The sequence below is a fragment of the Dendropsophus ebraccatus genome, chromosome 1, assembly GCF_027789765.1.
Source record: "Dendropsophus ebraccatus isolate aDenEbr1 chromosome 1, aDenEbr1.pat, whole genome shotgun sequence".
Lineage (NCBI taxonomy): Eukaryota > Metazoa > Chordata > Amphibia > Anura > Hylidae > Dendropsophus > Dendropsophus ebraccatus.
In genome coordinates, this window is record NC_091454.1 from 119,383,679 (window position 1) to 119,486,194 (window position 102,516).

At 43.4% G+C, this 102,516-nt stretch overlaps 1 protein-coding gene and 1 long non-coding RNA gene across 7 annotated transcripts; one reads left to right on the forward strand and one right to left on the reverse strand.

Annotated features, from left to right (window-relative positions):
• Nucleotides 1-954: 954 nt before the first annotated feature.
• KMT2E (lysine methyltransferase 2E (inactive)) lies at nucleotides 955-85,562 on the reverse strand. Of its 6 annotated transcripts, none has more exons than XM_069977788.1 (27): nucleotides 85,450-85,562; nucleotides 68,941-69,125; nucleotides 62,680-62,794; nucleotides 60,915-61,138; nucleotides 59,444-59,524; nucleotides 58,273-58,331; nucleotides 54,389-54,442; nucleotides 48,690-48,859; nucleotides 42,571-42,609; nucleotides 39,482-39,712; nucleotides 38,030-38,160; nucleotides 37,271-37,388; nucleotides 36,680-36,789; nucleotides 35,299-35,563; nucleotides 28,823-28,921; nucleotides 25,296-25,460; nucleotides 23,574-23,909; nucleotides 23,080-23,133; nucleotides 19,875-20,126; nucleotides 19,646-19,790; nucleotides 17,559-17,809; nucleotides 14,876-14,932; nucleotides 12,260-12,826; nucleotides 10,806-11,113; nucleotides 5,744-5,832; nucleotides 3,922-4,016; nucleotides 955-3,205 (listed from the first exon to the last, which is right to left on the reverse strand). In XM_069977788.1, exons 2-27 carry the CDS (start codon nucleotides 69,009-69,011, stop codon nucleotides 1,772-1,774), a joined length of 5,520 nt encoding a protein of 1,839 aa, XP_069833889.1. In that variant the 5' UTR covers nucleotides 69,012-69,125; nucleotides 85,450-85,562; the 3' UTR covers nucleotides 955-1,771. The 6 variants fall into 6 exon arrangements, with proteins under 6 accessions (XP_069833889.1, XP_069833877.1, XP_069833896.1 ...); XM_069977776.1 differs by having other exon boundaries at nucleotides 85,130-85,562; XM_069977795.1 differs by lacking the exon at nucleotides 54,389-54,442 and having other exon boundaries at nucleotides 85,130-85,561.
• Nucleotides 85,563-85,816: 254 nt separating this feature from the next.
• On the forward strand, nucleotides 85,817-87,999 carry LOC138776511 (uncharacterized). The gene is made up of 2 exons (XR_011360722.1): nucleotides 85,817-86,859; nucleotides 86,932-87,999. It is a non-coding gene; the product is annotated as an uncharacterized lncRNA (long non-coding RNA).
• The last annotated feature ends 14,517 nt before the right edge of the window (nucleotides 88,000-102,516 follow it).

Genomic DNA, 102,516 nt, shown 5'->3' on the forward strand with positions numbered 1-102,516 from the left:
AATAATTTTATCAGTAAAAATTTGTACTTGGTAAATCCAATAAAAAACACAACACATGATTATTTAAGCTGACTTATCTGAAAAGTCTGGAATGTCTGAAATTTTTGTCCAATAGTAAATTATCTTTTGTTTGGGTAACATCTCGCATCTAGGAATGCGCTTTCAGTGAAGGAAACATCCCAGAAAGATTGTGCACTTGGTATCATCGGTTGATCGTTGTCTCTATTACACTACCATCGGCTGATCGTTTCTTTAGGCTCAAACCTAAAATCATCAGGCGCCAACTGCGCATCGCTACATATAATAGCTAGGCGTGGCCAAAGGCTGACGATCCTACAACCAGTATACTTTAACCATCCACGCTTAAGGGCTCCTCCAGCACTCTGCTTCCTCCCCGGTCCCAAGCGCTGCAGCTTGAGAGTGGCCCGTCTGATCTGACAGGCCACTCAGCCAATCACTTACACCCTAGTGTGACCATTGACAATAAATGACTGGATTTTGGATCCCGAATAGAGCAGTTAAATAGTACCTGTCATGTCATGATTGCCCACCTACAGGATTTTATCTGTGGATCCTCCTGCAGTCTGCTTCTGACACAGCTAAGGAATTCCCATAGACTGCACTGTAATGCACTTACAATACAGTCTATGGCGCTTCTGGGAATTCCATACCTTGGCTGTGTCAGAATCGGATGACCCACCCGCAGGATTTTATCTGTGGATCCTTCGGAGGTAATCCTTTAATGGTTTCTCAATTAACAAATAGTCCCTTAACAGCCACATTCATTTACAGGTTAACAGCAATTTTACTAGCAAAACTGAGCAACCATTATCAATCTATCTGAAGACCATGTTGAGACTGCAACGATGCTGCTGCACCTCCATGTGCTTTACACCAGTATTGTCAAGTCTAAAGAGAAAACACACCACCACAACATGTTTTGGAATAGTCAGGAAAAAGTGCTGACAATGCATTTTAATGTACAGTTTAAGTGCTGCAGTTATGCATCAACGTTAATTTCTGTAAAATGTATGAAAGGACTAACCTGATAAAACGGACATAATTGTGGTTTATTAACATGAATTAAAATGCCCAACCAGTGCTGCAATGTGACAGTATATTACAAAAAAAAAATAAATGTCATATACTGTACTACTTCCACAAGGATCATACAATAAAAAAAAAAAAAATTATGTACAACGTTTTATCAAATGAGGTGGAAGCTTTACGCAATATACAAGCAAATACAGTATTTACAAACTTCTAAAGAAGTCAAGAAGTTAAAACAGAACTATACATTAAATTACAATTTTGTAAATAAACAGGGGATAATGTAACAATAAAACTGGTTCTGTGTTATCTATACACACAAATAGCACAGAAAGAAAAATTAAAAATGTGTTAGTGCTCTTACCTGTGTATTTAGATCACATATAAAACTTACAATAGAAAACATTCACTAAATGAACTGACAAGTGACTTATGTGTAGCGCAGTTTCAATTCTACTGCACCATAAACGGAACTGGAATGTTTACCCAATCTAAAGACTCAAAATTGGCTTCAAAGCACAACTATCAGATGTTTAAAATGAAAAGGGAAAAAAGAAAAAAAAAAAAAAAAAAAAAAAAAAGGAGGATGAAAGCGCACTGGTACTTGGATTTTTACAAATTTTCATATACAGGCTTTAAAAAGTACCTTTACAAGGTACATAGAAAATGTACAGTTATTTTACACAACATTTAAAAAATGTTAAGCACAACAAAACCAAATCTAATGCCAGCCTGAGCCATGATAATTGTTTTGGAAAGGTGGCACCTGCGGTCTGTGAATAGGTAACTGGCCAGGCACTGTGGAGGCCTGCTGAGGCCCTTGTACCCCATGGGGTAGACTTACAGACCCAGGATGGGGACAGAACCCTGCAGGTGATGCAATACTGTTTGGTCCTTGTGGTTGAATATGCGGCCCCTGACTAGGAAGTTGATGGTGCTGTCCTGGTGCAGGAGACTGGTGCTGCGACACAGACCCCACTGTGTTATGAACAGGAGTTTGGGTCGAGTACGATGCTACAGGCGGGTGAGCCCCCGAAGGAAACATTGCAGGTCCTTGGTGAGTCTGTAAATGTAATCCTTGTGCTGATGCGGAGTGATGTCCTGAACCACCTAGAAGATTAGCTGATTGAGGTGGAGGTGGTGGTGGGGGAGGAGGAGGAGGCAGCGCATTATTTAGAACATGCTGGTGTTGCACTTGCAGGCCTTGATGACCAGCTGGAACATGTTGCATGTGGGAATGGAGGGAACTTGGACCCGGTGGAGGTGGGGGAGGAGGTGGTAAATGGTGTCCAGTTGTCTGCGAGTGAATAAGTGCACCACTAGCAACCGGGACTGCATGAACTGGACCTGAAACATGTGGTTGATGACATCCTGGTGGAGGAGGAGGAGGAGGAGGTGGGGGGGGAGGAACACTAGATTGTGTACTCTGCAGGTGTACAGTGGAGTTCTGGGAAGGCAAATAATGTCCAGAATTTACATGATGTCCTTGAACTGCTGGTTGCCCCGTGGTTGCTGCATGGCCCTGATTTGAACAGGATGTGAACACAGGCTGCTGGGGAATATTTCCTTTGACTTGACTGTAGTTTTGAAAAGATGCAGATGCTTGCTGGTTTGGATAAAAGTTTGTTGTTGTGGGTGGTGGGGGAGGAGGAGGTGGGGCGGAGGTGTTCACAGTCTGTTGATTAAAGGGACTATAAACAGTTGAACACTGTCCTGTCTGTGCCTGGGAAAACAACTGCCCACCTGCTTGCTGTGGATTAGAAGGCTGCAAGTTTTGAGAGACAGGGTAAAAATTCACTTGGTTTTCTCTTTGTGGTGTTGTCACCTGATGAGAAGACGGGTGGAGGGGCCTATATGGTGATCCTAACTGCTGTGAATGAGGCTTTGGTGAAAGGTAACCGTGCTGCACAGGTGGATGTGGTGTAGATGACTTCGGAGGTTGTTCCAGATGAGGGGAAGAGGGACAATGCAGTTTTAAAGGCATAGAAGGCAGCTTTTGTGAATGAGGCTGTGTAGCATGGGACTTCAAAAGCAATGGCTGTTTCTGGTGTGGCTCAGATTTAAAGGGGCTTGTATTTTCCATCACTGGTGTATTTGTGGTGGTTTCTTGAGAAGCATCCACCTTCAAGGGTGTTTTGGATCCTGAAGAGCAAGGCTATAAGAAACAAAAACAAAATTGGACGTAAAGTTACTTTGGGCACAAAAACAAGACAGCAGTCTTTTTTTTTTCCACATACTCTTCCAGTTGCAACATCACATACCTGGCTGAGTGATTGCCCGCCCAGCCAGAAGAGCCGGGTATGTGACGTACCCAGACTCCAGCCACATACTTTTGCAGACAATATCAACCTATGTATTGACACTTATGCATTTTCTGCTTCTAATAAACTCTATTGTATTGAGTGGCTCTATTACAGAGGTGGCCATATATGGGATGGGGCACTTTGGTGGTAAACTGCTTTTGCATGCACCTCTTACACATACCATACTATTAAAAAAAAGGGATCAAGAAAAACAGGAGTGGCAAATTTTAAGTTTTACAACAAAGGGTTTGAATATTTATGGTCATGCAAAATGTTAGTTTTTCCTTTTTAATAAACTTGAAAAAAATTATAAAAAAATAGTTTTCACGTTGTCACATACTGAGAGTAGATTGATGGTGGCAAACATATTGTTTTCTGAAAACACTGTTAACATGGCCATATGCATAAAACTGCTAAAAAATCCAGACCAGAAAAGTGGGAGCATACTCAGATAATGGAAAATAAATGAAAAATCCTTCAATCAGACAGAATTGGCCAATATTTTGTTCAAGTCCTGTATAATAGGTGATGCCTACCACCATTTGGATCGCATACAAAAGCATCTTACCAAATTTTGTTTGGAAGGACTGCAATTCTTCTGGCACACATCTGGAGATTGGGTTTCTTTAACATTTGCACATTCACCATTTTCTGTATCACCATCTGACAAAGGAAAAAAAACAGTTACAAAAGAGTAAGCAAACAGTATATTGAGATGATTAGCGTACAGTATGTTGCTTAAAATGGCTGCAGCAACAAGACTCTTATATTGTTATGTCATCAATATGTATGGCCCATACAAAACAATGACCCTTTAGCTTATAGTCTACCACTGTATTTTACCAGGGATAGCTTACATCTGCCCAGACACAAAATTAACTCATGGATCATAGCTGTGCCAAGATAAATTTCCACACTTCAGTACTAATTTCCCTAGGACAATATGTATTTTACTCACACCAATAAAATACTTGTTTAATATTTATTTATACATATAACTCTTAAAATGTAATATGTTGGTGCTACATAAATAAACAGCTTTCCCACCATTTATAAATTCCCCACCATAAATAGATTTTACTAAATATATACTGCCGTATACCCGAAAAAAAAAGAAGGTTAATCACCTGGGTGCGTGACAGGCAGCGGTGGGGAGGTAGTCATCTGGGAGGCTCTCTGCCAGTGTCTAGTCACAGTGCTCTGCCTGTCAGCGCGCTCGGAGGGATGACTGAAAGGTAGAGAGACCAGTAACGGACCTCTCTGCCCTTCAATCATCCCCTCAAAGTGTGCTGACAGGCAGAGCGCTGTGACTAGACACGGACGGGAAGCCATCCAGATGACTACCTCCCTGTCTGTGTCTGTCATGCGCCCGGGTGATTAAACTCCTTTTTTCCGGATATACAGCTTCTGCTGCAGTTGCGGCCAGTATGTGCCACGGGCTGCTTAGAAGCTGTATACAGTGGTTTAGGGAACCATATCAGCCTGATTGAGCTGATTGGCTCCCTTTAAGGGGCTGAATGGAGACTCAATTGGACCAAAGCCAAGCCAAAGCCAGGAATGTATTTAAAGAGAGGAGAAATCGCAAATAATTTATGACCTGTTCTCTGTTTATAGTCTGTTCCTGGCTTTGGATTCAAAAATTTGTCAGATGTATCTTTCTGTGTAAAGGCACCTTAGGTTGGTGAACTTTGAATAAGCAATCTACTATTTTTTTTGTTATATCCAATCAGTATATTCTGACAAACTGGAATACAGATTGCTCCCCCTCTGCTCGCCATGCACAATTATGTATCGTTAATGCAGCAATTTCTGCCAGCACTCTGAACAGCTGACATCATCCTTGGAGCTCAAGAATTCTGCAGTAACTAGAGATAAGTGAATCGCTCATCTAAACAAAGCGAATCACTTCATTTGATCAGCGCTCCGCTCATCAAGTTGGCTGCCTGTCAGTGCTGCTCTTCTCCCTGCCGCTCCACCCCAAATGCCGGGGAAAAGCTGGATGCAATCCTGTTAAAATGGTTTCCCACTCCTCCCAGGATTGCATCCAGCTTTTCCTGGGAGGAGTGGCAAGGAGTGGAGCAGCCCTGACAGCCAGCCGACTTTATGAGTGGAATGTTGATCAAACAAAGTGACTTGCTTCATTTAGATGAGCGATTCGCTCATCTCTAGCAGTAACAACACATTAACAATAGAAGGAGCACTTACCCAATGTTGTGGGCAAGAGGAGATTTCGACCCTAACTATCCTACTAAAAATTAAAAAAAGTCAGAAGGCAATGACTATCCATGATCCCTAAAAAATCCTACTGACTATAATTATTATTTTTCTCATTTTATCATGGCTAATTCATAAGTAGAGCATAAAGGATATTACTAAACTACTGGACGTACCAGCATCTTTATCTTTCCTGTGGTCACTCAGCAACAAAGCTCTGTGATAGCTTCTTTCTCTGACTTGTTCCACAGATGTCGAAGAAGTCCTGAAAGATAAAACCAAACAATACAGTATGAAAAAAGGAAACCCCTACAATTTATGCTTAACAGCATACTATCAATTATTTTCACTCATTTGTATAACATTCTAACTTTATTTCCACAATGATATATACCTAAGTAAACCTTTTTTTGCATTATACATGTGTGTATTGCCATTATTTCACAAAGTCACACTAAAAATCTAAAAAGACAGACAACCAACAAGCATAGCTAGTTTTAAAGCGTACCTGTCATTAGAATTCCTTACCCGATCAGTGTGCAGTTGGTCCTGCTGCCAGTTCAGGTAACTGTGGATGAGGCCACCTGAGAAACTTCACACCGATCGTGTGAGGGATCATAATTACAGGTACGTTTTCAAAGACATCTGAACTCTGTGTGCATGGAGTCTCCTGCTGACAGTTAGATTAGGACTCTACTAATAACATGCTAAAATAATTTTTTTTGGAAATTTAAAAGGGAGGTATTTATAGAAAAAAAATGCAAAAAAAAAAGTTCAGTTGAGATACTGAAAAATAAACTTGGGAAATTAGCTAGCAGGGTAAAAATGATCCATCACATAGAATGTATTGCAATTTGGCTATAAAAATGATGTTTCCACTACTATCTAAATTCAGTTTAAACTTCTGCTTTTTTTCCTTGCAAAAAGAGGAATATTCCAAAATTCTATGCGCAATATCTTCTGCATGGCGGTCCCCAACGTGTCACCATAAACTGCTGTTTGGGAATACAACTAGGTTTAGAAGTGAAAGAGTGCATGTGTAATGCAGATTTTGCTGGAACATTTTTCATGCATCATTTGCATTTGAAGCAGTGGCGGATTATAATATGGGGGGTTTGGGCGGCCGCCCGGGGCCCAAGGCACCTAGGGGCCCATGCCGCCCGCCAGTGCCGTCGCTAGGCATGAATATTCGGGGCACAAGCCCCAAATGAATTCAGCCTAGCCCCGAAAGTCACCCCCCCCCCCCGCGCACCCGTGGCTCGCCAGCGCTGAAAAAACAGCAGCCGCGGCCTCTAATAGTGATCCCCGGCCTGCTCCCATTGCCAGCCCCCAGGTACCGGCGAGCCTGTCTCCTGCCTCTGGAGTCCGGACGATCATCTTCAGTGAGCGGAGTCGGTGAAAGCTGAGGGCGCAGCTTCGTGGCTGGGGTGAGCTTCCGGCAGAGAGAGCCTGTATCACAGGCCGGAAGCTCACAGCTGCAGCCCCGTGATGCCCAAACTCTCCTGCTCGGCGATGACGTCACATGTGCGCGACGCCGCCGCAGAGAAAAGTTCGGGACCACAGGGCTGCAGCTGTGAGCTTCCGGCCTGTAATACAGGCTCTCTCTGCTGGAAGCTCACCCCGGCCCCGAAGCTGCGCCCCCGCGGACCCATCAATGCCTGCCTCTGCTCCCCCTGCCCTCTGGCTGCCCTCGGCCGCTCAGTCTCCCCCCCAGCCTCTCCCATGCACCCCAGCTTCTCCTCTGCTGCTCCCCCTGCCACCCTACTTCCCCTGCCCTCAGCCTCTCCCCCTGCACCCCCCAGTCTCTCCTCCTGCACATTCCACATCTTCTCCCACTGCACCCCCCAGCCTCTCCTCCTGCACATTCCACATCTTCTCCCACTGCACCCCCCAGCCTCTCCTCCTGCACATCCCACATCTTCTCCCACTGCACCCCCCCCCAGCTGCTTCCCCTGCAGCCCCCCAGCCTCTCCACCTGCACCCCCAAGCTTCTCCCCTGCACACCCCCCCAGCTTCTCCCCCTGCCCCCCCCCCAGCTTCTCCCCCTGCACCCCCCCCCCACTTCTCCCCCTGCACCCCCCCCCCACTTCTCCCCCTGCACACCCCCCACTTCTCCCCCTGCACCCCCCCCACTTCTCCCCCTGCACCCCCCCCCACTTCTCCCCCTGCACCCCCCCCCACTTCTCCCCCTGCACACCCCCCACTTCCCCCCTGCACACCCCCCCCACTTCTCCCCCTGCACACCCCCCACTTCCCCCCTGCACACCCCCCACTTCCCCCCTGCACACCCACCCACTTCTCCCCCTGCACACCCCCCAGCTTCTCCCCGTGCACACACCCCCAGCTTCTCCCCTGTCACTACAGCTGCCTCCAACTGCTTCTCCTGTCCCCCATCTTCTCCCCCTGCCACCCTAGCTGCCCCCTGCCACCCCCCCAGTTTTTCCCTATGTCACCCCAGCTGCTCCCCTACCCCCATCTACTCCCCCCGTCACCCCAGCTGCTCCCCAGCTTCTCCCCCTGTCACCCCAGCTGCTCCCCCTCCTTCTGCCACCCCCAGCTGCCCCTCTGCAGATGAGTTGTGGTCAGAGAAGTCTTCATGATGCTGCGCCAGATGGAGAAGAAAGCAAAAAGTGAGCGACGGCAATTAGAGAAGACGTCACCTGTGAGTCATTAGTAACTGCACTATAATCACTTCTATAGTGTGCAGAGCCTGTGTACCATTGGGGTCTAAATGGGTCAGTGTATTGTTTGCAGTAGTGTACTGACACAGCCCCCGCGGTCACTACAGTACACTAACGCAAACTTTTAAACTAGGACCCAACTACAACAGCTGCAGGCACTACAACTCCCAGCATATCCTGAGGGCTGCAAACTGTCAGTACATGCTGGGAGTTGTAGTGCCTGCAGCTGTTTAAGTTGGGTCCTAGGTGTATCATACATACAATAAAAGTTAATAGTTTACTATAAAGAAATTAGTGTATTTTTTTTCTAGTTGAGGTCCTTTGTGTACGAAGCGGAAGGAGGGGCCCAGGTAGGGTGGACAGCCCGGGGCCCAGGGTACATTTAATCCGCCACTGATTTGAAGTGATTTCCATTGTACAGTGGAAATCCCCAAAAACCCTCAACTAGTTGTGTAGGGTACATTTAGACACCACAGGTGTTCGAAGAATGTTTTCAGCATTGGGTCATGAAGATTAAAATATTTTCTAAAATTTCTCATTTTCACAAGGAACATAGGGGAACAAGGAACAACGTCCCGAAGGAGCGATCTCCCCCACTCGACACCAGGGAACGGCTGCCTCCGGTAATCAGAGGCAGCTGTCAACTTTGACAGCTGCCTTCGATTACCGGGCACGGCGATCAGACCGTGCCCGCTAATAGCCGCAGTCCCGGGCTACACGCGGCACCCGGGATCGCGGTGGTTCAGAGCGGGGTCGCCGCGCGGCCCCCCTTTGTTTTGTGCCACTATATTCTGATAGACATAATTGTTTCACTTTCTGAATAGTGGAGTAATGTGGGGGATTGGGTTTTTTTTGTGAGACGAGCCAGAGCTTGGGGCTAAATATAGCTTTGGGGTAAATATAGCAATTTGATTATTTATTACAATTTTCTGAGAGGCAAGATAAAAAAATAAATAATAAATTTAGTCTATTTTTCCTGGTGTTTCCATGCACTATGCATAACAATCTTTACTCTGCAGCTTGGTATTATAATGGCAATACCCAATGTATCACTACCAATAATATCAATAAAACAAAATATCTTTTGTATTGCTATATTAAACTTGCAATAGTTGAAATTTCGGGGTTTCTATACATGTTGTTCACTGTGCAGGATAAATATTATAGTTTTCTAGTATGTTTTTTTTTTATTGTGTGTTTTGTAATTATAAAGGTCTTTATTGAGAAAAGGACTCCCCCTATTTTACTTTTTTGTAAGACTTTTTTTTTACTTCCTCAAAAGACTTGATATTGCAACAATCTGATCACTGGTATAGCAAACTGCTCTACATCTATACTGCAGTGTGTTATACCTGTCAGTGATTCACTGACAGTTAATATGTGGCAAACCAGAGGCCATAATCCGGCCTCCAGATGCCACAGTAGCCATCCTGAGGTAACCAATGGGCTACAGGAGGGTCCCTTGCCCCTGTAGACACAGCAGTCACTACTGACGGCAGCATTTAAAAGGGTTAAACTGCCACCACCAGAGTGCTCTACAATGTTGGCCAATGTGGCATGAGCTCAGCTGTCTCCTGAGCAGAGCTCCTGTTATGATCAGGTGTGTACACTGGGCAGTACATGTGTAATTGTTACAAGAGATTTATCAGTCATGATGCGAGAAAGTGAACCCATTCATGACCAATATATCTATCTGCCATAGGTCCTTAAGGGGTAAAATCAATATCAATTCCAAGCTATCTTAAAGGGAACCAATCACACTAAAATTGGGCATTAAGGTAAGGAAACGTGCTGGTACATCAGACAGCACGCTTCCTAACCATCCCCCTGTCCCACCCGTCTCATGAACATTCAGCCCGCAAAGTTAGTTTAATCGTGTCCCGCGCTCTATGCAAATTACCATACAAGTAGTCACGGTGGGCGGGACGGCTGTTCGAGTAGTCACGGTGGGCGGGGTCTTCGTCAAGTAGTCACTGGGTCCTGGGCCGGCTCCTGCGCTGTAATCACGCCCCTCCGGACGTGTTGTAAAGCAGCGCCTGGTGACGTCACTCAGGGGGGCGGCATTGCACGTCGGCCACGCGGACGTCTTTACTAAGCTGCCCATGCGCAGTACAGTGGGTGAAGCCGCTGCTGCACTAGGCCGCGCAAGCGCAGTACAGCAGCGTCTTCTCAGGCACGCAGCTTAGTAAAGACGTTAGTAAAGACGCAATGCGCCCCCCCCCCCGGAGGGGCGTGATTACAGCGCAGGAGCTGGCCCAGGACCCAGTGACTACTTGACGAAGACCCCGCCCACCGTGACTACTCGAACAGCCGTCCCGCTCACCGTGACTACTTGTATGGTAATTTGCATAGAGCGCGGGAAACCATTAAACTAACTTTGCGGGCTGAATGTTCATGGGACGGGGGGGACAGGGGGATGGTTAGGAAGCGTGCTGGCTGATGTACCAGCACGTTTCCTTACCTTTATGCCCAATTTTAGTGTGATTAGTTCCCTTTAAAGTTAAAGTTAGTCACGGACTGAAATCAAAGTAGGCAGAAAAATAAAAATATTTTATACCATTGAACCTCCGGATCACTTTTCTCATTAGCAGTGGCATCTGTAACTTGAGAACTTTGGTCTGTCTCCTCAGAGTTTGTATTCTGGACTTCAGCTGCCAATGGTATAGTCAAATTTGCAACAATCTCACTGGGTTCCACACTTTCAAAATTGTTACAGTTTTCAATATTAGCAGTGGTGGTAGTACAGTTCCCAGGTATATTCCCACTTTCAGAATGAGGGGAAAGTGTGACCAGAGGCAGAGTTTCCGGCTTTGAGCCACTCTTTCTTGCTTCACGTTGCCTTTTTCGATACTCCAATAAGGATACCTGCACAAAACAGATAAGTTAAACAACTGGAGCAATGTCTCTCCACATCAATAGTAAGGGTGCTCTTGCACAGTGAAGTTTGGTTCTGTGGTGTAGTTTTTAAGCAGAAGCATCTTGGGTCCCTGCACCGAATAGTCCCGCTGCCATTTCTGAGGCAGACTTGTCTCAACAGTGATAGCTCGCTCAGCCAGTCACTGAAGGAGGATGGACAGTGTTGCAGCCAGTGATTTAAGAGGGCTAGTGTGATATCCGCTAAAAGGTGTTGTCTCAGAGAAAATCTGTTACAGTAATCAACAGATCACCCCAGGTCCTGCTACTGTCACAAGACTGATCTTGCCAGGAGAAGCAACAACCTCTCACATGAATGCCCATTCATGTAAAACAAGGGCAGCTCAAGTCCTCCAGAATGGAAGATGCTTTGTGTTCTGGGTCAAAATGGTGGACCCAATCTCATGATGTTTTTACGCTCATGAGCATTTTTGTTGATTTAACCACCACTCTTACAGTGCACTTTTTGAATCAAATTTGTCTTAGGAACATTTAAAATTCTAGTTGCATTTTGGCCAAGACAAATTATTGTTAGATGCGGTTTGTGGTCAGTTGCCAAGCAGCATCTCATGAACATGTAAGGTAAATAAAGGTTTTGTTTTTTTTACTGTTATCCTTAAATTTTATGTAATATGATGTTCTAACACCTAATTTCTTTGTTACAGAATAAAAAATATTGGCATGTCAAAGATCCAAGCTAAAAAATATGTAAAGTAGATTGTCGGCACTCCGGATAACGTGCAAAAACAGTGCAAATTTATTCAAAGTTGTCACAGCATTACAGGAAGGCAACGTTTCTGTGGCCTCTCGCCACCATTTTCAAGCCGGGAAAAAAAAAAAAAAAAAAAAAAAAAAAAGGGCTTGAAAATGGTGGCGAGAGGCCACAGAAACGTTGCCTTCCTGTAATGCTGTGACAACTTTGAATAAATTTGCACTGTTTTTGCACGTTATCCGGAGTGCCGACAATCTACTTTACATATCTACAAGTAGGCTCGAGGTTGGAGTTCCTTGCCTGGCACCCTTATTCTCCTGAGTGCTGCTGAATATACTTAAAGACAAGCTAAAAAAAATATATTTTTTGTTTTTAAATTCACAAACCTTTTTCTTTTGTGGAGGATTTAATTGTGTTCCATTTCCATCCAATACACCATCACTGCTAAGTGCTCGACCAAACCCAGCAATAAGTCCTTCCTCTGAACAAAATATCGATCCGTCCATGTACATATTACGTGCATCATCTTGAATCAGGCACTTTGAGTCACTCATTCGAAAACCACCACCGACTTCTAACTGGTGGGAAGGGGTTAAGTCTCTCAAATTAGAATTTACTGCAGAGAAATTCACTCCTGTCCTTTCTGGGCTTTTGATCCAAGATGAATATACTGTACCCCGTCCACAGTGAGCATTTTCCTGCTGGCTGTTTGATTCAGTCCTATCCCGGGACAAGGGCTCCATATTCTTTTGTAATGCAGTATGTTCATTTATTTCAAGTCCCAAATGATGGTCTACAGTGGACTCACTTTCTGATGTGCACGGTTTGTTTACCTCTGTCCTGGTCCGTGGGCTAGAATAACCAATAGTCTTTATTTCCTGCACACCAATTTCAGTGAGATTAGAGTTTCTAAATGAATTTAAAGCCAATGTTGTTGCTGTTCTATCACTACCCTGTTAACAGAAAAAAGGTTATATTTTAAATAAAGATTTGAAAGAAAGCCTGTGTATAAATATGTGGCTCATTTATACAAAATAGGGCAGTATGTTAAGTATATTAAGTTATTAAAAAGAGTAACTGTCATATTTTTTTTTTTTTATTGCAGAAATCAGTAGTATAAGAGATTTTAAGAAACTCTGTAATAGGTTTCATCAGCTAAAAAAGCCTCTTTCTGTACACAAGAAGCAATCTCCCAGCCTCCCCCCCTGACTTCTTGTCTGTGCATTATCAGACAAACACGTCTTCATTACAGAGAAGCCAGTGAAGACGGGTTCTGCTCTCTCCATTGTAAGCCTATGAAGCGGGGAGGGGCTGGGGGAGATGAGGGAGCAGGAAGGTGTGACATGAAGGTCAGCTGTTTGTAGACTCTCTCGGCACCTAAAACGCTGGATTCTGGGGTCAGAAAGGTCAGTGCTTATCTATGAACTTACTGAGAGAAGATTGCAGGGTGTTGTGCTGTGCAGAAATCCTCCGTGCTCAGTCACTCCTAACAGCCCCTCCACCCTCCATAGCCACATAATGGACACAGAAATCCTGCTTCATTTGATGTGAGGGGGGAGGCTGGGAGATTGCTTTTTCAGTACAGAAGGAAACACTTTTAGTACATAAAACCTATTACAGAGTTTCTTAAAATCGCTTGTACTGTTTATATTTAATGTTTTTAAAAAAAATGGCCCTGAAATGACAGTTACGCTTTAAGTATATTAAGGAAAAGCTACCTTAAAATGGTGGTGTACTTTGCATATAATTTTCTTACCATAAAGGGTGTCATCCAGCTGAAAAATGGGAGCATTATGAGCTACTATTAGCTAGACTACAATTAAATTCAAAAGACATTCTGTGTCCCTTTTGTAAAATACTTTTCAGCTAGGCGACAATATAAAGCCCTACAAAAGGCAGGGATGAAAATACACCTTGAGGCTGGGTTCACACTACGTATATTTGAGGCTGTATTTTTGAGGCTGTATAGCAACCAAAACAAGGAGTGGATTGAAAACACAGAAAGGCTCTGTTCACATAATGTTGTAATTGAGTGGATGGCCGTCATTTAATGGCAAATATGTGCTGTTATTTTAAAACAACGGCTGTTATATTGAAATAATGGAAGTTATTTACTGTTATATGGAGGCCATCCACTCAATTACAACATTGTGTGGACAGAGCCTTTTTTGTGTTTTTAATCCACTCCTGGTTTTGGTTGCTATGAGGACCTGACATGAGGACCAAATACAGCCTCAAATATACATAGTGTGAACCCAGCCTAAGGGTGCGTTTACACCTACAGGATGCGCAGCAGATTTGATGGTGCAGATTTGATGCGGTGTTCAGTTATTTAAAAGAAATCTGCTGCGGATCCGCTAAGTGTGAACGTACCGTTAGTTCAACAAGGTCTTACAACAAGGTTCTAAGAAGCTACTGGTGCTTGTAGTTTACGGTCGAAAATAAATGAGCAGCTTTCTTCACACAATGTTGTTTTAGGGGCTGTGATTTTAATGGTAAAAGATGGGCGTCTTTTGGCGTCAAAATGATGGCCGTCCAAAAAACAGTGTGTGTGACCAAAGCTAAAATATGAAATTCCCAGCAACTCTAAATTGACTGTTAGACAGAACTTTTGCAGTATATGTTCTTAGATCTAAGAACGTACTGCAAAAGTTTTACAGCACTACTGCCACTAGTTCTCTTCCAACATGGATTTTAATGGGGGAAAAAAAATACATGGAGAAGCAGAGATTAAAAAGTGACATTATGCAAAAACTAAGGAAAAAAAAATAGTTTTGGAAGTTTTGCAGTTTCGCCAAAATAACATGATTTGACAGCGACATGAGAAGTTACTTTAAAGAACACGGATGCTACGTCACAGCAGGAAAGTTGTATTAATGGGGGGGGGGGGGGGGGGGGTGGTTGGGCGTGTTAGTATTAGCAATGCTACTTTTAACATGCAATAAAAAAAAACCACAAAGCATTAAACAGCTGAGAAAAACTATTTTGGATCAACTACTTACATCTTGGCCACAGGATTTACAATTCAGGTCTGGAGAACTCTCAGGTGAAGAAACGCTCTAAAAGAAAGTAATGGTAGAAAAGAAAACTGTTAAAGATCAGTCTGCAAAATGACTTGTAGATCTCTACTAGATCTCTCAAATCTACTGATGGAATTAAAAAGATTAGCCCAAATAAAAAATCTAATCTGCTATTCAGAGGTCAGGGGATAAGATGTCAGATAAATAAATCACTGGGAATGAAGACAAGTCAAAGAATATATGGGCCAAAAAAATCTTCTAGGATAATGATACCACTCCTTGACGGGTATATACATTGTAAAAAGATACATAGGTCACAGTATATACGCAGTAGGGAACCCTCTAGGTTACAAACACTGAGTATATCTGTACCTTGATCTTGCAGCTTTCGGATGTGTGTCTTCTAATTAAAGAGACCACCCATACTCACAGTTTCATCAACACAAGGAGATTTATTCCATGGTACAGAGTAGGGCTGGGCGGTATACCATGAAAATACCATTACAGTCTCTGGCGTCAGTAAACCGACCTCAACTTTGCCAGGACGGTATCTTTAGAGGTTTGTGTGCCCTATGTGCAGTGACGCTGGTGTGTCAGAGCCAGAGAGGACATAGCTGCAGCTGATCGGATGTGGGGAGTCTTCCCCCTCCTGTCTCGCGCCTGGGATATCACCGAGCTCTGACACTACAGCCCGTGGATTCAGATTATCTCCTAGGCCCCAAGACACGGACACTGAGCCCGGGGAGCACCGTGGCCGAGTGCAGCCTAGGAGCGTCCTGTACTCCCCGCCCTGAAATCTGTCCCCGGGGCAGCGCATGCAGCACAGAGCAGACGTCTGCAGGTCGGGAACCGGACCGCTGCTACACCGTGACTGCTCTGACCCATCCCTCTCCCTTCACTGCCGGGACCCGCCCTGTCAAGGACTCAGTTCACACAGAGCAAGGAGGGACGGAATTCCGCAGCGGAATGCCGTTAGCCTCCGTGTCATATGACACTCTATGGGAAGTGCGCGCTGCATCACTCAGAGTCCCTCTACGTGCTGAAGAATGAACGTGTTTATTCTTCAGCGCCAAGAGATACAGCGTGCGCACCTCCCATAGGTTGTCATTATGATACAGAGGCTAACAGCATTCCACCCCTCTTGCTTTGTGTGAACGGGGCCAAACAGGGCAATTGCTGCGCAGAGCAGTGACCTGGAGCTAGAGGGGTTCCTACGCTCCATTCACTGTGCACTACCACAACTATCCCCCCTGCAATTAACTAACAGCCAGCAGCCTTCAGGAGGTAAACTTACTACTGTGCTGCCGCTGTCATCCACACAGCCGTCCCCCGTAACTCATAACCGGCACCAGTCTCCAGGAGGTCCCAGGCCAGATAACAATCATGCTGGGAAAGGGCAGGTGTAGTGGCAGGTCACTGCATGGAGGAGTCGCTTTTTTGTTTAGATTCACTGCTTTACATCTTATCACTGACAACCAGAGGCAGAGGCTAACGGAGAAAGCGGTTTCTCCATTCTCCATGTACACACAGGCTCTGGCCGTGTCTGGAATAGCAGAGCTGTCTCAGTTCCTGCACACCACATGTAGCTCTGGCTGTGCCTGGAATAGCAGAGCAGTCTGACACGAGGGGACAGGTCTCTATTTATACAGACCTGTCCCCCTTCCTCTTGGGTGTATAGTGTATATTGGGACCTGTCCCCTCCTGTGTGTACATAGCTGTATAACTCTTCGGAGACCCCCCTAATAATGACAATAGAATAAATGCACAGCCTTGGGTTGCTGCTCAGTGAGATACATTTTTTTTTTTTACTCTATTGAAACAAAAAATCCTCAGTTTGGCACGGTCAAGTGGGTGTCGCTTGCAAAGGGGGGGGGGGGGTGTCTTACAAAAGGGGTGTGTCATAATTATTGTTCAATTACCATTAGTGCAGCTACATGTATGATTAACCGCAATATTTATTTAGGCCAATATCACCTAACCCTAGTACAGAGTACAAAACCTGCTTACAGGCTGTTACATTTTCCCAAACGGCCAACGCCTGAGCGTTTTTGAGAAATATAACAGCCTGTGAGCAAGTTATGTACTCTGTAAAATGGAATAAATCTCACTGCACTGATGAAACCGTAAGTATGGGTGGTCTCTTCAATTAGAAGACGCACGTCCGAAAGCTGCAAAATCAAGGTGCAAGTGTTTGCAATACTATTCCTTATCATTCTTTGCACAGATTGGATTCAGTGGAAATCCTCAAGTGAAAGGAATTATCTTAATTAAATGCGGTACTGCTACGTTGTCAGAAATGTGGTCTCAACGTGTTTCATCCCCCTCAATCCTCAGAAGACCAGATGCGGGAAACAATGAAAAAAATCTTTGGTTGTGATGGGCACTGTATTAAGCCACCAATGTGTCTATTAAAATGTGAATAGCGTAAAAAAACAAATTTACAAAATGCCAAAATTGCCGGGTTTTTCTTTGGTCACATCACAGCTAAAACTTCATCTATACCAAAATGGTAAAGATAGAAACTACAGATCATGGTGCAAACCCACAAAACACGCTTAGCTTTATTTCATTACTACTGTAAAATCGCTCATCTCTAGTTATAATATCCACACAATGCACAGAAAATAATCTTTCACCCCATAAAGCAAAAACTATTCCAACGTACCTCAAAATGCAAGTGGTTCCCACGTAAGCATGGGGTTACAGGAGTAACTGGTGAAAATGTCTGCTTGCAGTTACTACGACTTTCGTCTTCTACTTTTACCCTGGGAGGAGTAGTAAATAGTGAAGTGTCTGTTGAGGGTATATCTGCATGGGTTGGTGTAGCATAAGGAGATGCAGTAGGTGTAGAATTTTCTGAGTAAGCACAGTCCAACAACTGATATAACCTCCGTTTTTTCAATGGTGTTGTCAAATCTGCACAAAAGGAAGGAAAAACAATGTCAATAAGATTCAACCTTCATAAGCAAATCCTATTTACAACAGTAACATACAACAAACAAACAAAAATAAACTTTGGCTATAAAAAAATGACTATGCTAAAGTACTGATCAGTATTTTTCTGTAGGGCACACCGCCTCTTTTCTCTACTATGCAAGCATTAAAAAAAAATGTAGCTTTTTTCAATACTTTATTTTTTTTCACAAAGTGATCAAGTTAGATGGATCATTTTGTAGGTTAGCAGCTTGAATCTCTGAAGGAGGTTTTCACATCTCTAAAATAACAAGAGATTTGAATTAGTCAATATCATTTCACAAGAAAATCCGCCTGTAATTTGACAAAAAATGTACTGGTAGATACTTTGTGTGTGCTGGCAACCCTCACCGATCTCTAGAACAAATTACTGGGAGTGCTTTGTAGCTTTATGTCTCTTTGACTCACTGCAAATACATTTTTGCATCTCCAAGCAATGCTGTTCACTAGTGATCGACAAGGGTCTTAGCCATTTTAACACCATGCAATACTTCCTTCTGATAGGTCACATGACATTTCAGAAGACAGAAAAACATGAAAGTATCCTTTAAGAGAATTGTTCACCATGTTGATTTACTGGGCAAAATGACTTTAGACTAAAACTTAAAAGCTGTTTGTGAGGAACCCCTCAATTTTAGTGGGACCCACTTTAAGGGTGTTATGTAGGTTTATATTAGCAGTATGATTATATCAGGTACACTTAATGTAATAGACATGGACAGTCTGTTAATAAGTTTATTACAGAAAGAATGTATTGTAAGGAAATGACCTATTGTTTAAGCAAAGTTGTAATATTAACACAGATCTTAACCCCTTAAAGTAGAGGGTTCCGAGCATTTGGGGTGTTCCCCACAGGTGGGTGTTCCCGGACCCCACAGGAGTATGAACAACGGCACTGAGGTCCTAACTAGAGATGAGCGAACCGGGTTCGGGTACGAGTCCATCCGAACCCGAACGTTCGGCATTTGATTAGTGGCAGCTGCTGAACTTGGATAAAGCTCTAAGGTTGTCTGGAAAACATGGATACAGCCAATGACTATATCCATGTTTTCCACATAGCCCTAGGGCTTTATCAAAGTTCAGCAGCCACCGCTAATCAAGTGCTGAACGTTCGGGTTCAGATGGACTCGAGCATGCTTGAGGTTCGCTCATCTCTAGTCCTAACGTTATTAGCGGCTGGCGCATATCAGCAGGTTCACTGGCCCGCACCTGCTGATAGTGCCGCTTTAATGCAGAATGCCATATATGTATGGCACAGGAGTGTTTGGGCAGTATAACGGGAGCTCAAGAGCTGAGCTTGTGTCATAGCCATCACGCACTGTTAATGATGGACATCAACTGCACCGATGACAGTTACCAATGACTGACCTGTCAACCCGCATTAAGTACCTAGCCATGCAATGAACGGTATAAGAAATTTTTGTTTTATATGTTCTTTGCTAATGTTCACATAAAATTTTTTGCATTTGGCTCACAAATTCCCCTAAATGTTTACTTTTGAGTACAATAAATACAAAAGTGCATCTCTGATAAGATCACCTTTTTCTTTAAAACAGATTTCCTGTGACAGATTATTTATACAGATCGTCGTCTTTGAGTGAACCACCCCTTATAGAATACAATTTCTCTGTCCAAATTAGGGTAGTCATCTAATAGGACTGTCTCCACTATACTCAATTATTTAACAACAGTGACCGGGTAAGACTGAATATAATCTTATTCGTACAATAAATGAGGAGAAAAGGGGTGGGGGGGGGGATTACCTGCTAATTACCTCACCTGCTAATGGGCAACTGCCATTCATTACTAAATGGCACTTATTTTCAGCAAATGTATTCGGACTCTGAGATCCTTCTTGGGCCGGGGAATCAAATGGATTTATTGGCGCAGAATGTTCCTCTTCCAGTGCTTGTTTGAGCCAACGCTGGGAAAAAAAAAAAAAAAAGCTTTAGGATGGACTGCAAAAAGATATTCAAAGAAACAGAAATGTTCACACATAAGTAAATACCTTTTTGCAACAACTTGTAAGGTTCTCCTCATCTTTTTTCTTTTTTTTCTCAGACAGGAAAGGTGAGGTAAATCGAATATAGTGCTTTGGAGTAGTATACATGTGTGGACTATAGATGAGGCCTGGCAGAGAATTCAATTGTGTGGCAAGGACTTCTGGATCTGTGGTTATCCGCAGAGGTTTTTCCAAAAAGGTCTCGCCATGTTTAGCAGATTTCTCATGCTTCTCACTTAACCATTCATTAACCAAGTGCTAGAAACAACAAAATACAGTTCATTTTAAAGGTCTTTCTAGACTAGAATCGCCCAGTACAGGATTTGTTAATTATTCTACATGATGCAACACACATTATATTTTTTTTTTTCTTGCAGCCAATTTTTCATCTCTACTAATACATTATGATTTTAAACAAATTAAGCTATTTGATATCATTACCAGTATATGTCTTATTAGTAATATTAACAGTAAAAAACGGATTACACCTGGGGAAGGTGTAGGATGGATTGATGGATACCAACTAATAGCACAGTCACACAATTGTAAGTAGGTGTTTAACATCTCAGCTTGTTATTCCCTATCCATAGTATTGGGTTTAAAAAGCTGATCACTGGGGGCCTGACCACTGAGGTCTCCACTATTTCAGAGAATGGGGACAAAATCGGATAGGGAAGCAGCGGAGATGGGAATACCTTTTTAATAAGGGGGGGGGGGGTTAGCTATGCAACACATACCTACTGTTTGAGAACAAAGTGTGTAACAGACACACAGCGTAAAGCAACATACAGTTCATTTTTCATTTTACAAGAGCTGTAACGGGTTGTTATGGGCAATTTACACACAATGATCACTATGGGCCTGTGTCCCTAATGTCCTTATCTGGTGCCTAAATGGAGCTATGCAAAAATACCAAACAACCTATGGACATGCGTAGTACCGTTAAATTTTCTAATCTTAACCACCACTTAAAAGGGAACCTGTTACTATGCTGGTGCTCTGTAAATGCCCTTAGGACCTTATAGGTGCTGTGCACAACTCTGTGGCAAGGTGTCAGTTCTGAAATATTTTGCTTTAATCCTCGCTCCCGGTAAGTATGTATGAGGGTGGAGGGACAGTGGTATTAAGGCACGCTGCTTTTACCCTCCTACCAGCCACTCATACTTGATTGGTATCCTGAGAGCTGGGCTGTATTAAGTTCCCAAGACTCAGGGTGCAAAACAAGCGTGACTAGCTGGAAGGAGGGCAGCATGACTACATGACGCTGTGGATCTTTCCCCATTCTGAAAAGGCCTCCCCGCCACAGACTACAAAAACAGCACTAGAGAGCTGTGCCCAGCAGCTATAAGGTATGTAGGGGCAGGGGGTTACAGAGCACCAGCAATGTGACCTGTTCCATTCACTTCTAAGCACAGGAAACTTTAAAAGGTGTTTCCTGCAGGATAGGTGAAGTGCCTGATTCACTGGAACCCCACACAAAACAAGAAAAAAGGAATCCTGTGTCCCACTGATTTGAATTTGGTGGTGTGGCAAATGTCCAACCAACACTCCATTCACTAAAGACCTAAGTTAACAGAGTAAAGCACATTGATTATTTGTGTCAGGCTTACAGAGTAGAATGAAGCAGCAGTCTGGCTGTCCATCCATCAGAATCTTTATTTATTGAATAGACTGGTAATGTGTCAGTCATGTACGGCCTTAAGTTATATGTTATATACCTCAAAATGCTAGATACTGTTACATTTAGGGTACAAACACACACACCGTATATGCAGCAGATACGCAGCAGATCTGCAGCAGATTTGATGGTGAAGACTTGATGCTGTGTTCAGTTATTTAGATCTAATTTGCTGCGTATCTGCTGCATATGGCAGCAGTAAATACGCTGCATATACGGTGTGTGTGCGTTTATACCCTTAAGAACCAAATTTTAACAATCAAAAACTGATAAAAGAGGGGGGCAATTAAAAAAAAAACAGTTTGCACACACACAAATGTGTAGTAAGTGTAGCATTAATAAATCCTGTCCAAATACAAAATCAAGTTGTCACTTTTATTATTCCTTTACTTTATGCAAACACTGTGAACAGAATGAAATGTCAACAAAGACTTGATAACGAACATACAATTTACTTTTTAGTTGTAAATCATGTAAAAACCAAAATAAAACGTAATAAATTATATACACATACATAGAGTTTCAGTTCTCGGTTGAGTGTCAGTGTCCACATTCTAACATTTTATCTGATGAACAGTTATCTAATTGTTAAAATCAAATATTTTTTACCCATTACGACTTTTGTGTCATGTGAATTTAAGGGGTTATCCAGTGTTAGAAAGAGCAAAGCTACTTTCCTGTAAAAACAGCACCACATCTGTCTCCAGCTTCAGAACTGACCTGAAAAACCCCATCCAAACTGAATCTGGAAGAAAGCAGCCATGTTTTTCTAAGCATGGAAAATCCCTTTACGTAGACAATTATTTAAGATGGTGAGAATCCGGGTCACTTTCTACCTAAGATAGTGCCACAGTTCTAGAGAAGTATTAAAAAAAACTCCAGTAGAAGATTTAGATTCTTCCTTTTTTTAATAAAAGGTTAATGGTTCAAATGTGATATTTTTATTTCTTATTTCTGTGAAAATCATGGTAGATGATTATAGCAATAGCCATTGTGATGGGTGTTGCATAGCTCCAGACTACTGCTTTTTTTCCCCTGGGTCACAGAGGGATGTTGCCGTTTTAAAATGACTGAAGGTGATCAAACTAAATATCTAAGGCTGACAACAGCACAAATGCCTTCATGAAAGAACAGGCAGAAGCAGTCATTTATCAGAAAACGTCCATCGCATTGCAGTGCCAGAGAGATGCTCTAGGTCATAAAGACTTTGTTAAATATGCAAGGATAGACTTATTTTATTCATGTGGAAGTCTGCTGGTCTTCCTGGCTCAAGGAATTTCTAGCATTCCATGTCATGTGGGAGCACAAACTACTATTAAACGATTTTTAAACTGTATTTAAAAAAAGAAAACAAAAAAACAAAACACAAAATGATCCATTCACACTGGCATATACTGCCAATCTAAAACATAAATAATGGAAAATATCTGTATTCTGCATGTCTAGCTCACAGCAGTGTATTACACATTTTAGGACACAGCATAAAATACTTGTGTGGAAAAAATAATTCACAAGACTGCCTTTGATACATACTGTAAAAAGAGTGTCCTTCCATTTTTGAAGTGCCACACAAGTGTTTACGCAAGACTGCAAACAGAATGGCAATGTAAGCATTATTCATAAGACACATGCTTAAATGGGAAACAAGTAGAAAAGCATGCCATGTGTTACAATTTCATAAAAGTATCTTAGTTTGCAAGTGACCAAAGTACATATAAAATCTAAGCATTCTGCCATTAAAACAAATTAAATTGGAATTTTACATAAATGGAATAATTTAAAACATGACAAACTCACTTGCATGAATTGTGTGATGTCAGATCAATACATCACATAAATCACCCTTAGGTAGTAAAATTGTATATATATATATTAAAAGGGAGGGGGGGGGAAAAAGTAAAGAAAAAAAAAAAGCTATTCTCAGATTTTTTTAAACTTCTGTTTGCAGACTAATGCACTAGTTCACAGGTAAAAATGTGAAGGGAAAATAACCATCAGTCTCCCGATTCCTCACCAAGAGAACATACCTTTTTTGTTTTGGGGTATTTTGATGGACATTTGTTTTGTACAAGGCATTCAGTTTCTGGAACTTCCTCTGGTTCTGCAGCAGTAGATACTACAGCTGTAGTAGTGCTCTCATTGACAGGGTCTTCCACAAGTGTGCTAGTTTCCGATTCCACTTGCTGTGGGGTGACCTCTACATCTGGGGAAGATGGCTGAACATCTGAGCAGGTGCTGACAGTCCTGTGCCGGCGACGCTGCTGACCAATGTGAGTTCTGCTTCTAGTAAAGCTTTTTCTTTGCTTGGTGCGATTAATTTTGGCAGGGGTAGGTTTGCTGACAGGTTCTTCTTTTACTGGTTCCTAGAAAATTTAAAGGGGGGGGGGGACAAAAACAGCCAGCCTTCAGAATTTTCGTTTCTCATTTCCTTATTAACATTTCCCTCAGATGGATCTAACCTGCTGCTACATCCTAAGGATATGTGGCGGCGAATTCCACTGTCGGCCCAAAGAATTGACACAATTCACAATTCTTTGGGTGGACGACAGAATTTGCTGGCGAATAGGAGTCTATGGGACGGACCGAACTTCAAGCAGATTTCGCTGCACGGCCTCCGCTTGAAGTCTCAGTGCAAATTCCCTAATAGAGCAGGGAAGCATTGGACCTGAGGGTAGTGGAATCCTCAAAAGAAGGGGGCACAGGTGATGGTAAAATATGGGTGGTGTGCAGTCACTTGCTTGTGACAAATTTTAGCATTAACCACCACAGAGGGGAGTCAGCACTCCTTAATGATAAAAATTTGATGTCCATATAAGATAAAATACAGGGTGCACCCTGTATTTTATCCTATATGGACATTAAATTTTTAAGATTAAGGAGTGCTACACCCAGTGACCTTTTACAGCAAGATAATTCATCCTCCCACATTGCAAACATTTTTCAGAAATAGTTGGAGAAACATGACAAAGGCTATATAAAAGCTACGAACGTGGCCTTCAGATTCTCCAGATCTCTATATAATTAAAAGGAGAAGTCCGGTGACAATTTTTACTAAAGAATTGTATTGCCCCCCAAAAGTTAGCTGTGCAGGCTGTGGCTGCTGGAGAGGATGATGGCAGAGGGATGCTCAGTGTCCCCCTGCCATCATCCTCTTCAGCAGCCACAGCCCGCACAGCTCTGGGAGTCGGGTCGTGAAATCACCATTTTATAAAGGATGTGAAGCCTTGATGCAGTTATAAGTGCAGGAAAAAAAACACTTTATAAGCATTTCCCTTAATAAGTGTATATGGTGATATAAATATCTTTTGGGGGGCAATACAATACTTTAATAAAGATTCTCAAGACTTCACCTTTAAGCATCTCTAGAATGTGCTGGAAAACAAGTCTTATCTACACCTCGCAACATACAGGACTTAAAAGGATCTTCCACTAACATCTTGAAGCCAGATACCACAGGCTGCATTATGGCTGCACTGAAGGCATCTATACAATCTTAGGAGTATACATGAGCGAACCACGAGAAAGCTCTGGTTTGTCTTATTATCGGGAGCTGCAAAAGTTGCATGCAGTCCCAAGGCTGCCTGGAGATTGTGGATAAGCCATAGGCTGTATCTATGTTTTCCTGGTTTTCCTAGAGTTGCATACAACTTTTATTTTACAACTTATTACTGTTATCCTTAATTCTACAGTTATAAGAAACACTTGCCCTGGAAACGTGGTAAAATAGATCGGAGCATAGGCAAATTTACCTGGGGGAGTTCTGGTTCGTTGAGAACTTGTACATCTTTTGATTCAGGTTTAACATCAGTTTTAGCTGTACTAATTCTCTCTAAAGCCTGTTCTCTCCTTTTTTCTCGCTTCTCCAGTCTTGCAAATGCTTGAAGAATAGCCTCCATTTTTCTTTCCTCTCTTGTCTACATAAAAATTAAATAGAAATAGAAATATTAGAAATATCAGCATCTGTAATATTAAAAAAAAAAAACAAAAAAAAAAAAAACACCCACAAAGATCCCTCCAAATGAATGTTATTTTTGAAAAAGAATAAAGCACATTGTTCCTGAACAACATTTAGGCCCCCTTAACACGTCCGGAAAATTAGCCTGGATTTCCGGACCCATAGGGGTACATTAATGACGATTAATCTGCAGGATTTTTCCTAAAGAGCGTCCGTTCTGGAAAATAGGTCAGGATTTTTTAGAGACTGTCCCTATGGGAGCGCCGGAATACCAGACGCTTTCCTGATGCACATGAAAAAAGCTGATGCCAAAACGCATCCTGCCTGGATTGCTAATGGATATGTGATAACTGAGAATAAATGAGTGAACCATACCAGGGGAATGCCAGGTTCTTTTATTCAATATATGCTTGAAAAAAAATGGATTACTGTCAGGAAATCCTGAAGCCTTTTGAAGCCCCCTGACTTGTATGTAATAATATACAGTGGTCCCTTCAACATACAGTATTAATTGGTTCCAGGATGTCCATTGCATGTTGAAACCATTGTATGTTTAGACCAAAATTCTATGGAAAACTGGCTCAGGTAAAGAGCAGCACAGCACAGGACATGTATCATCACACTATACTCAGTCACTACTAGACAGGCAACCAGTGCAGCTTATTCACCAATACTGGGGTTTTACCAGTAAAATGGCCAGGTTTCATTGGTTGATCATCTAGTTATTTACATATGCTGCAGACCCTGACTGCCTGTAGCATTGTATATTGAGTCTGGTCTCAAGTTACGATGGTCCAAGTGCAACCCCCTAAAATGACAAATCCTTTAATTTTTACCTTGAAGTACTGTGCACAACTGGCAATAAGGTTGATTAAGGGTACAAACACACACACCGTATACGCAGCGTATTTATTGCTGCGATACGCAGCAGATACGATCTAAACAGCACACCATCAAATCTGAACCACTAAGTCTGCTGCAGATCTGCTGCGTATACGGTGTGTGTGTTTGTACCCTTAGGGTGCGTTCACACCTACAGGATCTGCAGCAGATTTGATGCTGTGTTCAGTTATTTAAATAAAGTCTGCTGCAGAAAATCAGCTAAAGATCCTGTAGGTGTGAACGCACCATTAGGGTACAAACACACACACACCGTATGCGCAGCAGATCTGCAGCAGATTTGATGGTGCAGATTTGATGCTGTGTTCAGTTATTTAGATCTAATCTGCTGCGTATCTCAGCAGAAAATATGCTGCGTATACGGTGTGTGTTTGTACACCCAGTATTACAGAAAAAAAACAAGAAAAGAACCCTAACACAAAAAAAGAATTTCAATGACATGATCTGTTGTGGATCTACCAATTCTGATGATTCTTTATTCTGTTTGGTCGAACAAAAGATGAGCAGAGTTTACGCCTACGATGCTCGCCGTGATGCAAAAATAATATAAATGAGTACACCACAGGAATTTTTTTTTAAATCAACTGGTGTCTGAAAGTCATACAGATTTGTAAGTTACTTCTAGTATAAAAAAAAAAAAAAAAAAAAAAGGAGGTTTTCTTTAAGGATTTGCTGCTGCGTTGGACACTTCCTGTCATTGACAAAGGTGGCAGCAGGAAGCAAATGGCAGCCTGAAGAGAAAAAGCCACTTTTTTGCAAGACTGATAAGTACTGGAAGACTTGGTTTGTTTTTAAATAAAATTTACAAGTATGTATACCTTTCTGACATAAGTTGATTTAAAAAAAATTAAATTTTTAAAAACAAGCGGAAAGCCCTGATGTTTTCAATGAATTACAGTTCTAAAGAAATATGCATACAAAACCCCTACCATGGCACCTCATGCTCTCTTTGACAATCCCTAAAAACACTTTATGCACCTCCCTAGCAAATTCTTTACTTCTGTTAACACAAGTTTTTTTCCCCCTTTTTTTCCAACTATTTATACGAACACTGAGCTTTGGTTAAAAAAAATAACAGACATTGAAGAGAAAGTTTGTTAGACTTAGAACAGTTTGATAAAGTGCAAAAAGTGATAATATAATTAAAATCTCGTATTCTGTGGTCAAATCAGTTCATAAAACCAAATCACAGGATCCAAATAAAATACATTTATCTTTGAGTGTATGTGAAAAAAAATGTAAGGGATATGAATGCGTTTTTAAGGCACTGTAGAATTTTTAGGGGTCTCAGCATTGCTACTGCCACAATCATGATAAACAGTGGTCATGAAAGCACACTGCTGCTCCATCTACTCTCTGCAGGGCTGATAATGATTGTCTAGTGCTGCCAATCATTTCAAATAAAGAATGCAGGACTTGTCACGATAGGTGGGGGTACCAGTGGTCAAACCACCAAGCAATATTAGAAGAATACCATTTTTCAATGGCTACATTTTATTAATTAGCTTTCCACTTCATTTTAGTACACTAAACAATTGTCATGTTTGGCATCGTTTAGCATCTCTGTCAAGTCCCATGCCTTTTTTTTTATTTACTTTACCAGACAACAATCTCCAGTGGCTTTGGATGCAAGGAGATGAAAGTAGGCCTGTATGTCTTTTACTGTGTTACTGCAAACTATATGGAGAGTAGTGCGAATGTCATAGTCTTTATCTCCCAGGCAGCATGTATCACTGTGCCTATTCATGTCCTATTCTGCCTATATGGCATGGCTAAAATCTAATTCACAATTCTGTTAATCTGAAATCATAAAGCAGTTAAGTCGCAAATGTGATTAATTGCACAGTCCTTTCTACCCGGAGAAACATGGCAGGAAGGGTTCTCTTTCTTTGCAGTGTTACCAAAAGGAAACAGACAATCAAATTCATAGCTTGACTGTATAATGCAGGACAGGAGCTTCTGAGCCCTGAACAAATGACACTCCCAACCCTTATAAATTAAAAATGGCAGAACAGCATATATGACACTAATTATTAATTTAACTTCTGGAATAAACAGATTTCCAACAGAAACATAAAATAAAACAAAGCATGTCATAACAAAAAAACAAAACAAAACACAACCAACACATTTTTATAACTAGCACCACCTCTGAGCATCATGTATATAAGAACATAAGTATAGTAGTGGTGAGAGCAATAAAGACATGATAATTTACAATATTTTACAAAATACATTTTAAAAGAGAGCCAAGTGAAATGAATGCACCAAGCAAGCCATTTAATTAGCGAATGATGCACAAAGGAAGCAATCAATAAAATGATTTGCTCTAAAGCCTAAGAGGAAGTAACAGTCAGCATGGGAGGAGCAACGGTCACTTATGCCAAGTGACATTATCTAGCCACTATCTTCCCGACTTACCATCTTCCTTTTCCTCTCTGCAATCTGCTCCTCAGATTCCATTTCTACTTCATTGCTAACAGGTGTTTTTTCTTCTATATCATCAATAAAATCTGGCTCCTGCAAGATGGAAATGACTGCTTTACAGAAGCTCGACTGCGCTACTTACTCAAGGGGTACTAAGACTACAATAGCTATAGCTCTATTTGGTCATCAAATGGAAAAATTCCCAGTTGATAAATGAAATTCCAAAGTTACTTAGATCAAAAGTAATAGGCAAGTTGACAGTTCACAGATTTCCTTGTTTAAGTACTTCCACCCAGTACTGCATGTAGTGATAGGGGTATTTTAGTAGTAATATATAGGCTGGGAGCAGGGTAAAACACACACATGTACTCCTGTTTGCCACTACTCCAATGTCCCCACATACATTGTGCAAGTGACACTATTGGCCTCAGAATTACACTGCCTCTTCCTGCATGTACTGCACAAGCTTGCTGACGCCAGTGATTAACTGCAGTGTCATGTGCAGACACCAGAGTAGCAGCAAGTTTTGGGGGTAAACTATTAAAATGGTAGTGTAGTAATTTTGAACTTTCTATATTCGCAAACGACTGTTGGTCAATGTCCTAGTTGTAATTTGCAGTTTATGTATCTCACAGAACAAATGAAATAAAGGTTCTGGGAAATGCCCGCTTTCACTACATTCTAGTGGTTTTCTATAGAGGATTTCCCCTTACAATATCAATATTAAACAATAAAACAACACCAGAAACTTATCAAGCGATCCTACAGTAGGAATGTTATTTGTTACCCACAGTAACCAATCACAGATCAGCTTTCATTTTACCAGGGCTTATGAATATTAAAATGGACACTGGTATAATTTTATCATGCTTTAAAGCAAAACTATACTTACTTGTATCCAGGTCCACTCTCCTGAAGGCAGTTTTTTTTAGTCTTCTGCTGGTAAAAAACAAACAAAACAAAAAATAAAACCACAACAAACATCCTACCAAAAAATGTGGTAGGTTACGGTCTTCTGTGTGCTCACAGAGAAAGCAGTCATTTTTTGACTGATGGGCGCATTGAGCCGTGACACTCTGTATCGACTTGAAATTCCTACATTTAGTCTTTTTTTTCCCAAACCAGCACAAGACAAAAAAATCTGCCTTTAGGAGACTGGACCTGGATAAGTACAGCTTTGTTTAAAAGCATGATAACTGAATTTTTTTTTTATTTATTTCAAACATGCTTTATATAACATCCCTGTTGATTTAGATTTGAAAGGAACCCTTTAAAAGATGAGCTTGGATGGCTTAATATATAAGCACAGAAAATGTTTACTGTAAGACTGCTTGATAAATCTTCCCCTGGTGTACTGTATATTTTATGTTGAGACATTTCGTAGAGTCCATTAGAGATGAGTAAACTTAGCGAAAGTTCAGGTTTACAATGCATTTTTGCAATCCGTTTTTTTCATCCTTTTTTGCAACGGATGAAAAAAAACGAATTTGCTTTGATCCGTTTTTCCATTGACTTAAAGGATTTTTTTTACGGACTCAAAAACGTAGCTGACACTACTTTTGTGTCCGTAAAAAAAAAAATAGATTTTTTTTTTTTTTTTTTTTTGCAAAAAACGGATTGCAAAAACGAAATGTGAACCTAGACTCACTCAAACGATCAGCATTCGAATCCTGCTGCCTGGAGACTGTGGATGCAGCACAAGGCATCAAGTTCGCTCATCTTTGAAAGCCAGTGAGAAGGTCTGGAGTGGCAGCACTAGAAGCATTTTAATACCCAGCAGTGGGCTAAGTGGAAGAGCTTTTAAAAACCGTTTTTCAGCAGTTTAGTAGTAACTAGAGATTGAAACAAGGGTACGAAAAAGACCCAAAAACTTTTAATATAGACTAAACCAAATTTATACAGCATTAGAATGGAATTATAACATCTCATGCTGTCTTACATTGATTTCCGCACTGCTTCGCCAGCAGCAGCCTGCCAGCGCCACCGTTTTGTGTTGTGTCTTTTGCCTTATACAACACTGCAGTGTGCGTCCTTTGAGGCGCTGTACTGCCCTCTTTTTCTACCACCACCTTCTCCTGTGACGTCCCTGTCATGTTGTGTGGGAGGGGATTCAAAAAGTGGGCTGGTCGGCATGAATGAGACCACCAGATTAGGATGATGGGAGATTACAGTTGCGGCTAACCGCTAAAACCAGAAAGTAGGACAAGATGCAACATCACAAAACAGCCGATGCAAGGGAGGATGCATAGCGGCAATTTTGGGTTCCGGGACTCGCATGAGTGAAGGTAAGGATGATCCCACCTTTTTTTATGCTTTAGCTCATATAACGTCTGTACTGCTTGCATTATGTTTGCTGTCCATTTTTATTTTAATTTAGCCATTCCAGAGGCCTGTTTACTGCCCCTTTGCACGGCTCATACTTCTGTCTTTCTTTAATGCCTTGAATGCACACAAAGGGGGCAGAGAAGGCATGACCACAGTCAGATGATGGAGAACGTTCCCTGGGATGTGAAGAATGCTAATGAACAAAAGGGCAGAAATCAAATGAGAACAGCAGGAATAAAAAGAGAGAAGAGGAGCAACCAAAAAGGATGCTATATGTCCAGGACACAATTGCCTCATCAGATCTAGTATGGGGTCATAGAAAACTTGGGAGGATGAAAGAACCACCCATGGGCAAGTCGTTGGAAAGAAAAAGCATAAACAAGCCGGCCGCACCTGACAGGACCAAGAGGAAGCCATCAGGAGTGCTTCTAAACAATCTCTCAATGTACAAAAAGACAAGAGACAAAAAAGAAGGGAGTGCATTGAGGGTGAGTGGGGTCTGGAAAATGCCAGGTAACAATCGAAGGCTTAAGAAATGACCACTGGACAAGCCATAGTGTGACACAGCCATATGTTAAAACCAATGACTCTAGCCAAGGGGACAAGTGCACAAACTGCCTGTCCCGACTGGATGTGGCAATGCCAGAGTTGTCAGGAAAGGCTGTCAGAGAGCACAGAAGATGGCTATAAAGGAGACAGGACTGTGAATACTTTTGGTAAATACGGTTAGATATTTTTTTCTGGCCAATAGTGGCATCACAGTCTGGGACAAATTCAAGACTGGTCTGATTACATAATATTGTGAGCCTACACCAGTGTTATGGTTCAGGCAGGCTGAAACTGATATGGATCCAGTAGAACAGGGATGTCAAACTCAGGCCCCCCCAGCTGTTGCAAAACTACAATTGCCATCATGCCTGGACAGCCAAAGCTTTAGTTGACCCACAGACAGCACCCCTGTAGAACAAGTATTACAAAGGCTAAAGAGAAAAGCTGATGGAATGCGGAATGCATAGAGATGCAGGGCCCTGGTGTATGCAGCAGGAGGGGAAGACCCACCCCCCCCCCCCCCCCCAAAAAAAAAAAAAAATTAATAGAGGTTCCACTACAGAAACTCACTTTAAAGTGTGATAGTGTGATCCCTAGCAAAGCAGGACCAAATAGGGGCTGACATATATGTCAGGGAAGGCAAAGCCAAAAAGCAAATATAAGCTGGGGTTCCAGACAACAGTGTCCTGGTATGGTGGGGATCAGCATGGAGTAGTCTGAGTAACCCTTAGGCTGCTGGGTGGGCGACAGAGGAGCGCACCAGCACTCATGTCCCACCTGTTCACCCTGCCAGGTTGGGTAAACAGGGAGATAGGTAGGGAACATAGACAACCCTAAATGGAAAGAGAAAAAAAAAAATTAAACTGCAAACATGGCCACTTTTGCCCCACTCTTGTCTCCAGTTCAGGTGTGGTTTGTAATTAAGCTCCATTTACTTTAATGGAACTGAGTTTCAAACCCGACCTAAAGTAAATGGAGCTTAATTACAAATCACACCTGAACTGGAGACAAGAGTGGGGCAAAAGTGGCCATGTTTTTGTAACGCTGGATAACCCCTTTAAGCTAAAACTGGTTAGCTCAGCGCCTGCAGGCGGGGTATATCCTGAATGCAAGGAGCTAACACTTTTTCTGTGCTTATTGTTGCCTCCTAGTGGCACCAGCCTATACCCACAGTGTCCCCCAATAACACGAGCAAGAAATTTTGTCAGAAGCCAGTCTAACACAAGGACTGGGTAGCATACATTTCAACATGGCTGATAATTTGTTTTAATACAGCTTCAAAGTGTCTCACAGTATAATATTCCTGTAAAATATGTGTGTATGATCAGCCTTTCGGGGAACACAGTTTTTAGGAAGGACATCTGTCAGCCAAACATATGTAATTCATAGCTTTTTATGTGTATGGCTAGCTTGTATGAGAGGCCTTACAAAGAAAAAGTTTAAAAAGCTTACAAGTGACTTAAAGGTGATTTATCAAGCATTCTTACAGTAAGAATGTGCGAACTGTAATTCGTTGTGAGGAACAAAGTACATTCTTACTATAAGACTGTTTAATAAAACTCCTCCTATAAAAAGTATAACATTTAAACAGGTTGTAAAAGTTCTATTCACTAAGTGCCCAATGGGGGTCTAGAGCCCCCTTTTCCTCTTAGGAGGATGAAGGGGCAGCCAAGCAAGCACCTTACCATTTCGAATCTGAGGGAATAAGAAAAGAGAGAAAGAAAACGCCACAGTCATCACTGCAGACACATTTTCCTTCTGTGGCCCGAGTTGATCTTTTAGCAAGGTTTTACTGTACTTTCTTTCAGAAACAGCCCCACTCTTGTCTCCAGCTTGGGAGGGTTTTTGCTTCTCAGTTCCATTAAAAAGAATGGAGCTTAATTGCAAACCGTATCTAAGACATGAATCGTTTTGTCTCTGAAAGTGGCCATGTTTTTGTAGCACTAGGTAACCCCTTTAAAGCCTTGTTACAGTTTATAAAGCCAGAACTAAGGGCCCTATTATACAGAGTAATTATCTGCCGAATCAGGGCAGATTTGGTCCTTGACTTTTAGCACGCCTTAAATTAGCTGCAAATTAGTGATGCACAGCCAATGGCTGATGACAGTGTAAAGAAAATAACTAAGATTACACTTACCAAACCACACTCCCTGATGTCATGCTGCCTTTTTTTTCCCCTATGTTTTCAGGCTCACTGCAGCCACTGATAAAGCTTCTGAAGTAGTCTCTGAAGTGACAGGCCACAGAGACTGGTTCAGAAACTTCAGTGACGGTCGCGGTCAGTGGACATTAAGTGAAAAGTGTGGACAGGCAAGTATAATCTTTATTTATATGGCAAGGTCTGCAAGACATCGCCAACAATGCCTGTGCAGCACAATCATCGAGCCATTTAATAGGCTTAGTAAGCAAGCACGATCTAGCAGGTTGTTGCTCACTTACTGCACTAATCTGGCCGTGTAATACAGCCTTTACTGTCCTTTGTGGATCCAGCTACTCCAAATATTCATTTGACCACTGGGCTGGTTTAACCACAAAATGCAGTTGCCAATGCTTATATTCCATAATTTTTTACAAGTGGAACTCGTCTAGTTTCCAGTTCAGGTGTGGTTTGCAATTAAGCTCTATTCACTTCAATGGACCCTGAGTTGCAAAACGCCACTCAAACTGGAGACAAGAGTGGGGCTCTCTCTGAAGTGGACATGTTTTTGTAGCACTAAATAACCCCTTTACTTGTAAAATTCTGGTCAGCCTTTTTTATGTGTACGTGTTAACGCTGCCTGTGCTCCTAATGAGCAAATTTGCAAATTTTTATAGCATTTAATATCACAAAAACGGCGGCACTTAAGAGCGTGAGAAGATCGGTGGCGGTAAGGCTGAAAACACACAGAGCAGTTTTTTGGAAAACTGCCATTGCAGTTTTTGTGCCCAAAAAAAACAATGTGGAGAAGTAAAAAGTTCTCCCTGTATATTTTCCATCCCATTTGAATTCACTTCTGGTTTTGGCACAAAAACTGCCATGCCAGTTTTGCAAAAAAACAAACAAAAAAACAAACACAAAAAAAACAAAAAAAAAACAACTTCCATGTGTGTTTCCAGCCTGAGGGGCACACATGGGAGTAATTCTAGAGGAAAACTTTGTGCCGAATCGGCTGCTTGCTCCCCCCTCTTGAAGTTCTGCCTGTCACACAGGCCCCATTATATGCTCAGGCGAATTCCATTGTTTGTGCTGCCATTTACCTATACATTGCAGTCAGCTGCACATCCCCTGTTTACACAAGGAGATGTGTGGCTGATAGCCATGTATTTTAGCATGGCACAAAGATGCGATCAGCCAACAAGCGGGCGATTCTTCCAGGAGATTGCAGTTGAACTGAGCATGCCTGGCCCATCTTAGCAAGGGCTGAATATGAAAACAAAGAAGGCAATGAGGGATTAGTCAGTTTGTAACTGTACAGTTTTAAATGTTTGTACATTTGAAATATGTTTAATTTCACATAATTCATCACTTTGGATCTAGTATTTTTAATGAAATAACTGCTCTAAATGACAAGGTGAAAATTATTACTATACTAGAAAGACTGTTATAAAGCCCTTACCTGGTTATTAGAAATAGATAGTCGAAGAGGGGAAAGCTTCCTCTGTTTGTTATCTGGCGTTTTCAATTTGCCAATGGCTCCATCATGGTCTAAGAGAAGGTTTTGATTTTGAGACTCTCTTTCTTTAGATATATCCTTTTCTTTCCTCCCTTTTTTCCTTCTAGTATCATAACCACTGTTTACATTTTCTGTTGGTTCAGAACTGCATCGTAGCACTGGGCACTCTGGATTCTCTTGGAGACATGCACAATCTACCTTGTATTTGCTAAAAGAAGAAAAAACAAAAAACATTTTACAAATACATGCAGTTATCAGGCTCAATTTCATATTAAAAACGATAGAAGAAACCCAGAAGTAGGAAAAAAAAAAGGCTAAGGAAAACTTGCCAACAGCAAAACGTACTTTCGGTTTTTAATTTTTTAATGAATGTGTAATTTCAACTAAAGGGAACCTGTCACCATAATGCTATTTAAGCTATTGACATCAAGTTATAGGGCAGAAGGAGATGAGTAGATTCACATATATCTTTGTGGGAAAAGATTGGATGGGAATAACACTGTCCACTAGACAGTAATATATATTCATGTTCATTCATTTTCAATCTGTTCTTCCTGCTCTATAAATATGATGATTAATTAGATTGCATTGTCTTGATGACAGGTTCCCTTTAAGGGTGGGTTCACACAGGACGACTTGCAGCGGAAATCTCTCTGAGAGTATTGCAGAGAGATCCGCTATGAGGTAAGGTCCTGGCAGGTCCCCGTGAATACATACTAGCAGTGGTCTGAAAGACCGCTGCGAGTATGTAATTCACTCGCCCCCTTAACCCCTTAGTTGGCTCCCGCTGTCTGTATATCTGTCTAGTTGCTGCGGCTGGGAGGCAGAGCAGGAAGCAGAGACCCCGTGCACCAAGGAGACAGGTAATGTATACAGACAGCGGCAGCAGATTAGGGATTAAGGGGGCGGGTTAATTACATACTGGCAGTGGTCTTTCAGACCGCTGCTAGTATGTATTCACAGGGACCTGCCAGAACCTTACCTCGTAGCGGATCTCGCAGCGAGAATTCTGCTGCAAAACTCGCAGTGAGATTTCCGCTGCAAAACTCGCAGTGAGATTTCCGCTGCGAGTTGTCCTGTGTGAACCCAACCCTAAAACAAATTCTGTGTAACGGATGACCTCTAGAACTAAACCAGGGGCAGGGAAACTTCGGCCCTTCAGCTGCTAAAAAACTACAATTCCCATCATACCTGGGCAGCTGAAGCTATAGCTCTGGTTGTCCTGGAATGATGGAAATTGTAGCTTGGCAACAGCTGGAGGGCCGAAGGTTCCCCATTCCTGAACTAAACCAATTGAACTGAATAAATAGCAAAGCAGACTCACCAATTTGCATAATCAAAGTCAAATGCAATAGTAACTTCTGAACCTTTTGGAATGTTTGAAATCGAAAAAATATATAAATGAATTGTTCCTTCTTCAACTATATGCCGTACCTACAATATGAAAATAAGTAACTTAAAATAATGTAAATAGAATCACATATAACAAAGAACTTTTCTGCTCAAGCTTTGACTTTAACACACTAATAATTTCTCTTAACAGCTTATTTTATTCCTTATATGTTCCTATAATATAAAAAAAAAACAAACAAACAAAAAAAAAAACTTTGGACATTATCTATTAGGGTCAAGTAATCAGACCCACAGATCTCTAGATATTGCCAGATATTGCAAGATATTGCAAGCACACAGTTGAGCGCTCCTCTCCAAGGCTTCCAGTGATCATCCCGTTGTACGAGATGAGCTACATTATAATGTCTATGGAACTCGTCTCAAGCATAGAGACAGATTGCAGGGAACTGGACAGATTGGCTGTATCTAGAAAATGGTGGGGCTTTTGAACACCCCAACCAAATCTTTTGATATGTCTTGATGGGCAGTGGGGTTTTCAATTTCATGTACTGAAATTACTTACCTCAGCATTGGGAGTACAGGATCTTCTAATAAATCTAGCTTCATTGCCGAAAGTTCTTGCATCAACACACATTTCTAACCCATGAAATTTAGAATAAAATAAAACAAACGGGTATGGCCTGTAAAAGGAGAAATAGAAGTATTACTGACAAAGCCTGAATAATTTAAGCACAGATAAGAGATATTTACAAAGCAGATTACTCTTACTTAGCTACATGGAAATCTATGCTCAGCAAGGTGTTGCAATCTTGTAGCAGTCATAAGTGCATTGCTCCTAACTCCCAATCAGTGTACACTTGTAGCTGATCCCTAAAGATCGGGTTACCAGGGATATGACCCACTAAATTGCAACAATGCTTGAGTATGGAATTTGGATGGTGTGGGAAATATCCCCAGTGCCCCGATCTTCCGGTGTCAGCAGCAACTGCATGCTGATTGGAGTGAGGCGCTCCATGAAAGAAAACATTTAATATAAAAAAATACAGCATGCATCCTTTGATGCTGTAATTTGCAACTGAGGAATTCCAAAATAAGTCAATGGACAGTGGAGACTCAAAATAATTACATCCATTAGAGACCTGATTTGGATGTTATATATGGACCCCAGTTAAACCTAGCAAAAGAAATAGACTGATGATATAAACATGTTGATAGGTTGGGATTGTGTAAGCTGCTTACAGATTCCCTTTAAGCCACCGAGGTTTTACTAAAATGGTCACGCTCCCTAATGAACAATTTATCTGTGTCATACATTACCCACCTTTTAAAGAAATAGCCATTAGCTTCAAACTGCTCCCGAAGCATAAATTTTCCTCTGTATTCAATTATTAATGTCTCAGGTTGCAGGTCTTTTGCAGCTTTTAATATTTTTTTGTTCTTCTGCATGTAACTCTGGTTTAAAAAACAAAAACAAAAACAATTTAAATAGTTTTTTTAATTAACAGAAATGCCACTATAATACTCCCTGTGCCAAGGTTGTAAAGGTTATGCATTACAATTTAGTACTTTGAAGGTTGAACCTTATAAATTAAACCATATAAATGTTTGAATGTCTGACATCCAGACCCCCACTGATCAAAAAAAAAATTTTTATATGCTGTTGAAACATGTCAAACTATTTTAACTGACAGGTACACATCAAAAGGGTATGCTCATCTCAAACAGCTAAACTTGTAGGGCTCCTCGAGTTACATATACATGCAAATAGATTAAAGTGTAAGTATCATTTAAAAAAAAAAAAAAACTTCTGACAAGCCATAGCGCCATGTCAGATCACTAGAAAGGAGGTGCAGATAAGCTTGGCACCACGTTCTCTGCCCCTTCATCTCTGCTATAACGAATACAAGCAGCCTATGGAATTATAATGGGAGTCTATAGAACTTCTGGCAATTCTATATACTGGAAGTTAAATAGGCTCCCATTATAACGCAGATCGCTTGTATTACAAGTTTATAGCAGAGAGGGACAGAGTGCATGCTGCTGAGCATGTCTCCCCTTTGTTCTAATGATTGGCGGTGGTCTAAGCACCTGCACCCCAACCAATGCAACTTCTGACATGTCGCTATGACACGTCATAAGAAGTTTTTTTTAAAGGATAGTTACATTTTAATATAGCAAACTTGTCTTCTCCTCCTGATATGCCCACTTTTCCTCCCCTTAGTGATTCTGCAATTGTATAGTTGTCTACATCTGTGATCACAAGGGGGCACACAGCTTGGCACCATTCAACGTATTCTGGAGTGCTGCATTTATGTATATATTTCGGCTCTGGAAAGATTAACGCTTTTGGTGCTGGTAAAATGAAAGCTGGGCAATGATTGGTAGCTATAGATTGTTGTAATCGGTTCTACACATTTTGATAAATCTGGGACCTATATCTATATATACACACACATCAAGCAGACCATTGCTTTTAGAGCAAGTGGTGGTTGGTAACCTAGACAATGAGCTGTAAATAATGTAACGGAAAAAGCAGCATATCAGGAGGAGGAGGAGAAGGCAAGTTTGTTACATAAATGTATTTGCAATAATTAACTTGATAAGCCCTACAAGTTTACTTGTATTAGTTGAGATAGGAGTATGCCCTTTAAGGGCATACTTGCTTTGTCATAAGAACATCTAATCAGACACCCACAAAAGATCCACACAACAGTTTGTAGAATGCCTATACAAACCATATAAGCCATGTTGACTCAAGTATACTGATGCATACCTCAACTGGTGGTTTAAGTAAGAGATTATTAGGGCTTAGGTTGGGTTTTCCAGAGTGCTCCTTTCTGTCATTGTCACAACCAAGTCTTAGTGCTATTCTTTGGGCCTCCCTCTGAACACCTTCACTGTATTGGTTGTTGTTTGCTTCTTCATAGTGATCCATCCAAGCTTTGATTTTACTCTCCCACCCAAATGTGGGATTGTCAGATGGATCGATTTCTGGAGCAGTACCCTACAATTAACATAAAACAAAATTTAAAAAGGTATACAACATATAAAACTTATACGTAACCTCATATTTGCTAAAATGATCGATTATGCTTACAGATACAGCTTTAATTTGACCTGTTTCAGTCAGGACCTGTTCACATAACATTTGGCTATCCTGTTGAAATATTTTAGTTTGGACAAGGTTTACACTGCATCAGGGACTCAATTCAGAGCTTTCATTGCAGTTACAATTCGCCCTGACAATGGAACAGGAATGGACAACTGTGCCAACGGACACAAACAGCCAGGCACCATTGGCCTTAAAGGGTCTATTGGGTTTTTTCGCCTGTGTATCATTTTAGAGGAATGTAACATGACTCTGATCACTGCATGAAAAAGGCGGCTTATAGTTAAAACATTGCACACTGGTGCGATATTAAAACTCGATTTCTTTTGGATGTCTCCTCCTTTGTTTGGATTTTCTGCCTTACTTGGGCGAGTCTGGTGAGACGAGCACCCACCCTTACACCTGAAAAGGTTTGTGCTTGTGTATACTCTTTTGGATTGCCTCTATTAACATTCACAGCGATACAGAAAACCGGAAGTAGGAATGGGGCCCTATTACACAGAGCTATAATAGGGCTATAAATATCGCTCTGCGTAATAGAGACAATGATCGGCTGATTGACACTTTTGGTCCTGACCTAAAATCATCAGCCACCAACCATGCACGGCTGATTGTGTAAAAAAAGAAAACCAAACTGTATATATACCTCTCCATGGTCCCAGTGTTTTTCTGCCCACTGCACGCTTCCGGGAGCCACTGTTTTAGAGAGTCTCTAAACTGACAAGATCATCAGGTACATTCGCTTTAAATGTTGCACATGAACAAACTGGCACCGAGATGCCTATGCCGCGGTCCTTTTTTTGAACTGTGGCCCGGTTCCCGTGCACAGCCCTGGTCTATTACCATGCACCGTCATACAGGGGCAGGGGTTTCCTCCCACTGGGGGCGGGCCGGCCTGCCTCCAGTGCTTAGTAATAAACCGACCCTGTGCGCGGGAAATAGGCCACGGTTATTAAAAAAAAAAAAAAAAAAAAAGGACGGCAGCACTAGCTTCCCCGTGCCAGCACTGTTCTATTCAAGTGCAACACTTGTGAATGTGAACACTTGTGAAGTGAATGTACCTGATGGCTGCATGGACATCACCTGGACCTGATGGCTGCATGGACATCACTAACAATGTCCGTGCAGAGTGCAGAAGATCTGCATTCACTCTAACACCTTGACAGGTTTTGCTCAACACTACCTGCAGGTCTGAGCTGTGTACCTGCAAGCTGAGTCTGTCTGTCTACGGAAGATGGTCTACATTCTTGCTAAAAGGAAAATCAAGGTTGTCATCTCATCTCTCCCTATCCATAAAGCTCAGGGTGGCTCTCCCTGACGTATATATTAGTGTACCTCACGTTGTATGTTCAAGAAGCCGCAGTATAATCTTTCCCCCTCTCAATCCTCAAGTACAAATTTATGCAGAATAGGTTTTCAAGTGCCTATACGCACATCAGCAAATTTTGTGGGTTAAAGGTATTAATCAGTGCCAGGTCTGCTCTTGGACCTGTCCTTTTATTGTCGCATGATTATCTTCAATAAAGTGGGCTGTAAAATGCGGAGCACTATAAATGCACATTAATAGTGCGGTATGCAATTACAGTCACAACACAGATCTAACTTTAAGGATTTAAAAAAACAGGACATTTCAGCAGACTAATTTTAGTTCAGCAACATTTAAAACAGGATGATCTTTAAAGGAAAGAAACAGTCAGTCAATGAACTCTGCTGCTGTTTCTATAAAGGCCCTATTCCACCAACAGATCTGACGACAGATTATCTGCCAAAGATTTCAATCCAAACCCAGGAACAGACTATAATCAGAGAACAGGTCATAAAGGAAAGACTGGATTTCTCTTTTCAAATCCACTCCTGGGTTTGGCTTCAAATCTTTGGCAGATAATCTGTCGTCAGATCTGTTGGTAGAATAGGGCCTTAAAGTGACACTGTCTCCCCCTTTTGTGCATTCTAACATCTCTACACAGGTGTAAAGGGTAAATTTAGCATTTTTCATACCTTATTTCATATCATACGTCATGGTGTTTGTTCAAGTAAAAAGTGTCCTTTTACCAACTGCAGATTGTATTAAGTGGGTGTGGCCTCACGGCATTAGTGCCACTTAGCCCCGCCCACAACGGCACCGCTGCACTTGACGCCCATTGGTTGGCTGACGTAAAGGGGGTGGGGTCTAGACCTTTCTGCCAGCCTGTTCCAATGGTCGGCGAGGGGGCGGAGCCAACCGTGGCGTCGTGGGCGTGGCTAAGTGGTGCTAACGCTGCAAGGCCACACCCACTTAATACAATCTGCAGTTGATAAAAGGACACCTTTTACTTGAACAAACACCATGACGTATGAAATAAGGTATAAAAACTCTAAATTTACCCTTTACACCTGTGTAGAGATGTCAGAATGCACAAAGGGGGTGACAGTGTCACTCTAACACAGTCAGTTTTTACGGCAGTCGTGCCCTCTCCACAGCCGGGATGGGCCCAACTGCAGAAACCCCCAGCCTAGGTGACACTGTTAACTGATTAAGTGAAATGAGAGTAAAGTGATATGGTCGTCACCTCCTAATGCTGCCATAAGTTCTTTTCTGTTATCTGTTTGACGTGCAGAAAACAGCAATATGTTGTAAATTATTAGAATAAATTAGAATCAGTTATAAAATGGTTTCTGTAAAATATAAACTAAATACGGAAACAAAACATTACTAAGCCATTGTAACAAATGGTAAATACAGTACTATATGAGCAAAATAAGATTTATTATACCTTTACTCGAGAAGATTTTCTAGATCCTTCTCTAAAGGCCTGTGGAGGTAAAAAGTGCTAATATTATTTAACATACACTAACCCAATTTCCAATAGAGATATTATACACTGGCAATCAAAATTAGAGAACAACGTATGAACACTAGATTTCAGAAATAATTTAATCTACACTGATCACCATTTGAAGGATTTTTTGTAAGAGGTACACCAGGCCTCTAGAAGTATATCAACATAAAACCTTTATAAGTGATCATAATTGGTGAACAGCAATGACTGTAGCAAAGATTACAACTACATTTTGTAAAGGTTACAACAGTTACCAATTAGAAGGTCTGCATCCCTTTGCTTTGGATGACCTTAGCACATCTGCCGCCACAGGACATCACTGGTCTATCACACTGCTCTGGTGTGATTTTGGGCCACTCTTCTTTCAGGCTTTTCCACAGTTCTGTGACTTGTTGGTTTGTAGGCCCTAACTTTGTCTTCAAGGGTTTTCCAAAAGTTTTCTACTGCTTAGACCAGGACTTGGGGCAAGCCATTTCAATGTTTTCATTTTCAAGGAACTGCTTTACCCATTTTGCTCTGTGACAGGGGGCATTGTCCTGCATAAAAATTGCTGGCTGATGGCTGAGTGATGAACGCAAGGACGGGACCATATGCTGTTACACACTTGCATTCACTCTGACATGTAGCTGTATGAAATGTTGACTCCTGCTGAATTCACTAAGAGGGGCACCTGCGCCCAGTGTACCAAATCTAGATTTAGATCATGAGTTACGCCTGCGGGCAGTTGTAAATCATGATAAATGCAGTGCAGAAGGAGGCCATGCCTCCTCCCGTTTGCCGCACACTCATTGGGTGAGCAGGGGGTATACAGCAGGTGAGGGCCAGGGAGCAAGCTATTTCAGCTACAATATTGAAACAATTACCCATGGAGAGTCTCCACATTATCCTGTCCTCTCTTGCATCTGTCTTTCATGGGTGACCAGCCTTCTTAGGTGACTTGAATGGGTTTGTTTGCAATATTCTAGAAAACCACAAACTTGGAACTACCAAGTCCTCTGGCTATGGCTGATATGTTACCCCATTTTGGCTTTATCTGGACAACCTGTTGCCGGAGGGTTTCAGTCATTTTGGATCTGCAGACCATTTTTGCAGTGAAAGTCAGTGAAAACTGAAAAAAAGTTAGGCTGCCAGTTACATAGGGTTTTTCATATAATTAAAGAAATTAGCACTAGTTGCCAGATTAACATTAATAACTTGCAAGTAATTGAAAGTGTTCTCTAATTTTCATCACTCCTGTTTTCAAATATCTACCATATTTTCTGCGTATAAGACAACCCCCAGCTTTTAAAGAGGATGTACCCACTGATCGAACCGCGTCGGCACGGGGAAGATGGTGCCGTGGCCTGTTTTTCGGACCGAGGCCCGGTTCCCGTGCACGGCGCCGTTCTATACACCGGAATCGGCCGGTGCTCAAGCACTGGAGTTAGGCTGGGCCGCACCCAGTGGGAGGGAATGCCCTCCCCTGTATGATGGCGGTTCCATTGATTCTAAGGGAGCCACATCATACAGGGGAGGGAATTCCCTCCCACTGGGGGCGACCCGACCGGCCTCCAGTGCTTGAGCACCGGCTGGTTCTGGTGCACAGAACGGCGCCATGCACGGGAACCGGGCCTCGGTCCGAAAAACGGACCGCGGCATCGGCTTCCCTGTGCGGGCGCCGTTCGATCAGTGGGTTCAGGTTAAAGAGGATGTACCTGGTGGTACATCCTCTTTAGGGTGCGTTCACACCTACAGGATCCGCAGCAGATTTGATGGTGCAGATTTGATTCTGTGTTCAGTTATTTAAATGAAATCTGCTGCGGATCCGCAGCAGAAAATCAGCTGCGGATCCGGTAAGTGTGAACGTACCCTTAAGATGATTTTCAGGGGTTCAAAAGTATTCTTATACAAGGGAAAAAAATGTTAACCGCTGCCAGATTGCAGGAGGGCTTACTAGTTGCAGCCAGTCACCCACTTCTAAATAATCTGTACAGACAAAAATTTTGAAGTGGGTGACTAGCTTACATAGCTTACATAGTTACATAGAAGCCTGGATGGGGGCGCAGCTGTGGATATCGTGTACCTGGATTTTGCTAAAGCGTTTGACACAGTTCCTCATGAACGTCTGATGGGTAAGTTAAAGTCTATCGGTTTGGAAAATTTAATGTGTAACTGGATTGAAAACTGGCTTAATAATCGTACCCAGAGAGTGGTGGTCAATGATTCCTACTCCGAATGGTCTCCGGTAATAAGTGGTGTACCCCAAGGGTCAGTACTGGGCCCTCTTCTGTTTAACTTGTTTATTAATGATATTGAGAATGGAATTAACAGCAATGTTTCTATCTTTGCAGATGACACCAAGCTTTGTAGTACAGTACAGTCTATGGAGGATGTGTGGATGTTACAGGATGACTTAGACACACTGAGTGTTTGGGCGTCCACTTGGCAAATGAGGTTCAATGTAGATAAATGTAAAGTTATGCATCTGGGTACCAATAACCCGCATGCATCATATGTCCTGGGGGGAGTTACACTGGGAGAGTCGCTGATAGAGAAGGATCTGGGTGTACTTGTAGATAATAGACTACAGAACAGCACACAATGTCAGGCAGCTGCTTCTAAGGCCAGCAGGATATTGTCATGCATTAAAACAGGCATGGACTCTCGGGACAGGGATATAATATTACCGCTCTATAAAGCCTTGGTGCGGCCTCATCTGGAGTATGCTGTCCAGTTTTGGAACCCGATTCATAAAAAGGATGTTCTAGAGCTGGAGAGGGTACAAAGACGGGCAACTAAACTAATAAGGGGAATGGAGCATCTTAGTTATGAGGAGAGATTAAAAGAATTACATTTGTTTAGTCTGGAGAAAAGACGTTTAAGGGGAGATATGATTAATTTATTTAAATATATAAATGGCCCCTACAAGAGATATGGGGAAAAGATGTTCCAGGTAAAACCCCCTCAAAGGACAAGGGGGCACTGCCTCCGCCTGGAGAAAAAAAGGTTCAATCTCCGGAGGCGGCAAGTCTTCTTTACCATGAGAACTGTGAATCTGTGGAACAGTCTACCACAGGATCTGGTCACAACAAAAACAGTAGAGGGCTTCAAAACCGGCCTAGACAAGTTCTTAGACCAAAATAATATAAATGCATATGTATAGAACCTATCACCCCTCCCCCTTCCCTGTATCCATCCCCTCCTTGGTTGAACTTGATGGACATGTGTCTTTTTTCAACCGTATTAACTATGTAGCTGCAGCTGGGGAGCCCTGCTGCAGTCAGGCAGGGGATAACCCCGGCGGTGCTCCTTTGAGAACGAGTGATAGGAGAGTTCTTGGTTCATTATTATTTTTTTCTGTTCCTGTTGGAGAAGGGGGTTAAAAGGCAGACAGCAAAGCTAACAGCGACCACTACATATGTCGGGGATACGGACAAACATGTTTTTGAGCTCCCCCGCCATATGAGGCGATTGTTATCCTGCGTTTAAGACAAGACCCGACTTTTGAGCAGATTTTCTGGGGTTCAAAAGACTTCTTTTATCCCGGAAAAAAGGGCAACTTACATATTTATTTTGTGCTTTAGAATGTATACAATAGGCTTAAAATGCTGCTATTTTACTTTTGTTAGGATATATTTACATAGAACTAAACAATAACCTTGACATTGAGGAAATCGTGTGTTGGTCTAGCACTTTCATTTTTCTATTTACAGGGCCATGTGGGGGCTTGTTTTTTTTCAGGAATAGTTCTACTATGTAATGGCGTCTTTCAATCTACCATAACATGTATGATGGAACCCCAAAATATTATTTATGAAAATAGAAATTGTTGAATTTGGTAATACTGGTGCTTTTTCACTCTTTTCGTTTACGCCGTTCACCATACGCGATGGCGATTGTTATATTTTTTAATAGATCGGAGAAATATGCGCACTACGGTATATAATATATTTATTTAATAATTTTTATGTGTTTTATTTATAATATGGGATAGGGGGTGATTTTAACTTTTATTGGGGGAAGTGCTTTGGTGTATTTTTAAAAACTTTTTTTTTTCCCTTTAAACACATCTTAAGTCCCCTTGGGGGACTTTTTCATGCAATCAATAGATTGCATACACTGATCATTGCTATGCCATAGACATAGACATTGCTGCCTGTGGCTGCTCCTGTCACTTACACTTAAAGCGTAACTGTCATTTCAGGGACATTTTTCTGAAAACATTAAATATCAACAGTACAAGCGATTTTAAGAAACTCTGTAATAGGTTTTATGTACTAAAAGAGTTTCCTTCTGGACTGAAAAAGCTATCTCCCAGCCTCCCCCCTCACATCAAATGAAGCAGGATTTCTGTCTCCATTATGTGGCTATGGAGAGGGGAGGGGCTGTTAGGAGCAGTCTTCTCTCAGTAAGTTCATAGAGAAGCACTGACCTTTCTGACACCTGAATTTATCGTTTTAGGTGCCCAGAGAGTCTACAAACAGCTGACCTTCATGTCACCTCTTCCTGCTCCCTCATCTCCCTCAGCCCCTCCCCTCTTCATAGGCTTACAATGGAGAGAGCAGAGCCCGTCTTCACTGGCTTCTCTGTAATGAAGACGTGTTTGCCTGATAATGCACAGACAAGAAGTCAGGGGGGGAGGCTGGGAGATTGCTTCTTGAGTACAGAAGGAGGCTTTTTTAGCTGATAAAACCTATTACAGAGTTTCTTAAAATCGCTTATACTACTGATTTCTGCAATAAAAAAAAAACATGACAGTTACGCTTTAAACGCTGCAGCCTGTCATTAACCGAGAGTGCCTGGCTGCTGTTTGCAGCCGGCCCCCACCTGCTATGAGGCGCACTCCGCAGCGCACTTCATAACCCAGGATGTACCTGTACACTAAGGGTCGTCTGGTGACAGACGGCCAGGGCGTACTGATAAGTCCTAGGTCATCTAGGGGTTAAAGGAGAAGTCCGTAGAAATTTTTTTATTAAAGTATTGTATTGCCCCGCAAAAGTTATACAAATTACCAATATAGACTTATTACAGGAAATGCTTATAAAGTGCTTTTTTCCCTGCACTTACTACTGCATCAAGGCTTCACTTCCTGGATAAAATGGTGATGTCACGACCCGACTCCCAGAGCTGTGCAGGCTGTGGCTTCTGGAGAGGATGATGGTAGGGGGACACTAAGGGACACAGGGAACTGGAGGGACACCGAGCATCCCCCTGCCATCATCCTCACCAGCAGCCACAGCCCACACAGCTCTGAGAGTAGGGTCGTGACATCCCTATTTTATCCAGAAAGTGAAGCCTTGATGCAGTTTTAAGAGCAGTAAAAAAGCACTTTATAAGCATTTCCAGTAATAAGTGTATATTGGTGATTTGTATAACTTTTGGGGGGCAATACCTTTTTTTTTTTTTACTGGACTTCTCCCTTAAGTAAATGGGCTAACTGCAATTCCCTGCATGGCTGGGAACACCATGAGCAGGGAGGGACAACCAGTAAAGCACATATGGTGCATTATCTTCAGCCCAAGTCCTCTCTTTCTCGTGAGACAACACATTATAATTTTGAAGTCCAGGAAGTAATATTGGGATATTTATAGAGAATTAAAATTTGCTTATAGCATGCCACCATGTGCTGATTGATGCTAAAGGGATTAGATAGTGAGGCTACAGCACCTGCTACATTGACTCCCTAAGTGCAGTGAAATTAGGTGTTCTGCAACAGCTTTAGGCAGGAGTGCTGTACGAAGGGAGTAGGCAGGATGGGAAGACTATCATGAACAGCTGAGGGAATGCAATTCCTTCTTGAAATTGAAGTACTGACCAACTGCTCAACCAGGAAGTACAACCACAAACTGGTGGTTTCAGAATCAGACAGGTAAGTCATGCTACCAGCTTATGTAGCTTTTTTTTTTAACCTGATGCAGGATTACCCCTTCTTTATTCATGGGGGTGCCAAAGTTCCTAACAATGTCACCACTTATTGAGGTGGGAATCTATCTTAAAAGTGAACTAGATAATCTTGTACTTCATGAATGTAATATACTGTAACTGTGATAAATATGTAATGTTTATATTCTTGCCTTTTTTGACTTTGCATTTTGTTCCTTTTCTCCACTTTTCTTCCGTTTTTTATCAGTCACTTTTGTTACTCTGGTGGCAGTAAGAGTAAGTGTTGTAGGAGTGTGCTGGCAAGCAGTGTACAGCTCCATAGGAACTTCATCGCAACTCTCTGTTGCACTGGTATCACCATCTTTAAAAACAAAACAAAAAAAAACAGTAAATCATTTTCACAGTAATTGAAATTTAAACATGCCTGGAATAAACATTTATCCCAAACTAAAAAATATTAAAAAGGGGTCACTAAACAGACCATGTGGTCTTTTTTGTTTCTTTGCATATTCATGTACGTAGAAGAAAATAAATGTCCACTTTGAATCTGAGATTTGCTTTCATCGAATTAAAGCAAATAGGTAAATTAATTTGCCTAAATTATTATAAGTATTTGTAGTTTGACATGAGTGATGTTCCCTGATCTTGCAGACCCACAGGTAAAGGTACCATTCCGGTATATTTTATTAAATTACTTCACTTCACTAATAGACAATTTTTAAGAAGAACAATGAAAATAATAACCAACTATTCACATGTACCATTACACCATGGTCACTTAAAAACATAATTTACATACATTCACTGCAGAATTGCAAAGGATAATACACAACATGAAAAGGAAATACACAGTTTTGTAAATACAGAGCAAAACAAATTATTTTTAAACACATGCTACAGTGGAATGCAATGATGGGTAGGGCTGGTTTCATATAAATATAAAAAGGAGACATATTTGTGGTATATAAACCGTGCATGAGTTCCTTATGCGCACTTTGCATCATACTGGATGCATCCTACACTTGGCACTTAACTCCCGGTGGTCGGAGAAGATGGACTTCTCAAGCCACCAGGAGTCAAATGCCAAGCATTCAGGTTTAGTGAACCCAAACTTAAATGCAAACGTACAAGACACCCATACACTGCAGACAGCCTGTTCTATAACACCTGAAGTAATAACGTTTTTGTGCAATTTATAGATGTGTATTGTGCACACAAACAGGTAGGGCAATAATGTACATGTAGGGGTTTTCATTTCTGGTTTTTCCCCTGCTACTTATTGGCATTGCAATTAAAAACCTCTAAGGTTAGGTTAAAACTGGAAAATGGACTATGTTCGAGGTATACATCACTGGAAGAATAGTATGGCAATGTATACCTCCTTGTACTTCAGCGTTTAATGGCTTGGATGTTTAAGTGCACTGGGGGCTTTGCTGGTATTCATTACAAGGGGCCACCCAGCTGGGAGGCAGAGCGTTGCACTGGAGGTGCTAGTCCTGTCCCCTGTGTGCAAAAACTCCTAAATGGAATAGCAATTAAACTCCTCATAGCATGAAAATTTTACTAAGTATGAAGGTAAGAAACCTGTTTATAATTTCTTTTTAAATGACAATATTGCTTTAAAAAAAAAAAAATCTATGTAAAAAAAAAATTGAAAATACCCCAACTCTTAAGAGGCTCAATACAATATATATTATTCCAGATTCTTCTTTGTCCAGAAAACCATCAAAGTGGCTCTGGTAGCTCCATCAGATGTAACAGCGAGAAAACGCACTGCATGTGTTATTCTTACCTTTAAAATGACAGACACCATGCTGGAGCTGGATAAAGCCCATTATCTGTCCAGCATGGTTGGTGTACATTGCTCGAGGGGTTTAGCACTGCAATCATGGCCTTTGTAATAACAAAAGCCATGGTGGTGGTGTAAACACTGCCTAAAGGCCCTATTCCACCAACAGATCTGACGACAGATTATCTGCCAAAGATTTGAAGCCAAACCCAGGAACAGACTATAAAGAGAGATCAGGTAAAGGCTGGAATAAAGGAAAGACTGGATTTCTACGCTTTTCAAATCCACTCCTGGGTTTGGCTTCAAATCTTTGGCAGATAATCTGTCGTCAGATCTGTTGGTGGAATAGGGCCTTAAGACACATGCATTTACTGAGCCTTCGCTTCAGTACTGAGGTTAAAAATTTGCATCAATTCTGCAGTAAATTAATCCATTTTATTTTTGATAGGGGTTTTAAATAGGACTTGTCAGGATACTTTCTCGTATGTAGTGCTGTTCCGACTATTCCTCTTGGAAATTTATAAATAAAATTGACTAAAAATGTAAATAAATTAAAAAAAAATCTGCATAAAAAAAAAGCATCATGCTCAGTGTTCAATGTCCCCATGTTAGTTTCCTAAAAGAATCATACAGTACAAGTAGTTGATGTGTCTTTTAAAAAAGATCAATACGTGCCTAAAATCTTTCTGATATAAGACGACTATGGTTCTTTCAGAGAGGGAAAAAAAAAAAAAGATTGTGTTCTATTTACCTATATGTTCAGTCATCTATCAGACATACGCAAGACTTAAGATGTTGGGCCACAATGCAAAATCTGAAACAGCTCCATGATGCTTTATTTATAATACCAGTCTCCTCAGAGGAAAGACCTTATACGAATCCTCAGACTCATGGGCCCAGGTTCAGCCACCCCCTATAGTTACATCCCGCTAAACAATATATTATTGAAAGCAGTAAGGGTTTGTTAACACAGACAGATTATCTGAGATTATTGACTCCAAAGCTAGGAACATACTATGAACAGTGAAGTCATTAACTAAAGACTGAGATTTCTCCTCTTTTCAAATCCATTCCTGGCTATGGCTTCAAAAATCTGTCAGATAAATCTCTGTGTAAACACACCATAAGCTAGTAACCTAAAAGGCTGTAGGATTTTTTTCCATGCACTGCTGGAATGTCAAAGCCGATTTTTTGTTGTTGTTGTTGACTACAATTTAAAACAGATATTCCTATTGGTTATCAAATATAGCTAATATTATTCAAGTAGATGCAAAGGATGAACTTTATTTACAAATTCTACCCAATTCTAACAGAAAAATACCCAAATAGAAAATACATAAAAATGTACACATGTACCTACCATTTAAGACTTTTAGTAAAATTTACCATGCAATCTTACAGTAAGATTCTCTTTGTTGCCCATTGCAACCAATAACAACTCTGTTTTCATTTCTCATAGTACTCTGGTGAAAGGAAAGCTGACCTATGATTGGTTGCTATGGGAATCTTGCTATAAAGACTGCTGGATAAACCTATTTTTATTTGTAAGATTTAAAACTACATTAAAGGTAGTGTGGCGCTAAACATTTATTCACTAAATGACACACATTACAATGTTATACAACTTTGTAATGTATGTTATGTAAGTGAATGGCCCCCTTCCCCGTGTTTCTCCCACCCTGGAAGTGTGGTGCAGTACACTTACCGCATTACTGTCGACCCCGGCCGCCATCTTGGGACAATGACAACACATTTGGGAGGCTGAACCGCTCCAGACATTCCTCATGCCGGCCCCCTTCTGCCATGTCTTCAGCTGTTCAGCCGCGATTGGTTGAGGATAACTGTGCTCAGCCAATTGCAGCTGAGCAGCTGATGATGGGGCGGAGGGGGGCCGGCATGAGGGGGAGGAACACTAGAGAGGGGGCCATTCACTTTCATAACACACATTACAAAGTTGTATAACTTAGGAATGTGTGTTATTTTGTGAATAAATGTTTAGCGCCGCACTTCCTCTTTAAGGGAAGTTTCACACGTACCGGCCCCTTTAAACTACAACTACACCCCCCCCCCCCCCCCCCCCCCGCATACATTAACTGCTCGGCGCCGCGGCTGTGTGTGTGAGGCTGCCGACTCCTGTCAGCCAATCAGTGCATGGTAGCACTGATTGGCTGATGGGGACCGACAGGATCCGTGAACCCCACACACCGCCGCGACGCAGAGCAGGTAATGTATGCTCCGGGCGGGGACAGCCCTGGAGCATACATCACCTGCTCTAGGCTCCTGCTTGCTTCAGAGCCCACGGCATCTCCCGGCGGTCAGCCAATCAGTGCACTGCGGCGGGGCAGCGCACTGATCTGATTGGCTGGCCGCGGGGAGATACTGGGAGGTTCCAAAGCAAGCAGAAGCCTGGAGAAGGTGTTGTAGGCTCCAGGCCGGGTAACATATCCGCAGCAGAATGAAAATTCCGGTGCGGATATGTAACCCCATAGACCTTCACACTACCAGTATCCGCAGCGGATTTCGCTACAAACTCGCAGCGTTAAATCCGCTGCATATCCACTACATGTGAAGGCACCCTAACACTAAAACAGCAGTTGCGTCCATTTCAGTGGCACATCACATTCATATTACAGGGTTTCCTGCTCAAACAAAGCAATTTTTTTAATCAGTTCTCAAATACTATTTCATTTTAATTGATCAAATGCAATTAATAGTTGAAGCTAAATTCACAAAAAACTTAAATATTTTATAAATATATAAACTGGTATAAACAGGGCCCATTCATTCACAAGGTGCTAATTAGAGATGAGCAAATTTACAGTATTAACTGGCTACTTTTGAACCCCGTGCTGCTCTGCTCCAGGTGCCTGGAAAAGCTGGATCCAGTCCTGGGAAACTGGGAAAGGTTTCCCTGCACAGGGTACAGCTTTTCCAAACACCCGGAGCGTAGCTGCACAGAGTTCAAAGGCAGCCGGCTGATAAGTTGACTGTCAAGCTAAGTGTTGCGCTTTGTAACTGTATATTTGCTAATTTCTAGTGATAATATATATTTGTTTTTGTTGCACACTACAAAAAATACAAATGTAACAAGTTATAGGAACCAGTCACCAAAAGATGCCTACAACGCTAAGGCTAGAGTCACGCGTTCACATGGACAATGAATCCCTGGACAGAAGTGCTTCCCTGCCCGGCATGATGTTCAGGGAACGAACACATAACGAGTCAATCCATCCTAAGGAAACATGCTGCTACATCACCCAGCACACTTCCAAAATATATTCATGTAGCCCACGTCCCTGCCCGCTATAATCAGCAAACCTACTTTTATAAATTTGGCTCTACGTAACCAAGGCCCAACTAGTCATCTGGGAGTCTTCCTTTAGCCAAAAAGTCACTGCCACCGGGCATGTCAGCACTGTAATCATAACTCTCCGGGAATTATTAAAAGTGCTGTACAGTAGCATCCTGTCCCCAAGCTTTATTTTTCTGGATGAGAACAGGGAGAGGGCCAACCTGAAAGGGGACCGTGCGTCCATGTGGAGATTTTGCTGTTTCTGCTGGTGGTTGTTCCCACTGTACCGCAAACGTCCGGCATGAGAAAGACGTCGGAGCATCATCCGGTGATGTCATGGAGAGACAGCGCTTTGAATCACGCCCAGAGGGGTGTGATTGCAGCACTGAAATGCCAGTGTCCATCACTACTTGGCTAAAGAAAGACACCCAGATGGCTAGTTGGGCCTCATTTACATAAAGTGCAGGACTTTATAAAGATTAGGTTGGCAGGGGCTCGGGCTACATGAATGTGTTTCGGAAGTGTGCTGGGTGATGTAGCCGACCGGTTTTCTTAGTGTTATAGACATTTTTTGAGTGACTGATTCCCTTTAAAGAAATTGCGTTGACAAGACTGCCAGGTATCTAAATATGGCACATCCTGTTTACTCTGTACATGTAGATTATAGAATAGAAACAGAATAGAAATCCCTACTTCCCAAGAAAATTAGATTTAAACAGGAACCCTTAGAGATTAAGAAGTAGAAGACCATTAAGAGAAACTGTGAGACATTAGGGAATGGGGTGTGTCACATTTGAAATGGTACCTACCAGATAAAAGACTTCCGTTGTTGCCTCTACCATTGTAGCAGGTTTGAAGATCATCTGCATTAGAGTCACAAAAGTTATAGCCCAAAAGGTATGTGGCACTCAATAAATAACATTATAAGTGCGCTAACACCCTTTGCCTCCGAGCATGACCAGATTGATCTGTTCACATAATGGCAAAGAAAGTTTTGCAGCTCCTTAATAGGCTTCACCATTGTCCCAGCTATGAAGATGATCTATGTCTATCGTCAGGTGGCAAACAAACCACACCACATTGTCTAATCACAGACATTGGTAGAATATCACTAGTAGAAGCCACTCCTACGGTATCTCAGCTCAGCAATTCAAACAAAGCCAAGTGGAGCCAAAGTTGTATGGTACTTTCCTTGTGCAACTTGTTCTTGTTCTGATGATCAGTTGCTTCTCCACTGATCAGTAATAGGTTGCATATCCTAGCAATATGCCACCAATGTCTATGATGAGGCAATTCTCTTAAAAGGAGTACTGCACTGTAAATAGAGCATGTATAGGGCTACAATGTCATATCCTTTTTAGGATCAAATATACAAACTGATATTCAACATTATAATTGACTATGATGTGCACATGGTAGAAGCGTTCACAGAAAGGAACAGCTTATTCTTTACTTGCTGTGGGTCAAGACAAACTTTTCCAAATACAGCAGTGTTTGTGCGCTCTGAATGTATTTCAACAGGTAAGTTTATTTTAGAGAAGGAATCAAATGACCATCAACATGTTTTCACAAATGTTTATTGCTGCAGGCTATTCACTGAACACCACTATCTTTAATATATTTCTGTAAGTTAACATTCACAGCCATGTCAAGTTGTTAAAGAGGATCTGTCACTAGGGTTAGGCTGCCCTATCGGAAGGCAGTACAGGGCTGGGTTCACACACAGTATATTTCAGGCAGTATTTGGCCCTCATGTCAGGTCCTCATAGCAACCAAAACCAGGAGTGGATTGAAAACACAGAAAGGATCTGTTCACATAATGTTGTAATTGAGTGAATGGCCGTCATTTAATGGCAAATATTTGCTGTTATCTTAAAGGGGTTGTCCGGCGAAAAAAATTATTCACAGAATAACACACATTACAAAGTTATACAACTTTGTAATGTATGTTATGTCTGTGAATGGCCCCCTTCCCCGTGTCCCACCACCCCCACCCGTGTACCCGGAAGTGTGGTGCGCTATACATTACCTGTCACGTGCCGACCACGGTCTCCGATCTTCAGTAGTGACGTCTTCTTCGGGAGGCCAGCGGATCTTCCCGAGTGCCGGCCGCCCTCTGCAGCGTCATCCGAAGCTCAGCCGCGATTGGCTGAGCATAACTGTGCTCAGCCAATCGCGGCTGAGCAGCTGATGACGTGGCCGCGTCATCAGCCGCTCAGCCGCGATTGGCTGAGCATCACTGTGCTCAGCCAATCGCGGCTGAGCGGCTGATGACGCGGCCACGTCATCAGCTGCTCAGCCGCGATTGGCTGAGCACAGTTATGCTCAGCCAATCGCGGCTGAGCTTCGGATGACGCTGCAGAGGGCGGCCGGCACTCGGGAAGATCCGCCGAACTTACGAAGAAGACGTCACTGCTGACGATCGGAGACCGTGGACGACACGACATGCGGTGAGTATAATGCACCACACTTCCGGGTCTAGCGTGGGTGGGGGGAAACACGGGGAAGGGGGCCATTCACAGACATAACATACATTACAAAGTTGTATAACTTTTTAATGTGTGTTATTCTGTGAATAATTTTTTTCGCCGGACAACCCCTTTAAAACAACGGCTGTTGTATTGAAATAATAGCAGTTATTTACCATTATATGGCGGCCATCCACTCAATTTCAACATTGTGTGAACAGAGACTTTCTGTGTTTTTAATCCACTCCTGGTTTTGGTTGCAATATGAGGACCAAATACTGCCTGAAATATACTGTGTGTGAACTCAGCCTACAAATGCACAGGCACACCTATTCCAGGGAAATTTTACTTGACACATTTCACAGGGTGTTCTCAGTAGAGATGAGCGAACCTCGAGCATGCTCGAGTCGATCCCAACCCGAACTTTCGGCATTTGACTAGCGGTTGCTGCTGAACTTGGAAAAAGCCCTAAGGCTATGTGGAAATCATGGATCTAGTCATTGGCTGTATCCATGTTTCCCAGACAACCTTAGAGCTTTATCCAAGTTCAGCAGCCCCAGCTAATCAAATACCGAACGTTCGGGTTCGGATCGTCTGGAACCCGAAATCTGTTCGCTTATCTCTAGTTCTCAGTAGTTAAAGACATTTGTGAGCAACATAAGGACTCATTTACACGTCTGGAGCGCGGCCGTAATTGCCAACCATATCAAGGATGTGCATACGTAATGTTCTACAGTTCACAGAACACTGCATACTAGGCAGTAATCTGAGCAGCAACTGTGGGCCCCCATCAGTTCTCTTTTTGTTGCACAGATCATGGCCCAATAAACACGTATTGGGGATGTGAACGGGGGCCACTGAAAGGCATTGGTCCAATGTTTTGACCGCAAATTTTTGACAGAACTACAGACGTGTGTATGAGGCCTAAGACTACACTGTGACTTTTGGCAATGTTACCAGCTGATTTTAACTATTGAGTGGCAGACAAAGGATTGTAAGCAACTCGCTGTTCCTTTGCCTACAGCTGTAATTAGTAGCGCTACAAAAAGACATTATAGCCTTAGGATCCATTTACACAGAAAGATTATCTGACAGATTATCTGCCAAAGATTTGAAGCCAAAGCCAGGAATGGATTTAAAAAAAGGAGAAATAAAGGCAGACGAACAACATATATGGACAAAGAGGGGCGCTAATATAGTGTAGCATAAACAATAACAGTGGGAAAATTACTTGTAAGATGACCAAACTAACCTGGTGGTGTTGTGCAAATCATGGCATTTAGCAGTTAGTAGGAGCTTGATAAAGGTGTCAGTCCGACACCGAAACGTGTCGCTCACTTTTAAGCCTAGTGTGAATAAACGCCCAAGATGGACACCTGTGAGGTCCTTGCAGTTATTTTGTGAGTCCTGCGCCGTGGCTGTATGTATGGTCCAATGGTCAATTCCAAAGCAAAAAAGGAGAAATCTAAAGGCTTTCCTTTATGACCTGATCTCTGTTTAAAGCCTGGCTTTGGCTTCAAATCTTTGGCAGATAATCTTTCTGTGTAAATAGACCCTTAGCCTATACCTACCAACAGATTCCCTTTAACACATACCTGCAAGATGCAATCTAACTAATGTATTGCAGTAGTACAAAATACCTTCTAATTACAGGTAAAATCACTATCTATTGTGTAGTTTTAAAGAGACTGTTAAATATTACACACTAACATTTTAATAAATGTAGTTTTGTGCTGACTGTTAAAGGGAAACATTCATCTGGAAAAGCCGTCCCAAGCAGCAGTTCAGTGCCACGAACAAGCCTCTATAACACTTAAGAGTGGCAATATTAATTGTGTGTACATATAATTAATTTTTTTAATTGTATGACTACAATAAAGGTAAGGATAACCTCACTGCTTACATAGCTATGTAGTCATGAAGGTAGCTGATGATTTTTTTTCCAGCCGACAGTTTCCCTTTAAAAATAAGCTAAATGACTGTAAAAACATAACTACCATTTTAACACACTCCCTTTAGCAAGACGACAAGAGAAAATTTGCTTTAAGTAAGCAATAAAAACAGTAGTTTGTTTGTTATGTACATTAGAAGGCTTCCCAATTTACATTAGGAGGCTATTTCCAAAAGAAAATTAAATCGGAAAATGATTGTATAAATGTATTTACACCTATTCAAAAACCCAGATTTTAAATATTTGGCATTTAACCTAAATCTAATTTACCTACCTGACAAATGTTCTCGTTTCCTTTGTTGTAGCAATATTGCTCTCTCTCTGTCCAGAACTCTGCCAGAAAAAGTACAATACTTAGTAATAAATAAATAAAGTAATAAATAAGTAAAGGAATAAAAAAAAAAAAAATTCTATGAAAATGAACATGATTAATAAATCATAATTTTTTTAAATTATACAATAAGCAAGAGAAATCTGATGAAGAAATCTCCTTCAGGTGAGAATGTCATGAGTTTATGGTTGGTCTATCATATGGTTCCCTGAAGCAATGTAGAAAGCTCCTGCAGCAGCCGTGGCACGTACCGGCCAAGGCTGCAGCAGGAGCTTTATACCGGGTAAAAATTACTTTTATTCCCCCCGGCTTGTGACGGACACGGGCGGGGAAGTAGTCATCTGGGCTGCTCCCCGCCCATGTCTAGTCAAAGCGCTCTGCCTGTCAGCACGCTCGGCGGGATGATTGACAGGCAGAGAGGCCAGCAACGGACCTCTCTGCCTGTCAGCCTTCCCCTCCGAGCGCGCTGACAGGCAGATCGCTGTAACTAGACACGGGCGGGGAGCCCGATGACTACTTCCCCACCAGTGTTTGTCACGAGCCGGGCGAAGAAAAGTCATTTATGTACGGTATAAAGCTCCTGCTGCCACTACAAGGTGAATGCATATAAGGCTTCGTTTACACGGAGTAAAACTGGTGGAATTCTCCGCCGCAAAATCCCACCAGCCTCTGTGTCATAACGGCAGTCTATGGGAGGCTTGCGCGCCTCCTCCCTCCGCACTGTAGAATAAACATGTTTAATGTGCCTACAAAAAGTAGAAGTCCTTTTCAGAAAAAACTACACAAAACAAAAAGGAAAAAGTGAATGCCTTTTAAACATGTGCCACTTTAGTGCCTGTGGTCCATGTCCCCAAGTGTGTAATATTTTTATTAGAAACAGTGACGTTCCTCCAAACCACTAGAGCACATGATTACTACAGCCAGTGGTTGGAAGTAGCAGTCACTTGACAGTACAGAATGACAGGGGACTGTAGACTTGCCTACTTGTGAAACAATAGAGGCAGATCAGGTATAATATTGGGTGACAAGATAGCTAGACCCTCAAGCAAAAATTGTATTTTCTAATTTTATGAGCTTATTATACATTATATAAACAAAAATAAAAAGGTCTTACCGAGGCTGACAACGCTCACATAAGTAGATGTCTGGAATATTTTGTCTATCAATACCCATACAATCTATATGCTGCCAGACACTGAAAAACAAAAAATAAGCAAAAGATCATTTAAGCATGCACCAGATAACCATACCAATTTTCCAGTTTACTGCTCAGACAGATATTTAGAAAAAGATCTATAGAACAAAAAGGAGAACATTTTAAAGTTTATCAAATCACTCAGATTTTCCAGGTAAGTAATGCTACTAGCAGCGCCCAGAAGACATGCTAAAACCCTGCCTTACAATGTTTTCTGTAGAAACTTTAGCTGCTGAAACGAAGTCTATTATTCTGCTGTGTAAGACAGAAACTAGTTATCTGGGCAGTGAGTAGGCACGGGTCTCTTCCTGATTGACAGGAAGAGAGGCCAGTTAGAAGCTGGTGCTTCCGGATAAAAAGCTAAAATTTCCACAGGACACATTGTAAGGCAGCTTTTTAGCACGTCTTCCGGGCACTGCTAGTAGCATTACCCGGCAAATCTCAGTGATTGGTTTGCTTTAAACTATAGGGCTTAGGCTGGGAGTTTTACCAGAAACTGAGGACAACTGGCGTCACAACAGATGGCAAAAATGCCTTAGCAGGATTTCTATCTTTTCTTTCATTTTCCATAAAAACCAACAGCCATCATTCGTCACAAAATCTACTCTTGCTAAATGTGGCTTCTAATTTTTTGCAATTTTTAACATCCATTGTTTGTGTATTGTGTTTATTAGGCAAATGTGTAAATCGACTGAGGCCACAAAACTGTTGACTGATGCTCAGCATGGGAATCATTTGGGTAGGAACATTGGGTGAAATGAAAGTCAGGTAGACAACAACTATAAAAAAATTTAGGGCACTACTTGTGTTTAGTGTGCATCAAACATTTGCTGCTCTTTAGAACTGGCTTTGTTGGGGTTGTAGTGTAATAATTAGTTTAGCACAAACTTTCTTCGCCTTTTTTTTTTTAAATTAGAAATGAGGGAAATTACAATATAAAATTTGTTTATATTTAGGCTAATGTTTCCACACAGTATTTTTGCAACCAAAACCAGTATTGGATAGAAAACACAGAAAGGCTATGTTCATACATTGTTGAAATTGAGTGTATGGCCGTCATTTATTGGCAAATAATGGTCTTCATTTTAAAACATCTGTTTTAAAATAACAGCAATTGTTTACCATTAAATGGTTGCCACCCACTCAATTTCAACAGTGTGTGAACATAGCCTGTGTTTTCAATCCACTCCTGGTTTTGGTAGCAAAATACTGAGCAAAAATACTGTCTGGGAAAATAGCCTAAAGATGATTTCTAGACAGAGGTACTTTTTGGTATAGCTGCTTTTTATTTTCAGTGTACTGGGAGGCATTAGCTAAAATACCTTTTAAACCAGAAAATTATTTTAATAGATACACAAAAAAAATAAATCAGGCTAATTAAGTGTCATACCTGCATTTGTCACAACAGATCATGTACCCATCATCATGGGTAAAACCACAAATACATCTTGTGACATCAGTTCCATAGCTTCCATCTTCTGAAGTGCTGATGGTCGTAGCACTTGAAGTCTCATCAAAATGCGGCGTAGTAAATATATTAACTTCATTTTTAATAAGAACAGGAGGCGGAGACGCTGGAGGCGTTGGTGGAGGACGAGCACCATAGTTGTGATCCTAAAATAAATAAAAAATAAACAAGCCTGTAAGGCTGGGTTCACACTACGTTTTTGCAATTAGTTTTTGCAAAAAACTGATGGAAAAAACGGATGCATGTGTGCGCATCCGTTTTGATCCGTTTTTCCATTGAATTCCATTATTAAAAAAAAAACGGATGAGTTTTGATCCTTTTTTTTAAAACGTACACAAAGACAGTCGACCTTATTTTTGTGTGCATTAAAAAAATGGATCCTTTTTTTTTATGGAATTCAATGGAAAAACGCCATCTTGGAAGAGCTGCACATGTGCAGTAACATCAAGAAGCTGCCACTGGAGGCAGAAGTGTATGAGCTTCAAGAATATGGCAGTTGCATATATGACTACAAAAGCGACTGAGAAGCCGGCGCCATTTTGGAGTAGTCACGTATGTGCAGTAGCATTAGAAGACATTGTCACTAGAGGTAAAAGTAACCAGACTACAAGAATATGGCAATCACTATATATGTATAGAGAAGCCGGTGCCATTTTAGTGTAGTCACGCATGTGCATTAAAGGGGTTATCCAGCGATACAAAAACATGGCCACTTTTCCCACTACTGTTGTCTCCAGTTCAGGTGCGGTTTGCAATTAAGCTCCATTTACTTCAATGGAACTAAGTTTCAAAACCCCACCCTAACTGGAGACAACAGTAGGGGGAAAGTGGCCATGTTTTTGTAGCGCTGGATAACCCCTTTAACTAGTCTATGGGGCTGTCTCGCATGTGCATTAGCAAGTCTATGGGGCTGTCTCGCTGACACAGAACAGGGAGAGAGGTGCACCACTTGTTCTACTTATCAGTCGGGGACTGAACACTTGTGACATGTCAAATGTTTTTTTTTGTGACAAGTACACTTTTAAAAGAACATGTCACTATCAAAAACCTAAGCTACCAGAATCAAGTATAGAGCAGAAGGAACTGAGTAGATTACAATATATCTTTATGGGAAAACATTCGGTATAACTTGTAGTTTGTTGAACTTATATGAGCTCAAGGAACATTGATGCATGCACTGCACACAGCTGCGCAGTCAATGAAGTGTGAGAAACAGATCTATGATGCAGTCTTTCAGACTCCACACGTTGGTATTGGTTCTTGTGGCAGACACTGGAGGTTGCAAAATCTGTTAGGCAGCTGGTGGTCTAACTGTTGAGAAAAGATTTTAGCCTTTAACCTGAGGGGGGCCAGCAAAAAAGACGCAGTAAATAACCTGCAACACTGAGTACAGTATGGTCCCAAAACTGTCAATCTCATTGATTTATCTTCAAGCCTGATTCATGTGTATTACTACAAAATACACACTGTATATGGCAAGCTATATTTGCCCAATTAGACTCCATTCACACTGAGTAAAACTGGCGATGTCATACTGGCAGTCTATGGGAGGCTCGCGCGCCTCCTCTCTCTGCACGGAAGAATTGACATGTCCATTCTCCACTGCAGAATTTCGCCAGTTTTACTCCGTGTGAACGCGGCCTTAAGAGAAACAAAAATATAAATGCCATATCAAGAAAGTACTTACCGCATAAGGCAAGCCAATATAACTGTGCGAATGGTGAGAACTGCTGGTATATAACTGGTGTGGATAACTGTTTGACTTTTCAACTACAACAGGGCTTGCTTCTACAGATTCTGGTCTAAATGAAAGAAAAATAAAGTTAATTTGTAGCTTTCATTTTTCAATCTGCATTTAGAAAAGTTTAAGTCTAATGTGGTTGCTTCGGAGTAGACAACAGTGCCTTTACACTGTTTCATTAGTTAAAGTCTGGACAAAATAATTTTAAGATAGTAATTTTCATAACTTTTGTTAGGCAATAACATAATAGACACTTGTTATGGGAAACACACCTATAGGGCATTTTCTCTGCACTTACTACAGCACGGCGTGTTCAGGTCTCTGTAAAGTTGGTGATATCACGTCACATAAACTGCCGGTTCCTGCTGCTCCAGTCTGGTCCACCGCTGCAGCAGAAGCCGGTAGTTTATGTGACGTGACATCACTAACTTTACAGAGACCTGAACACTCCATGCTGTAGTAAGTGCAGAGAAAATGCCCTATAGGTGTGTTCCGCAAAATAAGTGTCTATCAGTAATTTTCATAATTTTTGTTGGGCAATAACATATCTTAAAATTATTTTGCCCGGACTTCCCCTTTAAGTTTTATTTTTTTTTTTTTTTTTTTTAAAGGGAACCTGTCAGGTGGGGCAGGCCCCCCAAACCCACCCCATCCCCGGAGGGGACCCGACATACGTACCCTCTCCTGGGAGTCCAGCACCTTGTCCCGGTCCCGCCGCAGAGATATGGCCGTCGGCTCTTCTGCGGGCTCAATATGCAGATGAGCTGAGATGAGTCCGGTGACCATAGGAAATGACTGAAGCCATCATTTAGTACTGCCATCAGACTCATCTAATTTCATCTGCATATTGAGCACGCAGATGAGCTGACGGCCATATCTCCGGACCGGGTGCCGAACTTGCAGGAGAGGGTACGTATGTCGGGTCCCCTCCAGGGATGCGGTGGGTTTTGGGGGCCTGCCCCACCTGACAGGTTCCCTTTAAAAAAAAAGTTTAAATAAAATAAAACTTAAAGGGGAAGTCCGGGCAAAATAATTTTAAGTTTTATTTTATTTAAATTTTTTTAAAGGGAACCCGTCAGGTGGGGCAGGCCCCCCAGACCCACCCCATCCCCGGAGGGGACCCGACATACGTACCCCCTCCTGCGAGTCCGACACCTGGTCCGGAGATATGGCTGTCGGCTCATCTGCGCGCTCAATATGCAGATGAAATTAGATGAGTCTGATGGCAATAGGAAATGATGGCTTCAGTCATTTCCTATGGGCACCGGACTCATCTCAGCTCATCTGCATATTGAGCGCGCAGAAGAGCCGACGGCCATATCTCCGCGGCGAGACCGGGACCAGGTGCAGAACTCGCAGGAGAGGGTACGTATGTTGGGTCCCGTCCAGGGGTGGGGGGGCTGCCCCACCTGACAGGTTCTCTTTAAATACACTGCTAAAAAAAAAAATAAAAGGCAAAACAACACAACTCCGAATAAATCAAACTTCAGTGAAATCAAACGGTCCACTTAGGAAGCAACACTGATTGACAATTTCACATGCTGCTGTGTGGAAAAGACAACCGGTGGAAATTATTGGCAAATAGCAAGACACACTCAATAAAGGAGTGGTTCTGCAGGGGCCCAACATCCGCAGATGGGGGTTGTGCTCACAGCCCAACACTGTGCAGGACGCTTGGCATTTGAGAACACCAGGATTGTCATGTGCTCTTCACAGATAAAAGCAGGTCAGCACTAAGCATATGTGACAGTCGAGATGCCATGGAGAGCAATCTGCTGCCTGCACCATCCTTCAGCATGACCAGTTTGGCAGTGGCTTAGTAACGGTGTGGTGTGGCATGTCTTTGGAGAGCCGCACAGCCCTCCATGTGCTCGCTTGAGGTAGCCCAACTGTTTTTAAGTACAGAGATGAGATCCTTAGACCTCTTGTGAGACCATATGCTGGTGCAGTTGGCCCTGGATTCCTCCTAAAGCAGGACAATGCTAGACCTCATGTGGCCGGAGTGTCTCAGCAGTTGCTGCAAGATGACAGCATTGATGCTGTGTACTGGCCCGCCTGTTCCCCAGGCCTCAACCCGATTGATCACATCTGGGACATCATGTCTTGCTCCAACCTACCAACTTCACATTACACCATAGACTGTCCAGGAGATAACAGATGCTTTAGTCCAGGTCTGGGAGGAGATCCCTCAGGAGACCATCCGCAAACTCATCAGGAGCATGCCCAGGTGTTGTAGGGAGGTCATACAGGCACGTGGAGGCCACACACACACACAATACTGAGCCTCACTGTGATTTGTTTTAAGGACATTACATCAAAGTTGGACCAGCCTGTAGTGTGTTTTTCCTCTTTAATTGTGTGTGACTCCAAATACAGTCCTCCATTGGTTAATAAATTTGATTTCCTTTAATGATTTGCGTGATTTTGTTGTCAGCACATTCAACTTTGTACAGAACAAAGTATTTAATGAGAATATTTTATTCATTCAGATCTAGGATGTGTTATTTGAGTGTCCCCTTTATTTTTTTGAGCGGTGTATTATAAGCGGAAACCACACAGAAGTAACAAGGCAGTTCTACAACACAATTCAAGTTTAGAGGAATAGCAGGATAGTCAAGCTTTTTGAATAGTTGGCATGTAAGGTACTAGAAGATTTCAGTGAGTAAATCATGTAAAAAAAAATTTCCAGAAAATAAATTGTGGTTGTCCAGTACCATGAAAAGCTCTGATGTTCCAGTGGTCCCCACAGACTAAGTTTACGTTCCCTGCAGCAGCAACGACATGACATACATCCACAAGATCAATGCAGCCAATCAGTGCCTTCAGCAGTAAGCAAGCACAGACCACTAAGGCCGGTGACTGAGTAGTGTTAATGCAGATGTATGCACACAGTCACAGCTTCAGGCAGGGACAGTACATTGCTTCTCAAAATCGATTGCTTGTAATTATTTATCATTAATTGGTGGAAACAAAAAAAAAAAAATAAAATATCAATTTGTCTAATAGGACTACAATATCAACAAGGAGAACCAAACATGAGTTTGTTATGCCCTATTCACAGTTTTCATAAGAGGAAAGGGGGGGGGGCTCATTTTTTGACCACTGAGCCCTTCCATCGCTGAGCACGGACACCGAAATCCCAGTTGACATGCCACAGCAGCTTTGTTCAGCTGGTCAGACCCCTGCAATCTTGTATCCTGTGGATGGGGCATAACTTTTCTACATGGGAATACAACTTTAACAATGGAGTGAATGTGTTATATATGTCCCAAATATTCTCTTTAATTAGTATCTCTTCACTAAAATGTTTGCTTATTAAATTTTCTGAACAAAGAACGATAAGCGCATTCAGTACAAGACATTCATTTTTATACAACTCATGTGGTAAACCCCCTAAATGTTATCTGTGTGTTTTATGAAATGTTACTGTTAACTGGTCTGGCATTCTAGTATCATACACTTCTGTGCAACATGTCATATGGTTGACCCGCAAACGAAAAGGAGGAAAAAAAAACAAACACACGTTAGAATTATTTGCTTTAAAATAATATTCCTTGAAAAACAATAAAAGGACATGATAAAAGAACAAAACGACACACACACAAGCATTTAACTGAACACTCCCATAAGACTATCCTGTAAACCTACATTGCTTATACAACTGCACTTACAAGCAACAGTAATAGCCTGTGGCTGTTGCACATGTTAATCATTGTAGCCGGCACCTATTCCACAATTATTAGGAAACCTGAGAGCTAGTGGCTAACAGCTAGCCACTAGCACTCACAATTTCCTAATAATTGGACTTCTGGACTTCCCACTGCTTAAAATGTCAATTCCAAGTGCTGGCTGCAATGAATAACACATGCAGCAGCCGCAAGCTACTGCTGCCACAAAAGCAACAGCCTTTAAGAGTGACAGGTGCTCCTTAAAGTGAGCCGAGCAGAAGGTTAGACATACCTAACCTGCTGTTGATTCTAATAAGGCAGGGAATGGGAAGTGCAAAAGACTACAAGTACCATCATCCCTGGACAGCAAAAGCTTTGGCTTTCGCTGTCCAGGCATGATAAAATTGTAGCTTTACAAGGTTTGCTTGCCATTAAAGGACAACTCCCACAAAAAATTTTTTTTGCTCATTTAGCACACATTACAAAGTTATATAACTTTGTAATGTGGTTAAATACCCGGCCTGGCCCCCTTCCCCCACTTTCGGACCCCCGACCCCCCACCCCGGAAGTTAAGGAATGTATACATTACCTATTACGATCGTCACGGTCCTCTTCTCCGGGGCGGCATCTGGTGACGACGACGTCAGAGCCGAGGGGCGGTCCGGGTCTTCTTCCTCCTCGGCGTCTTCATGCAAAGTGAATGGGGATGAAAAGGCTGCTGGTGCACATGCGCACCAGCAGCCTTTTCATTGGCTGGAGCGCATCACATGGCTTCCAGCTTGCTCAGCCCTGATTGGCTGAGCTTGCTGGAAGCCATGTGATGCGCTCCAGCCAATGAAAAGGCTGCCGGTGCGCAAGCGCACTGGCAGCCTTTTCCATCCCCTGGACCCGGAAGTTGGAGACATCGCTGGATGGCGGAAGGCGGCGACGGAGAGGCGGACGGCGGGCGAATTGAGTGGCGATCGTCACCGGAGAGATGGTGAGTATGGTGTCTGTGTGTGTCTGTGTTTTTTTTTTTTTTGGGGTCCCGCGGGAGTTGTCCTTTAATGACATCTTTTCTTAGTGCACAAAAAAAGTCTCATTTATGTATTGAGGGCTATTCTGTGGCCTTCAATCCACCCATCAGTCAGCTTCTGCAGCATGCCTTCCTAAATATAAAAGCACTCTGCAGTGACATCCGTCTCTTCCACCGCAGAACGCAGTTATGGAGGGGTGCTGAAAAAGTGATGGGCAGATGGATTGGTGCACTTAGGGGTACTATAGCACCCCTAGTGCAATGAACTTATTTAAGGCTATGTTCACACTACGTAAGAGACCGGCCGTTCCGTGACCCCGGCCGGGTCACGGAAAGGCCGGTCTCTGCCCGTATCATCGCGGCCGGTACTTAAAGCGTAACTCATGTTTTTTGTTTTTTTTTATTGCAGAAATCAGTAGTATAAGCGATTTTAAGAAACTCTGTAATAGGTTTTATCAGCCAAAAAAAGCCTCCTTCTGTACTCAAGAAGCAATCTCCAGCCTCCCCCCCCTGACTTCTTATCTGTGCATTATCAGGCAAACACGTCTTCATTACAGAGAAGCCAGTGAAGACGGGCTCTGCTCTCTCCATTGTAAGCCTATGAAGGGGGGAGGGGCCGAGGGAGATGAGGGAGCAGGAAGAGGTGACATGAAGGTCAGCTGTTTGTAGACTCTCTGGGCAGCTAAAACGCTAAATTCAGGTGTCAGAAAGGTCAGTGCTTATCTAGGAACTTACTGAGAGAAGATTGCAGGGTGTTGTGCTGTGCAGGACTGCTCCTAACAGTCCCTCCCCTCTCCATAGCCACATTATGGAGACAGAAATCCTGCTTCATTTGATGTGATGGGGGAGGCTGGGAGATTGCTTTTTCACTACAGAAGGAAACTCTTTTAGTACATAAAACCTATTACAGAGTTTCTTAAAATCGCTTGTACTGTTGATATTTAATGTTTTCAGAAAAATGTCCCTGAAATGACAGTTACGCTTTAAGTACCGGCCGGATGATCTTTCCGGCCGCAGAACTCTGATCCGGGCGCATCAGTGCGCCCGCATCAGAGCTTTCTATAGTGCACAGTGAAGCGAGCGGTCAGTGAACATAGCCTAAAAAGGTCATACCTCTTCTGCTCTATGGTGCTCCCCTTCCTCTCTCTGCCTGTCTGTGCTGGTTACTTCTGCAGATGGAGGCAGGTGGGAGCATGTAGCAGGCAATGTCCAATAGCTGCCTGATGTTATGTTGCCACAACATCAGGCAGGTGTTCAGGTGTAGCTTCCCTGGCACACAATGGCCACAACATGCACCACCCCCACCTCCCTTTTGCAGAAGTTATCAGCAAGGACGAGCAGAGGGAGAAAGTGGAGTGCCACAGTCTAGGGACCGCCCCCTGCATTTGGCAGAGTAGGGATGCCTATCCGGGGGGAGGGGTCCGACTTTAGTGTTAAGGCAAGGCCATAACAAGCTTTTGTACATATGTATATATTTGTGTGTTTATCACTAACCTTACATCTGGGATAAAACATTTTACTTACTCTGAGCCTGCAGCCATGTTAATGTATGGAGTTTCTGCTGTCTCAACCCGCAAAGGGACCACTATGCTCATGACGTTCGCTTCTGATAAATACGATTACTATGGAGTCCTCTGCATCGGGATCCAAAACACTGGGGCATGCCAGCCACAGTGCTCATTGCAAACATCTAAGTGCATCCACGAACCCTAAATGAATACAAGAAAAAAAAAATACATGTTAAAGTTCCTTAGCAACTTGCTGTAGATAATTAGGCAAACTTACAATGGTATTCTCATCCTAACAGAGTTAAATGTGTAGGGCTCATCTAGTTAAAAAAAAAAAAAAAAAAGTATATATTTATATTACGCACACTCTATCTCAAAACTATATCTATCTAGAAATATACACCAGGCATACCACTTCTTTTATAGCAGAGTGAGGGTCAGTAGAGATGAGCAAATTTATAATAAAAGTGAAGCAATTGCTTCATTATCTCGGCAGTTGGCTTCCCAGGTGCCTGGAAAAGCTGGATCCAGTCATAGGAAACTTCTCCCAGTTTCCCAGGGCTGGATCCAGCTTTTCCTGGTACCCAGAGCGGCACAGACTTCAAAGACACCAGGCTGATAAACTGACTGCCGAGATAAAGTGATTTGCTAATGGCCCTATTTCACGGGTCGTCTAGAGGAGCAAACGAGCGCTCTCAGCACTCGTTTGCTCCTCGTTCCCTGCTTGCTGCCGCCGCTATTCAACGCAGCTGCAGCGAGCGGGTGAGTGCGGGAGGGGCGGCGGGGACCTGCAGGGGGGCTGCCCGGGTGATCGCTGATCTTCCGGGCAGCCCATAGGATAAAGCAGCGTCTGCTGCCGATGCTCCTATTCAACGGAACGACGGCAGCAGATCGCTGCTATATCAGTCGCTTGTTTTTCAACATGTTGAAAAACAAGCGACTGCAACGATCAGCCGACATGAACGACGTCGGCTAATCGTTGCACTCTATTCCACGGGACGATTATCGTCCCCAGCGGCCGAATACGGACAATAATCGTTCCGTGGAATAGGGCCTTTAGTTTTTACTGTAAATTCGCTTATCTTTAGTGGTTAGTAACCTAGACAACAAACTGTCACTGAAGAAATGAGCAGCATATCAGAAGAAGGAGGCAAGTTTGCTGAATGGATGTAATTGCAAAAATATTTAACTTGAGTCCTACTAGTATACTTATCTTTTGAGAGTTTGCAGCAAAATCTGCTGTGATTTCCAGTACTGTCAGTTTGTATGGGTTTACATACTCTTTCAGCTGAGAGTACGTAAACACTGTGCCCCTTAACTCGCCATGGCCCAGTCAATATTTTACTGGTCTGCGCTCCAGCCTGCTTCTATGGCTCCACTGTGTATGTAAACCCATACAAACTGACAGTACTGGGGAATCGCAGTGGATTTTGCTGCAAACTCGAAGCGTGAAATAGGCTGCGATTCAGGTATGTGTGAACCCACCCTTAAAGGGGTAGTGTGGCGCTAAGAAATTATTCACAGAATAACACACGTGTCCCGCATGTCCGCCAACTTGTGCCAAGACGTCATCTTCAGACGGCTGGCCGAACCGCTCCGACCGTCCCTAGTGCCGGCCGCCTTCTGCAGCGTCATCAGATGCTTAGAGTGGGTCCGGCATCAGCGACGGCGGCAGCGATTCGGCCAGCCTCCCGAAGATGACGTCTTGGCACAAGATGGCGGACGGGCGCGACAAGGATCAGGTATGTATAATGCACCACACTTCCGGGTACACGTGTGGGGGTGGTGGGACACGGGAAGGGGGCGATTCACAGACATAACATACATTACTAAGTTGTATAACTTTGTAATGTATGTTATTCTGTGAATAATTGTTTACCGCTGCTTTACCCCTTTAAAGGTACTCTACATGAGCAGTAACAATATGGGCAAAGAACAAAAGAAAGAAAAAGCTTAGTTAACAACAACAGCCCCCCTTGCTCCCACAGCAGAGTACAAATACTAGGAGAAATTTATCATTTGTAGTGTATGTACCACCAGCCTTATCTATGCAAGTTTGTGAGCAGTGTGTGCATAAAAGTCAGACACAATAAATGCCTATAAGACTAGTCATAAATATCACAAAAGTTGCAAATGTTTGAACAATATAGCAATTGCTCCAAAAAGTGACAAAAAAAAAAAACCCTATGTCACCACCCGGCTGACGGATGCCCCACTCAAGCAGTCAGCGACTGGAGAAGGGCACCGCTGCAGTCACCGATTGTCTGAGCAGTCCAGTCTGTGACGTGGATCCCGGGTCATGACATACCTGAAACTGAGAGAAAATAATAGCAGGCAGGGTCTAGGAGCTACGTGATGCGGCACAGTACGGGCTCCAAGTGCATTAAGCATAGTGTGTTTTTTATTCCCCCCACCCCACCACCTCCTGCCCTTAAAGATGTTTAACTTTCCCGCCAGACTTCTCCTTTAAATACCCCTCCATTCTGTGAAAGTGCTAAATGATTTAAAATGTATCTGTCATGACATCGCACTGCCGGATCAACAAGCTCCTCTTTCCATCAAAAAATTAGGCTCTGCATGGATACAAACATGCAATAAGGTCATAATAGATGTCACTCCCATTGGATCAAACGGGCATCACGCGAATGACAGTCTCATTGAATGTTCGTATTCTTGGAGACCCAAACTTCTGGATGAAGAGAAAAACTGTCAGCACAGTGTCTATCTCATTTCTTGTAATACAGGTATATTAGGTAACATCTTGCGATACTGTCACCCCCTCTTTCTCTATGTGCGGTTCTCCACACCATCCACATGCCTAAATGCTGCACATACGATTATACTTGTATAAAACTTGTCTGTGGCTTCTTTCTTAAGAACACCTCATTTCATTGCATGACAGGGTCATCTCGGCGGGCTTCATGACAGTAGGGCTGTCCTCTCTCAAGAAGGAGATGGCCCAACTGCCATGAAGCCCGCCTAGGTGACACTGTTAAAGTGAAATTGTCACCCACCTATCGATATGTGCAGTTCTCAGCACCATTTAGAAGTTTAGAAGAAGATCGGCAAAAATTTTTTATTAAAAGGGGTAATGCGGCGGTAAAGAATTATTCACAGAACAACACACATTACAAAGTTATACAACTTTGTAATGTATGTTATGTCTGTGAATGGCCCCCTTCCCCGTGTCCCACCACCCCCACCAGTGTACCCGGAAGTGTGGTGCGCTATACATACCTGTCACGTGCCGACCCCCGTCTCCGATCTTCAGTCAGTGACGTCTTCTTCAGACGGCCGGCGAACAGCTCCGACTGTTCCAAATGCCAGCCGCCCTCTGCAGCGTCATCCGATGCTCAGCCGCGATTGGCTGAGCATAACTGTGCTCAGCCATTCGCGGCTGAGCACAGTTATGACGCGGCAGAGGGGGGTACGGCGGCAGCGATTCGGCCGGCCGAAGATGACGTTTGGCACAAGATGGAGGACATGCGCGACACGGATCAGGTAATGTATAATGCACCAACACTTCCGGGTACACGGGTGGGGGTGGTGGGACACGGGGAAGGGGGCTATTCATAGACATAACATACATTACAAAGTTGTATAACTTTGTAATGTGTGTTATTCTGTAAATAATTCTTTACCGCCGCACTAACCCTTTAAAGTATTGTACTGCCCCCAAAAGTTATACAAATCACCAATATACACTTATTACAGGAAATGCACATAAAGTGCTCTTTTCCTGCACTTCCTACTGCATCAAGGCTTCACTTCCTGGATAACATGGTGATGTCACGACCCGACTACCAGAGCTGTGCAGGCTGTGGCTGCTGGAGAGGATGATGGCAGGGGGACAACAAGGGACACAGGGCACTGGAGGGACACTGAGCATCCCTTTGCCATATGCATACAGTTCCACCGCTCCCAGCATCTTATCACAGAAGCTGCCCAGTCGGGGGAGGACTCCGTTACAGGTGTTCCATGAACACAGAATGTGTGAATGTGGCCTCAGTTTCTTAACATACAGGACGAAGCTCACCATCATCTACTTGAAGGAGCACTTCCTTGATTTTTTTTGCCCATATAATGCACACTGACCACTAATATCCCTGCTATGTCATTTGATTCAGGGCAGCTCTGCTGTACACACATTTCATTACTGCATCAGGGTCATGTGACCACTGACCAGACACCATCTTGGTGCAACCTCTCTTTCAGATCTGCCATCTTTTCCAAAATGCATCAGCACAGCATCACAAAGGCAGCTAGAGCTATTACTCTTTGCCTGCAGTAAATCTAATGGAAGTTTCTTTATTCACAGATCTATATGTATTTACCAGTGGTCACAAAAAAAAATAAAATAAAATAATAATAAAATAATAATAATAATAATACGACCCTAACTAAAGAAATTATTCCAGGAATTTTCTGATACAAAGGAACAACTAAGTAGGGTAATACTAGCTGAATTATGTATAATTATGTATTATGTATTAACCCCTTCAAAACAGAGCCCTTTGATGCATGGATGTCGAGGTCAAATTAATGCAACATTCCTCCTCACCTTCTAAAATCCATAGCGTTTCGATTTTTCCACCTACAGGGTTGGTTGGGATGTCATTTTTTGCACCATGATCTCTAGTTTTGACAGCTTTTTTGTGACCCGGCCCCCCACCCCGCAGCATACATGACCTGCTTGTCGCCGCAGCTGTGCCTCACACACAGCCGCCGCGCCAAGCAGGTAATGTACCGGGTTACATATCCACAGGGGAATGAAAATTCCGCTGCGCATATGTAACCTCATAGACCTTCAAACTACCAGGATCCGCAGCGGATTTTGCTGCAAACTCGCAGCGTGAAATCAGCTGCAGATACGGTACGTGTAAAGCTACCCTCAAAAGCCTTTTTTTTTTTACACTTTTTCACTTTAAAACACGCAATCATATACTGATCTATGCTATGCCATAGCTTAGCATAGATCGGTGTTATCTGCAATCTATATATAGAGCCTGCCTGAGAGCAGACTCTATTCATAGATCGCCGATACAACAGGACGGAGGTAAGTGACTTACCCCCACCCGTCGGCACTCAGTGACAGAAGCTTGTTCTGTCACAGAGTACCTTAAACGCAGCGGTCGCTATAGATCACCGCGTTTAAGGGGTTAATGGCAAGCAGCTGTGGGATCGCAGCTGCCTGTCATTACCCTGGCTCCCTGGACTCCCACTGCAGCAGTCCCGCACACATCAAACCCCCTGAAGTCAGGAACGTATATGTACATTCCTATTGCACAAGGTATGTGCAGTAGGAATGTATATATACACGTTACTGACGTTAAGGGGTTAATAAAAATAGGAAAGTGGTTACTTTACTAAATCTCTGTGTAACCAGTTCTAATTTAAAGATGAGAAAATGCAGTCTGGACACGATTTATTGAGTCCTATTGGAGACTGTTCTATGTATGACCTATGTAGCAGGCACTGAAGGGAAGGGGTGAGGGGGGTTTTCTCCACCTTTAGCGTCCGTTCACACTACGGAATTAGCATGGGATTTCAAGCGTACTCCGCTTGAAGTTCCGCCTGTTCCATTGATTCAATAGGATATCTCATGTGCACGCCCAAAGAATTGACATGCTAATTCCGTGATGTGAACGGACCCGTAGGGTCTATTAAAACCAATTTTGGTTATCCTGAATAGTTCCCATTTAAATATGTGCTGCTGCCACTGAATGGAAGATCACATATTTAACATTTGACAACAAAAGGCATATACTAAAGGAAAATTGTAATTCATAGATTGGGATATCTTGCATGCAGGGCCCTCACTCCTCAAGTTTGACAGGCTGGTTACATGTATATGTCTGATTTTGTCTATATATGTCTGATTTTGTCTATATATGTACTGTATCAGTATTATACATGTATTAGAATTGTTAAGTGCTGTGGAATAAGTTGGTGCAATGTTATTATTATTACTATTAATATATGACATGCAGAGCAAATATAGGCTATGTTCCCATAACATCTTTTTAGGCAAAATAACAGCCTTTGTTTTTAAGAAAATAACAGGTTTTTGCCTGAAAAAAGACTGTGTGAACATAGCCTATCTGTGTAGCTTACATGCAACAGGGCCTCTTTAAGAAAAACTGCTTACCCCTATTCTTTATCCTCATCTAATCTCAGTTGTGAATAGGATTTGTGCAAGATGCACTGTCAAAAGGACTGGAATTAGGGAGAGGTTGTGACAGAGGACCCAGGACAACACAAAAGAAAAACAATTTATATGAAGAATATACAGTTTTTTTTTTCCACTATAAAGTTTTTTTTTTCTTCTTTTCTTTGAAAAAAAACGCTTGATTACATCAGACTTTTTCCAAGCATAATAAAGCCATATAAAAGTTTGGCACTTTTCAGCATTTGAGGGATGCTCAGTGTTCCTCCAGTGCCCTGTGTCCCTCAGTGTCCCCCTGCCATCATCCTCTCCACAGGTGGCCACAGCCCACACAGCTCTGGGAGTCGGGTCGTGACATCACCATGTTATCCAGGAAGTGAAGCCTTGATGCAGTAGTAAGTGCAGGGGGAAAAGCACTTTATAAGCATTTCCCGTAATAAGTGTGTATTGGTAATTTGTGTAACTTTTAGGGGGCAATACAATACTTTAATAAAAATTTTCGCTGGACTTCTCCTTTAAAAGAGAAGTCCGGCAAAAATTTTAATTAAAGTATTGTTTTGCCCCCCAAAAGTTATACAAATCACCAATATACACTTAGTACCGGAAATGCTTATAAAATGTTTTTTTCCCCTGCACTTACTACTGCATCAAGGCTTCACTTCCTGGATAAAATGGTGATGTCACGACCCGACTCCCAGAGCTGAGCGGGCTGTGGCTGCTGGAGAGGATGATGGCAGGGGGACACTGAGGGACACAGGGTACTGGAGGGACACTGAGCATCCCTCTGCCATCATCCTCTCCAGCAGCCACAGCCCGCACAGCTCTGGGAGTCGGGTCGTGACATCACCTTGTTATCCAGGAACTGAAGTTTTCATGCAGTAGTAAGTGCAGGGAAAAAAAGCACTTTTATAAGCATTTCCTGTAATAAGTGTATACTGGTGATTTGTATAACTTTTGGGGGGCAATACAATACTTTAATAAAAAATTTCGATGGACTTCTCCTTTAAGTGCTACTACATAATCGAGTCACAATATTATGACCCAGAACCACTGTGTGCAGCATAGACAGCAGCTAGACAGGATAAGGGTGACTCAATAAGGTCTTGGGGGCTCATACACATGTTCAATGATTTTTCAGGTCCACATATGGGTCCGCTATTTGTACTCTGTAATCAGTGGTAATTGGTCTGTAACTGAATTCATATCTACATCCGCATCAGCAAAAAAGTTGAAATGGTGAAAAAAAAAAAAATTAACTAGTTTGCTTAGATTTGATCTGCGTTTTCCAAGGACATCACATCTGTGACGTTCCTAAAAAATACGGATTTCATAGACTTCTATTGGTAATCCATACCGTAATCATAATTCACACTAGGCCTTAAAAGGGAAGTCCGGGCAAAATAATTTTAAGATCTGTTATTGCCCAACAAAAGATATGAAAATTACTAATAGACACTTATTATGAAGAATGCAACTATAGTGCATTTTTCCTGCACTTACAGTACTACAGCATGGCATGTTCAGGTCTCTGTAAAGTTGGTGATGTCACGTCACCAACTTTACAGAGACCTGAACGCACCATGCTGTAGTAAGTGCAGGGAAAGTGCACTATAGGTGCGTTTCCTATAATAAGTGTCTATTAGTAATTTTCATAACTTTTTTGTGGGGAATAATATATCTTAAAATTATTTTGCCCAAACTTCCCGTTTAGGGTAGCTTCACACGTACCGAATCCGCAGCAGATTTCACGTTGCGAGTTTGCAGCGAAATGCGCTTCGGGTATGGGACCCCACAGAACTTCACTATACCCTTATCCGCAGCGATTTCGCTGCAAACTCGCAGCGTGAAATCCTGTCTGTGTGAAGGCACCCTTAATGAAGAACAGAATCAGCACTACCATTTTTGTTATGTGCTGTGTTCACACTGGGAGTTGCAATAATCTTGAAGACACACTGGGGTGCTAATCTCGAATAGCATAAAGTTTGTGTAATGCATAATCTGCACTAGGGCATGTCCTATTTTTTTGCGGTAAAGATTGTGGATCTGCAATAAAATGGACTGTGTGAATAGCCCAATAGAAATCAATAAGTTGATCTGTAATTGTGGATCCGCAATCTTGGACAACTTTATGGGATGTATGAACATTATTTTTGGAGTGTGGAACCCATTGTCTGCATTTCTATGATTTCTTATGGGAAAATTTGCTTTGGTTTAAGAGTGGATTTGGATTACAAGCACGGTCCTGGAACAAATTATGCTCGTAATCCAAGGCACCACTGTATATTTAAAAAAAATAAAATAAAAATCACATTCCATAATAAAAATTAAAATCACCCCGTTTCCCATTTTTGAAATAAGAAATACAAGCAAAAAGTCATATTTAGTATAGCTGTGTGCGGAATCACACATACCTAATTTTGCATAGTATACAACATAAGTGCAAAAAAAGAAAAATAAAAAAAGAATAAAAAGTGATCAAGAAGAGGAGGAGATCAACCAACTACACTTAACAGGACACATATTAATTTGTGAGGTTCTATAATGAGCTCAGACATTGATCCGAGCACCTTGGTAAGCATTCGTTTGCTCCTCTCTGTCGCCTCATGTAATAGGGACTTTAGTTTAAAGCGTAACTGTCATTTCAGGGTCGTTTTCCTAAAAACAATAAATATCTATAGAACAAGCAATTTTAAGAAACTCTGTTATAGTTTTTATAAACCAAAAGAGTTGCCCTCTGTACTAAAAAAGCTGTTTTCTTAGCTCCCCCCTTCAGAAGAAGCAGGATTTCTGTGTCCATTATGCTCTATGGAGAGGGGAGGGGCTAAAAGGAGTGAGTGAGCACGAAGCAGTCCTGGACAGCACAACACCCAGCAAGTTTCTAGGTAAGCACTGACCTTTCTGACCCCTGAATCCAGCGTTTTAGGTGCCCAGACAGACTACAAACAGCTGACCTTCATGTCTCCTCTTCCTGCTCACTCATCTCCCTCTGCCCCTCCCCCGTCTATAGGATATAATGAACCCAGCAGAACCCATCTTCACTGGCTTCTCTGTAATGAAGACTGGTTTGCCTGATAATGCACAGATAAGAAGTGAGGGGGAGGCTGGGATATTGCTTTTTGAACAAGAGGCTTTTTTGCCTAATAAAATCTATTATACAGTTTCTTAAAATCGCTTATACTACTGATTTCTGCAAAAGAAAAATGACCGTTACGCTTTAACTCTAGTGGGCAACATGACAACTGCAAGATTTCAGTAGAATGGAGTAATTTCTTTTGTAAAATAAAAAAGAAATGACCAGGTCACACTGAAGTAATGCTCTACATTTATTCCTCCTTGGCATAGCTCATTTTTCCACCCACACAGGCTATTTGGGTGCTCATTTCTTGCACCATGATCTGTGGCTTTTATTGGTAGCCTATTGGTGTTGGTGGAAATTTTATATTGTTTTTAATTATTTCCCCATATATAAAAAAAGCAAAAAAAAAAAAAGAAATTCTGCATTTTCGGCCTCTTTATGTTTATGCTGTTCACCGTGTGGATCTCCTATCCATCCCCACCTATCATAACCCCCCCCCCCCAGATTTAACCCGTTTAAGGCCATTCCATTAAACTAATAGCAGATGATTGTTTGGATGTCCCTTATCTCTCCCATCCTGACTGACGTTTATCAACCCAAGAACTAAAGGTCCTATACCACGGAATGATTATCGGTCGTATTCGGCCAATAATTGTCCCGTGGAATAGGAGGCAACGATGAGCCGACATCACTATTGTCGGCTGATTGTTGAAGTCGTTTGTCTTTAACCATGTTAAAAGACAAACGACTTACACAGCAGCGATCTGCTAGGAGCGGTGGCAGCAGACTGCCGCGATATGCAATGGGCTGCCCCAAAGATCAGCGATCCCCCGGGCAGCTCACAGCGCTCGTTTGCTCCTCACTGTCGGCCCATGTAAAAGGGCCTTAAGGGGTCGGGCAGTGAATTTCCATCACACCCGACCCATCTCCACCAAGATCATCATCAACATCTGCTGGTGGACAGTCAGGAGAGCCCCATATACCTTATACTAACAGCTAAACGCCCTGCGAGCGGTGGGTATGGACGACAAAAGTATAACACGTAGAGATGAACAAACTTCGAGCATGTTCGTGTCTATCCGAACCAGATTGTTCAGCATTTGATTAGCGGTGGCTGCTGAAGTTGAATAAAGCCCTAAGGCTATGTAGAAAACATGGGTATCGTCATTGGCTGTATCCATGTTTTCCAGACAACCTTAGAGCTTTATCTAACTTCAGCAGCCACCGCTAATCGAATGCCGAACGATCGGGTTCGGATAGACTAGAGCATGCTTAAGGTTCGCTCATCTCAAATAACATGTATGGAGACCCTAAAGGTAGACATACACTTCGTACAGTGTTGATCAAACACCAGTGGGGTCCAAGACAGGTATATTTGTAAAATTCATTTCTTGACTTCACCCGAGATGCACCAGTTCTGTGGAATGCATTACTCAAGACTGTCAGACTCACCTCCAATACCCAAAGCTTCAAACATGCCCTCAAAACCCATCTGTTCAAGCAGGCTTACCAGGTTCCCTAATTTGACTGCTACCCTCAATCAACACCGCTCCCCCCCCCCCCCCCCAACAACCACAAACACGCCAAGCATTTAAGCACTTAGACCTGTGCATGCAGGCATTGGTTGGTGAAAGTGCAGGTAAGGGTGGGTGAACCTATCTTATTTATAAAGATGGCCGGACCATAAGAACAATAAAGCACTTTGCCCCTCTGCCATTTTGTCTCAAACCCCTTCCTAATAGTCTGTAAGCTCATGTATGCGGGCAGGGCCCTTACTCCTCATGTATGGATAATTATATGTATATCTCTGTAATGTCTATTTTTGTCTATGTATGTACCCCCTGAATTGTAAAGTGCTGCGGAATCTGTGGCACTATAGTAATAAAAATTATTATTATTTTAATTTAACAGTTTAATATTAACTTGTTTGACAAAACTTAAAAGTTATAAGAATATGTCAAAGGTAATGCAGTCTACCCTTTCGTAACTCCACCTTCCAACTTCTACTAAGGACAGAGGTCCAGAGCTTTAGTATTATAATTAAAGGGGCTAATCTTTAGTGCTTCCATCCAAATAAGTGAATACTTTCCTCCATGGGGGATGTTTTTTCCCCTACAGTGAAGACAAATCTGCATAGATATGTTTTGTGGCATGTGAATGGGCTTGTGGAAACCCCATTCTTAAAGGGGTTGTCCGGCGATAAAAAATTATTCACAGAATAACACACATTACAAAGTTATACAACTTTGTAATGTATGTTATGTCTGTGAATGGCCCCCTTCCCCGTGTTTCCCCCCACCCACGCTAGACCCGGAAGTGTGGTGCATTATACTCACCGCATCTCGTGTCGTCCACGGTCTCCGATCGTCAGCAGTGACGTCTTCTTCGGGAGGCCGGTGGATCTTCCCGAGTGCCGGCCGCCCTCTGCAGCGTCATCCGAAGCTCAGCCGCGATTGGCTGAGCATAACTGTGCTCAGCCAATCGCGGCTGAGCGGCTGATGACGCGGCCACGTCATCAGCTGCTCAGCCGCGATTGGCTGAGCACAGTTATGCTCAGCCAATCGCGGCTGAGCTTCGGATGACGCTGCAGAGGGCGGCCGGCACTCGGGAAGATCCACCGGCCTCCCGAAGAAGACGTCACTGCTGAGGATCGGAGACCGTGGTCGGCACGTGACAGGTAATGTATAGCGCACCACACTTCCGGGTACACGGGTGGGGGTGGTGGGACACGTGGAAGGGGGCCATTCACAGATATAACATACATTACAAAGTTGTATAACTTTGTAATGTGTGTTATTCTGTGAATAATTTTTTATCGCCGGACAACCCCTTTAAGTATGGGACAGCCTGTTCAGATTTCATGCAGTTTTGGCACAAAACCCAGTGTAAACAGGGCTTACAGATGCAGTCATATCTCACTGCACTTACAAACACATGAAAAGTAAGCAGCAGTGACATTAATTTCAGCATCATGTCTGTTACATGTGACAGATTACTATAAATGCTTTTATGTGTAAGCAGCACTTTTATATCAGACCCAATATCTCTTTAAACAATGACCAAGGTTCTCAATGGGAGCATAAGCATCACTATAATTGCAGCATGTACTTTAGACACATTTTCTTTAAATGGTATCGGTCATGTTACTGGTGCTCTGTAAACCTTCTCCAGAATCTTGAAGCTGCTGGGCACAACATTTTAGAAACAATGGCCTTAAACCTCTGCTCCCAGTAAGTAGGCATCAGGACAGAGTTGCAGTAGCATCTAGTCATGCTGCCTATGCTCTCCTCCCAGTCACTTTTAATGCAAAGTCCATGGCTAAGGCAGCCAAGCCTGAGTGGAGGAGAGCAGAGGCAGCATCATAACATGTCAATGCCACTCCACCTCCATGCCCACTGTGCATTTAAGACCAATATTTTGAAAGTCCCACCAGCTCTCTGGCACTACAAGGTACTGGCGGCTTTTTACAGAACACTAGCAATGAGACCTGTTGTTTTTAATGGAGTTGTCCAGGTACACTATCCTGTCCAATCTATCATCATATGCGGAAAATTGTGGGAGCAGACTTGCAGGATGCCCTGCAAAAACTAATCTAGAGAGAGGGGGTGGGCAAGCGTGATGCAACTTCACTGCCCAACCCCTTCTCAGAGAGATAAGCCACTGCTCGAGCTGTCTGGCTGTGGCTTACTTCTTACCTCCACATAGAGAACACAGGAACTGTTGCTGTGCCTCACAAATGTTCATGTGTATGGGGAAGATAGGAGAGATAACGGACAGCCAAATGATAGTTCAACTGACAGTAATGAAGATGTATAGCCATCTTATCACTCTGAAGAACCCACCAAGTCCAGTCCCTTGGAACTGTGTTTATTTCCAATATCCTATAGCAATGGCCATCCCTCCGTTTAATAGGATAGGCAGCAGCAGACTGACATTTTCTCCTAAAGGCCTTATTCCACGGGCTGACTGACAGGAGCAAACGAGCGCTGTTAGCGCTATTTTATGCGGCTGCAGCGAGCGAATGAGTCCAGGAGGGGCCGCAGGGAGCTGCCTGGGTGATCGCTAGATCATCCGGGCAGCCCATAGCATACAGCAGCGGTCTGCTGCCGCCGCTCCTTTTCCACGGCGGCATATCATGGCTGTACAAGTTGTTTGTCTTTCAACGAATAGGGCCTTAAGGTCCAGACAGATGACTTAAAGATCATCAGGACAACCCCCTTCCACTGCTCCCCTTGCTCGATGTCTGTGCGTGTAATAGCACAAACAGCAAGCACTGCCCTGACAGGTCGGCGCTCGCTTGCGCCTAAATATCAGGCAGTCTCATATGGCCCTAAGACCCTGATATTGTACAACCCACAAAGTTACAAATCTGTGGAAAATATTTAGGAGTAACTGGCTAGATCCAATAATTTACTATAAGCTAAATAAGGAAAAGTAAGCAGCTGACCAAGGAGTAAAATCTAATGTGAAAAAACAGGATTACCTAGAGATCAATGGCAAAAAAAACTCACTAAAGAGACTAAAGTGTAAAAACATTCCACTTCTTAGAATCAAACTAAGGCCTTGTCCACACCTGTTAGAATACGACTGCATCAAAAATCCCTGACTAGCTATTTTTGTCCATTAAGATGCCAGAGACCATAACGCAAACCAGACAGACCACAGGTAAAGGTAATGGGGTCCATCAGGTGCTATCAGTTTGCAGCATGTAAAAGATTCACTGCCTCTATTTTTTCATTCTGCTTCTATGAGAGAGCAGAATAAAAGAAGAAAAAAAAATATGGTGATACGCACCCCAACTAAACTTAATGTGTAGAGATGAGCGAACCTCGAGCCCACCCGAACGTTCAGCATTTGATTAGCGGTGGCTGCTGAAGTTGGATAAAGCCCTAAGGCTATGTGGAAATCATGGATATAGTCATTGGCTGTATCCATGTTTTCCAGACAACCTTAGAGCTTTATCCAAGTTCAGCAGCCCCAGCTAATCAAATACCGAACGTTCGGGTTCAGATCGACTCGAACCCAGTTCACTCATCTCTATTAATGTGCTTTGCAGGGGTAAGAAATTCTGTTAGTTCCCAATACAGCATGATCTGAGGCACTATTGCATTGTATTTAAAGAAAAGAAAATGGGTCCTGGAGGATGCCAACAGGAATATCAAATTTCAAAGTAAATAGATGCTCAGTATCTATACCACAACTGCAAAATAAGAAGCTTAAAACCAAAAAACTAAGAATATCAGGAAGTGAAGAATATAACCAATACCCAGTACATTGTATGAGAACAGAGAAGTATAATGTCAGCAGGACAACAGTAGGTTAAACTAGAGCAGGAAGACAATATACACAGGAGTATACACTATGCACTCCCCTATCACCGCCCCCTTGGCTTCACAGCAGAAGGCACCTACAGAAATCCTGCTAAGCTTTACAGCCTTCAATTTCAAGTTGAAGCAGCTAGTTCTAGGGTTAAACCCAATGCTCAACCACCATAACGAGCAGTCTTGGGTTAAACATATTCTAAAATCACTTTTCTTTCAGAACCCCACAATCCCTATAGTGCATTATTTTATAGCACACAAGGCCACTACGTCAGAGCTACTGCAATAAAGGTATTATTTGCAGAAACTCTCCTTTGCCTTAACCACATATGTGTGTACTGCAGACATGTGTGCTGCATGGGGTGTGGAGAACCCGAGATGATTAGATTACAACATCAGCCGGGGGCCGCCATTTTTAGCCTCTCCAAAGGACAAAAGAGGGAGATACTGAAAACAAATGATCTTTCTTACCAAGTAAGTAAGATCATTTCTCTCAAGGTACCTTCTACTGCCAGAAGCAATAAGTGAAAGGAATCCTCCAATTAGTATTATTTATAGAAAAAGAGGGACAAGCAAGTTAGGTCAACAAACAACCCGATTAAGGTTCCAAAGCACAAAGTAGGGGGGTGGGGGTCAATGTATTCTGCATGACAGAGGAGGGGCACACATCCATCAGATTATGTCCATATAACACAGTGTGTGTTATAGCAGGGAGATAGGAAGCATGGTTGCTCCCTTCCTTTGTGTGATGGTGTTGTGTCTGAGCTGGCCTGGCTTACACACATACAGGATCGCTTGTTCCTCCCCCATCCATGTCTGCAGCCTGTGAGCAGAAAGCCCTGGAAAGACCTACAGCTTTGCAGAGGGTGTGAGAGGATGTACACACCAGCCCTCCTGAGCATCACATCCATGTTTTCCTTTTGCGTACACAACAGAATCTGCCCATACTGTCTGCCATATTAATGCCAGGATCACTCAATGCCTTCTTTATGCAGATACATTAAATGACTCCCTCCAATGCAGATCCATCACTGGACATCACCTCCCAGCCTAAAACAGGGAACAGCTATGGAGATGCAGATCACAGGGGGAGCAGGAATTCTGTAATATGGAGAAGGGAACCATATGCACAGTAACCAATGTGTATTATACCTGCACATAAACAATGTATGAGCCTGCATATAACCACCACCTCCATCAGAACCAACCCAGAGCTTTCTGCAGAATGCAACAATGTCCAAAAGATCTAAAGAAACAGGCCTGCAAGACAAGCCATGACACATGCAAGAGGAAGCCATCTGCAGCCTCTCTGCTATATACAAAGGTGAATGCATGGAAAGAGAAGGCACACACAATCCATAGAAAAGCCATCAATGAGGCTGTCTGTCCCTCTAGCTTCCATCACTGCTGACCATGAAACCCGCCATATTTCTCCCTCCTGCCCCTCTTCAGGGAGGCTGAGGCACATCTGACCATGAACACCCGGCTACACACTAGAGAGCAGACACATCCTCACACCCACCCCAGGACTTACACACCCCACACACATGTAAGACGACAGGACTGCCATTAACATTGTGGAGTACGAATAAAGAGACAGGTGGGAGAGAACGTCAGAGAGAGAGACGTCCCCAGAACTTACCTCCAACGTGCCAAAGCCAGCAAACACAACACCGTCAACGAGAAATGGCAACACCCCCCCGTAACGGGTGAGCTCTACGGCCGCTAACGGGAGACGTGCACCTACTACTAGAGCCGATCACTCCCAGCAGCTTGTGGGGTGACAGGAAAAGCGACGTCAGACAGCCCCGGGGACCGTTAGACAGATGGACGGCAGCGGTTCTGAGATGCAGGGATAAAGCTGCGCGGCACTGACTGAAAACCTACAAGGACCGCTAGAGGAGAGCGGGGGGAAAGGTGTTTGCAGAGCCTGAGCTGACTGCAGCCCCAATGTGTACAAACCCCGCTCCTCCCGTGTCTCAGCCTACGCTGGCTCTATGTCACTGCCTCTCTCTGGAAAATGGCGTCGGCTGTTCGCACGGGGTTTCCTAACCCTGCTGCCACGGACTCAATACTAGACTGTTGCGGGTGTGGAGGGCCTAGCTGCGTCCGTGCCCAAAAGCAAAATGGCGCCGCCCGCACCCAGGCATACGCCATTTTCCTTTTGGGCATCAGCCTACCCCCACCACAGCACCACGCCCTCCTCACGTTAGCCTGGCATAGGAAAGTGAACGGCCTTGCCCTATTCTGTAATGGCGGATTTTTTTCCAGAGGTGTTTTAAAAAAAATGTCTCCGCAACGAGGGTGGAGTTATGGGGAGAGAGGAAGGAGTAGACATGTTTAGAGCCATGGCCAGGCGTATAGCCCCGCACTGACATTCCTCAGCGACGGGGGACTGAGCGTATCCGCCATGTTGTCGTGTACAGTACGTATAGACTGTACATGCAGGGTGGGGGCACGGTGTATGTGTGAATAAATCTCCACATCATGTCATTTCTATATAACCGATTCTCTGTGGGGAACCTTCCTAGCACCTCTAGCTATGGCACAGTGCAGACGCTGCGTTATCCCGCCAGCCAGGCTCCAACCTGGCCACAGAGCTGCCCTGCGCATTCGCGCTTTATTCGTGGCTCTGCAGAAGGTGGGTGTGAGGGACGGCAGGAATGTCTCTGGAAATGGGTGGATACCTATCTCTACAAGGTCTCCACATAGCCCTCTGCTGCCTCTAATTGGGGAAAATGGAGGCGGATCCTGTGGCGGCTCTGCGCTTATCACCATGGTGTTCTTGGCTGAGGCAGAGACTCTGATGGGGTCTCCCTGCAGTAGGAGCAGGGGCTGCTTGCCCTAGTGCGCAGACTCCGAGCGCCTGATAAAAGCTGGCTGACTACTGCACTGCCTCTATGGAGAGAGCCGGACGGATGAGTGAGATGGCCGATTAGGGTCGCGCTGCTCGACGTGTATTATTTGACCATCTCCCCCGGTCCGACACCTAGGCCAGCAGCGGAGTGACAGACACGGCTTGTGAAGGGACCTTGGTCGTACCAAGTATTGTATGCGTTGAATGGATATTAAACTGTGCTCTCTGTAGAACCGTGCCCTTCTGTATATTCATGTTGTTGTTTTTTTTTTCTTGTCATTGTAGCTAGCTTTATAATGGCGGCGTGTGAGTATACTGTCACTTTGCTGTTGTTCATTGGTGGGCGGGGCTGAGAGAAGATGGCCAATAGGAGTTGGAAAGGCCCTCGAAGGCCGCTTTGTAATTGGCTGGTCGTGACATCATGCTGCAGCAGGTGGGCGGGGATTGAGCTGCTGGGAGACGCGGGTGCAGAGGGAGAGCTCGGCGCCATTATGTAACAACGCAGCAACGAGCCTGTAGGTAGCTCTGGGCTGCGTTGCTGCGCCTTGGCCCTCAGGCTGTACTAACTCGTGTTTTCTTTCCTACAGAGGGTAGTATACCCGGAGCCGAGGTCTCCTCTGCTGTAAGCTGCCTTTACTGGGATTGCAAATTTGTGAGTGCGTCACACCAACATGGCGGCTCTGGAACTATGCTTTTGGCTGCACGTCTGGTTTTGCTCACGTGACCTCGTTGCCTGGTAATAGAGCTTGGCCGCGAGTCAAGTGGTAATAGACGGATGTGGGGGAGGGAAGGAGGACGACGAGGTTTCTGCTGGGGTGATTCAGTCTGGACAACAGTTCACCATTTTCCTGACTGTGTGCGCGGAGTATGAGAGCTGTCGCTTGCCGCAGAGAGTGGAGCTGCTGGCACAATGCGCCGGCTCCCTTTTGGTGCATAACCTTGTAAAGCTGAGCACACTTGTGTGGATGGGGGACTTGTTAGTGTAACATTAGCTCGGAAGGGTTAAAGCCACAGTGGCTTGTCCACAGCGTGCTTCCTGGCTGTGTGTCATTGTGCTAGTGTCCCCAAATGATTTAGGTCAGCAATACCTATTTAATATAACATTTTCTATATATATTATATATATATATATATATATCACTTCGTGTGAGATATATTCTAATAATCACTAGAGTGAGCTGTCACAACCTTGGTCAACAAACTCTGATCCAGATGAAATTCCTAGCTGACTCCCTAGCAGCTCCAAAGTTAGAGGGATAAAGTGGATATAGAGGCCGCTGGTCATTTACCTCTCCGGATCGCACCGCCCCGTTCTCCTGTCCAGCTGCCGCTTCCTGGTCTGAGCTGCGGCTCAGCAGCAGCTCAGCCATTCAGCGGTCGTAGCGGAGTTCCACCTCGGCCGCTAAATGGCTAAGCTGCCTTGAGACATGACGTCTCAAGCCGCAGCTCAGATGAGGAAGCGGCATCCGGACATGAGAATGGGGCGGTGCGATCCGGGTTGCTCTGTGTAATAGAACGATCAGCTGATAATGATCAGTTGACCTATTCTTTGGGTCAGGACCTAAAACAATGGGGCGTGCATTGCTACGTGTAATAGTGATGCATGGTCAACGGCTGATGATTGTAGCATAAAATAAAGCTGAGTTTGCATATAAGTTGTATCCGTTTCAGTTTTTTTTTGTAAGAAACTGACCAACTGATATCACAATTGATGGCAAAAAGAAATCAGTTTTTATATTTTTTTCAGTAAAGACTATCAGTTGCCATACGTTTATTCCATTAGTTGTTGTAAGTTTGTTTGGTTTTTTTTCCTAATACAGTATATAGGGGGCAGCACCAGAGCAGGAGATATATCGTGTACAACTTACATTGGAGTCCTCTACTGTGGACAGCAGGCCATAGGGACATCTCCTATAGCAGGGATAGGAAACCTTGGAGCTCCAGCTGTTGCAAAACAACTCCCATCATGCCTGGATATCCCAGACATGATAAGCGTTTTAGTTTTGCAACAGCTGGAGAGGCAAGGTTCCCTACCCCTTTCCTAAATGGTTCTGTCCCTGCCTGTATAGAGGTGCAAGTGGGGCCAGGGGTCGCAAAAGTTTATGGGGGGACAGGGATATCTGTTTGGATCGCTGGAGAATGCAGAATGCATGTGTCTGTACACGGCAAGCCTCCGGCGCTCCATAGCCTTTAAAGGATGTGGTGCCGGATAACCTAGCTGGCCGCACATCAAAACGCTGGAAGCAGCGTTCTGATGTGTGGTCAGTCCGAAGTTCCAGCGGGATTAATGTGCACGCATCATCCTAACTGTCCCATTGAAAACAATGGGATCAGTTCAGATTTCCCTCCGATGCTTTTCTACTGCATCGGAGGGAAACTGCTGGATATATGTAAACTAGGCCTAATTAGTTATTTACCTATCAAGTTCCCTGGCCTCCTTGGGCCTTTCCCGCTCTCTGCTGCTCTGCCTTGCCCAGTCTAGTCCCTGCACTGACATGCGGCTTATCAGTGCAGAGACTGGAACAGAAGGCAGAGCTGCAGAGACTGAGGAAGGCCTGAGGACATCAGGGAACATGGTAAGGTAAGAAAATACTTCATTATTTTATACTAAAGGCAAGGGCTGCACAGACGTGACTAATGACGTCTGTGCAGCCCGTTTTATTGCTCAGTGCCATCCTAGCAGATTGGTGCTTGTACACACTTTGGGAGTGAGCCCTGTAATAGGACCCTTATGGTGTGTTTACGCCCAAATTTATCTGACAGATTTTTGAAGCCAAAACCTGTATGGATTTAAGAAAAGGATAAATCTGTCTAGTCTGTTCCTGGCTTTGGCTTCAAAAATCTGTCAGGTAAATCTCTAAACGCACCATAAGTCTCCTAGTAAATCCAGCTAGCCTGAGTCAGGTGCAGAAATAAATCAGTGCCTGATGAGAGCAGGCCTAGATTTTTAGCATTTACTCCTGCTAGCACACCTCCCTCACCCACCCTTTAGGCACACGAGGCTGTGCCTGGCAAAGTCTTAAAAAAATTGTAGATTGTTTTCATATATTTGCATCAGGTGTGGCGTCGATAAATCTGGGTCAAAATGTATATACTTTAAAAAAATATATATATTACAAACAATAGCTCAGCTGTGCCAGTTGTTGCTCTCCATTATATGTATATAATGCTATTCCCCTTACGTCAGTGGTCTAGTCATGTACCGCAAAAAACTTACCAGCTTTCCTGGCTGCAGATAAGTGTTTATATGTGTATAATGATGCTTAGCTGCCAGACTTGGTAAGTCATCTGTTAGTATTTTGCTTAACCCCTTAAGGACCGGGCCTGAAATGGCCTTAAGGACCAGAGCTAATTTTATGAATATGACCTGTCACTTTATTCATTAATAACTTCGGGATGCTTTTAGCTATCCGGCTGATTCTGAGATTTGTTTTCTCGTGACATATTGTACTTTACATTTCTGGTAAAATGGAGTCGATACTTATAACGAATCTTTATGAAAAAACCCAAAATAGCCTGAAAAATTGTGGAAAAAAATGCATTTTTCCAACTTTAAAACTTTTTTGTTAATACAGAAAATGGTTATACCACATATATTATATATTAAATAGCATTAGCAACATGTCTACTTTATGTTGGCAGCATTTATTAAACTATCTTTCATTTTTTTTTTTAGACAATAGAAAGCGTAAAACATTAGCAGCAAATTTCCAAATTTTCAGTAAAATTTCAAAATCAGATATTTTTAGGGACCTGTTCAGGTTTAAAGTGTACTTGAGGGGACCGTGTGTTAGAAAGCCCCAGAAAGCACCCCATTTCAGAAACTGCACCCCCCAAACTCTGCAAAAGCACATCCAGAAAGTTTTTTTTAACCCTTTAGGGGAGTCACAGAAATAAAAGCTAAGTGTGTAAGAAATTTTAAAATTTTAATTTTCTGTGCAGAGATTTTATTGTAATCCAATATTTTTCATAATTATGAACCTATTACCAGAGAAATGCACCCCAATATTTATTGCCCCGTTTCTGCAGTTTATAGAAATACCCCATATGTGGCCCTATTGCGCTATTTGACGCAACCACAAGCCTCAGATATAAAGGAGTAAGAGGAGTGAATTTCAATGGCTCCGTTATATTTGGTCATTTCTGACTGGTACAGTCCGAAAATGGTGTCTAAATGGTGTTCCTTTAGGAGTGTTTTTTAGGTTTTGGCACCCCAGAGCCTCTGCCAACCTGAAGTGGTACACTTCAGGTTGGCAGAGGCTCTGGGGTGCCAAAACCTAAAATACACCCCTAAAGGGACACCATTTAGAAAACGACATCCCTCACGGAATGTAACAAGGGCTGCGGTGAGCATTTGGACCCCACAGGTGCTTCACAGATTTCCCGAACAATATGGTGTGAAAAAAGACAACAGTATTTTTTACACTAAAACGTTGTGCTAGCCTTCAATTTTTCATTTTCACAAAGGGATAAAAGGAAAAAAAAACACAAAACATGTAGCGCAGTTTCACCCGAGTACGGAAATACCCCACATGTGGACATAAAGTGCCAAGCGGGCGCAGGACGAGCCTCCAAAGGGAAGGAGCGCCAATTTGCTTTTGGAAGCTGGATTTCACTGGAATGGATTTCAAGGGCCACGTCGCATTTACAGAGCCCTCGTGCTGCCAAAACACTGGAAACCCCCCACAAGGGACCCCATTCTGGAAACTACACCCCTCAAGGAATCTAACAAGGGGTGCAGTGAGCATATGGACCCCACTGGTGACGGGCACAAATGTGGAACAATGTGACGTGAAAGTGAAAATTTCACGGCACAAATGTGCCCGTCATCAAGGGGTCCATATCCTCATTGCACCCCTTGTTAGATTCCTTGAGGGGTGTAGTTTCCAGAATGGGGTCACTTGTGGGGGGATTTCCACTGTCTTGGCAGCACAGCAAATGCGACATGGCGTTCATTATCCATTCTAGCCAAATCCAACCTCCAAAATCCAAATGGCGCTCCTTCCCTTTGGAGGCTTGCCCTGTGCCCACATGGCGCTTTATGTCCACATGTGGGGTATTTACGGACTCGGGGGGGGGGGGGGGAAATTGCTCTACACATTGTGTGTTTTTTTTTTTTTTTTTTTCTCTTTTAACCCCTTGTAAAAAATGATAAAGTCAAGGCTAGACCAACATTATAGTGTAAAAAATTTAATATTTCATTTTCACGCCACATTGTTCCACATTTGTGCCCGTCACCAGTGGGGTCCATATGCTCACGCCACCCCTTGTTACATTCCTTGAGGGGTGTAGTTTCCATAATGGGGTCACTTGTGGGGGGTTTCAACTGTCTTGGTAACACAGGGGCCTTTTAAATGCAACATGGCCCCTCGAAATCCATTCCAGCCAAATCCAGCCTCAAAAAACCAAATGGCGCTCCTTCCCTTTAGAGGCTTACCCTGCACCCGCATGGCGCTTTATGTCCACATGTGGGGTATTTCCGTACTCAGGGGAAATTGCTCTACACATTTTTTTTTTTTTTTTTTTTATCTTTTGGCCCCTTGTGAAAATAAAAAAATCATGACAAGATCAATGATTTAGAGTAAAAATTTTAAAAAAAATTACAGTAAATGTTGGTCTAGCCTTGATTTTTTTTTCCATTTCCACAAGGGGTTAAAAAAGAAAATAAACGCAAAACGTGTAGGGTAATTTCCCCTGAGTACGAAAATACCCCACATGTGGACATAATGTGCCATATGGTCACAGGGCAAGCCACCAAAGAGAGAGCGACATTTAATGGCTGGAATGGAGGATGGAGGCCATGTCGCAATTACAAAGCTCCTGTGCTGCCGGGACAGTAGAAACCCCCCACAAGTGACCCCATTCTGGAAACTACACCCCATAAGGAATTTAACGAGGGGTGCAGTGAGCATATGGACCCCACTGGTGACGGGCACATGTGTAGAACATGTGCCCTGAAAATAAAAAAATACAATTTTTTTCATTTTCACGTCCCAAATGTGGTAGTCACCAGGGGGCCATATACCCGCTGCCCCCTTGTTAGATTCCTTATGGGGTGTAGTTTCCAGAATGGGGTCACTTTTTGGGGGGTTTCTACTGCCCTGGCAGCACAGAGGGTTTATAATTGCATCATGGTATCCTCTAATGGGAATGGCGGCCATACCTATTTAGCTGGGGAAAAGGGACAATTCTAATTTATTTGGGGGTATTAGGCCAATTATTAGTTTATAAGGTTGAAAATGACAGGTGTCCATCAAATTCAACCTGTGTTGATCCAGAGGAAGGCACAAAAAACCCTTGTAAGGCAGACCATAGCCTCATCACAGGGGAAAAATTGCTTCCCAACTCCATATTGGCAATCAGAATAATTCCTGGATCAGCGTGACCCCTGAAATAGGAATAAGGGACAGAATTTAGATAATGTAGAACTCCAATGACGTGTGGTACGCCTTAAAGCGGTCCGCTCTCCGTCCAACGTATTCATTCTTTGGACGGACGATGGAATCCGCCCGTGCATAACATAAAGTCTATGACACGGGTGGAGACACTCGCCTGCATCAGTTCAGCGGCGGGTGCCAGCTGCGGAATGCACAAAGGGTTATCCTTCGCCATTCTGCAATGTGCACGTACCCTAAATCTGTAAGTGTACCCTGAGGTACTCTCACTGAATTTGTAGAATTTCACGCCATACCGTCATCTCTTATTGGGATGGTACTGGCGGAAAAGACGTGTCTGGGAGGCAGCGTAAGCTACGTTACCCCCAGATACGTCTTTGGAGGATGAGGATGAATGGAGGAAAGAAGGATTCCCCCCCCAATTCATCCTCACTGGCTGTTTCGGTGTCGGAGGCAATAATAGCGTATGCGTTCGAAGCGAGAACCGCTGCGGATCTGGTATCAATTCACCCCTATGATAGCACATATTCGCAGCGGGATTGACATCCTGCTGTGAATATGTTCTTTAACCCCCTGGTGCCCGCAGCCCCGCCGTCGCATCCCCCCCCCCCCCATCCCGGCCACATCCCCCAATCAGCCCATCTCCGGTCCACCGCCGAGAGCATACAGTACCTGCTCGGCGGCGTGGCTGCAGTGAGGCTGCCGGCTCCGGTCCCGCTCAGATCAGCTGAGCGGGACCGGAGCCGAGAGCCAGGTAATGTATGCTTGCGGCGGCGGGCCGGAGATGGGCTGATGGGGGGGGATGTGGCCGGGATGGGGGGGGGATGTGCCGGGGATGGGGGATGCGACAACGGGGGCCGCGGGCACCAGGGAGTTAAAGCACATATTCACAGCGGGATGTCAATCTGAGGGGTATATGTGCTATCATAGGGGTGAATTGATACCGGATCCGCAGCGGTTCTCGCTTCGAATCCGCAGAAGTGAGATCCGCTGTGGATCTGGTAGGTGTGAAGGTACCCTTAAGAACATGTTTAAAGATCAAAAAGAACAATTTCTTGCTCGTCGATCGTTGCGTTTACACGTACGATTATTGTTTGAATTCGATCTTTATCGTGCAAATTTGCACGATAATCGTTCCGTGTAAACGCAGCATTAGTTCTCGGCAGCAGCTGATTATGTAAGAAGCCTCCTACCATGTTTGGGGTTGCTTGCCCAGTAACTTTATATCTAGGGAAAACATCCTTTTATACAGGGAGAGAGCCTGGAACCAGTCATCTTGGTTGTGACTAGTCACAGCTCTCTCCCTATCACTGCGCTCTGTGGGGTTATTGACAGGCTAGGGGAGCTGATAGCGGCCTTTAGTGGGCTGCCTTGCTTATCGATCACTATGCAGAGCGTGCTAACAGGCAGAGAGCTGTGACTAGTCACAACCAAGATGACTAGTTTTCATCTCTTCCCATAGGAAATGGCTGCTCAGCATAGACTGCACTATACTGTACTATGCTAAGCTGCTATGCCAATACTTCCTGTGGGAACAGAAAATCAACGGATGTTAGAAAGATGACTACTGGAGGCCTGGGAACTGGCAGCTGTGCTGGAGCCAGACAGCTAAATATACAACACTGTTGTGCCCCTGGAAACATTGCAGATTAGTAGTTCATGCTGAACCACCCCTTTTAATACTGTGGATATCAATATAACTATGTATATGAGAGAAAACAATATAGCATCAAATATGATGGATAATATATAAATATGAACACTATAACTATGTACACCAGCCAGACTTAACAGCAAAGTGGTGGTAAGTAACCCAGACAATGAGCTGTCAACAAGAGCGGGCATACCAGGAAAAAAAGGCAAGTTTGCTAAATTATTTTACTTTAGAACAGTAAAGATACATAGATCATAACTGACTTATGTAACGTTAAAGGGGTATTCCAGGACAAATCTGAAAGTTATATTGATTTGCCGATTCAAAAATATCTTTTGTTCCAGTTCTTGGCAGGTGTCCTGCAGGAAGTGGTGTATGCTCTCCAGTCTGAAACAGTGCTTCCTGCTGCCACAGTTTTGTGTGAAATGAATTGTCCAAAGCAGTAGCAAATTCACATAGAAAACTTTTCCTGCTTTGGACAGTTGCACCCCTTGCCTGTCATGTGGCAGTAGGGAGCACTGTGTGGTGGAACCCTTGAGACTTTTAAATAGCAGTAAATTACACATCTATGGATCTTTCTGATATTTTTGCTGGCGTACCCCTTTAACGTATCATGACGTCATAGTGCTGTTACTACACGGGTACAGAGAAGGCTCTTGACACGAGCCCTCTCTGTAGCTTGCCACTCCTGGGTGCTATTAGCCAGCACGAGCCGATTGTTTGCACTGGCTTACTAAAGGAGAAGTCCTGTGAAATAAAATAAAGGTAGGTGAGGTACAGGAATATAAACAGGTATACTTGCCTGTTCTTGTGCCCCGTATGCCCAGCTGACAACCACTGGCCTCCTACGGCTCTTCTAGCTTCAACGTTTATGTATCCGGCTGTTGGAACCAACGTGGACCACAACTTGTATAAATCTGATACAATTTCATGGTCTCAGGTGGCAGAGGGCAAAAAGAAGATGATGAATGGACTGAGTCTATTTAAATGAAGGTCCTTCCAAAGACAATGAAATGGAGAGTCATAAATGCTGGACAAGCCTTGCATTTAAGTGAAAACACTGGAGGCAAACAGCAGGAGAGCTTTCCTGCTGTGGTGAAGCCATAAACCAGCCCCTGCGGCTACTTCAAAGCCTCCTTATCAGCGTCACCTGTGGATGGGCATAGCACGCCCAAAAGAGTCATCCAAAGGACAAGGACCTTACTTTACCCAAAGGACGCCACCTAGAGGAACATGTTTACCTCTGCATCATTGTCTTTAAAACATAAAAGGAACTGTGATGATTGGCTGAGACAGTATTTGGAGGTGTTCCAGGGACGGGCAATGTGTGGGCTATGAGTGTTTGTGTGACTGGTATATAAGGTTGCACACAGAGGAAGTACCTAACTATTCATATCTCCCACCATCCATTCCTACCACCCTCTCCCTTCCCTTATATTCCTATCCCTTAGTTAGTCTCCCCTTTGTAAATATTTATGTTTTCCTCTTTGTAATAAACCCCTTAAAGATCCAGTTGTCCTTGATCAATTAATACGGCACCCCAAAACCTAAGCAGATTCTACACCGGCTGAGTGGGCAATTGAGTAACCAGGCCTTGACGTTATAGCTGGGAGAGCCAGTTATGTAATGTACCAGATAACAGCTGGTGGCTTTCCTTGAGATCCAGGAATGGCGCAGCAGAGGCATGAGCACTAGTAAGTATACCTTGTTTATAAAGTTTCATTGGGCTTGTCTTTTAACCATTCAAATGCTGCTGTCAAAACTGACAGCTACATTTAAATGTCTTGTAGAAGCCATCCCTGGTTGTCCAGTTGCGGGATTGGCTTGCTGCAGTGCGATCTCAGCAAGCCAATCCCGCAACTGGACAACCGTGGATGTCTATAGGTTGTGGCTGTATCCCGGTTTTCCAGGCTGTCCTCCCGCTGTATCCACCCTCTGCACGGAGGTTTAAGACAGACATTAAGGAATCATTGCCGAGAGTCCGGGTTCGTACAAAGCCGAACCTCGGCGGGTTCGGACCATCCCTAGTGCTGTCCCAAACGTGTCAACCTGAAACGATTTAAGAAAACTGCATTGATCCCTATGAGCAATACCATGATTGCTCATAGGAGTCCCCTAAGGGGAATACACATACAGTGGGGAACATGTTGAAAGATCAAAATGAACGATTTCTCGTTGTTCGCTGCGTTTACACGTACGATTATCGTTCGAATTCGATCGTTATCGCGCAAATTCGCACGATAATCGTTACGTGTAAACGCACCTTTAAAGAAGTTACAGGTCTGTGAGAGCCAGAAATCTTGATTGTAGGTGACCAAATACTTATTTTCCACCATAATTTGCAAATAAATTCTTACAAAATCAGATAATGTGATTTTCGGGATTTGTTTTCTCCTTTTGTCTCTCATAGTTGAGGTCTACCTATGGTGTAAATTACAGACGCCTCTCATCTTTTTAAGTGGGAGAACTTGCACTATTGATGACTGACTCAATACTATTTTTCCCCACTGTAAGTGTTAAAAAAAAAAAAAAATGTATGTATTTAAGTTAAAGATTCCCTCTCCATATAAGGGCCAGTTCACACTGAGCAAACACGGCGCAATCCCGCCGTGCTCAGTGTGCTACTTATAGTGAATGGGAGAGCGCACGCCTGTCCGCTCCCTCTCCTCTCCACTTAAAGAATAAACATGTTCATTCTTTGAGCGGAGAGCTGCGACAGCGACACTCAAAGCAGCACACTGAGCATGGCGGAATTGTGCCGTGTTTGCTCAGTGTGAACCAGCCCTAAAAGTTCAAATTCTCTTCTCCTCCTCCCCCCCCCCCCCCCAATTTTATAAATGAAAAGAAAACAAACATATTTGCTATCGTCACATGTCTAAGTGTCCGAACTATTAAATTAGAGATTTTTGGTTTTGGTTTCATCACACCCTAAAAAATTTTAACGAAAAGTGATCTAAAATTCTTATATATGCAAGAGATATGTTTAAAAGGTTGCAAAATAAAATTCAGGTGATATATTGCTGCTGTATTTGTATAGACTTGAGGAACATAGGGGTGAAGGCATGAGGTTTAAATCTTAGTAACAGAATTGAGACAGCCGTGTCATAAAAGTCCTGCAAAGGGCAGTTCACACAGAGTAAAAGCGACTGAACTCTCCACCTGCCTCATTGTGATACAGTCTGTCTATGGGAGGGCCTGCTTGCGCCTCTCCGCTCAAAGAATTGACATGTCAATTATTTGAGCAGAGGTGCGCTCACACTGAGGCAGGTGGAGAGTTCCGCCGCTTTTACTCTGTGAACTGGCCCTTTGGGGTTCAACATCCTACCTTCTTCCGGTATCGTATTGATACATGAAGTAAAGTGGTGAGTCATTCATTATCATAGCTTACCCAACCTTCGTTCCATGTTTCACGAGAATGTGTGAATAAGCCCTCTTTTAAATATGAGGGGGGGGGGGGGAGTAGCAAAAATTTAAATTGGCCTGGACATTAAGCGGGTAAAGATATATCAAATGTACAAGCCTTTCTGAAAATGTCCTGTTTTAAAGCGATACTAATCTCCTGTGTGTGTGCTTTATTTTGATAATGTATTGGTTCTTGATTTCAGGATTTTTCAATAAACTAGAATTGCTTTGACTTTTTGAGTGTTCTATGTTCTAAATATATTACCCCCCCCCCCCCCCCCCGATTATTTTTTGCTTTTCTTGTGTTTCTAGTCACATGACCACTCTGTATGTGGTTTCTTCCTACGATGTCCTATCCAATATCTATCTGTTTCATCATCTGAGAATAATCAGCATGTGAATGGGGGTAGGTGCCTTTACCATTGGCAGTGGCTTCTGACACCACCTGGTAGAAAATTGTGGGGTTTCCAGCTACCGCAATCTGACCTTGTGTACATGCATATGGTTCCCTGACTTTACACAATGGCATTATTTATAAGTTTCTCAGACAAAAGTTAGACACATTTTTGTCACCGATAGCAACCAAAGTGCATCCTGTGGATTTTAAAATGAGTTGGTTGCGATTAGTGTATTGTATTGGCCCTCAAAAAAGTTATACAAATCACCAATACACAATTATTACAGGAAATGCTTATAAAGTGCTTTTTTCCCCCTGCACTTACTACTGCATCAAAGCTTCACTTCCTGGATAAAATGGTGATGTCACGACCCGACTCCCAGAGCTGTGCGGGCTGTGGCTGCTGGAGAAGATGATGGCAGGGGGACATAGGGCACTGGAGGGACACTGAGCATCCCTCTGCAATCATCCTCTCCAGCAGCCACAGCCCACACAGTTCTGGGAGTCGGGTTGTGACATCACCATTTTATCCAGGAAGTGAAGCCTTGATGCAGTAGTAAGTGCTGGGGGAAAAAGCACTTTATAAGCATTTCCCGTAATAAGTGTATATTGGTGATTTGTATAACTTTTTTTTGAGGGCCAATACAATACTTTAACTAAATATTTGCCTGACTTCTCCTTTTTATGATATATACTATTCTGCTCGGCTCCTGATCTATAACATGATAGACTAGATCAGTGTTTCTCAACCTTTTCAAGCCAAGTACCCCCATGCGGCAAGAAGCTCCAGTTGAGTACCCCCAAGGATGAGATTGATTATAATCTTTACCCCAGGGTAGAGTCATGCGTACGTTTTGCAGCAAAATCCACTGTGATACTCTACTGTTATGGTATATGGTTTTTCATTCTTGCAGCAGATTTTCATTCCGCTACCAGAATGTAGCCAGATACATCCCCATGTAGTCAGATACCTCCTCCATGTAGTCAGATACCTCCTCCATGTAGTCAGATACCTCCCCCATCTAGTCAGATACCTGCCCCATGTAGCCAGATACCTGCCCCATGTAGCCAGATGTTTTGATGGTTGATCTGATGTTGCTATTGATTAATGCTGAACTGAGAGAGGTGACGTCTTTTCCTCTCCATCCGGTCCAGGCCTCCACGATAATTTCTTGCAGCTACAGTTCTTTTCTTCAGAACCTGCCAGACAAACATCTTAGGCTCCGTACATTTCCAGCAACTTCCTTCCTTTTTCCCCCACCTATAGGCTCCCATACAGTAGTCATGGTGTCATGTGTAGTAAAGTGAGTAGATATGTGGGTTGCCCTCTGTATACAGGTAACCCTACTGTGTCCACCATATAGTAATAATGTCTCCTGCTGTGCCCCCATATAGTAATAATGTCCCCTGCTGTGCTCTCCATTTAGTAATAATGCCCCGTGCTGTGCCTCCATATGGTAATAATGTCCCCTGCTGTGCCCTCCATATAGCAATAGTACCCCCTACCCTCATAGTAATAATACCTCCCTCCCTACTGTGCCCCATAGTAAATGTCCCCTGCCCTGTCACATAGTAATGGCCCAAAACAAACTTCATACTCGCCTAATACTAAAACTCTCTTGTCCAGCCACTGAGCCAGGAGAAGCAAAGTGAGCCATGGCCAGCAGAGTGAGGTCTGAAGGGGGAGAGAGGAGGTGAAGGGGGAGAGAGGAGGAGAAGGGGGAAGAGAAGAGAAGTGGAGAGAGGAGAAGGGGGGAGAGAAGAGGAGAAGGGAGGGAGAAAGGAGAAGTGGGGAGAGAGGAGGAAAGGGGGAAAAAAGTGGGAGAGGGGAGAGAAGAGGAGAAGGGGGGGGGGGGGGGGAGAGGAGAAGAGGGGTGAAAAGAGTAGAAGGGAGAGAGGAGATGACGGTGTGAGAGAGGAGGAGAAGGGGGAAGAGAGTGGGAGAGAGGAGGTGAAAGGCAGGGAGGGGGGAGGAGAAGGTGGGAGAGAGGAGGAGATGGGGGGGAGAGGAGAAGTGGGGACAGAGGAGGAGAAGCGGGGGAGGAGGAGAGGGCGGGAGAGAGTAGGTGAAGGAAGGAGGGGGGACAGAGAAGGGAGGACAGAAGAGGAGAAGGGGGGGAGAGGAGAAAGCGGGAGAAAAAAGAAGGGGGGAGAGAGGAGGAGAAGGGGGGGAGAGATGAGGAGGAGAAGGGGGGAGAGAGGAGGAGAAGGGGGGGAGAGAGGAGGAGAAGGGGGGGGAGAGAGGAGGAGAAGGGGGGGAGAGATGAGGAGGAGAAGGGGGGGAGAGATGAGGAGGAGAAGGGGGGAGAGAGGAGGAGAAGGGGGGGGAGAGAGGAGGAGAAGGGGGGAGAGAGGAGGAGAAGGGGGGGGGGGAGAGAGGAGGTGAAGGAGGGAGGGGGGACAGAGAAGGTGGGAGAGAAGAGGAGAAGTGGGGAGAAAAGAGGAGAAGTGGGGAGAGAGGAGGAGAAAGTGGGAGAGAGGGGGAGAAGGAGGAGAAGTGAGGGGAGAGGAGAAGGGAGGAGAGGGTGGGAGGGAGGGGGGACGGAAGAGGAGAAGGGGGGGGGGGAGAGGAGGAGAAGGGGAGAGAGAGAAGAAGGGGGAAGAGAGGAGGTGAAGGAGGAAGGGAGGGGGAGAAGGGTTGAATTTAGTGGTGAAGGAGGAAGGGAGGGGGAGAAGGGTTGAATTTAGTGTTGGAGGCGCAATCGACCCCGGCGGCCACCTGGTGCGCTGGCAGTGACACCCCTGGACCCCACTAAAATAAAATTTTGTTTTTAGTGCCGGGACACTGCTATCACTCAGCAGTGTCCCGGCACCTATCCCCACGGCGGCTCTGATATCCCTCTTAGCTGCAGCAGCTCATCCGCAGCACCCGCGTGTGGGTGATACTGCTGGGATGAAGAAGAGTAGTGAGCCATTTCTTTAAGCCGGCGACCATGCATTGCGCCGGCAGTGACATCCCCCCGCTCAGCTTGCTACAGGATGCCGACTCCCCTTCCCTCCCGGACCTCACTCCGCGGGTAGCAGCAGCCCGCGCTCCCCCGGGCTCAGCATCGATCGGGTCCCGGGATGGAGGACGCCGGTGCTATGCGCCCTCTGTGTCAGGGGCGCAATCACCAAGCGCTGCATAGCACCGGCGTCCTCCATCCCGGGACCCGATCGATGCTGAGCCAGGGGGAGCGCGGGCTGCTGCTACCTGCAGAGTGAGGTCCGGGAGGGTTGGGGAGTCAGCATCCTGTAGCAAGCTGAGCGGGGGGATGTCACGCAATGCGTGGTCGCCGGCATAAAGAAACGGCTCTCACTACTCTTCTTCATCCCAGCAGTATCACCCACACGCGGGTGCTGCGGATGAGCTGCTGCAGCTAGGAGGGATATCAGAGCCGCCGCGGGGATAGGTGCCGGGATACTGCTGAGTGATAGCAGTGTCCCGGCACTAAAAACAAAATTTTATTTTCCCACCCCTTCCCCGCGTACCCCCTCAACCTGCGCCGCAGATTGAGAAACCCTGGACTAGATGGTATTGTTTTGGTGCCAGGTTCCCTTTAAAGTGACTCTGTACCCACAATCTGCCCCCCCCCCCCCAAACCACTTGTACCTACGGATAGCTGCTTTTAATCCAAGATCTGTCCTGGGGTCCATTCGGCAGTTATTCTCCTAAAAAAAACAAAAAAAACTTTTAACCCTTTAAAGGGGTATTCCCCCCAAGAGCTAAAAAAATACAATTCTCCTAAACCTAACCAGTCTTACTTACCAAGTCCCCCTGAGTATTTTGAGCCGTCTCCCATCTTTCTAGCTGCTTCCGTTCCATAGTTGCAAGGTTTTAAAAAAGCCGATCTATATCCAACATGGCGCTGGCCAGAAAACTACATCTCCCATCATGCAATGCTTACGTCTGATTGGTACATGATGTAGCAGAGCTGATATTCACAAGATATAGCAGTTGAGCGAGTGATATAGAGTTGAGTGAGTTGTATAGCAGAGTTGAGTGAGCAAAATAGTAGAGTTGATTGTGTGATGCAGCAGAGTTGATTGTGTGATATAGTAGGTGAGTCACGGGGTGGTAGGGGGGGTGCTTGCCGCGGGCCGGGCGAGTTTCGGGTGCGGGGGGTGCCGCCGCTGCGGGTGAGTCACGGAGTGCTGGGGGTGCCTACCGCGGGCAGGGCGAGTTTCGGGTGAGGGGGGTGCCATTGCTGCAGGTGAGTTACGGTGGGGGAGGGGAGTGGTGCTGGGGGCCGGGAGAGTTTCGGGCGAGGGGGGCTCTGCAGGTGAGTTATGGGGGGGGGGGAGTGGTGCTGGGGGCCGGGAGAGTTCCGGGTGAGGGGGGTGC

Coding starts and splice junctions, on each gene's coding strand:
- KMT2E (XM_069977788.1), bottom strand. CDS start 69,011: ATGAGCATAGTGGTCCCTTTGCGGGTTGAGACAGCAGAAACTCCATAC. Junction 61,139..62,679: donor ATATTGGCTTGCCTTATGCG/GTAAGTACTTTC, acceptor TATTTATTTTAG/GATCACAACTATGGTGCTCG. Junction 48,860..54,388: donor CAACGGAAGTCTTTTATCTG/GTAGGTACCATT, acceptor TTGTTTTTAAAG/ATGGTGATACCAGTGCAACA.